General features: G+C 40.2%; 5 protein-coding genes across 13 annotated transcripts in view; 1 reads left to right on the top strand and 4 right to left on the bottom strand.

Moving 5' to 3' along the window:
- The window catches only part of kiaa1841 (KIAA1841 ortholog), a 14,283-nt gene extending 4,336 nt beyond the window's left edge, over nucleotides 1-9,947 (bottom strand). For 4 of the 7 annotated variants that reach the window (XR_004569882.1, XR_004569880.1, XM_034225088.1 and 1 more), the window contains exons 1-15: nucleotides 9,203-9,947; nucleotides 7,458-7,609; nucleotides 7,151-7,322; nucleotides 6,206-6,305; nucleotides 5,769-6,007; nucleotides 5,553-5,611; nucleotides 5,028-5,188; nucleotides 2,540-2,626; nucleotides 2,319-2,429; nucleotides 2,083-2,206; nucleotides 1,693-1,845; nucleotides 723-865; nucleotides 537-633; nucleotides 409-441; nucleotides 137-236 (exon numbers count right to left, since the gene is read on the bottom strand). Coding sequence is in view for 5 of the 7 variants with exons in the window: in XM_034225088.1 (XP_034080979.1) it covers nucleotides 137-236; nucleotides 409-441; nucleotides 537-633; nucleotides 723-865; nucleotides 1,693-1,845; nucleotides 2,083-2,206; nucleotides 2,319-2,429; nucleotides 2,540-2,626; nucleotides 5,028-5,188; nucleotides 5,553-5,611; nucleotides 5,769-6,007; nucleotides 6,206-6,305; nucleotides 7,151-7,322; nucleotides 7,458-7,607 (1,729 nt within the window). In the remaining 2 variants the exon portion in view is untranslated. Of the gene's footprint in view, nucleotides 1-136; nucleotides 237-408; nucleotides 442-536; nucleotides 634-722; nucleotides 866-1,692; nucleotides 1,846-2,082; nucleotides 2,207-2,318; nucleotides 2,430-2,539; nucleotides 2,627-5,027; nucleotides 5,189-5,552; nucleotides 5,612-5,768; nucleotides 6,008-6,205; nucleotides 6,306-7,150; nucleotides 7,323-7,441; nucleotides 7,610-9,202 lie in introns of those variants that run through there. The other 3 variants (XM_034225080.1, XM_034225100.1, XM_034225105.1) reach the window with 3 other exon arrangements.
- Nucleotides 9,948-10,201: 254 nt separating this feature from the next.
- pex13 (peroxisomal biogenesis factor 13) lies at nucleotides 10,202-16,258 on the bottom strand. The gene is made up of 4 exons (XM_034224487.1): nucleotides 15,769-16,258; nucleotides 14,041-14,765; nucleotides 13,079-13,201; nucleotides 10,202-11,260 (listed from the first exon to the last, which is right to left on the bottom strand). Exons 1-4 carry the CDS (start codon nucleotides 15,840-15,842, stop codon nucleotides 10,896-10,898), a joined length of 1,287 nt encoding a protein of 428 aa, XP_034080378.1. The 5' UTR covers nucleotides 15,843-16,258; the 3' UTR covers nucleotides 10,202-10,895.
- A 32,589-nt stretch (nucleotides 16,259-48,847) lies between these two features.
- Nucleotides 48,848-67,577, bottom strand: rel (v-rel avian reticuloendotheliosis viral oncogene homolog). Its single transcript, XM_034224684.1, has 12 exons — nucleotides 67,561-67,577; nucleotides 66,585-66,709; nucleotides 66,191-66,223; nucleotides 64,636-64,775; nucleotides 63,493-63,641; nucleotides 62,524-62,615; nucleotides 54,353-54,493; nucleotides 53,497-53,601; nucleotides 53,090-53,308; nucleotides 52,605-52,670; nucleotides 52,420-52,494; nucleotides 48,848-52,037 (listed from the first exon to the last, which is right to left on the bottom strand). Exons 1-12 carry the CDS (start codon nucleotides 67,575-67,577, stop codon nucleotides 51,124-51,126), a joined length of 2,076 nt encoding a protein of 691 aa, XP_034080575.1. The 3' UTR covers nucleotides 48,848-51,123.
- Nucleotides 67,578-68,635: 1,058 nt separating this feature from the next.
- papolg (poly(A) polymerase gamma) lies at nucleotides 68,636-90,159 on the bottom strand. 3 transcript variants are annotated; one of them, XM_034225019.1, is made up of 24 exons: nucleotides 89,739-90,152; nucleotides 88,450-88,608; nucleotides 87,297-87,363; nucleotides 87,046-87,127; nucleotides 85,091-85,200; nucleotides 84,312-84,365; nucleotides 83,983-84,094; nucleotides 83,680-83,769; nucleotides 83,431-83,569; nucleotides 81,148-81,220; nucleotides 79,630-79,750; nucleotides 79,401-79,485; nucleotides 76,886-76,939; nucleotides 76,670-76,789; nucleotides 74,222-74,331; nucleotides 73,977-74,098; nucleotides 73,731-73,888; nucleotides 73,386-73,585; nucleotides 72,680-72,885; nucleotides 72,303-72,380; nucleotides 72,160-72,213; nucleotides 71,917-72,020; nucleotides 71,713-71,813; nucleotides 68,636-70,873 (listed from the first exon to the last, which is right to left on the bottom strand). In XM_034225019.1, the coding sequence occupies exons 1-24, from the start codon at nucleotides 89,753-89,755 to the stop codon at nucleotides 70,698-70,700; spliced, it is 2,592 nt and encodes an 863-aa protein (XP_034080910.1). In that variant the 5' UTR covers nucleotides 89,756-90,152; the 3' UTR covers nucleotides 68,636-70,697. The 3 variants fall into 3 exon arrangements, with proteins under 3 accessions (XP_034080910.1, XP_034080918.1, XP_034080925.1); XM_034225027.1 differs by lacking the exons at nucleotides 71,713-71,813; nucleotides 71,917-72,020; nucleotides 72,160-72,213; nucleotides 72,303-72,380; nucleotides 72,680-72,885 and having other exon boundaries at nucleotides 89,739-90,156; XM_034225034.1 differs by lacking the exons at nucleotides 68,636-70,873; nucleotides 71,713-71,813; nucleotides 71,917-72,020; ... (10 more) ...; nucleotides 79,630-79,750; nucleotides 81,148-81,220 and having other exon boundaries at nucleotides 83,427-83,569; nucleotides 89,739-90,159.
- Nucleotides 90,160-92,553: 2,394 nt separating this feature from the next.
- On the top strand, nucleotides 92,554-109,352 carry haao (3-hydroxyanthranilate 3,4-dioxygenase). The gene is made up of 10 exons (XM_034224434.1): nucleotides 92,554-92,722; nucleotides 92,848-92,926; nucleotides 104,945-105,028; nucleotides 105,262-105,368; nucleotides 106,080-106,169; nucleotides 106,258-106,301; nucleotides 106,404-106,549; nucleotides 107,188-107,256; nucleotides 107,405-107,487; nucleotides 109,146-109,352. The coding sequence occupies exons 1-10, from the start codon at nucleotides 92,634-92,636 to the stop codon at nucleotides 109,216-109,218; spliced, it is 864 nt and encodes a 287-aa protein (XP_034080325.1). The 5' UTR covers nucleotides 92,554-92,633; the 3' UTR covers nucleotides 109,219-109,352.
- Nucleotides 109,353-144,179: the final 34,827 nt, after the last annotated feature.

Raw genomic sequence — 144,179 nt, 5'->3', positions numbered from 1 at the left:
CATGGTTTACTGAACTGCTTTAGTGAAACTAAAACACACCTTCTGTCCCTCATTACTTCTGCCACACAGCACAGGCATACATATATAAACCAGCAACACGTCATCTGCCACTTAATGAGCTACAGAGCTCCCACACCTTGTTTCTTGGACAGCTCCTCTTCATCCCCCACCTCATCCTCAGTGACCTCTGACCCTGTGGTGTACTCCTCATCCTCTGACAGGAGGGACTGCTGCCTCTGGAGGAGTAAAGGTCACATTGAAACCCCCTTGATGACACTGACTGAGCTAACAAAACAAGTCCATCAAATCACCTCGATGAGATTGTAACTGTAAAGACAGCTGGCTAACAAACATATACATGTAAGAATATAAGCAGATGTAATGAAAGAAGTGAAGAAAAAGTCCTACCAGTTGCAGACTCCAGTTTTTCAAAAGGGAAAACTGGTTGAGAAAATAAAGTAGCTTAAGTCAGAACCAGAAACACAACATGCTGGTAGAAGAGAAGCATCAGAATAGCAACACACTGAGAGACTCACGGTGCAGCCCTCCCCCTTCAGGGGTCCCAGCAGGGTGGGCTCCAACAGAACATCACAGTCCGGAACCTTCTCTGCACCGGAGGGACTCTCCTCAGGACTAACACACATACAAACACAAACACATGCATTCAGAACCTCTCACAACAGCTGCTCCTGCGAAATAGTATCAAACACACTCCGGCTCACCCCTCTGGAGTGGGGGTGCTGCACACACACACGGCGTCTCGGTGCAGCAGCAGGTCGTTCAGGACTCGGGTCTGAGCGAAGGTCGCCTCGTCACAGTCCTCTTCATCAGGGACGTTCACGATGTGGTCCCGCATCTTACAGCCCTACACAGGAACACATTCACGCTGTAACAGAACTCCTCAACACACGGTTTGAAATATGTATTGGCAACAAATATGAAGAGTAAACCTAAGATTGGGGTCGGCCAGGGAAGCCTCTGGGTGTCTGGAGTGTCTAATAAAAAAGCTGGGAACTGTTTGTAAATGTATGTAACAATAGCAAAGTTGTATGATATCAAAACACACGCTTGACCCCCCAACTCTTAAACTTCACATTGCGCTTTTTGCTCTTTGCTCACAGCGAAGGTGGGTGCAAAGCCTTGCAGTGAAAGCATTTAGTTAGTTTGAATTCTGTCGTTACATTGGCTGCTTGCCCCTGGTGTTTAATACGGCTGTAATCTCATTGGTTGCATGAAAGATCAGTGGGAATGGAGGTCAAAGTTGAAATAATTAGAACTTTGAGTGCAGTGCTTGGCGACAACTTCAAGGGCACTGCTTTCAACGTAGACAAATATGAGCACAGAATGCGCAGAGCTGTTTTACTGCTGGTCATGTGAAGGCAGCTGATTGGGTTAGCAGGGCTGCGCTAGCTCCTCTGCTTGGGACTCTGGTGTCAGTGTTGGACATTGTAAATGGTGGATTCGTCTCGATTTCTATCTTAGTGGTCACACACATATGTGGTCATACACAGCACCGTACACACAGTGAAACGTAGTGTCTGCATTAACGCATTCTAGTATTTTATGAGCAGTAGGCAGCCACTGTAACAAACCCGGGGCACGGCGGCAGTGCCCAGGAGGGGAACTGGCACCTCATAAAATAACTGTGTGTGTGTGTGTGTGTGTGTGTGTGTGTGTGTGTGGGGTCCATACCTTTGGCATACCCGAGGGGTCGAAGCGGAGCACCCTCTGGTTGCAGCAGGGGTAGATTCCTGCACCATGCCATCCTTTCTCAGTGGCCATCCCAGGGTACAACACAGTGTCCGGGTGGTACTTGCATTGGGTCAGCTCTGCACACACAAACACCTACACACACACACACACACACACACACACACACACACACACACACACACACACACACACACACACACACACACACACACACACACACACACACACACACACACACACACACACACACACACACACACACACAACACACACACACACACACACACACACACACACACACACACACACACACCTTTAGCTGGGGATGAATACAGTCAAAAGTATGTGTCCTTCCATGTATCCACTCACCTGTTGGCACCGGGAGCAGGGCAGGTAGTTGATGGTTCCCCAGATCCTCCAGTAGACCAGGACCCAGGACTTGAGCTCCTCATACAGGACACTGATGTATTCATGCACATCCCAGCTCTTCTGTCTTGAAAAACACACACATGGATACACTGTGTTTTAGAGTGAATGGGATATTTCTGTTTATTTTCAGCTGAACAAACAAGGAGCTACATGAATCTGTTTCTTTGCTGTATTACTTAGTGTGTGAATAGATGATCTCTCCTCGAGAATCAATGTTGATTTTCCCAGGAACACAAGAAATGTTCCTCTCTGTGTCTTTGGTCAGCGTCTTCAGGCAGAGACCACACCTGGGAATGAGCATACACATACATGTCCAACAGTGAGACTGATAAGAGAAGACGCGACTAAAACCTAAAAGTGAAGGGAATGATTGGTGGAACAGAGGCGAGCTGCTCACCGGTACAGGGTCGAGGCGTTTCCAGGGGAGTCTCTGTTCTGGCAGTTGGGATCGAAGAGACGCTCAATTTTCTTCTGAAACAATTTACTTTGGGAAGGAAATTTTAAAAAAAAGCAAAATAAGCATCTATTTATGTAAATTAATCCAGAGAATGTTTGAGGATTACTTATTTATTATTTTAGATAGTTTGAAGCTTCAAAGCTTTATTCATAAAGTTTACATTTGTAATTTGAACTCTTTGTATTTGCATGTGTATTCATTCTGTTTAAAGGAGGTATTTCTGAACCGTGACAGATTAAGATTAAGTTACACTAATATAATAAGAAATATAGTATTTATAGGACTAGATTCCAGTGGTGGCTGGTGGGGTGACCAGCTTGTGTGATCCAAACATGTCAAAATAAAAAATAAAAGATCGAGCTAATAATTTCCACAATTAACATGTTTTTATCAATAGTATTTTTCAATCCATATTTGTTGCAATTAAGCCTTTCCAAAATAAAAGGTTTTACAGCGGTTTGCTTTCCTGCACCTATAATAAAGGGGCAGCAGCAGTACCATAAAAACAATAACAAAATCTGTTTTGGCTCTTATACAATTATTGAAAATATTAAGTTGTACCACAAAAACAATCATATAATGTAACTGAATTAACTTGGTGTTCCTTCAAGATGTCATTACGTTCATACTTATTTAATGTTATGAATCACTTTATTCAATTTACGGAATTTATTGGATGATTTACTTTTAATGGTGACAGTATAATAAAATATGACAACAGAAATGTGAAGCCTCGAATGCTCTCCCATTATAAGCGCTTTCACACCGCAGTACATTTCCCACTTGAGTTCCGATATAGTTCCGCAATGTTGCGTTCACACCAAAAAAATCCGGAAGAAAAATTAGTTCATCAGAACCTTTTTTACCCTCTTTTCAGTCCCTACTAGAGAGCAGGTACTGTCATAGGAGAAAAAGGTTCCTATGTCTGATTGGCTGGGCGGAATGCAAACCACGCCCCGTAAAACTCCCAAAAAGTTTTGTGAAGCCGCCATTTTATTATCCTCGCATTAGCATTATTAGCATTAGCCCAGCGCACAAACGCAGAGAGACTAACTTATGGCAACTAGTGATGGGAATTCCGGCTCTTCTTGGTGAGCCGGATCATTTGGCTCGGCTCACCAAGAAGAGCCGGCTCTTTCGGCTCCCAAACGGCTCTTCAGTTTACCACTTATTATACCTTTTAATTCAATCAAATGAAGCCCTGTTTTGACTAATTATATGTGTACACATATATCACTTAAATTATTCAATACATCCTTTGTACTGAAGTATTCAAAAGTAAAAATTACATGTTTAATATAAATGATTTGCTGTGGCCAATTGTTTTCATTGCATTTACAGACCTGTGCAACTCTCTGATACCACCCAATGAATGCATTGACTTGCTTGTAGAACCACGCTACACAAAACAGATAGCAACACCTATAAAAACTATTTTAAAAAAGGGGCTACTGTATCGACCTATATAAAAGATCCTGCATTTTAGCCATGCCTCATTTCGCTCTATTTGCTCTTTCCAGCGCTGTTTTTGCAGGGGGCTGATTCTGTGAGCTGCAGCTGACCACGCCCCCCTGCAGGAGAGGGGAGCGTGCTCTGAGATCAGCTGCTGGGCTGTCAGAAGAGGGGGAGAAAAAGAGATCTCCGTCCTCCGTGTTTTATTCTTATAGAAGTAAGAAGAGAAGTAATGGGGCAGAAACCCTCCTTTTAACGCAGCGGTCCAGACATAGACATCAGACGGCGACACATATTCAGTTGCCAGTTACTTTGGCATTAGGGCAGGGATATCTAGATACTTTCCAAGGTTTGACATAATGAATTGTGCTACTTTTAAAGCAAGCAACGATGTTTTCAAATCTGTAACCAAAAAGCTCCTCAAAAACACTATCGAAGCAGTTCCTGCCGTTGCTACGTTAGTTCAAACAGTAACAACGGACTACTTTTCTTAGCGGATGCATGTCAATTTAAATCAATACATAAAACTATTTTTTAAATCAATAAAATCATTTTCTAAATCCATAAAAGCGTTTAAATTAATATTGGGAGTCATGTCGTTACTTTGTTGAGAATGTGGCCATGTAATAAGCGGGATAATGTGCACATTGCATAATGTGCCTTCATGCCGATCTAGATCCCGTCGTTCACTTAAAAGAGCCGGCTCTTTGAGCCGGCTCGTTCGCGACCGACACATCACTAATGGCAACACAAAAGAAAACATGGGAGCGGTGGAGATGAGGAGGTGTCGGCGTTCTGGCGATTTACTTGATTTACTAAAGAGTTCTCATGAACTAAGTTCTGATGAACCTTTGTGGGAAAAGTACTGCGGTGTGAAAGCGCCTATAATGGGAGAGCATTCGAGGCTTCACATTTCTGTTGTCATATTTTATTATACTGTCACCATTAAAAGTAAATCATCCAATAAATTCCGTACCTTTTGAACTTGTCTTTTTTGTCCCGGATGTCGTCGGCCTCGTTGTGATTGAAGAGCTCTGCGATGCGGGTTGCCAGGTTGCTGTTGATGCAGTTCATGTTGCAGGGCGTACCCACGATGGAGCTCATGTGTTTGTGGCAGTACTGGATGCACTCCTCCACCTGAACATGGACAAACACACACCACATTTGGAGACTTTTCCAGAAATAATTCATTTAATTTCAATGACCCTAGAAATATACTGATTAAGCCCTGCTTTGTCATTGTTAGAATGTTATCTTTAAATACAGCATGGGTATAAAAATGTACAGCAAACTGCCTAAATAAATGTTGGGGCTAAATAACGTCAACACTCTTAACATCCATGCAACATCAATTTAACAAAGCTCTATATAAGGGCCTTCTGCTTTAAGAGAGAGATGACCAATCATCAGTTCTGAACATCTCAATAAGTCTTTTTTACAATTCAAAACAAAAGGCCGAAGCACATCACCACAGCAAGCAATGGCACGTCACAACACTTACTAACGTATCCATCTTCAAGAACTCGGAGGAGATCAGGATTGAGATCACATTGCTGGGCTCTGTAACCGACAAACACTACATGACCAACCAAGCAAACCCCAAAACAAACACTAACACAGAACACACAGCCAGTGACCCACCAAAAACACAACACAGCTATTCCCATGTGTAACAATGTTATATTGATTATGTTTTTGTAGTTTGTCGGGGATTTACCGAGGCGGGGTTTGTCTCGGTTCCCCTCTCCCGCAGAGTTCCTCCTGACGTAGTTCATGAGCCAGTCGAAGATCTGCACGTCACAGTGGACTGAGATGTCCACCTCCTCCCACCTCTGGGCGTCCACAGACAAATACTCAGCAAAGTAACGCATCTCTTTGACTAGAAGATCTCTGGGGCATGTGAAGTCCTGCTTCAGGTTCTTGGTCTCATCACACACATGGATCACCATGTTGGGGCTAGATATGGGACGAAAGGAATACTTTGTGTCAGAAGTATCACTGTATATTTCTGATAATCATGAAAATATGCTGGAAAAGCGTTAAAATGTAACTGAAATATAGTGGAATGAAATATGTTTGGGTAGGACACACTCATTCAATCTTATATTAATGGACATTCATTTGAAAGGAAAAACAACAATCTTCAATACTTACTCTCGTGGTTTCTGAGGTTTGTCTACATCCTCTGCTGAGACTCGTCTCTCTTTCTTCTCCACGGCACCAACCCTTCCTGTGGCCGCTGATTTTGAGCCTGCTGACACCAAAAGGAAAAATGTAAATAAAGTCACACACAGTAACAAATTGTGTCTTTTTTTACTTTTTAATATTGCTGTTTAATATTTCTAATAGACGTTATGTATGGGTTTAGTTTCTCCTCAATTTGCATGTTACACTTAACTAAACTGACATTTGTGTTTTGGAAAGTCCAGTATAAAATGGGGGGAAATTAAAAGTATGATTTGTTCTCATTCTTTATGGAAAACCAGCCCACAGCGTATACATATGTGGCCAATTTCTGGTTAAACTGCCATTTTTGGCCAATAAGGGATCCAGCATCCTCAATAACCCCCAAAACCACTCCAACATTGTCCAAATCGGCCAAGTCATGTTTTTAACTATCGTTTACATAGGCTATTCATTTCTATGAACGCAACTTATACTAATTGTGCAAATTGCCCAACATACACAAGTTAGTAGCATCCGGCAGTTTCTATGTGCTGGGGACCCGTACTATACATTTCTAACATCACATTTTGGTGTACTCAACATTTCCGGGTTTACTATGCTGGCCACTGGCCTGTAGTGTTTGAAGCTGTACATTCATGATAGTTTTAAATATGTCAAACTGCAAAATCGTACCTTAAGTGGGTTAGGAATTATATATATATTATTTTGTTTCATCTTTTATTATTACTAGGTAACCAACATGTATGTTTTTTGGGTCTTTTGTTTGTACTGCATTGTTTATTATTGCTCTAGCATTTTATATAAGGGTTCAGCCTCTTACGTTTTGATGGTATACTTGACTATCTGGACATGTGTGTGTTTCAATTTCAATAAACAAAGTGATGTATTGTACTCAGGATGTCACTAACGGACCTGTCACTTTGCTGCTGCTCTGGTTGCTTCCTGTCTCCACCGCCTCCCCAGCCTCCAGCAGCGTGGGGGGGCCCTCTGAAGGGGAGGTGCTTCCTTCTGTCAGGGCATTACACTGGTTGTCCACGTGAGGAAACCCCCCCGTGGTCTTCAGCTCCTCAAAGCGACAGGCACACTGCAAGATCACATCAGAGACACAGTATTATTTCTTACCAACAACACACCTAACGTCACTAAACGGTGGAATGGTTGATGGATGGGAGGGGGCAGATGGATGGAAGCAATGATAGTTACCCAGCATTCCAGTTACCTCCTTGGAAGTGAATCCTGGAACCAGCTTGGCTACATTGTCCCAGTTTATGGGTTGGGGCACCCCCCACAGAGAGCCCAGCACCATGTCCAAAACCAGGACGTTGTTGTCATAAGGAAAGTTGTTGTTATCCGAGGAGAAGCGTCTCATCTCTACAGAGGCAGAGAGATGAGAAATAAAAGGCAGTAAGTCAACGATGAATGCCTACAGCTGCTTGATGATTGTATTTGATATGTTCTTATCATTATGGAGCATGGGGAATGGCCACTGTAAAATACCACATAGTACAGCTGCAGTACATTTGGACAATGTCTTTTTTCAATTACGCTGTTTACTCTGAAATACTTTCCAAAGGAAATCAAATGAATTCCAGATATAAAACCATTAACAATAAAGGTGGAGTGCTGGACAAAATCCAACCAATGCTCTTTCCATTTTGTAATGACATTAACTGTAAATTACCAAGGTGTATGTACATGTGAATGTTTACTGGTGAATCGTAGTATGTATAAAATGTGCTTTTGTATTTCTTTTATATTTATTCTCAATTTTTATTTTGTATTATTCATAGAAATATATTCTTAGTGTTAATTACAATCTCATCACCTTTAATGGTAATTCATTGACTTTTAAGGTATTTTGTTTGGTCACAAAATCACATACACATACGAGGAATTTGCTTTGGTAGAAGAAGAAGAAGAAGAAGAAGAAGAAGAAGAAGAAGAAGAAGAAGAAGAAGAAGAAGAAGAAGAAGAAGAAGAAGAAGAAGAAGAAGAAGAAGAAGAAGAAGAAGAAGAAGAAGAAGAAGAAGAAGAAGAAGAAGAAGAAGAAGAAGAAGAAGAAGAAGAAGAAGAAGAAGAAGAAGAAGAAGAAGAAGAAGAAGAAGAAGAAGAAGAAGAAGAAATATATATATGGTGCATACAAAGACACAGAAAGAAGAATACGTAGAAAAACTAAATCATCTTAAAATAGTACTGTTATAACAGCTATTTTAATAACTATTTTAAGACTATCCTAACAAATTAAAAATAAAGACTATATTTACACAAAATAAAATGAAGTGATAAACTAAGTACAGTGAAATATAATAAAATATGACGAATATGCTATATTTAAAGTGGAGAGCTGTGCTCATTTAAAAGTGGTGTAAAAATGGTGTTAAATTGCAATACTAATTCATTAATTCAAAATAAGTCAATATTTTTTAAAAGGTTTACATTATTTTGAGAATGTTTCTCATTATTTTGATTAACAAATCATTAGTTTAAAATAAATAGAAATATTTTAAGAAAGTTTCTCATAACTTTGATAGAGTGGAAAGTTTCCATTATAATGATTTACGGGATATTTTGTATTTATTCATCACTAGGGTACGTTTTGAAGTGGGCTCCATACTAATTAGTCCTTCACTAGAAACCAAAGTCGCTACGATGTTCTACCATTGAATACATCGTAGGTCGTAACAAACTGAAGGGTCTGCAGAGGTTAACCAAAGATAATGATAGCAGCCAAAGATATTCGCACTTTACATATATTTTCTGATTCAGACGAATATAATAAATTCATTTTATGCAAACGAGAAACTTCGTAATGTCAGTGGAGTAACGTTAGTGATGCTAGTGCAGGCCGAGTCCCTCTGTCAGCCCCCTGCTGCATCAACATCACATGATTATAGGTCAAATTCATTCAGCTGGTTCTCTACAAACATTTCAAACGCTAAGAATGGTTAGATATAGTGGACATACTTATCTTGGAGAGGGATTTTCTTCCCCGTTGTCTCGTACAGTGCAGTAGGAGTCGGTGCCTGTCTCATGTCATGGTGTGTGGATGATGCTGATGCTGCGGTGCTCTCCTACCGGCTAACTGCAGCTACTGCTAATGCTAGCTCACTTTGAGGGACCTGCTGCCTTCAAGTACTCCTCGTAAATGCCTAGTCACAAACTCCAGTGATACAGTCAGTCGCATGTACTTTCGTTCATCTTTTTATTACAGATTATGCTTTAAAAAAAACACCCCTGGTGATAGCATATATTGCAATGTCATGATAAATTGTGCGGTATTTATTCATATAAATGGTTATACTCACTTTCATAGAAGTGATTTAAAGTTATGCGGTCAAAGGAAATAAAAAAATGTTTAAAGTATATTTTGCCAAATTACTATTTCCGACTTCAACAAAAATACCTTTGAGCTCTGTATCACCCATGAAAGCATAACTTCCAATACTTCATGAAGGCAGCATTAGCTTCAAGCAACTAGCATATTGGCTAGCTAGGTAACTTTATGTAGCTTCCCATCAGACGTTTGTAAATGTTTAAGCCCCTAGCTCAGTAGCACGGGGAAAAGTTACCGACCGGCTGCACTGTCTAAATCTGAACTTTGCAGTAAAGTCAAGAAACATTTTACTCAAATAAACGCTGTTAAATTAGTCCTGTTCTTCGCTGCGTCCCTACGCCGCAGCTTCATACTATTGCCCTGTTGTCGCACTGCAGCAGGTGAGGCGTCCTGTTGCTTAGAGACAGAGGCCGTAAATCGATTATTTTTGTCCTCAACATTTTCCAAAAACATAATAAATTCACATGGAAAAATGTAACACTAGCAGTATTAGTACAATGAAACCTAGAAGAAAAAAAAAAGCTATCTTGGCCATGTCTGTGGTGAAACCCTGTTATTACTAATGAAACTCACTTCATAATCCAACTAGCTACTAATGATATATTAAGCCATTACACAAGGAGCCCAACACGAGTTTCTTAAATATTTATTTTCAAAATAATTATATCAAATATTTACAAAATTACTTTCTGGACCAACCAAAATCTGAAAATGTGCAAATGTAGCCCCCTTCTCATTCTGAATAACCCAATCACATTAGCTTCACAAATAAGACTATGTGGAGAACTCTACTACATGTAGGGGCAAACACCAAATAACATTATTATGGTATCAAATAAAAGACCTTGGCTTTGTCCTTACAGCGTCAGTATACAGATGATGAATCAGTGCACCACATTAACTTAAACATTGAACTAATTCATGTTAATGAACAATTTCAACATATTAAATACAAAATCCGACATTATCATTAGTACAGTTGTGTATCCTAATTAGCGAATACACAGAACCTTTTTTCTTGTACAAGCTCTGAATGAAGATATGTAAGGATTACCTAATTCCAGACACACTTGTTCTAAACAGTACAACAGGAAACCATTTAGTTTATCATCAGGTCCAGATTGTGTTTCATCTAATTTGAATAATTATAGATTTGTATTACAACTTGAGCAATTCTTAATGAGGACTATACTGTTTCCCCTAAGATCTCCTGTCAGATCATTGTTAGTCAGGCTTCAGACTGAAACACAAATACTGAATGAGCCAACCCATAATAAATCACACATAACCTTGCATAAAGAGAAATGCATACATGCACAAACATCACAGGTCCGTCTTCTCAGGGATGTTTAGCACTATCGAGGGCATACTGGAGTTGGATGTTCCCACACTAAAGGGAGCGGGGGTTTCTCTGTACACTAAATCTAGCACGGCCTCTTGAGAAACAGGGGCGGAGGCTGAGCCGAGACCCGGTGGAAAGCCTGGGGCATGACTTGGCTGTTGGTGAGAAGAAAGCGCTGTTACTGAGGCCTGTGTGGTGCCTTGCTGGACCTGAGCAAGCCTCTCCATCTCTGCATGCTTCAAGCCTCTCCTCTTCCCCAGGACCTTGACGTAGTTGGCTGGGACGAGTCCTGTGGTCTGGCCATCAAAGCTGGCCAGCAGCCAGCCACGCACCTTGGGCTGTTGCTCTAAACACAGGGGAGAATACAAGGTCACAATCTGAGCTCATCAACATCAAACACACCCACCAAGCATTTTCTTTAGAGAAATCTTGAATTTTTACTAGGGCTGTCAGTCGATTAAAATATTTAATCGCATGATTGTCCATAGTTAATCGCACATTTTTTATCTGTTCTAAATGTACCTTAGAGGAATATTTTTCAAGTTTTTAATACTCTTAACATATGAGTGGACAAATATGCTTTATGCTAATGTTTATTATCATTTGAATGACAAATATTCTCATGAATATTAAACACAACAACCTCTGAACATTACAAATATTCGCCTCAATTCAACCTGGAACCTCTCTCATACAATAATACAATACAAATGGTGTGTGTGTGTGTGTGTGTGTGTGTGTGTGTGTGTGTGTGTGTGTGTGTGTGTGTGTGTGTGTGTGTGTGTGTGTGTGTGTGTGTGTGTGTGTGTGTGTGTGTGTGTGTGTGTGTGTGTGTGCGTTGGAGCTATGTGCAACTCAAGGCATATGCTCGAACGGGAGCTGCCTGGACGCTGCAATCATGTTGCGCACTATCCGTGCTGAGTGTGCTGACTTCTCGTACAATGTCCCACTGTCTGGCTTCCTGCATAAAGTCAAGTGCTCGGCGCAGTTGTGGCGAAATGTCGCTCCTCTGTTTTCATTTGAACAGCTCCTTATAGCCGTTAGCGCAGCTAGCTAGCACCAGATGCTAACAACAACAATGCACGTAAGGTCTCTCTCTCGCTCGCTCGGGCCACACATACACACACCCTCCCGGTCCTCCCAATAGCCTGCCGGTGAGCGTGGAAGTGTGGTCTGCCAAAAGCGGGCGGCAGGCGCGGGGCTGTCAGCATCAGCTTGTAGATGGTATTTTAAACTCGATGCGCTCTGAAACTACGGGGCGGCCGAGGAAAAAAAAGTACACGTGTGTTAATCGCGTTAAAATAATTAGTGGCGTTAAAAAAAAATTGCGTTAACGCGTTATTAACGCGTTATTAACGCGTTAACTTGACAGCCCTAATTTTTACAGAAAATGCCTTTCATGATCACTTCCTCCAAGGAGGTTTTATATTTTGCCTCGGTTTGTTGGTCTCAGCAGAATTACAGAAAAACGACTTGCAGAAACCTTGGTTTAGCATAGCCTAAGGAAGAACATGTTGGAGATCTTAATCAAGGGCGATGGAAGCACAAAATCATTTTCACTTTTGCTAACATTGCAAGGTAGGCCGTGCTGCATTCATGTGGTGACAAAGAAATCTGACAAATGGGTACCAGAATGGGAAAATTCACATGAATGCCACCTTAAGTTAGAACAACTTCGAAACAAATACTCATATGTTGTCTAAATGCTCTGAGCAATTAAATACAACACATGTTCTGTGTAGCATCCATATTGTTCCCACATTGCAACATAACCCTCATAAACACATACAAAAACCAGCAACTCACCATTAGAGGAGTAAGTGCCATTTTAATTGACTATTTGTTTGATACTCTTCACTCAAAATACACACTTTTAAAGGCTTTTTGATTGGATATGTCATTTTCAGTTATTTCTATAATCTAGTTTAATGCTAACATAACTTTCACTGCAAATTACTAGAAGTTTATGTTGTTCAAATACTTGAATAAAATAAGATGAGAAACCAAATCAAGGAACTTCCAATTCTGTCTTTAAACACTTTTCAAGGATTTATTACATTGACTGTAATGGTCTAGTTTACCATGATGTGATGAATCATTTCTGTATGAGAGGAACGTGAGGACAGAATATATTGTCCTGTTGATATTATTAGCGAGCTCTCACCTTTAGGGGCGAGGTTGAGCATGTCTCCGGCCCGCACAGAGATCTCCTCCTCAGACGCAGCAGAGAAGTCATACTCTGCTCTGGCCACCACATGGTCATCCTCCCCACTCGCCCAGTTAGTGGCTAAGCAAAGAAACACAAAACATTGTTACTTATGATTATATTAAGAGTAAAAGCCAGGCTACGTACACCAATATGAGCTTTTCTGGTACAGAATTAATCTTTGGTCAATGAAAAGATGTTTTTTAAAGATATCAAAACATCTTCAACTGTAAGTCTTTGATATTTTCTCGCTAATTTCAAAAACTCAAACAATAACAGAGACGAGTACCTGCCGCAGCACTTGCTCTGTCTGTGTGTTTGAGGGAGGGTAAGCTATTACATGTAATGTTTCTGTAAGGATGAGTACGCTTTTTTTCCTCTAGCAGAAAAGTGCTGGTCGGGCGGTGTGGTGTGCAGAAATAGAAGCACATAGAGCAGCCGCACAAAAAGGTCAGAGCATTTGAAAAAATACCCTGGCACTATGTAGATACAAATACTAACAATAATTTCGACATCATGTAGCTTCAAAGTTTAAAACTGTACGATAGAACCATTTCATTTGCCTGTAGTCTGTCATATACAGCTGGAGGCCTATTGTTTTGGGCAATTTTGGGGATTTTCTTTTAGTATTAAGTGGTCCTTGGTCTGAAAAATAGATACAGTGTTTCTTAACTGTTGGCCAATGAGTCAATGAGACACAGACATATTTTCATTCCAAATAATTGGTAAAGCCAGCAGTAATGGTGAACTCAACTGTGCTAGCAGCTGCTTGCTAAGTGTTGGACATTTCTTTACAAACTGAGAGCTGCTGATCTAAAGTGTAAAATAAATGAAGGACAGCTCCTGAGTTAAAGAAAGTATGTGCATACACATTTAAAAGTTCACCATCTCGTGTGTAAAATGTGGAATATGAGCCTCACCGCTTTCCTCAGAGCCAGGGTCAGAGCTCAGCAGTTTCCAGATAAGGTAGGGTCCCCCCAAAACTACAACGAAGAACAGAAGGATAGGCCAGGACTTCACAGGCTGGCCCTCAATCCCCGCTCCATCCCCTCTGGACACACTTGTAGCAAGGGCATCACTTGAACTGTCTGCCCACAAGTCGTCCACCTCAGCGTCTGATCTCCGGCCCAGCAGCCTCTGTAACCGTCGGTAGAAGTAGCGCAAGGTGCGTACCAGAGCGAAGGCTGACAGAACTCTGGTGAGGTGTGAGCGCAGCCGTGTGAGGTGGTTGGCTACGTCCAGCACAGCACGGAAACTGCTGTACACGGCTGAAAAGGTGGCGTCCAGCATCATGCTGACGGAGCCAAAGGCCTGGACGATGCTCTCGATGGACTGGAAGGCTCCGCGACTGCTCTCCTCCGCCTGCTGCACGAACCGGCTGGGGGCGACCTCTTCCGTGTGAGGGGGGCGGCCGTACCCTCCTCCCATGCCGTAGCCACCACCACCACCACCACCGCCATAGCTGTATGGGCTGTAGCCTCCATACATGGAGCCCCCATAGGGGCTGTAGGACGAGGAGTTAAAAGAGCTGTAGGAAGGTCGGTAAGACTGCTGGGCGGAGCGAGGGGGCACCGGGGGAACCATTCTGGTCAGGACGGGACGGCCTACAGGAGCGGGGCCTGGAGCCAAGCCAAAGTTTGCAGATCTGTGTAATGAGAAGACAAGACAAACGGTTCAAAACATTGTCAATTATTTTATTGAAATTACCTCAATTATTTTTTTAATCAACATCGTCCACAGGAGTAGGGTGGGAATTTTTAGGATTTAAGTCAAATAACAGTGTTGCTATTTGTATCAAACTGAGCTTATGTTATGTTTGGCAGTATATTGCCTGTAAAGTAATACATGGTTTTGTTGTTGATATTTTAGTTAATCGAGGCCAAGAGTCCATATTATGTATTATTTTTTAACATTTTGTTCCCCTTTTATATGTATTTTCCCATTCCAATTGCAACGTACGTGTGAGTATGTGCATTAATATGATTTATATAATGCTATACATTATTTATGTATTTTATTTAAAACACATTACAGTTATTACTAATGCTTTAGACCTATTACGTTTATTAAAATAAATAGCAGCAAACTTTCCCATTTGTGTGATTGATTTGTAAAGACAGTATTTTTGAGATACAAGTAGTTAAGTCAAAGTTATAAAGTATGAAATAAAAATATTCAAGTAAATTACAAGTAGCTCAAATATACTTGAGTAAACGTAGGTTACTTATTCATTGCACCACTGGAAACTACCCGAAGTTGTAAGGGGCAATTCGAAATTATTAAAAGGTTTTAGTTTACATGTTGCGATGCATTTAATGTACAGCGTTTCGATACACACTTTATGTAACTTCAGATAGCAGACACACAACATGGCCTCATTAGGCCTAGCTAGCTAGTTAGCTATTAGTAGCACAGGATAGCTTACTTTATTTAAACGGCTATCGTCGGTAAAAATATTTTTGACAAATACTAATTAGATAATTGTTCAGTGTTTTAAACCACCATGTCAAAGTCTCCACTGTTTGGAAGATATCACCTCGCTTGTGCAACAACTTTAGTGTAAACTAGCTGGTTTAAGCTAGCTAACAACAACTGCGTACCAGCTGTAGTTAGTAAACAAAATATCAAACTAAGGCTATAGCGTTTACCTGTAATTCATAGGTGCACCCATTGCCCCTGGGATCATCCTTTCCCATGGCTTCTGAGGAGGCTGTGGATCCATGGCAGAATAACTTCCACAAAGTGTAAAAAATATAATGCGAACCCTGTCCCCCTGACAGACTGTCCCGCTGCCTTCACGTTCCTCCGTAATTTCCTGCTTCGAATCGGATATCGTAACTCGTGTGTTTATAGACGTATTCAATAGCCCTAAAGGTACTGGTCAGTGGTCAGTGTATGCTTTGGTCATTGGATTTTCTTTTCACAAAAGTATATTCAAAAACAAAAAACGACTGGATATTTAATTTTCGTTTTAAAATTGAAAAAACAAAATTGAAATACAAAGCGTTTTTCTTTATCATGGTCAAAAGGGGATTTACTAAACTTAAAACACGGGATGATTTTCAATTTCTACTTCTCAAAACAAAATATAAATAAAATACCGTTTTTCATATTATGCTACCGGAAGTTACCTTACAAAATAAGAGCGCAGATGAGGTCAGAATCCGTGTATCTACGGACCATTTGTTTTTCTTTATTAAACAAGTAAACGGAAGAGCCAGCGCCGTATAGATAGAATTTCTATTATAGGGCTCTGCCTATACCCTACCTTTAACAATCCTGTATGTTTTTCAAACTCGATTAGTTCACCCTGGATGGTTAAACAATTAAATGCACTTTTCATCTTTGTCCAGCAGAGGGAACTGTGATACCTCACAAAACTGTCTGTATACTTTATAGTTATACATATAACATAAATATAATATATACAGTCTATGAGTTATACATACACATATTGCGGATAAAAGGGTAAGGCAAGGCACGTTTATTTATATAGCACTCTTCAACACAAGGCAATTCAAAGTGCTTTACAAAAACTGAAAGACATTAAGAAAATGGCATTTAAAATCAGTCATTAAAAAGAAAAGCTAATAAAATAAACATTAAAAGAAAAAATACATGGATAAAAGTTACAGTGCAGTAATAGTTAAATTAAAAGCAGCGACAAAAAGATAAGTCTTCAGCCTGGATTTAAAAGTAGTCAGAGTTGCAGCGGACCTGCAGGTTTCTGGGAGTTTGTTCCAGATATTTGGAGCATAATAACTGAACGCTGCTTTACCATGTTTAGTTCTGACTCTGGGGACAGAAAGCTGACCAGTCCCTGAAGACCGGAGAGATCTGGTTGGTTCATAATTTAGCAGGAGGTCAGAAATGTATTTTGGGCCTAAACCATTCAGTGCTTTATAAACCAGCAGCAGTATTTTGAAATCTATTCTTTGACACACAGGAAGCCAGTGTAAAGACTTCAGAACAAGAGTGATGTGATCCACTTTCTTAGTGTTAGTGAGGACTCGAGCAGCGGCGTTCTGAATCAGCTGCAGCTTTCTAATAGATTTTTTAGTGAGACCTGTAAAGACACCATTACAGTAGTCGAGTCTACTGAAGATAAAAGCATGGACAAGTTTTTCCAAATCCTGCTGTGACATTAGTCTTTTAATCCTAGATATATCCTTTAGGTCAGGGGTGCCCAACCAGTCGATCGCGGGGAGATTCCCAGTCGATCGCGAGATGTGTCTAAAAATAGAACAACAATATTCTGTTTTATCGTTAATGTCCTGTAAGATAATCTTCCTGTGCCAGAATAATGCACTTGAACGCATCAAAGCTTTGTGATTGGCCGGCGTGAGTTAGCTGACGTTGTCCGTGTCAACAGGAGTGACAGTCCGCACACACACAAGACCGCAATTATGGCAGAAGCAAAATAAGCCCAAAATATATAATTTTCACTCCGAGTGGGAGGATGATTATTTGTGTATCTATTCCAATTCAAAGTCCATCTGTCTCATCTGCAATGCGAGCGTGGCTTTATCGAAGAAGGGTAATTTAGGAGCGGCATTTCAAAACAGTGCACAAACGCTAAGAGACGGAATTCCCTCCTGATTCTGCCCTACGCTCCAAAAGGGGAGGGGCCTGAGAGCACAGCTAAATGCACAGCAGTCCATTTTCACCAGGCCAACAACAAGAGCAAGGCTGCTACCAGAGCATCTTATCGTGTCAGTCACGTTCTTGAGAAACACATGAAGTCTTTCAAAGACGGCGAAGTTGTGAAAGAAGCTTTCATGAAGGCTGCGACGCACTTTTGGGGGACAGTAAAAATAACAGCAGCATTTCAACAGGTTTTTGATATAATAAAAACTCAAGTTAGATACCGTTATTAATCAGCTGTGAGTTTTAGTTTGTTTGAACTTATTCATTATAATTATTCTACAAAATGGTATAAGAATGCAAACTTAAATTGATTATAGTCTATTATCAATTCAGGTTAAGAAACTAGTGTTGCTTGCTTCCTATTTTAAAGGCATTTATTTTTATACTCGACTAAAATGCAACAAAAAAGGGTTTGATTCTATTAATGTTGTCTTTTTTATTGCACGTTGGCAGCAGATTCCTGTGTAGCTTCAGATCTGAGTTGTCTTATTAGTAAGCCTAATTTATACTTTTGTAGCAACACTATTTTTATATAATGGCAAAGAAAGGGTTCAGAGTCTTTTCTTTTTGTCCTGTGTCATCTGTGGCAGCACTGTTCAATGTTTCTTGAAAACATTACCCACTGTAGTGACGTGTGAATAAACTCCAACTCTGTATCAACAACACTGTTGTGTAACTTCAGTTAAATACTTGTATGTGTGCAGATTAGTAAGAGGTAAGATAAAGGATCTGCAGTATTTTATGAAGTATTAATCGTACAAAGGTCAGTTTTATACAAGTAGAAGTGTGTATTTACCTGGTAGTAGGCTGTCAGTAATGGCTACGCCTCTCTATTTGGACTGGTAGATCTCGGCAGACTGGCAACTTTAAAAGTAGCTCTCAGTTCAAAAAAGGTTGGGCACCCCTGCTTTAGGTGATAGTAGGCTGATTTAGTAACTGTTTTAATGTGACTGTTGAAACTCAGGTCAGAGTCCATGACTACACCTAGATTTCTGGCTTTATCTGTTGTTTTGAACATTGCAGACTGAAGCTCAGCGCTAACTTTTATACGTTCTACCATTACCTCAGTTTTATCTTTGTTTAATTGGAGAAAGTTCTGACACATCCAGTCATTGATTTGTTCAATGCACTTACTCAGTGTTTGAATTGGAGAATAGTCTCCTGGTGAAATTGTTACGTACATTTGTGTGTCATCTGCATAGCTATGGTAACTTATGTTGTTGTTCTTCATTATCTGAGCCAGTGGTAGCATGTAGATGTTAAAGAGAAGAGGCCCCAAGATGGAGCCTTGAGGAACCCCACATGTCATATTTGTCAACTCAGATGTTTAAGTAGGATTCAAACTAATTTAGAACTGTTTCCGAAAGTCCCACCCAGTTCTCCAGTCGGTCTAGTAATATGTTGTGGTCAACAGTGTCAAACGCAGCACTGAGATCTAATAATACTAACACTGAAGTTCTGCCACTGTCTGTGTTTAAGTGGATGTCATTAAAGACCTTTACAAGAGCAGTCTCAGTGCTGTGGTTTGGACGAAAGCCTGACTGGAACACATCAAAACAGTTATTTAAATGCAAGAAATTACTCAACTGTTGAAAAACAACTTTTTCAATGATTTTACCTAGAAATGGGAGGTTTGATATGGGCCTGTAATTGTTCATTACTGAAGCATCTAGATTATTATTTTTTAAGAACGGTTTAATGACTGCAGTTTTCAGGGCCTGTGGAAAAATACCTGAGTGAAGAGATTTGTTTACTATATGAAGTAGATCTGAGGCCATGCAAGGCAAAACATCTTTGAAAAATCCTGTTGGAATAATATCAAGGCAGCAGGAGGAGGATTTCAGAAGTTGAATAATGTCCTCTAGATTTTTATCATTAATCTGATGGAATTGTGTCATGGTGTTTGAATTGATGTTAAGTGGACACAGAGACAACACATTTGCTGTTCCTGATGCAGAGGCACCGCACTGACTGCTTGTCTGATTTTCTGAATTTTGTCAGTGAAGAAGGAGGCAAAATCATTGCACGCCCTGGTGGATAGAAATTCAGAGGCTACTGACACTGGGGGGTTAGTTAGTCTGTCGACGGTAGCAAACAAGGCACGTGCGTTGTTTTTGGTAATGATGTCAGAGAAGAAAGACTGTCGTCCAAATTATAAAGGCCAAGTCTCTCTTTATAGATTTCAAAGTGAACCTGGAGATTTGTTTTTCGCCACCTGCGTTCAGCTTTTCGACATTCTCTTTTTACTGGGTATGTTCTCTGTTGAACAAAGAAGACGGATTTCATTAGTATTTTACATATTGATATTTCGTCACATTGACAGTAATCAATCTCAAGTGGTTGGCTAAAACAGAAACAGAAGTTTCGATTTCATTATCTACCCAACTGCCCAACCTCCAGGAAGCCGGGATTTAAAACGTTAGCTGAATAAACAGACTACTACTAGGAAGTAAACATGACACACACACTATGCTCCTATATATAATTCCTCTTCATTATAAGATGCTTCTGTTGAAACGTGGCTGAGTTCCAGTGGCGAGCCATGACTTGTATACCTAGACCCTCTGACCCCCACCCCTTCCCTCTAGTTATTACGTCACAGCGTATACTTCAGCGGAATATCAAAACAACGGCCCGGGGTGCAAAACGCAGCAATGAAAGCGACCCTCTACCACACAAAACAACACCTGTAAATAACCCTATTTGTGGTTTTTGAAATTGAAAAGGATATTGCATTGTGTTTGTTACTTTCGTTGCAGTTGTATGTCTTAAGTGTAATTTGGCATGCTTTTATTTTGAAGGCGAGTTAACGCTATTGACAGGAAGTTGTTGTTGTTATGGAAACAAGAAAAGTTTCACAGCGGGCGGAACTTGTCATAAAGTCCGCGATAATAACACCCACCCATTTAGAGGGAAGATATGATTGGTCAATTGTACTGTCATTTGACATTACTCTCTCGTTCAGTTACTATAGCAGGTCCTCTGTGAATTCATAGCTGGACCGCCTAGACGTCCACCAGCTCCTCTCTTCACAGTAGGCTTGTTTGAGACAAGCGAGACCTGCGCAGACCTGCGCAATTGCGATCAACGTCTTGCTAGTGCGTTGCATGCTTATACATCCATGGTTGCATGATGGTTAGTCATTTTGTCCGACTTGCTCTGGAGGCTCGCCTACATGAGACGTTGAAATCTCGCGGGACAAAGACGCCCGCAGCCTTAAGAGCGAGGCACTAGGCTTGTTTGAGACGCGTTGCGGCTCGCCTCGAAAGTAGACGAGAGTAGCCGATCGCAGCCGGGGGAGGTCTCAAAAAGCATGCCTGAAGTCGGACAGCTCGGAGTCGGCTTCGTCTTCTTCTTCTTCTTCTCTCGGTTTTTTGGCGGATTGCAAACAGCTTGAAGGTGCATACAGCCACCTCCGGGGTCGGCTTGACTCGGTTTGCATTTATAAAGAATGCACACATATGTTTAATCGTTAATATCAGATATGTACTAAGTAAATACATTTGTTCCTGCTCAAGATTAGATTCAACTTTATTGTTATTGCACATATTACAGGTACTGAGACAACGAAATGCAGTTTAGCTTCTAACCAGGTGCAACAAGCAGTAAAGTGAAAAGTAATGTACACAATCTATAATAAAATATAGAATGAATTGAATGATGAATAAACAGTGAGGGGTATGAATACACTAGATATACACAGCAGCCTGAGAGCAGTATGAACAGTGTGTATGAATATGCTAAGATATATAAAGTATGAAAACGGTAAGCAGTGCAAGTATAGTATAAAATATATGGATATTAATTTCATTATGATAAATATTGTGAAACAATGATGAAAAATGTGAATGGAAGTGGCGACGTAAAACTGACACAAACAACAACAAACTTTTGCCCAGCCAATTGGAGAGTTTCATCACCAGCACGTGGAAAAAACCACCAATGAGCGCTCAGCTCGAGATACCAGCGAGTCGTTTCCCATCAAGCATTTCGCTTCCGCAGCCCGTGGAGAGGAACTGCGCCGCATCGCGCGCCTCGCCGCGCCTCGCTCTCAAGGCTGCGGGCGTCTTTGTCCCGCGAGATTTCAACGTCTCATGTAGGCGAGCCTCCAGAGCAAGTCGGACAAAATGACTAACCATCATGCAACGCACGAGCAAGACGTTGATCGAAATTGTGCAGGTCTGCGCAGGTCTCGCTTGTCTCAAACAAGCCTGGGTTGCGTTCCGATAATCCAAAAATCAGCTCCTAAATTCTAACCCTATCTCCTATTCCTTGACCTCTGAGTGAAACGTCACGGGGTTAAGGGATAGTGGATAGGAGAATTCAAAAGGACTTAGGAGAAGAGACCGCGGTACTTTAGAGAATCCGAATGCACTTTCACTATCCGACGTGTTAATGATGCGCCAGCGGACGTCATGAATGTGCGTCTGCTGCTGTGGGGAAACTATGGAAACTACAGTTTTCTATACAGCGGACTACAACATGGATGTTCAATAAGAACGAGGGACTACTGTAAACTCATCTAGAGACTCTGCACCGTGCTCTGATGCTGTTGCTTTATGCTTTATGAACGGGGACAACAGAGAAACATATTCTTCATGACCAAAGTTGGAATTGAAATAAAAAAGGAAAGTGAAACTTATGCTCGTCACCCTCTCCCTCCGGTCCACATTAATACAAATGATCCCAATATGTATGATTGTATGAACTATGAAAATATCTTAAAATCAATACAAATGTATTTATTATAAACGTTAGTCCTTAACATCTATCACTGTGTATATCACCATTCAAACATCTTTTAAAAGTTGAACAAACCCCACACAGCTCAGTGAAATGTTGACTTTATTTGATCATTTCAGTAAAAACTAAAGTTCATATTTCTCTTTTTGATTATAATACTGATGAACGTTCAGAAAAAAGCAATTTGGCAACTTACCACATACGTTTTAAAATGCTTAATAAGCACCGTAACTTTCATGATATCATTTCTCCGTCATAATCGGTTGTTTCCGTGAACGGCCGACTGTTGTGATGGCAAATGCTGCGGCTGCAATGCATTGTGGGGCAGCATTTTCTCCTCTCCTTTCGGTTAGGGAGGTCCAATGGTTCCTAAGCTAAAGGAGGTTATAAAGGAAGTTTGAAACCTCGGTTGCGTTCCGATAATCCAAAAAATCAGCTCCTAAATTCTAACCCTATCTCCTATTCCTTGACCTCTGAGTGAAATGTCACGGGTTAAGGGATAGTGGATAGGAGAATTCAAAAGGACTTAGGAGAAGAGACCGCGGTACTTTAGAGAATCCGAATGCACTTTCACTATCCGACGTGTTTATGATGCGCCAGCGGACGTCATGAATGTGCGTCTGCTGCTGTGGGGAAACTATGGAAACTACAGTTAGCGGACTACAACATGGATGTTCAATAAGAACGAGGGACTACTGTAAACTCATCTAGAGACTCTGCACCGTGCTCTGATGCTGTTGCTTTATGCTTTATGAACGTGGACAACAGAGAAACATATTCTTCATGACCAAAGTTGGAATTGAAATAAAAAAGGAAAGTGAAACTTATGCTCGTCACCCTCTCCCTCCGGTCCACATTAATACAAATGATCCCGATACGTATGATTGATGAAAAGATCTTAAAATCAATACAGATGTATTTATTATAAACGTTAATCCTTAACATCTATCACTGTGTATATCACCATTCAAACATATTTTAAAAGTTGAACAAACCCCACACAGCTCAGTAAAGACTGTGAAATGTTGACTTTATTTGATTATTTCAGTAAAAACTAACGTTCATATTTCTCTTTTTGATTATAATACTGATGAACGTTCAGAACAAAGCACTTTGGCAACTTACCACATACGTTTTAAAATGCTTAATAAGCACCGTAACTTTCATGATATAATTTCTCCGTCATAATCGGTTGTTTCCGTGAACGGCCGACTGTTGAGTGACGGCAAATGCTGCGGCTGCAATGCATTGTGGGGCAGTATTTTCTCCTCTCCTTTCGGTTAGGGAGGTCCAGTGGTTCCTAAGCTAAAGGAGGTTATAAAGGAAGTTTGAAACCTCCTTTCCTTTCATTTGGAGAATTGTAACGGCACTTATCATGGCTGCCAGTGAGGGACTTTCGGGTCATTTCACTCCGTTAGGAAGGTTCCTAAGCTAAATGGACTATTGGAATGCAACCCTCCTTTCCTTTCATTTGGAGAATTGGAACGGCACTTATCATGACTGCCAGTGACGTACTTCCGGGTCATTTCACTCCGTTAGGAAGGTTCCTAAGCTAAATGGACTATTGGAATGCAACCCTCCTTTCCTTTCATTTGGAGAATTGGAACGGCACTTATCATGACTGCCAGTGACGTACTTCCGGGTCATTTCACTCCGTTAGGAAGGTTCCTAAGCTAAATGGACTATTGGAATGCAACCCTGCTGTCACCGCCCGATCTGCAGCTCTGCCCGATCTGCAGTGTGCATGTGCGAGATGGTCCGTCATATTGGACAACGCCGGACGGCAACCCAAGTAAGACAACATTGACACAGTGGCTTTTGGCAAAGCTCAAAAAGAAAACGAGAGAGAGATGAGTTATTGTTAATACAACGTGACTTCATTATTATTTAACAACTATTTTTATTTGGTTCTTTTATTTGGGGTTAAGTACATTGTCAGAATAAGTGAGAAATGGATTTAACTTCTGTTAGACAGCTATCATACTGAATACATATTTACTGTGAATGTGTGCAAAAATGTATGGCATATGGTTGTCTAACAGAAGTTAAATTCATTCCTCACTTATTCTGACAATGTACTTAACCCCAAATAAAATAACCCAATAAAAAGAGTTGTTAAATAATAGTGAAGTCACGTTGTAATAACAATAACTCATCTCTCTCGAATTTTCCTTTTGAGCTTTGCCAAAAGCCACTGTGTCAAGTGTCCTACTTGGGTTGCCATCCGGCGTTGTCCAATATAGCGGACCATCTCGCACATGCGCACTGCAGATCGGGCAGAGCTGCAGATCGGGTAGTGACAGGCGCGGCGAGTCGGCGCAGTTCCTCTCCACGGGCTGCGGAAGCGAAATGCTTGATGGGAAACGACTCGCTGGTATCTCGAGGCATGCCCGGCGCCGTGGGAGGGCCAGGGAGGGCCAGGCCCTCCCATTTGACATGCCTGCCCTCCCCCAATAAACACGTTTTTTATTATTTATAAAAATATAAAAAACATGTTTTATTTTTTTAATTATAAATAAACTGTGAACTTTTATGCTACGATGTATGTGATGTCAAAACAAAACAAAAAAATCGCAGGCTACGTCAAATAAATGCATGTGTCTGTTGTGATTTGTGATTCGTCCACATTTAGACCAATCACAGTGTCACACTCTGCCGCCTATTCTGGATTTGTTTATTGTTTATTGTGCATTCTGTAGACTACCATTTCTGTTTGAATTACAAAATGGACATCAGAAATCGGCTTACAAGGTCTAAGGATTTATTAAAACGAAATAGCGATGAAAGAACTGCAGCCGATGGTGCTGCTGGCGACCGCACCTGCCGTTGCAACACATCCTCACTCCCAGGTCGGCCTATGTTGACGTTATGTCAAGTCCCCTGTGTCGGCTTTTTCCAACGCAAGGGGGGGCCCTTAGCGTCCATTTTCAACGCAAGGGGGGGGGGGCCTTAGCGTCCATTTTCAGCTTTCCGGGATGTCCATATGCTTCTATGGACGCTCATGGAAGCACGGCATTTGTTTGTGTCGGCTGCCCTTAAAGGCAATGTGAGCGTCCATTCTCATTGGATAACGGAGAATTGTACACCCGGAAGTAAGTATTCCCTTATTGTCGATTGATTTTACAGTGACATCTGCACTACTCATCGACTAAAAAACACCAGATTATCCTTGTTAATTACACAACATTGATTGGTTTAAATTGTGTGCAATGCTTTTGTATTTTTCCCCTTCGATTTGGAGAAACAAATATTTTTTCGGAGTAAAGGATGGCAGAATACACTACACTACCCAGAATCCCCAGCTATCGTTTGACTACACCATGTGCTCTGTTTGACGTCACGTGATCTTCAAATTTCTCCCTGCAGAAAAAAAAAACATGGCCGAACTTCGTTTTATTCTCGGTGGAAAATGCCTATTTTAAAGTTAGTTTGGCCATTAAAATGCGTTTTGATATCATTTGATGCGAGAAATATGAGTTGTTATTTCAGATTATGTGTGCAGTGGATGTACATGATCTTTAGTTTGCTAGTTATTACGAAGATTACTTCAGGAAATTGCGTCCATAACGTTTTCATTGTTACCAAGGTGGTTGCTAGGGATGCTGCTATCGATATTATTTCTGTTATGTTGTGTAACTGTTTAATGGTGTTATCTTTATTGCTACCCCCTTCCCCGTCAATGTATAGTGTCGGTCCACTGCGCAAACATATTAGTTTAACAAAATCCGCATCTAAAGATAGCCTACGTTATTTTCCCCTGTGCAATTCCAGTCTCACATCTCAGAGCACATCGTCATTAACAAATACCGGAAACAGACCGAAAACATTTTTTAAAATAAAAAAATACTTTATTCCGAGTGTGCTTGCTTTTCTCTTTGAAAGTCATCACATACCGGCATTGTAATACACGGTTCGGCTGCATTAAATATTACATATCTGCCGTAGTTCTGTATTTATAGAGCCCTGATGAGAAGACTTCTAGACAAACATGAAGAACTGAAAACCTGACGCGGATCATAAATATATCAGCCATTAAACAACATCTTACATTTCTTTTCACACAATACGTCTCCTTGCAGTATCAACACTAATTCGGCTGACTTTTATATTTGATCCAATTGGTAGATAGGCTGTATTTACACCATAAAGGTGCACAGCTGATATAAAGGGACACCTAGTGGTTAAAGCATGTTATTGAATTTCATTATTAGATATTAATAGGATCCCTATAAAGTATATTAATTACTCGTTATTCTCTACTAATAGTTCATTAAAGACTGTATATAATGACTATTTTGCACATCCCTTTCAAGATTTTCTAAGGTTTATTGACATATCATATAGGCCTACACAACTATGGTTTAGTTATGCATTGAATGAAAAACTTGGGTCGCAGGTTCCTCAATAGTGCATTACAAGACATCTATCAATATTTGTGCATACCTCCAGCAATGTTAACTATGTTGAAGCACTTATTTTAACTGATATTATACATAATGTATTATACTCTTATAAGATCTATGTAGATATTTCATCTCCGGCCTTGTCAGGTATTGAACAATCAATAAATAAAGAACACAGAATTGTTGAATATAAAACACAGCATTTGTGTGATTATACTAAATGATTTACAAATAAACACCACTGCATATTTAACTGTTACACATGCTGATGTAACGCAAATGTTCCAACTTGGGATCAATAAAGTATATCTTATCTTAAGCTGATCGATGGCTACTGCCATATTTGCAAAATGTGCCTCTGAACCTTGACAAGTGCATGTTTCAGGCTTATCAATTAATGTAATGTTATCAATTAACAACAGGGGTCACAAACATAAGACCAGCTGTTAAATAAAGCTCTTCTGACCTTAGCTGGCATGTGTGTATATATAGTAATGCTGCCCATTATGGGCACAAGCAATTTTCACCCATTTATTAATTATATGTTTTAAATGTGAGTGTTTCCTACCCCCTAAACCTCCAGGGATGTACACAGTTTAATACTGGCAACTTCTTATTATGGGAAATACGAAAACGTCTTTTAAAACTACAACTCCCAGTAGAGACGTGCCATAGATAGAGAACATGTTGCGAAACAGAATAGCCAGCATGTGTAGTTCTGGGGACGGGGTGGGGGAGGGGGGGGACGCGGTGGACCCGTTCAAATCCAGTTTTGGACAGTCTGCCGTGGTTCCATCCCATTTCAAGTGCTGTTCGAGGCTCGGCGTAACCCTCCGAGCACACTCTCCAATCACAGAGCTTGAGGACTATCACGGGGTTTGTCAAACAGAGCACATGGTGTAGTCCAAACGATAGCTGGGGATTCTGGGTAGTGTAGTGTCTTCTGCTATCCTTTACTCCGAAAAAATATTTGTTTCTCCGAATCGAAGGGGAAAAATACAAAAGCATTGCAGACAATTTAAACCAATCAATGTTGTGTAATTCACAAGGATAATCTGGTGTTTTTTAGTCGATGAGTAGTGCAGATATCACTGTAAAATCAATCGACAGTAAGGGGAATACTTACTTCCGGGTGTACAATTCTCCGTTATCCAATGAGAATGGACGCTCACATTGCCTTTAAGGGCAGCCGACACAAACGAATGCCGTGCATAGGAACATAAACCATGCCCAAGGCGGGCTAAACAGCTCATCGTCTCCGTCTCTACTATTTCTCTCCGAGTGCAGCGATGAGGAAGCTGCCATCCATAACCAGTGTGCCTTGCTCGTGATTTACCAGTGTTTGTGCTGCCACGCACACAATGTTTCAAAGTGGTTGCTATGTTGCCCTTTATTTGTGTATGTTTGCGATAAGTGTGCGTCTTTACGCAATGCTGTTGGCCTTGCTGTTTGATATTGTGCCGCAGGCCCGCAGCACGTGACGGTTTTGTGTGCCCTCCCATGAAAATCATATGCCCTCCCTTTAGATTTGTTCTGGCGCCGGGTCTGTCTCGAGCTGAGCGCTCATTGGTGGTTTTTACCACGTGCTGCTGATGAAACTCTCCAATTGGCTCGGTAAAAGTTTGTTGTTGTTTTGTGTCAGTTTTACGTCGCCCCTTCCATTCACATTTTTCATCATCGTTCCACAATGTTTATCATCATGAAATTAATATCTATATATTTTATACTATACTTGCACTGCTTACCGTTTTCATACTTTATATATCTTAGCATATTCATACACACTGTTCATACTCACAGGCTGCTGTGTATATCTAGTCAGTGTATTCATACCCTGTTTATTCATCATTCAATTCATTCTATATTTTATTCTGTAGATTTTGTACATTACTTTTCACTTTACTGCTTGTCGCACTCCTGGTTAGAAGCTAAAGTGCATTTCGTTGTCTCATTACCTGTAATATGTGCAATAACAATAAAGTTGAATCTAATCTTGAGCAGGAACAAATGTATTTACTTAGTAGGCTACATATCTGACATTAACGATTAAATACATGTGTGCATTCTTTATAAATGCAAACCGAGTCAAGTCGACTCCGGAGGTGGCGGTCTGCACCTTAAAGAATAAAGAATATATCTAGGATTAAAAGACTAATGTCACAGCAGGATTTGGAAAAACTTGTCCATGCTTTTATCTTCAGTAGACTCGACTACTGCAATGGTGTCTTCACAGGTCTCACTAAAAAGTCTATTAGGAAGCTGCAGCTGATTCAGAACGCCGCTGCTCGAGTCCTCACTAACACTAAGAAAGTGGATCACATCACTCCAGTTCTGAAGTCTTTACACTGGCTTCCTGTGTGTCAAAGAATAGATTTCAAAATACTGCTGCTGGTTTATAAAGCACTGAATGGTTTAGGCCCAAAATACATTACTGACCTCCTGCTAAATTATGAACCATCCAGATCTCTCAGGTCTTCAGGGACTGGTCAGCTTTATGTCCCCAGAGTCAGAACTAAACATGGTAAAGCAGCGTTCAGTTATTATGCTCCAAATATCTGGAACAAACTCCCAGAAACCTGCAGGTCCACTGCAACTCTGACTACTTTTAAATCCAGGCTGAAGACTTTTCTTTTTGTCGCTGCTTTTAATTGAACTATTCATATCTTAGACTGCACTGTAACTTTGATCCATGTACTTTTTTCTTTTAATGTTTAATTGACTGCACTGTAACTTTGATCCATGTATTTTTTCTTTTAATGTTTATTTTATTAGCTTTTCTTTTTAATGACTGATTTTAAATGCCATTTTCTTAATCTCTTTCATTTTTTGTAAAGCACTTTGAATTGCCTTGTGTTGAAAAGTGATATATAAATAAACTTGCCTTGCCTTGCCTTGCCTAAAGTTGTTTGCAATCCGCCAAAAAACCGAGAGAAGAAGAAGAAGACGAAGCCGACTCCGAAGAAGCTTCTCAATACTCAAATTTCCCCTCCTCGACTGCTCGACTCCTCGGTCCTCCGGTAGTGACCCGGAAATGAATTTCAGCGCGCCATTTTGAAGGACGTCTCATTTCTCTAAATGCACACCGAGGACCGAGCATCGAGCGTCGAGGAGGCTCTCTGGAGGAGCTATAACCGAGGATACACTGATGGTTCCTCCACGGCTCCTCCACGGATGCATTTCCGGGAACGGTGGAGGTGTGACGCACGGCCGGACTTATCTCAGCCAATGACAGCTATGCATGCATCCCCTGGATATTATTTTAGAAACTGCTTTCATCGCGTCGCGATGTTTCCAGAGAGAACAGCTGTGAGGTCCATGCAGAAAGCAGAGCAGTGTGTATAATATATATCACTCAGTATAACAGGCCTACTCTCTTTATTTGCTTTAGTTTAGTAGATATCTACAAACAAAGAGTCGATATTTTTCTAAGACCATTGCTTCACATAATAAAATACACAACGGCTTATGCTTTAGGAGCTGTAAGTGTGTGTGGTACAGTGTGTAGGTGTGTGTGGTACAGTGTGTAGGTGTGTGTTGTACAGTGCGTAAATGCGGCGGACAGACGGGTCTCAGTTGGTTTGGTGTCCTCTGCTTACTTTTAATACTTGTAAATACAACTTTTGGCCCGTAATTTCAATTCCCCATTTCAGCGACCAGAGAGAGGGGGGGGATATATCCAGTCTCTGATTGTGTTACGTTATTATGAGAGTGCTCTCATACTTTAAATTGTATATATTTATATAAATATATTTGTGTGTGTGTGTCCGCATCTGTAGCCTGTTATTGTCTCATTATACCGCACTCTCAATGAATTCAAAGTAAATATGTGGGGGAACAATGTTCAGCTGATCTAACAGAGATACAGCGCTATGACAAAACACTCGACAGCTGATGCAGCTGTTGCCACGTAATAATGAACGGACGTCTCTTTAAAATGACCGCTCAGAGGAGAGGAGTTTCGCATTTCTTTAAACGTCTGCTGCTTCCCCTCCTCTCTCCTCGGTTCCCCTCCTCGGTCCTCCGCTCGCATCTCCTGTGGGCGGGTCTAAGTCTCGAGGAGGGGAACCGAGGAGGGGAAATTTGAGTATTGAGAAGCCTCTCGAGCATGAACTCCGAGCTGTCCGACTTCAGGCGAGCTTTTTGAGACCTCCCCCGGCTGCGATCGGCCCGCAACGCGTCTCAAACAAGCCTACTAACTCGCAGAGACGAGCTTCTTTCATTTAACCCTTCACATTCCAACAGAAACTGAATAGGCAGATTCGAAGGATTTATTTCTTTGGAAATGTTATTTTAAATACAATTAAATCAAGTTATTTTGATAAAACTAATGAAAAATATAACTAAAAAAATATATATTAAAAAAAAAATATATTTTTTTAATGTTTTTAAATATTATTTTGTAGAATATCTTAGGCCCTCACAGAGGGCTTAGAGGGCCCTGACGGCTCGCCACTGCTGAGTTCTGCTTGTTATACTCTAAATAATAACATTACTATAGAGACATGCTTACAAGGATGCATGTTTACAAAATAACTGTAAAATAAGTGATCAATTCAAAAATATTAATAAAATGCATTTAATTGGAAATTCAATACAACTATACTGTTAAGCAGTGGCGGCGCCAGAGATTTTCTTTTGGGGGTACTGTGGGGTAGCTTGACGTTTCATAGAGGGTGCTCAAACATTTAGGGTTTCCCATTAATGTCCCGGGCGCTACAGTTGCATTTTCTACTGCAACACTCCCCACACGCACATGCACAGTATACCCGCGACTGTTACAATGAAGGCTCGATAATCAGCTCACATATTCGTAAGCAGGGGTAAAGTGCAATTTTTTTTTACAAGTGGGGGGTGGACCTAATATCCTCTAGGGGGGTCCGGGGGGTGCTCCCCCGGGAAGATTTTTTTTTTTAATATTGAACTTAAATGCATCAATCTGGTGCACTTTGAGAGCAAAATCAAGAGATCTATGGATACATCTCTAAACACTATGAAACAGAACTGTAAACAGATTTTCTATTTCTTTATGGATATTTTACAAATCACTCCCCTTTGAAACTGTATTCTTGTTTTACTGTCACATAGTATTTCATACCTGTTTTTCTTTTATGCTCTTATTTTTTTATATCTATAATGATCATATAAACGTGTGCCTAAGAAATACTTATTTACATTAATCGTGACCAAACCGTTTTGAGACCCACTGAGATAACTTAGACTAAAGTTAACTATCTAAACACTCAGTCCTTTAGTTCTGGCTGAACTCAGGCAGCTATTCATGAACGGTAAGGCAAGCATATTATGCTTTTCTGAGACCAAATTGGACAATGCCATTACAGATTCAGAGATTGAAATTGAAGATTATCTTGTAGTGAGAAGGGACAGGAACGTGAATGGAGGTGGTGTCTGCATGTACATACAAGACACCAATTTCAAAAACCGTACTGACCTGCATCATGAAAATATTGAATCTGTGTGGGTTGAAATTCTTTTTGACAATGCTAAATCTGTAATAGTCGGGACAATCTATAGACCACCGGAACAGAGTGACTTTTATGATACATTAGATGGGTGTTTGGCTGATGTGGGGGATGTAGAGACAATTATTATTGGAGACTGGAACACGGATATGCAACGTAAAGACACGTCCGTCTTCAAGTCCTATAGGATTTGTGATCTGCACGGCTTCAGCCAGCTAATCACCCAACCCACCCGGGTATGTGAAACAACACAAACTACCATTGATCTCATTCTGACCTCTGACAAGTCCAGGATCTCCAGTAAAGGGGTTATAGCATGCGGTTTAAGTGATCATTATATGATATTCTGTACCCGCAAAAAGCTAAAACAAAGGGCCGGCTGTCACAAAACAGTCATATCTAGAGACCACAAAAACTACCTAGAACTGGAGAGCCTGGACTGGTCAGATGAGCTCAGTGGTACACAAGTTGAAGAAACATGGCTTGGTTTCAAAAACAAATTCTCTGCAATACTCAATGATTTGGCCCCCCTAAGAACAACCAGGGTAAAAAATCGCGCTGAGCCGTGGATGCACTCCGGCATACTGACCGCCATGAAAACCAGAGACAAAAAATGCTCTGAGTTTCATAAAAGTCAGTCAATGCTTTCCAAAAGCACGAGCAGTGAACTCCAGGCCCACGTGACTGAACTAAAAATTGAAAGAAACAGACTAAGAAATGACGTAAGCTCCATGATCAAAACTGCCAAAAAGAATTTCATCAATGTCAAAACTGAGGAAAACAAAAATAAACCCCGTGAACTTTGGAAATTACTCAATAACCAGCTTGGCTGCAGTAAAAAACTCAAAACGAGATTTTCTAACTTAAACATAAAGACAGATAACAGGCTCATCACAGACAAACGGGATGTGGCCAAGTACTTGAACATTTTTTTCACAAACATAGCCACAACTCTTGTAAATAAATTACCCTCCCACTCAGGGCTTTTTGGAGTAGATCACATCATGACCTACTACAAAAACCTAGGGGTACGCAAAGATGATTTCAGTCTAGCAAGGGTAACAACAGCAGAGGTACTCATTAAACTGAGCGCCCTCCAACCTAACAAGGCCACGACAATATCCCCTCCAAATTCCTCAGAGACACAGCAACCGCCATCTCACCAGTCATAGCTCACATAATTAACCTCTCCATAAAACAGGGAAAAGTACCCAAAGACTTCAAAATTGCAAGAGTAACCCCCCTGCACAAAAAGGGCAGCAAATTGGACCCAGGCAACTACCGCCCTGTTTCTATACTTACCTCCATCTCGAAAGTCATGGCAAAAATAGTATATGAACAGGTCGAAAAGTACCTCGCGGAAAATAAACTAATCTATGAATTTCAATCTGGCTTTAGAACATCCCACTCCACTGACACATGCCTTCTTTATTTGAGCGACCACATCAAACAAGAGGTGGACGAGGGCAAGTACTGCGGCATGGTGATGCTGGACCTACAAAAGGCTTTCGACACTGTCAATCACCCCATTCTGATTAACAAGCTAAAAGCAATTGGTTTTGATAAACTATCGGTGAGCTGGATGCAATCCTACCTGGAGGGGAGAGAACAGATGGTGGAGGTAAACGGTACTCTGTCCCCCCCCCTCCCAGTGAGCTGTGGTGTTCCACAAGGAAGCATATTAGGTCCGTTACTGTTCCTAATTTATGTAAATGACATGTCATCAGCATGTGACTGCAACTTGTTCCTGTTCGCGGACGACTCAGCCCTGCTGGTCTCTGACAGGAACAGGTTGCAGGTTGAAAAAACCCTCAGCTCCGAGCTTGGCAGAATCTGCACCTGGCTCGCCGATAATAAATTATCATTACACCTGGGTAAAACAGAGTCCATTCTCTTCGGTTCGAAACATAATCTCAGCAAATCCGACGACTTCTCAGTTGCAGTGGGTGACATTATTGTCACAAGTAAGAAGGAAATTACATACCTAGGTTCTATTCTTGAGGCAAACCTCTCCTGTGACAAAATGGCATCCAATGTAATAAAAAAAGTCAATCAAAGAACTAGATTCCTATACCGGATCTCCTCTCTGGTAAACAAAAACACCCTGAAAACTCTGGCAGGAGCACTCATTCAAGGGTACTATGACTATGCTTGCACGTCATGGTACCATAGCATCTCCAAGGCGCTAAAAATAAAACTTCAAACATCGCAAAATAAACTGGTCAGACTACTGCTTGACCTTTCATCTAGAACCCACCTCACCTCTGCCCACTTTGACAACCTAGGATGGCTTAGAGTAGACGACAGAGTACAGCTACTTGCAATGGGCCTGGTCTACAAGATCCACTACACTTCTATGGTACCCATGTACATGTCAAAATTCTTCCCAAAGGTCAAGGAATACCATGATCATAACACCAGAGGGAGCTCCACAAATCATGTGAAACCCAGATTTGGCACAAAAAAGGGGGAATACACGTTTCGCAATTATGCCACATCAAGGTGGAACGCTCTTCCCACAACTGTAAAGGAAAGTAAAACTATACTTACCTTCAAAACCTCTCTTAAAGAGCACCTTCGGGGGAGAGCATTGCAAAACTGGCCCCGGTGATGGTACAAATCTCAACCTGTCGTTCAATGGACAGCTTCCCCCCCCCCCCCATCTATGTATATACTCGCATTTTAGACTCTGTTACTAACTGTATATCTGTAGACTTGGTATGTCTTAAATGTCCGGTTAGGATGTATTAGAACGAAATCTAAAATGAAAATTGTAAATAAGCCATCTGTATGTCAAATATGTCTTATATGTCTTAAATGATATGATGAATTGGAAATGGGGGACCCTGATGTAAACAAGACGAAAGTCTTTCTCTGGTCTGCATCCCCTTAACAATTGTATGTTTTGAGCTGTACTGTACTGTACCCAATATACAAGCTGTTAATAAACTTTTCAATCAATCAATCAATCAATCAATCACCTGAACTGAGGTTATCTGAGACTCTCAGAGTTCTCCCTCCACCTTGTTGTTGAAAAAGCTCCTTATATCCGTTAGCGTAGCTAGCACCAGATGCTAACCACAACGATCTCCGGTACCAGTGCATGCTCTCTCTCTCGCTCGCTCGCGCACGCACACAAAATGGCTCATGCCACACACACACACACACAGAGCAGAGCTTGAATGAAACACAGAGGCCCAGAAGTAGGCTACTTGTACTGGACTGTAGCATATTATTTTCGAATCAATCCTTTTTCAAATTATGAATTTCACACATAAAAAAGAAAAATACATACATTTCTTGGGGCTAGCGCCCCCCTGGCACCGCCACTGCTGTTAAGCTGTTACTTATAAATTAAATAGACTTTATTTAACTTTAAAATACAACTACTATTACTATTATTCATTAAATCACATGTATATACTTTTAAAGGTAGGGTATAGGTAAGAATGGAGAAACCAGCTCGAGTGCGCTAGAATTTGAAAGTACGCAGCCGAAAAAAACCTTCCCCTTCCTTCAGACTTCCTTACAGAGCCCCTCCTCCAATACACACGAACGCGCACATGACCAATGAGGGCACGAGATAAGTTTGTGCACAGATGGAAGGCTGACAGGCAGGTAGGCCATCCAGTTACTTTAGCCGAGCCGGCTAAAATGATTGGTCGTGCTTTTTACAACGCCACTGCTTCCACAGATGAATTTTTTTATGTATTTATTGTCAAAACATTTAATATATTCATTGCTATCGGGATGTTAAGAGCATTCCATGGAATATAACATAAAGTGTGTTGTGCGTAGACGGCTCTGCTAAGATTGTTCCCTAGTTTAGGTTTCATGTTATGTGTTTAGATAGGTTCCTGTTTTATTTTGATAGTCTTGTCTACCCTCATGTGTCTAAAGTACGTTTCCTGCCTTGTCTGTTTTCCCACGGTTGTGATTGTCTAATTGTCTTCACCTGGTGTTGTCTGTCTAGTATATATAGTTCTCGTCTTCCCCTGTCTCGTTGCCAGATTGTCTTGTGTGTTCCAAGCCTTCCAGCGTAAGATCCTTTTGTCATTGTCCATAGAGTTATCGTCCATAGAGTTAGATTAGTGTATTAGTAGTTTTTGTTTTGTTGCTTTATGTATTCAGTGTGTTATGACCTGTCTACATTAAAACACTTTATTTTGATACTTTGTTTGTCTCTGCATCGTGCATTTGATTCCACGCCATTGTACAGCCCTAACAAAGTGTTTCTGAAGTGAATTACCTACCCCACCTTTAATATAAAGTATAATTGTATTATTTTATTGAAGTAGGCCTATATAAATATATGGGGATTAGACCGTCTTACTGTGGACATTTCAGTTGACTAGGAGCTTATTTAGCGCCTTGCAGTTCCAAAAGCAGTTAGTTTCAAATAAAAAAATGTATTCTAACAGGTTGTTTATATTCATTATGATATGTTTTGCATTCATAAAGAAAACGTGGGGGTGTGTAGCTTAAAAAGGGGGGATCTTTAAGGGAGGCAGTGGGGACTTTTTTGCAGCGATGGGAAGTAACTAAATACATTTACTCAAGTACTGTACTTAAGTACAATTTTGAGGTACTTGTACTTTACTTAATTATTACCATTGTATACTAATTTATACTTTTACTCCTCTAAAATCCAGAGGTAAATCGTGTATTTGTACTCTACATTTCTTTAATACCTTTAGTTACTTTGCAGAATTGGATTGACAATGTGAAATATAATCAAGTGTTAAATCAGACTTTAGTTCCACCTGGAGTAAATCCACAAGCTACCCTGCAGTATACACAGTCATTCAAACTAGCTGCTCCTTTACCAGCTTTGAGAACACTTTCATGATCAATCATTATAAAACACATCATATATTATTCTGAAATGGACCAATCTGCACAATCATTACTTTTACTTTTGGTACTTTAACTATATTTTGATGCTAATACTTTTGTACTTTTACCTAAGTAACATTTTGAATACAAGATCTGAGTACTTCTCCCACCTCTGCTTCTTTGCTAGTTTAAGCAACTTTTGGAGGTAGTGTTGCTAGCTCCTTTCATTGCAAAAAAAACAATTCTAATATGTAACATTGTATTTAACTTTCAATTATTTTTGACACCCACCCTTTACATTAGTTTGTCACATAGGACACTGATAAGTATTTTCTATATATTTCTCCTTTTATTGGTGACATTGCAGCTCTGAGATTTTACCTATATGACGTGTCAACTTGGTTTTGGATGGATTCCCCTTGTAGCTTTCAGCATCAAATTAAGTGTTGAGTGTTGCATTAACCCTGTAGTATGGTTAGGGTGGAGGGGGTTGACTCCGCTGCTCTGAGTGTAAAGAATGCTGCTATGAGTGAAGCAGTGGGTGCAGAGGTGTGTGCTGTGGCTTGAGGAGGGAATCCTGTGATGTCAAGATAGTGTGTGTGTGTGTGTGGGGAGAGCTGTTGCAGAGCTATTTCATTAGATTCACTGGGGGTAGGATGACGGAAGATGCCTGTGTGATGCCACAATGTAGGTGTGTGTGAGTGGGGCTGCCGTTTGTAGCATGACGGTGTCAGGATCCCAGGCGAAAGGTGGGGATCTGAAGCCTGTGATGTCGAAGTGGGTGGGAAGGCGCTCAAGCTGATGAGGGTCCTGGTATTTTTGTGGTTTGTGCTGAGCATCTGTGACCTTTTGTACTGAGTGGTATAACAAGGTCAAAGAATATTAAAGATCATCACATTAAGCAAATCTATACAAATGAGCTTGTGAAATACATTACATGGTCGAAATCATGAGAATCAATCAATGTTTATTTATATAGCCCAATATCACAAATGTTACATTTGTCTCAGTGGACTTCACAGTTTGTACAGAATATCAGTATGACAATACGACACCCTCTGTCCTTAGACCCTCACATCGTACAAGGAAAAACTTCCAGAGAAACCCCACAGTTTAAAGGGGAAAATGGGAGAAACCTCAGGGAGAGCAACAGAGGAGGGATCCCTCTCCCAGGACGAACAGACGTGCAATAGATGCCGTGTGTAAATTGAAAAGATAATACATTTGCAACATAGGTAGTCCAAATGTTTGGAAATGAAGTGTGTATAATAGGAAGATGAATCCACGACGGTATCCATCTAGGACTTATGATCCAGGACCACAGCCACGACTCAAGATCCAGGGCTCGCGATCCAGGACACAGGACCGCAGCAACAGGATCATCCATGACTCCGGATCTCGGCGTATATAGACACCAAAAAGAAAGACATTTGGGGAAGCTGGGTTAATCGGAACATGAGAGTACACAGGTATAGACAGAGAGAAGGAAGAAGTAAGATGTCCCCCAACAAACTAAGCCTATATCAGCAAAACTAGGGGCTGAATCTAATCAGCCCTAACTATAAGCTTTATCAAAAAGGAAGGTCTTAAGCGCAGCGCACTCTTAAAAACGGATAGGGTGTCTGCCGCCCGAACACAAACTGGAAGCTGATTCCACAAATGTGGAGCTTAATAAGAAAAGGCTCTGGCTCCCATTGTACTTTTACAGACTCTAGGAACAACCAACAACCCTGCATTCTTGGAACGCAATGCCCTAGTAGGGCAGTAGGGTATAATGAGTTCTTTAAGGTAAGATGGCGCCTGCCCATTAAGGGCTTTGTAGGCGAGAAGAAGAATTTTAAATTCTATCCTGTGTTCTATAGGGAGCCAGTGTAAGGCAGCCAGAACAGGAGTAATGTGGTCCCTTTTCCTAACTCTGGTTAGTACACGAGCCGCAGCATTTTGAATCAGCTGAAGCGACTTGATGAATTAATGCCATCCATAGTTAGTATATCTTTAGATAATTTGTTTCGTAGATTCTTCGGACCAAGTACAATAACTTCAGTTTTGGTCGTGTTTAACATCAAAAAGTTTAAGGTCATCCACGTTTTTAAGTCCTTGAGGCAGTCTTGAATTTTATTTAGATGATTAATTTCATCAGGTTTGATTGATAAATATAGTTGAGTATCATCCGCATAACAATGAAAGTTTACAGAATGATTCCTTATAATATTGCCTAACGGATGCATATATAATGTGAACAAAATAGGTCCGAGCACTGAGCCCTGTGGCACTCCATGGCTAACTTTGGTTTGCGTGGAAGATTCATCGTTGACACGTACAAACTGAGAGCGTTCAGATAGATAGGACCTAAACCAGCCTAAAGCAGTTCCCTTTATGCCAACTAAGTGCTCTAGTCTTTGCAATAGGATATCATGGTCAATAGTATCAAATGCAGCACTGAGATCGAGCAAAACAAGAATAGAGACACGTCCCTTGTGTGAAGTTAAACTTCTGTTGTTGCAATGTTGAGGTAGAATGAAGGAGTCTGGAACGTCATTAGCCAAAGCACTGAGAGTTTTATTGAACACAGTACAGACAATACGGCCGGGAGATCATCTTAGTTTCCCACCGTCCCGTGGTCCACCAAAATCACTTCTCCCCCACGGATATAGGAGAAGCATTTGACCTGTGACCTCAACCTACAAAGGAGTCTTTTGACTGATACTTACAAACACATGTTTGCAGTATCACAGAGTCTAAGAAACTATAAGAAACTCTATAAACAGATCAGATTAAAATATTCTCTTACACCTTGTCTGAGGCTATTAGAATGTCATTTGTGACTTTAACCAGAGCCGTCTCTGTGCTATGATGTGTTCTAAAGCTAGGCTGAAAATCTTAAAATAAGTCATTGTTTTTTAAGGAATCACACAACTGTTTTGCGACTGCTTTCTCAAGAATTTTTGAGAAGAACGGAAGATTAGAAATAAGTCTATAGTTGGCTAAAACCGCTGGATCGAGGTTGTGCTTTTTAAGAAGCGGTTTTATCACTGCTACTTTGAATGATTGTGGAACATAGCCTGATAATAAAGACATATTCATAATATTTAATAAAGAAGTGCTAATTAATGGAAAAACTTCCTTCAACAGCTTAGTTGGAATTGGGTCTAACATGCACGTTGATGGTTTAGAAGAGAGAATCATTGAATTTAATTGTTCAAGGTTTATGGCTGAAAAGCATTCTAGTTTACTATCTAGTGTAATATTATAACTTACGTTTCCGGGAGCTGTTGATAACACTATACTGGTCAAAGGCAAGAGGTCATACATTTTGTTTCTAAGAGTAACAATTTTATCGTTAAAAAAGCACATAAAATCATTACTACTGAGTGCTATGCGAATAGAAGGCTCAATTGAGCTGTGGCTTTCTGTCAGCCTGGCTACAGTGCTGAAAAGAAATGTGGCATTATTCTTATTCTCATTTATTAATGAAGAGTAGTAGGCTGCTCTCGCTTTACGCAGTGCTTTCTTATATTCATTGAGAGTAATATGCCAAATTAAACGAGATTCTTCAAGTTTAGTGGAACGCCATATCCTTTCAAGTTGTCTCGACTTTTGCTTTATTTTGCGGGTTTCGGCATTATGCCATGGAGCTAATCTATGTAGTTTTATTTTCTTCTTTTTCAAAGGAGCAACAGAGTCTAATTTTATTCACAGCGCATCTGTAGCACCATCAACAACATGATCAATTTGGGGTGGTGTACATTTTGTATAAGTTTCCTCCCTTACATGCAGACATGCTATCGAGTTAAGTATTGGTGGAATCTCTTCCTTAAATTTGGCTATAGCACTAACAGATATGTTTCTGCTGCAGGAGCTTTTGACTAATGCTTTGTAGTCTAGTAACAGTACTTCAAAAGTTACTAAGAAATGGTCGGATAAAGCAGGATTATGCGGTTCGACTAATAGTTGCTCAATTTCAATACCATAAGTCAGAACAAGGTCGAGAGTGTGATTATAGCAGTGGGTTGGTTGGTTTATTTACACTCTGACAGAAACCAACAGAATCTAATATAGAGTTAAATGCAACAGTAAGGCTATTTTTATCATCGTCAACATGAATATTAAAGTCACCTACGATAATTACTTTATCTGTTTTAAGTACCAAAGTTGATAAAAGGTCAGAGAATTCTGATAAGAATTCTGAATAAGGGCCTGGTGCACGGTACACTGTAACAAATAAGATTGGCTGCAAAGTTTTCCAGGTCGGATGCGTAAGACTAAAAACGAGGCTTTCAAAGGAGGTATAATTGAATTTTGGTTTAGTATTGATAAGTAAACTTGAGTCAAAGATTGCTGCAACTCCACCTCCTCGGCCCGTGCCTCGGGCAATATGAGTATTGATATGGCTGGGTGGAGTGGCCTCATTTATGCTGACATATTCTTCATGTCTCAACCAAGTTTCAGTGAGACAGCATATATCAATATTATAATCTGATATTAAATCATTTACCAATATTGCTTTAGATGCTAGATCTTATGTTTAAGAGACCACATTTAATATTCCTGTTTTGTTGCACTGTAGTAGTTGTTACATTTACTTTTATTAGGTTATTATGTATGACACCTCTATTAGGTTTTACCTTAAATTGTCCTTGGGCAGACACACACACCGTTAATATTGGGTATTTTATTGGGTTCGGGATTCCTATGGATGACTGCCTAGGAGAGAGCGCAGAGAAGCGTGTAAGACTGCGACTCCTCCTCCTGGTCTCAACTCCACTTTGTCATGGATTAAGTCCACAAAGCCCTGAAATGTTTGCCGAAATGAGATTTGCACCTTCCAAAGTAGGATGAATGCCGTCTCTCTTAATCAGACCAGGTTTTCGAAGGCTGTCCAATTATTTACGAAGCCCACATTGTTTGCTGGGCACCACCAAGACCACCAGTGCTGAAATGATGACATGCGTCAATACATGTCATCATTGATCAGATTGGGGAGGGGACCAGAGAAGATTACGGTGTCCGACATTGTTTTAGCATATCTACACACCGACTCCACATTAAGAACACTCCTCTTCGATTGTTGGATGCAAATATTCTCCACTGCTTTGGTTTGAAGCTTTCCAACAGTTTTTGGAACTATTCATGGCCACAGAGGTTTTGCTCCCATCATGAATATTAAAAAGTATACATGGTAACCGTCAGTTTGCAAAGATAAGGTTAGGCATTGACCTCAAATGGTTAGGATATGTTTCCCGTTAGGACCCTCACAAGAGTTTTCAACAGCCCCAGACAAAGTGGACTTCAAATATGTGTAGATACTTTTGGACAAATAGTTCAAGAAAGGTGTCTTCAAAGTCTTTCAGGTCAATGACCCCTTAGCTAAAAGATAGACAGAGCAGGGACACCCTACTAAATGTGTAACAAATTGGGTTTCATTGAACTAAGTCTTTATCAATGACACATATATATTGACACATTTGTAATTGCTAACAATAAGCTATTAAAATAATAATTTGTAGCTGTAAATGACGGAGACTGGTTCTCCCCACAAATCTGCATTTGAAGGCTTATGGTTCATGTATATATTGATATTGATTTAGGATAAGTTAAGGCCTATGCCTTAACTTATCCTAAATCAATATCAATATATAATGGATGGAGTTTTCAGTATAAACTCTTAAGTTAAAACAATCTGATGACCTTGTGTTGAAACTAGAGGCCAGTGCACCAGTATTCTTTCAGTATTCTCTCTATCTATCTATCAATCAAAGGGCAGTCTGACATTTGTATGTGGCAGCCTAAAACATACCCTGTATATTCTTAAATAGTTTAAACCACAATAGATGGTAAACACAAAAGTGACGCGATAAAATAGTTTAAGAATCCCTAAAATGTCCTTTATGCTCTTAATCCATCTTACATTTATTTTCCTTAGCACAGATTGAACTAACAGGTCCAACCTGACCTATGACTTAATTGAACGCAGCATTCCTTTACTCGCTCTGAAGTTCCACTGTTCCTGACTGGTTATGGTGTAGTTTTGCTGGGCAGCACGCTGGATTGGCCTCAAAGTGTTGTGGGTGCTTTTAACAAACAGTGGTTCCTCCTTTCTCTCCGTGTGTGTGTGTGTTTGGGCCGTCTCTGTGACAGACAGGAAGATGGAGGCTCATAAAAAAAGTGGAACTGTCAAGAGAAAATATTGGTGGAATATACAGAACTACGTTTTGTGTATTTAACATGCATGTGTTGGCTACGTTGGAGTATGTAGACGTGCAGCTGCTCATAAAAAAGGGAAATGCAGTGACTGACACTATCAAAATACTGCTATATAGAGACATTTTATCTGAGATGTGAATGTAAAAATGCAGAAGAAAGCAGTACCTACAGGAACTATAAAGTATCTACAGTTTAAAGGCTACTTGTACAATGTGTGCAATTTTGAAAACATTATTTTTGTTCCGTATAACATCAAATTCTGTTCAGGCAACATGAAAGGCACCAAGCTAGGCAAGTTAGCTTTTAACACTAGCGTTACAGTTATAAATATGGTGTACACCAGAAGTAAAAAAACAACTCACTTGTGACTAAATATGTAGCATACAGTGTTAGCTTTGTATAGCTCAGCATATCAGTGCAGAGTAAATGAAAACAGTGGTCTTTCCGCTTCTTTCTACCCACATTAGTTTACATTAGCAAGGAGTGAGCTTTGGTTACTCACTTGAGTTGTTCACATTTGGTATATGATGTCTAAAACAATGACACCAACCTGCTGAACACCCAGGAACACACAGGTACACACTACTCTGGTCAAACATTCACAGTGAAAGCTTTGTGGGATTTTCCCGGCTCCGAAACATGAGTTAGGTCTTGCACGAGAAGCCTTTCTAGCTACACATAAGATACTATACCTATAATTAAAATGTGCTGCAGGAAGTTTGCAAATTGTAGGATCAGGGAAATTGCTCTCAGAGAATGAAAGTAATAATTGCTCTCCATATTACATAGAGAGGTTTCAACTCAGTGATCTTATAGGTGGAAAAGATGACTATATGCTTTTATGACATAGTTTGGGCATCATTCCATGATCTGCTTCAGAAAAATATATTTTGTGTTCCTAAAAAAGGTAAATAACTTTATGCAGATTGGCACGTGAACTTTATTCCTTTAGAAAAATGTAAAAAAAATGCAAATGTGGTTTTTCTTGGGGCAGATATTGTGCCATCTTCATTGTGTTTTTTGTTATAGCAAACAAATATCAAATATGTATAAAATGCAATGGTCCAGAATTCATAATTTGAGTAAGAAATCTGCATTCAAAAAGTCAAAACTAATCATGATTATCTATATATTTGTGGGTATATGTGCTAAGAAAACAACCAAGATTGTTTTTAACTTGGTAACATTTTATATGAATATATTGTATATACAAAATAACTTAGACTTAATGTGTGTATAAGCGTCAGATCTAAACACCACTTGTATTTTCATTTTTGGTTATCCAAACCAAAAAATCAAGCTGCAAATAAACATAAGTAAGTATTAAGATTACTCTGTGCAAACTCCTCTGAGTGTTGCTTCCAATGAAAAGCGTGCCCTGTGGTAACCCCGGCCTGATTTCGTGAGATAAAGGCGCGCTCACTCAGGTGTAGTGTGAGCGGATGCCGGTGTCGTCAGCAACCATTTGCAGTGAGAAAGAGTCTCTGCGGGCTTCACAGGAAGGGGGAGATGGGGGAGGAGACAGAGCAGCAGAGGAGGGGCTTTACTGGAAATAGGTGGCTAAACAGGTCTAGCTTGCCTTTTCCAGGACATGGTAAGGAAATATTGAAAGAGACACCCAGCATCTATGTGTGCACAGGACGACGCAACATACAGTACATGCATGTGCACCAACACAATCCTGCTTTGTGTGCATTGTGAGATCTTTCTGTTCACTCAAATACTAATGCAGATTTTTGCAGAAGTGAAATATCCTGACTGTCAAATAATGACTTCTTCAATGTCTATGTTAGGACATTTGATCCTCTGAATATTAAACAACACTAGATTTGATGGTGCAATACTTTGCAATATGTTCTTAATTCACACCTTAACAGTTAGATTGCTTGCAAAATATATATTTTTTATTAACATCCATCTCTCTTTCTTAAAAAAAAACATTTAAAGGTCCGCTTCTTAATGTTTTCAAGTGAACAGTTTGGTGAATTGACTCATGTATACATCATATGGTACTTTGAATGGATTTTAATAATGTAAAAGGTGTTGCTTCCAATAAAATACACAGAATTATAATGATCTATTTTCAGCTCATTGTGTTTTTTATGACCTGCAACTTTACTATTTTGGTTAAGTGTCCTATTTCTAAACAAATATAATGAACCCACTGTGCCTTCCTGCCCTTGAAACAGTTGAAAGACAAAGTAAGCAACAAGCTGGTCAACATAGTGGAGCATTTAGCTAATAGCATCCAGCACTCGAAAAGAAAAGCTTAAGGCAAAAGGAGGAGGACTCTGCTAGGTGGCCATAAACATGACAGTTTAGGGTGTCTCAGATCACAATAATTGTTCTAATTTTACCATAGTATTAGTTTGCTAACACGTAGCTTTAAACAAAAAATAATAAAATGCTGTCTGCGAATTAGTTGGGGCGAACGAATTAAAACCAAAAGCCTGTGTGTGTTGACAGTGTTCTGTGCTCTGAGGTTAAATCAAGATGCACTGTGGTTCCGTACAATAAGACAGGAAGGAAGCTACATACAGCATTTCACCTCAGCCTCCCAATACAAGAGAAAACTAAATTATCTCCAATGTACATCCTGGATTCCTTGGTAATGACGCTTCAGGACTTACTGCTAAGAATCTAAATGTTTGTATTGAAATGAAAATGTGAATAAAACTGATGTATTTATGAAATCGCACAACACAGAGTCTGTATTGTCTATATAGCATTCGTGCTAAAAAAGTATGTCAAGGCTGTGATCAATGATTTTCTCATCAATTGAATTTAAGGGCCAAATATAATACATCCCTAAAGGATGAAGCCATGACTTTAGTGATCTCCTGATGTTTCCTTGAGCACTTAATTCTAATCAAATCTTAAAATGTAGCCTTCAATACGTTTTTCATGGCTCAATAAACTAAGATAATCTGGTGGTGTCTTGAAGTTAATCCTTGATTTGCGGTGACCGTCAAAAACTCTTGTGAAACCCACTGCTCAAACTATCTTAACCCTCAACCAGGGTCAGATCAGTGCCTGAAATCAAACATGTGCAATACATCCTGATATGAACTCTGCTTAAAGGTCAATATAGCACGCACTAGGAATTATTTGCATCAGTTTACTACATTTACCATTGAAACAGGTCGACAGTAGCTCAGTCCGTGGGGTTAGGGTATAAGAACATAATTACGGAGCTTGGACTGTTAGTTTAGAAAGTATACCTTTCAATCTGTGTTTTTTTTGCACCTGTATCAGCAAACATCTGCCCTCGTTGAGTGCCACTAAGCACTGGCAGGTGAGAGCTGAAAATGAATGGATTCATTTTAAATGCATATCCAGTAGATATATCTTAGACTCTTGACACCTGATTGAAACCTCAAGGTCATAATCAGTTTTATATGCGTCGGTACGTCCACACAGTGGCGTGCGTTGAAGCTTCAATGCTTCTGCTCATTCACTTTGAATGGGGTGACGTCACGCTTTGCTGAACTGCATTGTGGGAGCGTCGTTTCGCTTTGCTGGCGTTGCTCGCTTCAAAAGTTGAGCAATGTTCAACTTTTGAAGCTTCGACGGAAGCGTCAGCCAATAAAATCATATGCCAGTACAAGCTCTAGCCAATCAAACCGCGTGCTTGTGTGTCCGGGGCGGGAGACTAATGTGATTGGTTGTTGGTCGAGCTTCAGACACGCCCGCCGGCAAGCTTCAACGCACACCGCTGTGTGGACGCTGCGTCAGACTTTCACATCATATCATGTAAAATAATGCACCAAACAAAAATACTAATTTAGCATGGCCTAGATCAAATGGAGAAATATGTATCTTTAAAATGACATGACTAATAGGAGATTTGAAGACCTTGATACAATGGTTTTGTGCAGGTTTTTCAAGCTAAACGTTGACTTAAAACAATGTATCACTTATTCCACTGGCTTTGCTCAACAGTAGTGACTGTTATTACAGTATAGTCATTACATTTCCTTTATTGGGCAACTGACTTCTAGATTTGAGCATGCATATTCTGCACAAAAACCAGATAATAAAGAGCACTGCATAAAAATGTGCGACCAAAACTAAAGTGTGTTTCTCAGACACACAGCGTAATTATGCTGTATGTTTAAACCATAAAAACATGTTGATGTTTAGGATTTAGTTAGCAAATGTTATTTTGCCAATCAGTACATTTGTTATATAGTTAGATGAGAAGATGAATAATAATCTCATAAATAACTGTTAAAAGCCACATCAGGAATATTGTTAGCTTAGCAAAGCATAAACACTGAAAGCAGGGGGAAACAACCAGTTTAGCTCTGCTCAAAGGCAACCAAATTCACCTACCAGCACCTCTAAGTTGACTAATTAATACATTATATATCTTTTGTGATTACAAAACCTAAGTATATAAGTTAGTCAGACGATGTTAGCTTCAGACATGAGCCATGCTGTTTTCTCTGCTTCTCTTTATGCTAAGCTAAGCTAGCAGTCTCCTGGCTGTTGCAGATCAAGTTCAATAGCTTAATTTGGATTTTTGTTTTTGTTTTGAATGATTGAACAAAAAAAGAAGGAAGAATATGTTTTGTCCATGACCAAAATCATGATAAAAGGTTAGTTGAGGACAGGCTCATGATAGCACAAAATGTAATTGCTAAGTCATGTGGTTCAGTCTATTCGTCACTTTGTTGTTGAAACATGCTTTAGTCAGAGTAACAAAGACATGCTCACTGTCAGGCTGTCACCCTATGATCTCTACCAGAGCAGCGATACAGCCTTACACACTCATGTCTATCACCTGATTGAAGCCCAGTGCATGGTATCTTATGCTCCATTGATTGATTATATTAAGGTAATTGACACTGCTCTTCAAGGCATAAGTGAGGAAGAAATCTGGGGATTGTATGCACAATTGTAGATTTGAACAAAGTTGGGGAGCAAAAGCTTTAGAAAGTCTGAATATATACCATGACCATGTAAAAAAACATGTGTTTCTGATTTGCTGGCAGGAGCAAATTAACCCTTCTTCTAAACCATAACTCTGGTTATATTAAAGTACAGTTAACTGCAGTAACACTGATGCGACGTGTGTCACTTCTTCTTCTATGTACCCCTGTTCCCATTCTTTGTGCTAAATGGCTGCAGGCACTAGTTTCATATTTACCAAACAGACATATTTCTGAGAATAGTATAGTCTTTTAACATAATTCTTGGCCAGATAACAAATGTTAAGTGTACCTATAACTGTCCATGTAATAAATGTGATAACTCTGTCGTGTACCAATACAAAAAAATAATGTTGTATATAATACTTGTTCTCCTCTTCCTTTCTGATCATATATCAGGGCACCTGGTCATACTTTACCACATATGCATAATGCTTGTATATGAAGATGATGTGAATAATAGCATATCAAATACAAAAATAAGTGGAACAAGACAGACTCTGTTTATTAAGAAATTATTTAGTAGAAAAATCCAAAAACAGCAATCATACAAAGTGGTCATCAAAATATTCTGGAGGGCATACACGCTAGGATACACTAGGCTTGGTTTGACAGTTTGTTTATCACTATTATTATCATCAGCCCTGTGTCTATTCACAATGTCCTCTAGCAAGGCAAACTTTGAACCATAGTATGAACTTCAGCTGAATTAATGAAACATCAATACAAAACACAATTGACATCCGTATATATAAAACTTTTAGTAGAAATTATCTGAGAACTCTGGAAAACACATGTGATCACTGTTATGACATAGTCATTACAAAGGAAAGACAACACTAAATGTGTTTCCAACCACTTCCTCAATGGAAATTTCAGTACCTTGCCAGTTCTTGAGCGTTTCAGCATGGTTTTTGCTTTCACTCTCAACTATGGCTAACATATATGTACAGAGTGCATAAAAAAGCAAAGATTTGCTAAAAAGACAAATCAATAAAACGATAAAATATGTAAGCATCCTTTACAAAGCAATAAAAAGAGTAAACACATGACAATAAGCTGTACAAATTCAACCAACATCCATTTCCCCATGTTTTTTCTTTCAAGATTCAACACTCCAACAAAACATTAAAAAAACGATACAGTATGTTAACAGTGAATCCAGCTTCACCTGAGAAAGACAAAAAAAAGAAAGTAGTACATTCACTTCTGCGAAAATAGAACTTTTGCTTGGAAACCATCGGCATTGTATGGTTGTCCTTACAACCTTCAGGTCTCTGGCTTGCAGAAGCCACATTTCATTTGAGGTAAGTTGTATTGACTAGTTTGGAGAATATCTACTGAACAACAGCAGCTGTAAACCAATCAGTGAATTAGGTGGGGTGACTAAAAGGACACTGAAACAGTGATGGCACACCCCACCAGTTCAGAGCTACAAGTTGAGGTGGAATCGTACCAAACTTTAACTAGGGTTTTTGAAAAAGGCATCATTGATATAAATGTCATATCAACAGCACTACTATTTATTTTCTCAAATATACGAAGAAATAATGTTTTTTTAAATCAGTTTAATAGTGTCTTTTCAGATTAATAATGGGAAGCAAAGACACTTTTGCCCCTTTGCCACCAAACCAGTTCCAGTTCTAGCTCCGTGCTAGTGCTCTTCTCGTTCTGAACGTTCTTCTTTTTAGCCCAAGTTGTGTTTCCACCGCCCAGAGCCCGACTGGTGCTGCGTCATCACATCATCGTTTACGGCGCTGATTTTCTCCCAAACGCCGCTCACAACAACAGCAATGGGGGACAAAAAATCGACTGCATCGGGTCGATGATCGTGTTACTTTTAATCATACAAAGCCAGATTAAATAATATAACTACTTCTACAACCTTATACTTTTCTCCAGAGCCCCGTGGTTCATTGTTTATTAATGTGTTTCAGCGGCATTTACCGACCACTACAGTGCTGCTCGTCCACCGGAGTTTATTCTCCCGTTAACTCACGGCAGCGGCCACTGTAAAGTCTTCACTGTCTGACTGTCACAAAAGCAGCTGATACATATCCTCCATCCCCATAAGTGAATGTGTTTCAGTATGAATTGACGCTGTTTGGCATCACAACGCTATTATGAAAGTTTCTCTGGTATAAAATGGGTGATGTTAGCTTAGCAACCGAAGCGAATCTGACAATCTTCACTACTTGTTGCTATCCTATTGTGGCATAAGCCGTTTTCTACAGGCACATTTTACTGGCGTATGTTTCATTATGATCCTTCTTGTGATAGTCGGACATGGCAACCTGTGTAGCCCATGTATTAATTCACTCCGATAGCTGCTATAATAAAATAACCGGTTTTTGGTGCTTAGGTGGAAACAGGAAGACCCAGAGCTAAATCAGGCTCTAGCCCGGAACCGGCCCTGGAACTGGTTTGGTGGAAAAAGGGCATGTGACAAGCGGCACTGCTGGCGGTTAAGATGTAGGTACGAAACATTCTGGGTGGTATCTTTACAATTTTTTTTAATGGAACATTTTCCTAATTAAGTGTACCGCATCGACAATGCTTTTGCCTGGTTAGAGATTCCAAACAGCCTCCAATCATTTCTCTCTTGTGCCCACTGATGTAACATCCCAAGCACTGAGCCCTAATGGGCCCGAATAGGTGAAGCAAATTGTCTGGCTTTGCAAGACTAAACAAGACCAATGCACTGCTGGAACTGCTTTTTTTGTTTATATATTATTATTAAATAAATGTCACTCCTTTTAGTCAGCTTGCCGGGATTGTTTTAACCAGTCATCCAGAGTTGGGAAGTGGCCTTCTGAGGCCATGCTGTTGCTTGAGTATGGATTTTGCTGATTTTTAAGAGGATGAATGTTGCCACCATCGCCTTGCCTCATTGGATCCATGTCGATGCCATTGCTCATACGAGGAAGCAAGTTGGTGTAAGTATTTTCTTGGCTTTCGCTTGGGGAATGCATCAGAGAAGCATGGGTCTCTTGTGCCACTGTGATCTGTGGCTCCTGCTTCAGCTGGAAGCCAGTGTGAGATCTTCCTCCTACAAAGCCCTTCAGAAACTCTTCCCCTTCCATTCCCCCTACAAAGGGGAAAGTGGCCAGCCCCTGTGACCCCCCTCCACCTCCGGGTACTGCACCGCTAAAGGTGCTCTGGATTGGATTAAGGTTATTGAAATTGGGCCACGCAGTTTGGAGACCCTGGTTCTGGTTGCCTAGATTGTTCTGGGCTTGAGTATCAGACACATGCTCTTCCCTTTGTTGCTGCAGGTTGTAGAGCGACTGCGAATCTAACTGACTCAGTACAGGGGCCTGGGGAACTGTTTCCAAACACTGCAAGTCCCTGTCAGAGAGCTGAGGGAGGGTGTTATTCTCGAAGCGGCTAGGAGCCACTCTCTGGGGGTAACCAGATCCACGGTTCTGCTGCTGTTGCCTATTGATATTAGGACGTGGCAGATTGCACATGGCACCTGACTGGTTTACGGTGACCGTATCCATTGAGAGTGCTGGGTTGGGATTTGCCCATAAATGGCTCACAGGCACATTAGGAGCTTGAGGATTCATCATTACATTCTGAGCACCGTGTTGGTAGGCCCGGTTGAATACAGGCGCTTGTTGCTGCATCGGAGGTGTGGGCTGTTGCCTCGGGTACAAGTTGTTGAGGTCTGGAAAATATATGGTAAATGTCAAATGGACTCCATGTATATAGCACATTTGTAGTGTTCACCTAAAGCGCTTTGCAATGCAAGCCAGCATTCCCCCATTCATACACTGGAGACAGAGTCTACCATACAAGGTGCTAACTGCTCATCAGGAGCGATTAACATTCACACACACACACACAGAGATGGCAGGAGGTAAGGGTTTGGGGTTCAGTATCTTGCCCAAGGACTTTCTACATGAATACAGCAGGGGCGGTACTTCCGATTAGTAGGCATGCGCTAAAGCAGCATTAGGCATTATAACAGGCTAGGGTTATTCTGATCTTTATGTAAGCCTTGCATCTTGCTAAAGATCTAACATTGCTTTTTGAGAGAAATTAGTTACCTTTCCGCATGTGGCTCAAAGTACTCGTTGGCACTGCCTTTGGCCTGTTCATTGTCAAACCAGTGAAAGGACCACCTAAAGAAAGGCCAGAAACCTTTGTTAGAATGCATACATGTATAGTGACATACAAAATACATGCACATGTAGACATATCAGATGTTTGTACAGAAAAACTTAAAACGTACCGGATAATCCTGAGATCCTCATCAAGTGCTCTATTTTGCGCTTTTTCTCATTGTAGCCGTAAGGATCTAAAGCAAACATAAAATGTTCACGTAAATCACTTGATTCAGACTGAAACCAGTTCCTTGACACTATTGTCAGGCAAAGAGGAATATGTTTGAATACCTGAGTTGTTACTTTTAAGGGTACCGACCAATAACGTCAGTAGTACCGTTCACGATTAAACAAACAGTGTTAATATTCTAGTGGGAAATGCAAAGCTGAACAGGGCAACGCTTTCCACATGTGCTTTCTACGAGAATGATTGTGTGTCCCACTATGCCCTGTTGACGGACTTAAAAACAATACGGTTCAAATTAGGAGATTTTGACTTATTTTTTAGGACTGAATTTAATGGTACCAGTATTGGTTCAAATGAACTGTAGCCAACTCTAGAGTAGAATGACGAGAGTTTGAGTTTAGTAACAAAAAGTTGATCCATGCTTACCTTTGTCGTCAGGCAGATATCTGAAATCCATTGCTTCACTGACTTCCTGATCGGAAGGCCGGCGCAACTGCATCTGCACGGTGACCGACTCTGATATGGAGGTGTTATAGTAGGGTGGAGTCTTGAAGACGATGGCGACTTGGCGATGAACATCGGCCTGGGAGAAGGAGCCTTTGGCCTCCCAGCCTTCGGAGCAGAAGAATCGCACCTCAATGTCATCTAGAGGAATAGTGGGATGATGGGAAAACAAGAATGGAGACTAAATGATCATGCAAATAGATGGGCATTATGGCTATAAGGATTGATTTATTGATAGTGAATGCAAATGGAGAGAAAATAGATGCAAGCTATGTGAAAAACAAACATTATACTGAAAAATATAATGCTGATTTACTGATCATATGTACCTTTCTGTACTTTGTCACACAGTAAGAAGATCTCATCCCCTCCCTTGACACTGCCACTGTTCCTGTTTACCCGACAGATCCTCAGCTCTGCAGTGTTTGGGGCCCCTGATGATGCAGAAACAAGTTGTAGGAATAGAATGCAATGGACGCAACAAATCGAACAAGTCAGACTGCAATCTACAAGTGAGACAACATTTGTATTTCTAAGAGTGATACAATCACAATCTGCCTTTACTTGATCTAGTCTATGTCCTGTGGCTCAGTGAAACTTGTTTAGTGTTTAGCCTCAGTTTAGAGACAGACCACAGTTGACTGTTGAAGCCTCAGCAGGTTGAGTCACATGTCAGCTGTCAGAAGAGGAAGTGCTCCATGGTAACAGTGTTGTTTGAGGGCAAGTATGTGTAAAGACCATTCCTTTCTCAATGTGTGTGATGAAAACTCAACTTGTCCACTGAAGTGCAACACTCAAAACACATTAAAAGAATATATATAGGACACACATATGCAGGTTCTGCAACAAACACTACACAGCTACAGGTATTATGTAGCTGTATCTAATTGTGCAACCACGGCTACTTGTGCAACTTATCAATTATTGCAAAATATTATTACTTAAGTAGGTCAATAATGCAATTCTAGGCAATGGAAGGAACTGAAGTGAAAATAAGGACAAAATATCTCCAGCTGTAATTAGCTCTATCAAATGAACTCTAAGGTGAACACGCCTAAACTAAGGGAGTCGTTATTCCCGTAAGAACAATTATATGCCAATGTAAACAGGTTCTCGTAACTTGCATTTGCCAGATATGATGTCAGCATGAAAACCCTTTGACGCAGACACGGATCAGACACTCACTGTTGTCGTAGATGGGGTTTGTGACGATGGGATTGAGCTGCCGGGTGTATTGGCCGCTCTCGTCCTGTAGGGAAACCTGGATACACAGGCGGACCACGTTCAAGTCGTACTCCTCCGTCTGCAGCAGCTGCTCTCGTGGCACTGAGGTCACACACACACACACACACACAAATGCAATGTAAGCAATATGAGAAATGTATACCTGTGACCCCCTATGAAAATACTCTTTGCCAATAAGTGAAATTATTTGACCAACATGAACAAATGACTGCAGAAGTGTCAAAGGTACATAATCCAGTTATGACACCATCATCCTTGCAAAAAAGATTGTAGTAATTAAAAAAAAACATAGCTGTAATACATTATCATCTTTTTAAAATGACATACATAATGCTGTATAATTAAGTATAATCAAAAACGTTTTGCAGGTTTATCATACAACACATTTGAAGTATGTTTATCATGCATTAGACAAGGTTTTGCAAATAATATCATGGAGCAATGAGCTATTATGACTATAAGTCATTACAAAATGCTTTATCATTTGTTATGATTATTGTTTTGAAGCATCATACATATTTATAGGTGCCTACAACGATATATATACATCGGTGTATGCACATTTTAATGCATTCTTAATAGTGTTATATTGCATTCTGTAATTTGGATGCAATTGAAATGTATTAATTATAATCACAGAATGATGAAAATAAACCAAATATGCAAAATGAATCATGTGTTGAATACTTATTGACAAATGTGTCAAACCATTAAAAGCATAGATAGACAGATATGTGTTCTCATGCTTCTCACATCTGTAGGCTGTCCCCAAAACCTCAACTGTGGATAAACGCAGACACGTCACAGATAATCTTTTTATTTTCAAGCAGCCTATTCTTTTATACACACACATACAATCAAGCGTCACACATACCGCCCCCAGAGACAAATACAAACACACACCTTGCTTTGACACAGAGACGCCCACACACCGACACACACAACAGGCTTTCACATCTGCCTACTTTCTATTCCACCATCTCTCAATTTCTATCTTTCGCACTCATGCCGAGGCCATACCCGCCTACAACTTGTGGCCAAGGTGACGCTCGGTGACGTTACCTCAGGGTGGAAAGAAGTGTATGTGTGTGCCTTTGCGACTCCCTGCACGAGTGACCATGGGGCCTACTGCCTCCTGACGTGTGTGAAAGTGGTGGGACAAAAGTCTTAAACACATTGGTATACAACCAAGACACAGATTTAGGGAAACTCCTCATCCTTACTGAATGTGTCAATTGGACATGCTCAGTTCTAACAGCTAATTATTTCACAGCTCTGCCTCTACATGCGCTGTTGGCATCAGCCATTATCTTTTTCAAGGCTCAATTCCAAATGAAGTCACAAGGAATCAGCTCATTTACAAGTCTGTTTGATTTTAGCTAAGTCATCAAATTGTGACTTGTATCTGGAGTCCTGTATAATTAACAAGCAGCGAACAAAAGGGCAAAACAACTGTCACTCCAAGTGTTATCAGAATGTTTAGTTAGACATGATGCAGTAAACATGTCAACACCAGTTTTGTTGGTTTGCTGTCGATATGAAGCTTCAAGCTTTGTTAAAAAATTCCAAAATTTGATATCAGATTTGACCAAAACATGACAGCCTTGCTCTTAATGTTCTATGTTAGATGGCATTTAACATTCACACTCTGACCTACTTTATCAACTGCAATTTTACTTTGATACAGCAGTAGAGAAATTGTTTGACATTTCGGGACACACGCTCATTGCGTTGGGTCTGAGAATTAGATGAAAAGATCAATACCAGTTTCATAAATGTACATTACATATGAATTAATTATATAACATCCAGGAGGTTAGCTTATCAAAACAACTGGATACAAGGGGAAACATATAGCCTTGCTTTATCCAAAGCATCATCAAGTGTCTACCATCACTCTAGAGCTCACTCATTCACAATTAATATTTAATTGTGTCAACCGCACAAAACACAAAGTGTACAACAAGACAGAATGTGATACGTTTAAAGAAATCTGTTATACTATACTGATACTTAAAAGCTAATTTCAACTTCCCTGAATATAATAGATTCAGTTTAACTTGCATTGTGCTGGTTTACAAGCAGATGTAACTTTGCTACTTTGTGTCTCATACATTTGACATTGAATACGGTGTTCCTCAAGGAAGCATTGTAGGTCCTATTCTTTTTTCTTTACACATGCTCTCTCTGGGTACTGCAGGTCAATATATGGATATTATATCGATATCAACGTATTAGGGTAGATTAAGACTTATATTTTGGATGTTCCATTATTGCTTAAAGGTCCCATGTCGTGCTTTTCCGGTTATTACCCGTCCCCTTGTGTGTTATGTAGCTTTTTCTGCATGTAAACGGTCTGCAGAGTCACAAACCCTCAAAGTACACCCTGTAGCGAATAAAACTCTAACACAGAAAAGAGCTGTCTATGCTGCCCCAGAACGCCTCGTTGGAGATTTTTATTTTTTCTTCCTGAGTATGGTGACGTAACTATGCCCAGGTCCAAATGGACCAATCCATGGAGCTCCTCACACACACACACTCACTCAGTCTTATCTTTTCTCAGTTGCGGCTCCGCGGATTTCTCAACCTGAACTCAGCCTGAGACAGCGAGGCTGTGAGTGTGTGTGTGCTCAGGCTGAGTTCAGGTGAGTTTCGCGGTGTCTCCCTGTCTCGCAGACCCCACGCAGCAACCAGAAAACGACCCCAGTAATCCAGCACACACTGTCCGCAGCAGCGAGCCTCGCAACGTCCCATCAACACGGCACCCAGACCCCACGCAGCATTCTCATCTGTTTGTCATTACTGGTGTCATGTTCTGGTTGCTAACAAACGCCATTGTAACACATAATCACTGATGTTCCGCTGTAACGGTGGTGGACTCATCAGAACAGAGTGGGCGAGCTGACCAATCAGAGCACAGTGGGCTTATAGGGAGGGGGGGGGGGGGCAGGAGCTCCAACAAGCCGTTTAGGACAGAGAGTGAATACACATACTATGCAGAGATGCTGTATGAGAAACCAATGTGAGTTTGGAACATTGAACAATGTAAATCTATTCTAGTAGACCTCAACAATGGAATTATGATCAGTAGAAATGGCCATGTCATGGGACCTTTAAGTGTCTTGACTCTTTACTTGACTTTGAATGCTGCAATAAAGTAAAGTGATGTCATTTTCAGAATTGACCAGACTGTTCAAGCTTAACTATTCTTTGCATTTACCCAGTTAGTCATTTTATGACTTAACTCATTATTATTTATCTTTCCAAAAATCGTATTGTTTGAATATTTTGCATATACTGTATATCGTCACAATATTTATATTGAGGTATTTGATATTCTCTGTATCAGCAAGTACTACCTCTGGGCAAAATGTGTAGTCACCATATGTTCAAATATCACTGCCATGCTGATGATACACTAACAACAACAAATTCAACAACAGTGACACTGTGAAAATCAACCTCTGGGTGCTGAATGGTCTCCGTAACACAAATGTTGTGGGTGGCAGAGAAAGACAGACAGTGGAGAAACTGAAGGAGGGAGAAACGAAGAATTGCTTGTGTATGAAAGCGGAACTGTTGTATCAAATATTGATGTAACATAAAAAGTTGGTGTGTGTGTTTGAGATGCTGGACAGGTGCAATAAAGTGGCTCAGAGATTAAAGCAGTGGTGAGTGAACCTGTGTGGTGGAAAAAGGCCCGGAGTTAGTGGGCATCCCGGCTGCACAACGCTGCAGCTGCAGAGGGACGAGGTTATCGGCTGCGATGCTGACGGGGACGGAGGGGGTCGGTGATGGGTGGGAAGTGGTTAAGAGTCAATGTGGGAGCAGAATATGAGAGTATGAAAGAAGGGGCGGCAGGTGCCAAATCTCACCGCAAACAGTGTCTCCATTGCATGACTCACAATTTCATCAAGTTTCATGACATGCATCGCTAGTTCTTGTGTCTTAATGAGATGGAAATCTGATGTTTTGTCAGTCCAACTCAAAGATATTCAGCTTATTATGATATAAAGCAGAGAAAACAGAAAATCCCCATATTTGAGAGTCTGAAATACGAATGTACTGTCTATACTTGCATGAAAAATGTAATAACTTCAATGATTCATTGATTATTGAACTAGTTGGCCGTGTTTTTCTGTTGAGTATAACTGGATAACTAAACTAATCGTTGCAGTTGTATTGGATACAAACATAGAAAAGGATTGAAAAAGACCAAATGGAAAATATATATATTTGTTCTCCTCAGGAAAACAATCTAATCTATATCCACGCCTCTAACTTGTCAATCATTTGGAAATATGTGAAACAATTTACTAGGTATATCCCCCAATGTTAAACGGGAAGACATACTAATACAGAAACATGTTACAACATCGCACACAGACATTATTCACTTCTGTGTCAACACTACTTCAGCTGAGGTGACCTTTTGGCTAATAGACATTAACACAAACATTAATGTAGCACAAACAACATTTCACATGCATGACATGAGTTGCGGTCAGGGGGTTTGTGTGTATATGTTTTTTGTTAGAGTGGGGGGAGTGCATGGGGCATATCTCCCCGTCACAGGAAGCAGCTGAGTTTCAAAGCAGAAGTGAGCTGAAGAGAAGGCAAGGTTAAAGTCATGTGAAAAAGAAATCCAGCTGCCCATAGTACAGTCTGTAGTAATCAACACATTGCATCTGTGTTTAGGTTTAGCTATGGCTACCTGAAATCTACAGTAACAACAATGTGTTTATTGGCAAGGCTTTGTCTGTAGAGTAGCCTACTGTACATATCATGATACAGGGCCTACTAGGCATTTCACGGTAATTACTTTACGGTAAACTACCTATCATACGATATATGGGCAGGACCTCCATTCATTTTATGTTATCGGCTTATCGTACCATTCGTACCACTAGTTTCAGCATCTTTACCTTATCAACTTATCCAACAGTATATGGAAACTACCTCACTATTCTTTATGTTATTGACTTATTGAACGATACAAAAACACAACCTCAATAATCCTTTTGTAAAATATGTGGTCATGACCTCCAATATCTTAAAGAATTGGTTTATCATACCATTTAGTGATATTAGTTCCATATGACGTCATATATGGACATGACGTCACTTTTTTTGTGTCTTGGACCTATCTTACAATATGACTTCAGAAATCAAATGTTTTTGGTTTATTATTATAGAATTTTGTAATATATCTTTCACATTTGAGAAAATCTTTAAATTTGAGAGAGTGAAAACAGCATGTTCTGCTACTTTGAAAGAAAAATATTATTTTCATCTATTAATTGATTTTTTCAAATATTTGGCAGTAACATTTTGTCCATTGATTAGTCCCTTAGTCAACCAATCAGTGAAGTTCAAATACAAACTATTTTGCAAACATGAAAAGTAATAAATCAAAGCATTAGAGTAAATTATAAATCTGTCATATATGTGTGGTCAGCGGCATATCTGGTTCAATCAAATTAATTCAGTCAACAGTTATCGCAACTCGCAAACATGGAACACTAAAACACATTTATGTGTAACTGCTTGTAAACCCTCCATTCCCTCCCTGATTTTACAGACCTGTAAAGCATCATACCCTACTTTTATCATCATCTCTGAGAGTTGGGGAAGCCCCTCGGTCCACCCTCCCCCTTTAATGGATCCTGCATTCCCAGCTCTCACGTGGCATCCTGCACTGTGCTGAATTGAGCAACTGTGACTAAGAATGGGGAAGTAGCTCAACGCCTGTTTGTACACGAGAAGTGCTGCCTGTCTGCAGTGGAGCACCGCAGAATGAAAGTGCATTGAGGAAACAGCACGACTGTACACAGTGTGGTAGCAGGAGAGCGGAATTATGAGTTGATGTTAGAAAAATCATCACCATTGCTTGAGAATTGGGTCAATCAGCATTCGAAAGAAATTATTTTGAATTGTTTTGAACCTGTTTAACAGTAACAGCAGCAGGAAAAGCAACAGCAGCATCGACAGTGAGCAGTCACAGTCACAGTTAGTGACTAAAATAACACTCTTAGCTTTGTATAATGGCAGATATGCCATATAAATATCTTTTAGTAAAACATTTTAATCTATTCAACCCTTATTTTGTTTTTTTCCCATGTTGCTTGAGTTGACTCAGCAATATCTGTTACACAGTACACTACAATCACTACACACCATAAGCTACTGGTCATTTTAGACAAAGTAGCAGCCAAAAACATCCATGGTATGTCAATCTAAGATGCAGAGTGGAAACACCAACAATTCTGAAAATCTTGATATGTTGCAAAACAAATGTTATACTTGGCTGAGGTGAAATAGTTGGTTTATCAATAAAATAAATTAAGTGTAATGGAAACATATTTATGACGTGTGACTTCATCGTCATCTGAAGCTTCTGCATCAGATCCAATCAGTCGTCAATCACTCCACACTGTGCTCTCATTTACCCTTCCTATTATTTACACATGAGAGTGATCTGAGTGACTTTTATTTAATAACCTCATCTTGTTGCGCCCTCAAATTTGGCTATAGAATTGACACCTTCTATTAGCTAGCTACGGTGCAGTGGATTGAAACAAGATTTAAAGCTCTTTCTTTCAGCAATTTTTGTGATTGTGATTTTGACGGAACATGAAAACAGACTCTTAGTTGGACGGTTTCTGCATTACCTATCTCAAACTTGGATGAATTGCTATTGCTTTTTGTACATGTGCATTATCATTGACGGCCTGTTAGCATGCTGACATTAGCAATAAGCTTGAAGCTATGCTAGCACAACCTTAAAGTGGACCTATCATGCAAAATGCACTTTTGTCTTTCATACATGAATATGTGTCCCCGGTGTGTCAGGGAACTCACCAAGTGTCAGAAAATACAACCCTCTCTCTTTTCCTCCATACCCAAATCTTTTATAAACGGGGCTACAACGAGCGGATACAGATTCCATCCGACCCGACGTCAGCCCGGAATAGTGCGCGGTGACTAGGGATGGGTATCGTTTGAAATGTATCGATTCCAATTCTGCTTATCGATTCCCCGTTTCGATTCCAAAATTGTAAAAGAAAGAGGTCAAACGTTTAGATAACAAAAATATCTTTATTCTTTTAAGCTTTAACTGAATTTGTTACAAATAGAAAATATACATGCAATACAAATGTGTTGCACAATAGCTGTGCTTTATTTGAACTGAGCTATGCCAGTGGCAAGCTATTAACAGGCATTACACTGTGCCTTGTCTTTTTCTTTTTTAGTGTAGTGGCGCCTCACTTCAGAGCATTTACCGCGACCCATCTTTGGTGTTATGAAGTGACTGAGCTCGTGAACTGTCAACTGGAGGGCGGGGAGAGCCTCGCTGCGGGGCAACTGTGGACCTCTGTCGCCTGTCAGCGCAACTTACATGATGCCATTTAAAAAAATTAAGGGCGGTGCCGGCCGTCAGCGTACCGAGCCGGCCGTCAACGCCCGCTGACGACCCGCTGACGACCCGCTGACGACCCGCTGACGACCCGCTGACGACCCGCTGACGACCGTTCCGTTCTGGAATACAGGGTCTACCGCGTTTAGGAACCGTTAAGCGGAACCGAAAAGGTGTATTTTGTACGGGTACCCGGCATTTTCTTATCGGTTCGCACCTGGAACCGAGTTTCGGTTCCCAACCCTAGCGGTGACGCTCCGCCTATCAGGGGAATGAGAGGTTGCTGTGGCATGGTAACAGCATGGTAACAGCATGGTAACAGCATGGTAACATGACGCTCGTGCCGAGGCCCGAGGCCTTCTTTGCAGGGCGGCGTGGTCAGCTGTAACTCATTTTCCACAGAATCAGCCCTTGCTGGAATACAGCAAATAGAGCGAAATGAGGCATGGCTAAAATGCATGATCTGTTTGGTATTTTGAAAAAAAAACTTCACAGACATGTTTTATATAGGTATGGCCCTACAATATATTGTTCAAATATAGCATGATAGGTCCACTTTAAAGAGCAGCTTGCATGGCTGTAGACTCAGTCAGGTTCTAATGCACACAAGTGGGTTGAAACTACTGCTCTCAGTCAGTGTGATGATGTAAGATAAAACAGAAGCAGAGGATGTGACATTGGAAGAAGGACTCACCAGTGAAGGGGTTGATCCCTCTGGTCATCCTCTGTACGATCGCATCTTTCACTTCCCTCCTTCTCACACACTGGATACCCAGATTCTGGAAGCTGTGGGGATAATAAAGGAACAGGGCTGTGACAAACTGGCAGACTCTTACTATGCTGCAACTTAGAATAAAAACAACAAACACATGGGGCCACACCTGAGTGGAATGACGTCAACAAATATAATGTTGTTGTGCATAACTCTGGGGGAAAGGTAATAATAATCTTGCAATTACTCCAACCTGTCTGACTCTACTTTTAAAAGACTTCAACTATTTATTTAATGTTCTTTTATTACTTTTTTTTTAATGTTAATGTGGGAATATTTGTAAAAATTACATTTGTATTGCTCTTTGGGAGAGTGTACTTCATAAGTGTGCTATTATGTTACAATAACATCTGAACATTTTGTTTATTGCAATTATTTCTTGGACCATATGCCGCCCAATAAAAGTGGTTATTGTGAAAGGCATGATTTATCTACATAGGAGTTAAAAGTTGAAAGTAATCTAAATGTACTACACACATCAATGGAGGATTTGCAAATTATACACAGCAAAATAAACTGACTCATTCAAACACACAACCTCTATTTTCTCTCTGACACACAGCAAATATGGGTGATGTCACTCGGGGAATTCCCATATGACCATCCTCATCACAGACATGGTTTGACAAAAATGCTCTGTGTGTGATTCCCAGCGCTCTCCCTCTGTATCACCAATCAACACTCAATGTCTTCTGAAACCACCAAGTAAAAAATGAAGTTCTACTAATAGAGAGCAAATTGATTATGTTGTGGTGTTTGTTTGTTTACTTATATTGATGATTAAGACTGAGACAATGTGGCTATAATTGTTGTGATGACGTCAGTGACAGTGAGGTCATTGAATACTCTATAGAGAGTGCTGATGGAGGTTACTGTGGGAGGAGGACTCACGCGATCACTCTGCGGTCTGGACCAAACTCGGCCTCGTAGAACCCTTCTTTGCAGTCCTTGCCCACCAGGTCGTGTGGATGCGGTCGGTACGGCTCGTTCTTCGTCACCAAGTAAACGCGTACTTTCCCTTTACCGCAGTAATTCAGGATCTGCGGAGGAATCAAATAATTAATAGAAAATCGTATAGAAAGATGCATGCAGAGGTGTAAAGAAGAGAGATGGAGGAATAAACCCGATGCTTTGAGGGTGTTTTTCTGTAAAACCAATAAAGCCATGCTCTATATGTGTTTTTACAACTCACCATTGGTCATTGGCCCTATGCCTTAAAATATGACACTACATTTACCCCACTAGCGTCAGTTTGGCACATGAAATGCTGCCTCTAGTGGTCGTAGTAATTATAAAGGGTGTAAAGAGAACTGGATTCAGCGTTGGAGGCGGGACCCCGTTCATTAGTGTGAAAATTCCTGAATGGCCCATGAAGTCAAAATGGCCTGATCTATGGTGATCTTCCGCACCCATAGAGTATGAGCAATTGCGTGTTCATTAATCGCCGCCTCCCATCCGCTGCGTCATAGAAGCATCATGGAGGGTCTCAGGTCAGTCAAATGAATAGAGGAAGGATAATATCTCTGGATTCGGCTATAAGGGCATTTTAAAATGTACGAACTTAATGATTGAAATATGGTCTATTCAAGTCTTCAACTAAATAAATATATATATATAAAAATAAGAGGAAACGAACAAAGGAACTGCTGTTCGTGCCCCGGTGGGAAACCACAACTCAACATTGACTTTTTTAGGTTAACTATGTAAAGCTTCCAAACTTTCAAATGTGATTTAAGTAACAGGGGAAACAAGTACTTATTTGAACACAAACCCTAATATTTTTGCTAAACCTAATCAAGTATAAACAATACATACTTAAGTTTGGAACCTATATACGTGACAAACTGAACTCATGTAACATTAACCACTTGTTGCCCTATATGTTGAAACATGCTGGAAATGCATTGGAAAGTGACATCAAAGGCTTTCGACGTGCATCTGTATATGATGGTTCGGGAGTGAACTCTTCTTGGTTTTATGCAAAATAAACATGTAAATCTCTCGATTGAGGAAATTAAAGTTGTACCGACTGACCTGCAGACTGGGGTAGGTCCTGTTGTTGTCAGAGCTCTTCTCTCCGGGGATGCTTCCCGCTGAGCGACCCTCACACTTGTACCTGAAGCGCATTCCCCTCTGCTTCGGCTGCTCGAAGATCTGGACAGAAGGCTCGGCCACTAGAGAGAACGCGTGATTTAAACGGTCAATAAAGGGATGAAGATACTTCCCCCAATTGTTTGAATATACATGGCTGCTAAAGAGTGTTGACACAAGTTACAGGATCAATACATAAAGTATACTTGGTTATTGACTATGTTTCTAATAAGTAATAACCCAGGGGGCATTGACTTTGCAGGTCAAAAGTCATCTAGATTTTAAGACTTTGACAAATTGACTTTAAAATGTCCTCGAGGAAAAAGGCCTATAAATTAGAGAGAAACAAAAATGCCCATCAGAATTTTACAAAGCCATGTGTTTTAGTGTTGATGTTTATTATTTTGGAGAAAGGTTTGTGAAAAAGAGATTCAAAACCCAAATTGTCTGCTGAAATATACAGTTTGCAGTCTACACATCTTGGTTTAAAGTAGAATTTATTTGAAAAGGGAAAGTTTTTAACAGTTTCAGAAAGGTGTGACCAAGATGAAATTACCAATAAAATGTATAGGCTTCTTTTAAACTGAAAATCATTGTGTTTGCTAAAAATCAGCATTCAAAACATTGCATGAAAAAAACTGTCTGTACTAACTTGACCTATTGCATGATACAAATCCTGCCACACTTGATGCCCGAGAGAGAGAGAGGAACTAAAACTGATCAGGGAAGTGTCTCTTATTTTGGTTTGCAGTGTTTCCAATAACAAAAAAAAAAATGTGTTTTTGTGGACATTACAGCTGAGTGAGAAGCCCCCACACACACACACACACACACACACACACACACACACACACACACACACACACACACACACACACACACACACACACACACACACACACACACACACACACACACACACACACACACACACACACACACACACACACACACACACACACACACACACACACACACACACACACACACACACACACACACACACACACACACACACACACACACACACACACACACACACACACACACACACACACACACACACACACACACACACACACACACACACACACACACACACACACACACACACACACACACACACACACACACACACACACACACACAAGAATAAAACTAGTCCAGTTACATTTCTGACATGATTAAGAAATCTACGTTTGCCAAATGTTGGCTCAGCCATGTCCTGCCTTCCTCATTTTGAGAGAAGTGAGAGATGATGTAGCTCACACGCAGACATTTATATCACACTATATAAACTCAGAGACCACAACCCATATACACAAGGATTAAAACAACCTCTGTTTCTCAGACACTCCTAGCACAGGTCTGAAAAAAGCAATGCTTACCAATAAAGCTAAATGAGGAAGTGAAAGACACTGCATTGCATTTACAGATTGTTTGACTTGTAGATACAGGCAGCTCATTTTGACAAAAGAGGTTTTAAAAGTCTACTTACTTAGATGTGAATCGTCCCCTAGCATCATAAGAACTGAGGAGGTAAATGTGACAAATAAGAAATAATCAGGCAAATGAGATACAAAATCACACTAAAAGGTTGTCATAACATAATAAAATGAAAATAACAATATTTTACTTAAGAGGGTTTGTGTAGTTCTGCTAAAGCTATCATGTAATTATTCCAATCACACTGTAAATCATTGCAACAAGGAGGAAGTTTCACTGTGCTGTTAGACTTACAATAATATAGCTAGGAAAGAAAACGTACACTTATAGATGTTATTGAACGTCAAAGTCATGATAATTATTGGTCAATATTACATTTAGTCCAACCCTCTTATTCTACGAGTTACTATTATTATTCTCCAGTAAATAAAAGAGTTGCCGCTCACCATCCATAATGCAGGAACACTCTGTGGTATCAAACGTTGTTGTCTCTTGGAGAAGCCCGAGCGAATGAGTGACAGTGGACAGGAAAGTGATATTTGTTAGAAAAGAGGCGACGCGGGGAATTCCCCTCCGTCACCGCCCCCTTCATCTGAACTGACCAATTAGAGGCCGCGCGAGTCGGAGCAGAGAGCAGAACGTGCGCAGTGAGGTTACTCCTCTCCACGCTGCCTATCTGAGACTGTGTTGATACGTGAGACTCAGCTGAGGTGGGAGAAGTACACAGTTCTTGTACTTGAGTAAAAGTAGAAGTACCAGAGTGTAGGAATACTCTGTTACAAGTAAAAGTACTGCAATCTAAACGTTAATCAAGTAAAGTACAAAAGTATGACCATCACAAATATACTTAAAGTACCAACTCATCATTGGTCCAATTCAGAAATACATATATTTAATGTTTTGATTATAATGATTGATAATTAAAGTGTTATCAAAGCTGGTAAAGGTGCAGCTAGTTTAAATTACTTTGTATACTGCAGGGTAGCTTGCGAATTTACTCCAGTCTTATTTAAGTGTTGATTATAATTCACATTAACTCAAGTTTGTAAAGCAACTAAAAGGTATTAAATAAATGTAGTGGAGTAAAAGTACATGATTTACCTCTGAAGTGTAGTGGGGTAGAAGAAGTACAAAGTAGCATAACATTGAAATACTCAAGTAAAGTAAAAGTATCTCCAAATTGTACTTAATTAAAGTACTTATGTAAACCCACCTCTGAGATTCAGTGATGAGAGACAAAATGGAGGAAAGGCCATGAAAAGAATAAAGCCAATGAAAAATCAGAATACCCTTATTAGTCCCACAAAGGGGACATTTACATTGTTACAGCAAAAGTAAAGATGAAATAAAAAAACACTTAGATAATATTGTTAGTAGTACTGCAGACATGTCACCACATGCATCAGAAAGCACCATACTCACTGTGCAGCCTCGTGCATGGCTGGATGCCTGATGGTAGCAGACACCCCATTAATATGACTAGCATTACATTCACAGGTAACCATACTGCTCTTATGAAAGAAAATAGACGATCTTTGAAAAACCTGAGTTGTTGAATAGTGCAACAGGCTATGGGTTTGTTGTCATATATTGTTGACTCAAACAGCGTCCAGTTTTCCCATAAAGGCCCACCAGTGCATAACATTAGCTCCGCTGGATTAAAGAGCATTTCATGTTTTCTCCACTGGATGGGCACTTGATCTTTCTTTCTCCAACTGAAGGGCACCTTGGAGTGTGTTGGATGGCATTTCAAGAAACAAATCGCTTTAGACAGAGCCATGCAGATGAGTTGTATCAATCTCAAATTTCCCAAACTATATAATCAGACAATTGTGTATTTTTCTTAAAAGATAGTTTGTTAAAATGTTCTTGTGTTGTAGAAAAGCAGCCAAAAAGAATAATGGAATTCATATCCCTGGAAATGCTTTGAGAAATGGGTAATTAACTATATTCTTTTCTTGACCTTTGAAACTGTTATTGACAAAACGGTATTCAATAGTCTAAGTCTTTTTAGTTTAATCTTCAGCTCTGTTGTATCAGACAAACGTCCTTTGCTTATAGAATGAGCCCAGTACCTAAATCAGCTTTTGACAAAACAATCTCAACACAGACCGTTTAGTAGATTTAACTTATTTTTATTGTTTTATACATAAAATGTATTGCACTCCAAAAATATCATGGACTTTTTTGGGTGATGTAAAGTAATATTAAAAATCTTCCAATGCTAGATGAATACAGCACAGATGCCCTATCTCGCAATATTGAGAATTAAACAATGCGTGTCCGCCCCGTGATTCGGATCAGCTCCATTAAGAAATGGGTTCTTCCCAGAGACTGTATATATAAATGTTCTTCCTAGGGGCCATGCTACACCCTTCCACTATCAACATTGGGCCAGTAGTTTTGTTCTTTAAACCTGATGACAAACAAAAAAAGACAAACCAAGCTGTAAACATACCCTCCTTGGCGGGAGGTAACAAAGAACACAGACATGGCATTGTTTTTAGGGGTTTAATGGGTGTACGGATTCATTTAAAGGAAGTGATAAACACATACAAAAATACCCTTTCAATACATTTTAGAAACAAACATCTAAATGAACTGTTTTGTTAAATTTGTCCAAACAGCAGAACATGAGTTGTCTGAAACAGAGTGGTGCAGATTTCATTAAAAAGAGACCTACCGGCTATGAATGCTATTAAAAAAAAGATCACATGGTACAAATATGCAAATATAAATAAAGTGATAAGAAAAAACCCCAATAATGAAGAATATGCCTTTTGAAAAAACAGTTCTCTGTACATTGAAGGGGAAACTGATGCTGGAAAAAGAGCCTGTGTCCCTGTGTGTCTAACGGCTCTGAAGGAGAGGGCGCCTCGTCAGCATCGCTTTATACTTTGTTATAGTATATCTTCTGTTCTGAAATCAAACAGTCACCGAGTTTCAGACCGGAAAGATGGAAGGTCGGGGCCTAAGGCAGGAACAGAGTTGTCTCCTCACCCCCCCCCCCCCACCCGTGGCCTCAGCAGGAGATGCCTTCTTAAGAACCTCCACAGGAGGCGCAGAGGGGTTAACACCCAAAACGAAGGGAATTCCGTCTTTCTCCAACACATTAACAACCATCGATGCATGCACGCTCACACACGGTCAACCACATGCACACAAGCGCCAACCAGCTCAAATCGTCAAAAAGCTTCAAACCATTGTTTTTTTTAACAAAGCACGACAAACTCTTCCATAGATGCAAAAACAACCAGAACTTCGCTTTACTAGCAGACCAAGGTAAACTGGTGAGGGTGTAGGGGGGGTCAAGCAGTATCAGCCGTTTAGCCTTCCCGACGGACAGGAAATTCGTTTTTAGTTCAGACAATCACTGGTAGGCCTACGTACATAAAACTGATATTCAAACACTTTCTTGTGACCGTCTAAAGTGTCCAGCACTCGCTTGTTTGTGTCAACCTCGCCTATCCCGACATCCAAGAGCTTGAACACACCAGGAGAAGTAGGCAGAAAAACGTGTCAACCTTTTAATCCAAGACATACAATTGGCGTTTGACACTTAAACTACACTGAAAATAATGATTAGCGTGGCATCATCGACATGGTTCTGTGCTAATCCTTTAGAGAACTAACCAATAACCGAAAAGCTTCAGAACCAATTTCACCACTTCAAGGAAATTGTTCCTGTTGTTGTAAGGGAGGTTTTTTTTACGGACACCTGAGGAGCACTCGGCGTCTACGATCACCTACACACTGCAAATCCAATACCAACCTGGAGTCCTCTTTGGGCGGTCGTGGTGCTTCCAAAGAGTCGTAGTTGTGATATCCGTCATATCCAAGCAAACCCTCAATAAAGCCTCCCCCGCAACTGTATCCAAACCTATACAGTGTTTACAAAAAAATATCCAGGGGCTGGGAGAGGTCTTTTTTGGACAAGCAATAGAGAAAAACAAAACACAATTTTTTTAGAACTTTTTTTTTTTTAGACATTTTTAGATAAAACTACAATAGAATGGTCAAAAGACTTAACGGGGATCTTTTGCTTTTTTTAAGACAAAAAAAGTTATGTACATCAACATTTACTGTACAGGTTTCTGTTCAGGAGAAAAGAAAAGGAAAATAAATCAGCATACACTAGAAGTGTGTGTAGCAAGCGTTCGATAAAGACTCTGGGCTGTTTTAAAACGCAAAAGTAAGAAAATGAAAAGAAGAACAGCTAAATTTTCATCTGTTCTGTGTACTTTTTTTAAACACAGAGGGGAGAAGACTAGTAAAAAAAAACGGTCGCTTAAGGTCTTCGATAGTGTTGTGTTTAAATGCCCTCCGGCTGTGAGCGTGATAGAGGGCGCTCACAACATCTGGTTTGACCAAAATCACCTATCCTGGCAAATCTGTAACCTCTGAAGAGTGGAGGTGAGCTGTCCGTTCTGCTGCTTCACACATGAGATGTGACCTGAACACACTCCCGGCCCCCGTGTGAAGTCATCTTCTCGCTGTTTTGACTTAACGTTAAAGCCCCGACTCTGTATGTATATGAATCCAGTCTATAGTTGTTGTGTTCAAGCTATGTGGATTCTGGCCTTTTCTGTTTCTTTCAGCCTCTTGGCCTGCTCCTCCAGCGTGGGGGAGTGGGCTCTCTTGGCGGTTGCTCCGTTCAGGGGGTCAGCCCCTCGGCTCACTAATGTTGGGATGGAGCTGCCGACGGGGGTCACCGCCTGTTTGGCTGCCACGTGTTCTACAGAGGGAAAGAGATGGACTGTTAATTTGGAGCCTTCAGTCTTCAGACAAAACATATAAGTTTACCATGGTAACATGTCTTTAATAATGAAATGACAGTAAGGGTGTCACCGGCCAATATTTGACATTGTCAAATCTGGTCAATGCTTGCCTATCAGAGACAGATTGTCAAAAAAAACTTGTTTTTTTCGCTCCTTGATCCCTATTCAGCTTTATTCGTCTATAGAAAGAATTTGAATAGTGAAAAACGGGATGGGCATCAAAATCCACTTCCTAGTTAGGTTTGATTAACTGTACTGATCCTAATTTTTGAAAAAACATTTGTCACAGCAACACGTAAACAAGGCATTGCGCATGAATACGTATAAATGTAAAAGTTGTGTGATTCATTGGAGATGTATGCCTTTGTGATAATTGAGTCCTATAATCGAATATCTCCAACAGTTTTGTATGCACAATGATGAAACCCCCTCCACACACTGTATTGTATGTTTCGCCCCACCTTTTTTCCTGATAATGCTAAAGAACAACGCTAGCTAATGTCGCTGTTGGGAGACGGTGGGCAGCAAAGTCTTGTTTGACAAAAAATGATTAACAGAATTTCAAATATGTTCTATTTCGTAAAAAAAGACTGTTGGGTGAAGGACAATTATAATTTTGAACATTTGTATTTAATCAGCACAAAGAACATCTGACTGAAAGTGGTATTAACTTTACAACCACATGCTATATGGACGATTCAAACGATTATTTTGTATGATTCCCTGAACAAAGTGAATAGCACCTTGATAAATGAACAGAACTGATAATTGACTGTAAGGGCAGTTATACACTCACTTGAGCCAATGACAGGAATGGACATGCCCTTCTCTTCGCCGGCAGGGGGAGCGTCAGTGGTGAGGGTGCCCTCGAACACTGGGGGCTTGGGAGGTGTGATGCTACAATACAATGAAACACACAAGGAAAGAATATAAGTGTTAAAACATTAGAAAGTCAGACTTGATTGCTGTGATTATGTTGGAAAGAAATGTGAACGCTCACTTGTGGCGGTTGAGAGCCAGTTTGATGGAATTCTTCACGACGCGACAACTGTTGCTCGCTGGGAGAGGCGACGAGGCGTCTGGCAGCTCCATGCTGGGAAGTCTCTGAGGGAGGAAATAACGTCATTAGAATTCAAAATATACATTTATTTTAAAAGTATTTAATATCTGCTTTAACAGAACACATGTCCAGATAGAGAAATAATTATACAACGTGTAAGCCAAATATAAAAAGAGCTGCTACCTGTGTTCTTGAGGTATCAATGGTTGGAATGGGCTTAGCCTTTGATCCAGTTTGCTAAAGGTGAAGAGAGACAACATTTGAAAGTGTTAATTTTCTTAGCCATTACACATGCAATAGAAGCAGGCACAGTAAATGACACCTACAGCATTGGGTCCTTCTCCGTGTGAGTCAGAGGACAGTGGATATGGCTCTTTAAATGCTGAGTCATCATTGGGCACCACCTGCAAAAGAAAATGTCACAATTTTTTACACAACACACACACACACACACAAACAACCACACACCACACACACACACAACACACACACACACACACCACACACACACACACAACACACACACAACACACACACACACCACACACACACACACACACACACACACACACACACACACACATACACCACACACACACACACACACACACACACACACACACACACACCACACACACACACACACACACACACACCACACACACCACACACACACACACACACACACACACACCACACACACCTCTGCTTCTTTGGGCCTCTTGGCCAGGTCCTCTTGTGTCGGGGAGTGGGGTCTCTTGGCAGCGGCAGCGTTGGGGGAGTCCTCCAGGCCGTTGTTGGGCTCCTCTCGGGGGCTGCTGGTGGCGTCGGGCAGCACGTCCTCCATCAGCGCCGCAGAGACGGAGCTGCTAGGGGGGGGAGAGGCAGGCTTTGCTTTAACCGCAGACTCTGTAGAAAAGAAGAAGACGGAGAAATTAGATCAGGATGATATGTTCGCGTTTTTGACATCCATTTAGGATGCTTTGAACATACCTGTGCTTATTTAAGACTGTTCACACATTTGAAAGACTTTGGTATGTGATATTATTATATACTGGCTGGGTAATGGGAATGTCAATTATGCCTTAGGACTCTCACTAATTAAGGGATGGGCAATATCATTAATAAATTATTAAATAAATAATAAAAAGATCATAAAAAAGCCCAAACGCCTGCTCAGTCATTTCGAGATTTAAAAAAAATACGTGAATAATTATTACATTTGAATAAAAATAAATACATTTCCAAAGAGAAATGACTTCAAACATCAAAGGGGTTAAAATAAACAGTTATATTATTTTAGAGAATATTGAAAGAAGTATATTATATATTATTGTTTAAAAACAGTATAGCCCAGCCCTGATTATAGTGAGTATCTGTGTAATTGTCAATGGGGAAGAAGTACTCACTTGAGCCAATGACAGGAATGGACATCCCTTGGTCTGTAGCAACAGTTGGCGTTGCGGTTGCGGTTGCGGCTGCAGTTGGAGTTGCTGCTGCTGCTGCGGTTGCCACTGGCGCTGCAGGTGTTGCTAGTGATGCTGTCGCTGCGGTCGCTGCACTGGGAGCTGGAGAGCCCTCCACGAAAAGCTGCTTTGGGGGGCTTACGCTGCAAAATCAACAAGACAGAAAACATTTGATCAGCATCATATTGTGTCTTTCAGTAAAAAGCATTGATTGAAATTGAAAAGACTAAAAGGCATGAGATAAAACATAACAATAAACTGCGCTAGAAGTGAAGAGCTGCGTCATACCCGTCATCTGTGTCAGACGCAGGCTTGGCGGGCTTGCTGCTGGGGGAGGTGAAGGGGGTCCCCGAGTCCGTGTCTCTGGAGCTGTCCAGGTGGCTGCTGTCCAGAGAGAGGCGCTTAGAGCTGCCCCCGTTAGAGCTGCGGTTCAACTCCGCTATGCTCTGCAGAGGAAAATAATAATACAGTCAATGATGATAGTTCAAATGATGATTATGGGTTTGTCTCAACATGCACTGGAAGATAAATCACCCTCTTCTTCTTCTGCACCAGTTCTGGGGGAAGGTACTGATGGAGCTGTTTCTTCTTCACGTGTGTCGCTTCAATCTTCATCCCATCCTTCAGCATGTTGATGTTGTTGGCCTGTCTGTACACTGCAGAGAACAACATGTTGTGGTATGGGTTATTATTTACTGGCATGAAACTATACATACGTTTGACTTTTTATTCAAGCCATTTCTGGCCATTTCTTGGTGTTGTGATACTACAGGACCTACCGGTGTCTGTGAAGGACTGGATGTCGTACGTCAGGTCAATGTTCACACTCTCCGCATTCTCCACTTTCTTGAAGATGATCCCGATGAACCACATGGACACGAAGTCGTTCCTGTTACAGAAACACACAAGCAGTTAGTCATACCTATTTTGTTGCATCAGTGCTCCCGTCCATGTATATGCAAGTATTATAAAATGATATTGATGTACATCTAAAGATACATTTTTACAGATAAAAAGAAACAGCTCGTGTAAAAGAATGTATTTTTACGATTGGAATAAATCATGAATATTCCAAGTGAGACACAGACACGTGTCATATGAGAGGTTGCCAAATCGTATTAGATTGTTAGTTTTGGCCTTTTAATCAGGGTTCTTACACCTTTTCCAAAGTCAAATTCAAGCACTTTTCAAGCATGTTCAAGGTGCATTTTCCAGCTTTTCAAGCATCTTACAGCTGTTGTAAATTACATATTTATATACACATACTCAAATGATTATTTCCCTACCTCACATTAACTCAGATGTTCTTTATGCTATAAACAACCAAATGTGTGTTTCGTGATAGCCTTCTACACGAGGATGAGAAATTAAAGAACAGAAAACTAAATTTAATATTTCAAAATGAGTGATCTGTACGTAGACTGGGCATCCCATATAACCTGGCTGAGCCAATATAAAACAATCAGCCAAATAACTTTTCAATACATTATTGATTACTATTGTTGAGGTACTTTTAGGTTGGCAGTGAACACAAGTCAGAGGTACATGGTGTACTTTTACTCCACTACATGTATTTAATACCTTTAGTTACTTCACAGATCTGGATGAACGATGTGAAATGTAATCAAGTGTTAAATCAGACTTTAGTTCCACCTGGAGTAAATTCACAAGCTACCCTGCAGTATACAAAGTCCTTCAAACTAGCTGCACCTTTACCAGCTTTGAGAACACTTTCATGATCAATCATTATAAAACATCTCATATATATTATTCTGAAATGGACCAATCTGCACAACGACTACTTTTACTGTCGCTACTTTCACTATATTTTGATGAGAATACTTTTCTACTTTCACTTGAGGAACATTTTGCATGCAGGACTTTTACTGTACCACTCTGGTACCTCTACTTTTACTCAAGTACAATATCTGAGTACTTATTCCACCTCTGGTAGCGTATTAGCCTGAATTGTAGCCACAAAATCACGCAGAGCTGCATAAAAATAGACTCCCAATTGTAACAAGTGGAAAATAATATTTACAAATGTGTACAATGATTTGTAGGTAATGCTGACTACTCAAGACACCTGACTTATACATCTTCAAAGGAAGACTGTGTTCATTCTACAATTACATGGGATTAAAGCAACATGTAGTTTTACTTGTATAATACTTCCATTTTTATATAAAAGACAGTTTGTTTTCATCTGTTTTCGAATAAACAAAGTCTTGGCTTTCAGAATATTAAACTTGTTTCGGCAAATTCAGATGATAAATACAACTTTGAAGCTTCGGCATAATTACAAGCAGAGAACGGAGTAATTTAACGTCACAGCAAGCATAACAACAGCCGGTGTTTCTTGTGAGTGTTTCCCCGGTACACAAACGCAAAAATACACAAACACACTCTCCAGCTTCCCCCAGACCAGTAATACAAACGAAAATGTGTCTTCGGGTCAAACGGCGTACCTTTCATGTGGCTCGTCAGTGCAGACTCTCGCATCGTTATTTTTGCAAACTTTGCAGGAGGCTACTCGTGGGCTTGACCCTCGTCTTAGCCATGGCTTGTATTTGTCTTCTGCTAGCCAACGCTCGTTGAAACTGCAACCTCCTGGCACACAGTCATCCATCACTCTCATCAGAATGCCCAGGTCAGAGTAACACAAACACTTGCAGGTCGCGCGCATAGCGCGGGAAGGTGCAGCGGAGCTGTTTTATGTAGAAGCGAAGCAATTCTTTTCTTTTAATCTAAAAAGCGAACTATTCAGACAGACAGCAATTTATTGTAAAAGTAAAGCATTTACATTTTCAAGCACTTTCTCAATTTCAAGCACCATTCCCAAAATTCAAGCACTTTCCCAACCTTGAAAACACCACGTCAAATTTCAAGCATTTTCAAGGATTTCAAGCACCCGTACGAACCCTGTTTAATATTTATAGTAGAGGTGAGTTGGTCATGTTTATTTTGAACTGATTTTAGATTATACTATTAAAGCTGCTTGTGATGCCAGAGCAAAGTAATGCGGGGGAAATGCATCTGAGCCAATAGACTCCATGACTCATTGAAAAATAACTCACATAAAACAGGCAACGTGGTCTGTTCACTTAAGGGCTAAAAGAAACATGCCAATTGACCGTAGCTTTGATTCATGACTGGCAGGATTTGCCTTCACTCATACATTCATATTCACAGAGCAGTTTGCATGTATGGATTAGATCTGAACTCACTCGTTGCGGTTCTCCTTGGACCCGGGGAAGGACTGGGGGTTGACATGAGCCAGGGTGATGTACTCGTTCCTCTCCAGGTTTCCCACCAGAACGCGGATCTTTGACTCCACCAGACCGATCCTGAGGGGAATAACATCAGGGTGTATTTACAGAGTTAGCGATAACAAAACCAGTTATCCTCACAGCGTTGCGGTACAGTCTCACTCTGACACTTACCATTCCAAGTGGTTTTCTTCTGTGGAGGCACTGGCAGTCAGAACGATGTAATGCCTGCAGAACACGACAGAAAATCAGACAAGATGCAGAGTAACTGAACACAACACCCTCTAAGACATAACAATGAGTATATATGGACTTGCAGCGCCATGGGAATGTTTGCTATATCCTATGCTAATGTGGTCGAGTAAAATGTTAAACAGCTTTGAGTAAATGTACTTAGGGGCTTTCCACAACTGTCCATACAAAACAAATAAACTTCACTAAATACAATACATTTTTGCGTCTTGTATAATTCTACATATCAGCAGTATTTCTTCTTTAAAACTTTTCAATTCGATGTGCCACACCAGTACTCAGGTAATGTAGCTGCAATGGTGAAGCAGCAGCACCAACAGAACATGGCAGTTGTGGTTCTTGTGTGGGAAGAAACTCTCATAAACAAACTTTACTGACCACAGTTCGGATGAGTCAAATGTGCCCAAACCCAAAAAGTGAAAACAATAAGTTGCATCATCCAATTTTTGTTCGAACTGCATAGTATGGTAGGGCGCTGCAATTGATTGAAACGTTATCAAAATTGCGATATAGAGCTCTGGAAAATGTTTTGCTACGACTGCAGCATTATCAGTTTCTCTGGTTTTACCATTTATAGGTATGTGTTTGAGTAAAGAAATGTATTCTATTAATTACTGACAACATTTCTCCGTGTTGGAATTTGACAGACACTGGAATGGAATAGCCGTGTGGTTTCTTCATTTTTTCCAGAGCTGTAAACTAAAATATCTAAATTTAAGTAAGTAAAATATTTGTTAAAGGCTAAATATGCTTTCAAATACTTTTATTGAATCAAGTTTTGTGCTCGTCCTACTACAAAATCGTGTTTTACAGACTTATCAAAACATGTTTTTTGGTACAGATTCTCTTGAAAAGCATACCATAATCATGATAATGTATACATTTCTAAAGACAGGGATAATTATGTTTAAAAAATGATCAGTATTCGCAACAATAGTCAAAACAATAGCATTTACGTTTTTTTTTTTTATAAACTATGGCTTGCCAAATAATGTCCACATAACTTAAAAGGACACCTATCATGCTATATTTGAACAATATATTGTAGGGCCATACCTATATAAAGTATATAAATATAGTTTTTTTTTCGAAATACCAAAAAGATCCTGCATTTTAGCCATGCTCTATTTGCTCTTTCCAGCGCTGTTTTTGCAGGGGGCTGATTCTGTGAGCTGCAGCTGACCACGCCCCCCTGCAGGAGAGGGGAGCGTGCTCTGAGATCAGCTGCTGGGCTGTCAGAAGAGGGGGAGAAAAAGAGATCTCCGTCCTCCATGTTTTATTCTTATAGAAGTAAGAAGAGAAGTAATGGGGCAGAAACCCTCCTTTTTACGCAGCGGTCCAGACATAGACATCAAAGGGCGACACATATTCAGTTGCCAGTTACTTTGGCATTAGGGCAGGGATATCTAGATACTTTCCAAGGTTTGACATAATGAATTGTGCTACTTTTAAAGGAAGCAACAATGTTTTCAAATCTGTAACCAAAAAGCTCCTCAAAAACACTATCGAAGCAGTTCCTGCCGTTGCTACGTTAGTTCAAACAGTAACAACGGACTACTTTTCTTAGCGGATGCATGTCAATTTAAATCAATACATAAAACTATTTTTTAAATCAATAAAATCATTATCTAAATCCATAAAAGCTTTTCAATTAATATTGGGAGTCATGTCGTTACTTTGTCGAGAATGTGGCCATGTAATAAGCGGGATAATGTGCACATTGCGTGGGGCTCCTGATCAGCCTGTCGGTGTTCTTTTCTCCATAATGATGCGTCGTTGCACATTATCCCGCACATATGATTATATAGAGTCATTATTCATTTGTTTTAAAGCAGGAGGCGCAAACGCTTGCCTCGGGGAGGGAGAAAAAGAGCCACAGTGGAGAATAAACAGAAGGGCAACCATGGCAACCATGCAAGGGAAATCTTCTTCGCTGATTTTGTGGCAGACTACAGCGCCACTTACAGGCCTGGCATATGTACTACAACGTCTCCAGCGCTTTCGAGCAGCAATGGCCGGCCGTAGCCCAACCTCTCATTCCCCTGATAGGTGGAGAGTTGACCAATAGCCGTAGCGCCACTTTACTGACGTCAGTAAAGTGTTCACATCTGGATCAGTCTGTATCAGATCAATTGCAGCCCCTTTTTTTAGAGATTTGTGTACGGAGGAAAAGAGAGAGGGTTGTGTTTTCTGACACTTGGTGAGTTCCCTGGAACACCGGGGACACATATTCATGTATAAAAGATGTACAAAAGTGCATTTTGCATGATAGCTCCCCTTTAATGCTTGCTTTTTTCAATACGTGAACAAATACAGACATGTTAAAGACTTTTTACCCATGCCATATGAGACACATGTAGCTCTGTTTGCTTGGCTTGCTGTTGTAGATACAATATTCCATCAACACATCCTTTATGTGTAAAGAATCAACACCTACTTGTACTTTTGGAAGAAGTTGGGAGGCTCAAAGAGTTTGGACCATTCAGTTTTTCCCTGAAGAATCTCATCTGTGACGCTGAGGCCTGTTAATGTCAGACACGTGGGAGAAAGATATCAAAGTGACACTATTACTCAAAGGAACCTAATTGTACGGTTACAATTAGGCAAGATATGAGATTTTCAGAACTGGTAGAGTAGGTAGATATTTTATGTGTTGTCTGTATTACCGTATTTGAATTCCTCGCTCATGATGGTGCGCGTTGACGAGGAGACGTTGTAGGTGGAGTTCTGCTGGGGGTAGGCGGGGGTGATGATGGGCATCAGGTGGTATCTGTCAGACGGGTTCACCTAAAACCACAGGGATTGATTTGGCTGCAGACATGAGAGACTTCTCCAACACCACCCACCACTTTCAATGTGTAGGGAAACTCTACACCCACACACTGTAAAGCACCAGACACATCCCACACACAGGGAACATCCAAATCCACCTTTATGCTCTTCATGTTTCCCTTTATTTGCATTTTTCCAAACAAAACAAGGAGAATTTAAGGAAACTTGACGTGACGTGCTTCCCTTTAAAACATTATGTAAAAGGATCTGTCAAATTGGATTTTGGATATGTAGCTTGTAACGGAGCTTTAGCCTCTTACCTTGAAGTACCTTCTTAACAGATATGCAAGCCAAATTACCCAATTTAGCCATTTGATTATGAAGTTATCCAATTGGTCCAAAACTATTTGAACTGCATGATCACATTGAGCTTTAACATCACGAGAAAACATCTATATCAAACCTGTTTTAAACTGTGTACTGGCCAATTACAAGCTTATTTGTATTTATCTTAATAATAAATCCAGGCTCGGTTTTAAAGACAAGGGACAATGTGAGAATGCCTTTTCACTAGACTTTATTTTGAAGGGCTTTTTGACAGCAACTTTACATGCGTTTTAAAATCATGTTTGCCAGCAGCAAAAGCCTTTACCATGCAATGATGTACTTCCTCACTTGAAGATCATGTTGAGCATGATTAAGAAAGTAGGTATAGCAGCCTAAACATGAAGGAAACTATTACATTTGATATGAACTACTTTCTGCCCAATGCACAATAATGGTTGGCAGTACTGTGACTGAACGGAAACAACAACAATAGATCATTCAAACGTGTTTATTGCTTAATAGACACAGCAAACTTGACATAGCATTTAAATGTTTTATATTAAGGATATAGATTAATTAGTTTAGGATAAATGTATGATATTGTAAAAAAAAAAACAGTAAAAGCAAAACTAATGTATCAATGCACTACCGTAGGAGAAAATATTTAAACGAATATCCTGCATAAGATAGTGTATTCATATGTGCACACAGGCTGCATGGACTGCAGTGTTTATTTGAACACAATTTTAGATCTTTTTTGCTTCTCAATTACTAAAGCACTTTTGAAGAAGTGTGTCTGATAAAAGACGTCCATGTAGGAAATCTTCCTTGCTCCAAGCTGCTCTTGGAAGCCTCCTCCGAGGACAACATTGGAACTCATGGTAGAGGAAACATTTCCATGATGACAGAGGAATAAGGATACTTGAAATAGGATAAAAAAAGGTTTTTACCTATGCTTTGTCTGTTGATGTAACACTAAAAAAAACTCTTATTTAGCAGAATAAGTCCAGGAGTACACATACAAAAAAAAGGCATAACATCATAATCATCAATACATGGAGATAATACACTGGTGTCATACTCACTCTAGGATCCCACACAGGTAAATTCAGATTACTGTCCTCAGGCTGTTTCAAAAGCACAGGATTTGGCCACTCCCTAGGATGCAAATGAAAATAGTAAAGTGTGTAAATATTCAAAACACACTGATGACTGGACAGGGCTATGAAACACTGCCATCAAGTGGAAAGCTACACACAGGGTTCTTACACCTTTTCCAAAGTCAAATTCAAGCACTTTTCAAGGTGCATTTTCAAGCATCTTACAGTTGTTGTAAATTACATATTTATATACTCAAATGATTATTTCCCTACCTCACATTAAATCAGATGTTCTTTATGCTATAAAAAAACAAATGTGTGTTTCGTAATAGCATTCTACACGAGAATGAACAATTAAAAGAAAAGAAAACTAAGTTTAATATTTCAAAATGAGTGATCTGTCGTAGACTGGGCATCCCATATAACCTGTCTGAGCCAATATAAAACAATCTGCAAATAACTTTTCAAAACATTATTGATTACTATTTTTCAGGTACTTTTAGGTTGGCAGTGAACATAAGTCAGAGGTACATGGTGTACTTTGACTCCACTACATGTATTTAATCCCTTCAGTTACTTTACAGATGTGGATGAATGATGTGAAATCTAATCAAGTGTTGAATCAGACTTTAGTTCCACCTGGAGTAAATCCACAAGCTACCCTGCAGAATACAAAGTCATTCAAACTAGCTGCACCTTCACCAGCTTTGAGAACACTTTCATGATCAATCATTATAAAACATATCAGATATATTATTCTGAAATGGACCAATCTGCACAATGAATACTTTTACTGTCGCTACTTTAACTATATTTTGATGAGAACACTTTTCTACTTTTACTTGAGGAACATTTTGAATGCAGGACTTTTACTGTAACAGAGTATTCTTACACTCTGGTACTTCTACTAAGTACAAGATCTGAGTACTTCTACTTTTACTCAAGTACAAGATCTGAGTACTTCTACTTTTACTCAAGTACAAGATCTGAGTACTTCTACTTTTACTCAAGTACAAGACCTGAGTACTTCTACTTTTACTCAAGTACAACATAGACTCACAATAAGTAACTAAGTTAAGTGGAAAGTGGAAAATAATATTTACAAATGTGTACAATGATTTGTAGGTAATGCTACTCAAGACACCTGACTTATACATCTTCAAAGGAAGACTGTGTTCATTCTACAATTACATGGGATTAAAGCAAAATGTAGTTTTACTTGTATAATACTTCCATTTTATATAAAAGACAGTTTGTTTTCATCTGTTTTCAAATAAACAAAGTATTGGCTTTCAGAATATTAAACTTGTTTCGGCAAATTCAGATGATAAATACAACTTTGAAGCTTCGGCATAATTACAAGCAGAGAATGGAGTAATTTAACGTCACAGCAAGCATAACAGCCGGTGTTTCTTGTGAGTGTTTCCCCGGTACACAAACACAAAAATACACAAACACACTCGCGAGCTTCCCCCAGACCAGTAATACAAACGAAAATGTGTCTTCGGGTCAATGTGACTGATTTCGAGAGAGCAAGTCACATTTGGTTTAGGCACGAAACATACTACCAGTAGAAAAACATTGCTTTTAAAATCGCTCTGTGTCGAATCAATAGATTATATTTCGTGACTATAACACGAAATGCCGTGAGACTGGGTTGAATGACAAGTGAGTGCTTCATCCTCTGAACACCACAGAATGGCGACTGTAACGCACATAACATCCTCTGAAATGATAGTCCCCTGCAATTATTATCCCTCATGGCTCGCTAACGTTAGCTTAAACAAACGTAACATGCCACGTTAGCCTAATCTAAAATGCTCTGCTACGGCGTACCTTTCATGTGGCTCGTCAGCGCAGACTCTGCCATCGTTATTTTTGCAAACTTTGCAGGAGGCTACTCATGGGCTTGACCCTCGTCTTAGCCATGGCTTGTATTTGTCTTCTGCTAGCCAACGCTCGTTGAAACGGCAACCTCCTGGCACACAGTCATCCATCACTCTCATCAGAATACCCAGGTCACACGTAACACAAACACTTGCCGGTCACGCGGATAGCGCGGGAAGGCCGGAGCAGAACTGTTTTATGTAAAAAGCGAAGCAATTAAGCGCGCTCCGAATTCTTTATTTTCTTTTAATCTAAAAAGCGAAGTAAAGCATTTACAATTTCAAGCACTTTATCCCAAATTCAAGCACTTTTCAAACCTTGAAAACACCTCATACAATTTCAAGCATTTCCAGCACCCGTACGAACCCTGTACACACTCACCACTTGGAAAACACCAAGAAGAACTTGTGGACCAGCGTGGCGGCCACGGCGTTGGGGTAGAGCTGGCAGGTCCTGGCCACCAGCATGGCCCATGACACTCCACCCAGGAACCCCAGCATGTTGGAGTAGATCCCACGACCTGCAGGCGAAGGTGGAGATCATTTATACTTTTTGGTGTTACCCCAAAAGATAAGCAGCGGTTTGTCAAGTATACACTCAAATGGAACCAGAACATTTGAATGCACTCACGTTTTGCCCAGAGTTTAATGGCTCTCAATGTCAGTCTGAAGTTCTCTTTGTTTGGCACCAGGTACAGTATTTCATCAGTCACACGACAACCTGCAGAAAAAAGCATTAGAAAACTAAATAGATAGAAGTATTACACTCCTGCATACATTGTGTTTATGCCAAGTATGGAAAGTGTTAAAAGGGTCCAAACCACCTGCTGCAAGTGTGATGCACTATAAGCTTAATCTACTTTTGCAACAGCATCAGTCCTCAATTCATTATCATCTCTTCTCTTTTGAATGCAATAGAGTCCATGTAGCGTACCATTAAGGCTGCGGATGCACCGTATGTCCAGGTTTCTCAGGATGGAGTCCCCCCTCAGGTCCAGGTTGTCTGGAATGGACTGTAAGGCCAGTCTGGCAAAAAGCAGATCAATCTGCACAGAGAGGAACATATTAAATTATAGTATTAAGGACTTTAAATTGCCCAACTCGTATCTAGACACACTGGGTAGTACAAATATGTAACAGCACTGTCTTGCCAATGTCTTTACTACACATCTATAAAAGCTTTGCCAGAATGGTAATTTCTGAGAAGTATGCCTGTAGTTATGCAATACCCCTGTTCAACTGTCACATCTCAAAGTGACTTACCTCTATTCCGTCAAATTTGAATTTTATCACCGGTACAAAGGCATCCTCGACAGCCTTGAGAAAGCAACACAAAAGACAATATTAACAACACATCTGAGAGAATGTATAGTCGACTGACATCAACATGATCAACAAGTGAAAATCAAAGTCGAGAAAACAGAGCTTGTAAAAAGACATGTCAAATAACTAGGTGACATCAAGATGTCTTTGGGGATCTGGGTGTGTTCAAATCAATCATCAACTCCTTCTTACAATATCCAATAAACACATCCCTTTTTCACCAAAGGCTCTTAACAGCTTTCATTTTGGGATAGCAAATTAGAATAGTTTTTACTTTCAACTGCACGTTAACACTTTGGTTGTTCGAATAAAAAATGGATTTAGTGTCATAACAAATACAAACTGAAAGGGGTGTACATATTGTTTCATCATTTATATTGATGCCAATTAAGACACACACCTTGGGAAATTAACATTAGGAGCAGACCTTACAACAACAAGGCTAATGCTCCTGGGTATTGCGCTCTGCTGAGGGTTCATTCATTATAACGCTCCAATGTATTCAGCCAAAATAGTGTCTCGGCTTTCAGGATATAATTGAGGAATATTAAGCAATGTTAGGTTTTGTTATGCATTTTGAATTCCACATTTCTCCCTCGGGAGCGGTGATGTAAGTAGGCAAGTTGCTTTTGCACTATTTACAATTAATGTTTTGAACTCGGGAATAAAACATGGGCTTCCTCCACAAGGAAACGGTCAGACATGCGACAGAAACTTACCCTCAGGTCTTTGATCTCTTCGTGCTGTTTGAATTTCTCAAAGAAAGATGAGAAAAAGTCACTTCTTTCTACATGGCGTGGAGCCACACACAAGGCATCAATATCAGCTCCTGTAAGAAACAGTCACTTTCAGAAGAGTATTCGACACTGCCCACTACCAGTAGGATAAAGGGATTATGAATTTCATAACAATCTGATAAATAAACTGATTAAAGTTTCGGCAGTCAAGGTTAAAGAGAGTTTGTGTTATAAAACAACACGAAGAGTAGCTCAAGTGAAGTGCAGCAACCATAGAATTTAGTAATGTGCCCGGCCTTGCTTTGTACAAAGCTGACAATGTTTCAAGGATTCGATTTTTTTTTTATTAAATAAAAGACAGATGTTTATTTCTAGACAATGATATCCTTGAGTACACCCTGTAAAAAAAGGCAGGTAAATAGGAACAATACAAAACCTTTTTACGATGTGTGTAAGAGTACAGGTGAGTGTCTATCTTCCACCTTTTGTGCCGCCACCATATCAATGTCTCTACACTAAAGATTGTACATCTTCAATGGTCTCAAATTCTGCTTTGATGAAAGAAATCCTGACAAATCCAAAAATAATTGAGAAGTCAAATCAATGTAGTAAGGGTCCTTATAATTAGGTTTTAGTATTTACTGTTAAATATATATTTATATTCTGCAATCAATGAACATTTGTGAAATGCTTAACATAGGCTGGTCTGTACAAAACCAGGGAAAGGTATGAATTACATTTGCTCACTAACTTTTAACATGTTTGAATCAATCACGCCATAAAAAGCGTACAGAATTTTGAATAACTGACTTTTCTTTTAACCTCGTGCTTTAGTGTGGTCTTGACAAGACAGAACTGCTTTTCCTTCCAGGAAAAGATTGTCCCACCCTTGACCTAACAATCACCATCGGCCCCTCTGTTGTTTCCCCGACTCAGACTGCAAGGAATCTGGGTGTGACCCTAGATAACAACCTGTCCTTCACTGCAAACATCGCTGCTACAACCCGCTGCTGCAGATACACTCTTTACAACATCAGGAGGATACGTCCCCAGCTGACTCAGAAAGCGACTCAGGTTCTGGTCCAGGTTCTCGTCATCTCACGCCTAGACTACTGCAACTCCCTCCTGGCTGGTCTACCTGCATTTGCCATCCGACCTCTGCAGCTCATCCAGAATGCAGCGGCTCGTCTGGTCTTCAACCTTCCTAAATTTTCCCACACCACTCCGCTCCTCCGCTCCCTTCACTGGCTTCCGTTAACTGCTAGAATCCACTTCAAGACACTGGTACTTGCTTACCATGCTGCGAATGGATCTGGCCCTTCCTACATCCAGGACATGGTTAAACCGTACACCCCAGCACGTGCACTCCGCATCAGCCAAACAGCTCGCTGCACCCGCACTGCGAGGGGGACCCAAGTTCCCATCAGCAAAAACACGTGGGTTTGCTGTCCTGGCTCCAAAATGGTGGAATGAGCTCCCCATTGACATCAGGACAGCAGATAGCTTACACACCTTCCGGCGCAAACTGAAAACTCATCTCTTTCGACTCCACTTCGAGCGATAGAATTACTAACAAAGCACTTATATACTAATAAAGGACTAGCTTATCTAAAGCCAGTTGAGTAGCACTTGAAATGTTTTGGCTCTATGAAACCTGATGTACTTATATGATTCTGTTTTCTTCAAGTTTGTATCTCCTTATTGTAGGTCACTTTGGATAAAAGCGTCAGCTAAATGCAATGTAATGTGGTCAGGGTGAACTGAGCTTTTCAAAAACAAACAGATACGCCTGCTTAGACGGGGTTGACTGCTGTGTCACAGTTATGTTCTGATAACTCAATCTCTCTTTGCTCCTTTTGAATACCAATATAGCCAAGCATAGTACAAATGTTGTAATCAAAGTTGATGGATGATGTCTCCGCAATGACTTGACATACCTTTTGTGTGCACTCCAAGTCTGTATGAACCAAATGTAAATATCTTGCCCCCAACACAGCTTATAGCTGATGGTGGGAGGTTCTGTGGAGAGAAGGATAAACATTGAAATCAGTATGATGTCGTTCGGTCATTAGGGCAAAACCATGGATAGCTTTGGTGTCTCTGAATTAATAGTCACCATTAAGCTAAAAGACTCCATAATACAACATAAATCATATATTTTACTTGGAAGGCATTCGACAGAACCCACCTTTAGTTCACTGATCTCTGATATCCATTCTTTAACAAAGTTATTCAACTTCCCAAGAACGGCAAGTCTAAAAAAAGAACAACATTTTAGTGGGGGCAATCATATAGTGAGAAGGAAAATTACATAATTATACCACAACTTCACTAATTAATTTGGCCTAAACAAGGGATGCACGATATTGATTTTTTGAAACTGATACCGATAACTTCCTGCTTCTCAAGACCAATAACAAAAAAAAATGTACGCCGCTAATTATTTTAACGCGATTAACGCATGTGTATTTTTTTTCCTTGGCCGCCCCGTAGTTTCAGAGCGCATCGAGTTTAAAATACCATCTACAAGCTGATGCTGACAGCCCCGCTCCTGTCGCCCGCTTTTGGCAGACCACACTTCCACGCTCACCGGCAGGCACCGACTGGCCATCTGGAGGGTGTGTGTATGTGTGGCCCGAGCGAGAGAGAGACCTTACGTGCATTGTTGTTGTTAGCATCTGGTGCTAGCTAGCTGCGCTAACGGATATGGAGCTGTTTAAATGAAAACAGAGGAGCGACATTTCGCCACAACTGCGCCGAGCACTTGACTTTATGCAGGAAGCCAGACAGTGGGACATTGTACGAAAAGTCAGCACACTCAGCACGGATAGTGCGCAACATGATTGCAGCGTCCAGGCAGCTCCGGTTCGAGCATATGCCTTGAGTTGCACATAGCTCCAACGCCCATACCACCGACGACATGTTTGTTTACTGTCCTGGCTTCACGGCCGCACACCATTTACGTCACAGCCAGGCATGAGTTAGGGAGCGCTGGATTTGTGAAGAACTCCCCTCTTCCTAAACCACAGTACTGGCAAAATGGGAGGAGCCGAGTGAAAAACAAGCGCCCCTCATCCCAATCCACCCACACCGCAGTATTTTTTTCTTTTTTTTTACCCAAAAAATATATTGTATATTATCGGGGCTATTAATACTGGTATCGGGTTTATCGGGATGACGTCATAATTCCTAATATCGGATCGATAATTATCGGACCGATAATTATCGTGCATCCCTAGCCTAAACATGTAGATTCAAACATAATACTATGAAATGTATGCACTCAAGATGCCTAGTAGTTTTGTTATGGCTAAAATAAAATGTTGACTTTTTTTTCTTACCTATGGTTCAACTCCTCTTCATCTTCGAACACCCCAAATGGTTTCATAGCATCACAGAGCTTCTTGGTGTACTGGTGGTCTATTTCTCGTGGGGGTGCAAGGCTGATGGCAGAGGTGATGCCATAATGTTTCTGAGGCTGCTGCCCACCAGGCATGGCGCTGCAAAAGAGGGAATAGGAGTCAAAACATGAAATGACAGCTACTACACGACACTGTCCATGTTTTCATGCCATTGTTTCTTGATTTCCATCTCAAGTAAATAACAAGGTTTCAAAGTTAAGACGAAGGAATGCATCATTCACATATTGTGAGTGCAATGCTTTGCTAGTTTGTGTTCCCCTGCTTTATATTATTACCGCGAACCTGTGTAAACGTACTGCAGCAATGTGCTTAACTTTGAAGTCAAAAGGGGAGCACGTTATCTATCAGAGGAAGACATATCCATGTTATCTGAACAAAGACTTGGAATTAGTCTGCAAAGCAAAACTGGGTGGATTCAGATAACAGTTCGTTGTACACAATATTGAATGATAATGTAAACTTCACGCAACAATAACAGTTGAGTGTAGTTTAATAATCTGTTCTTCATTCGACCCTAGTCTCGTTTAGGCATTGGATTAAAACATAGGATATGGTGTTTTTAGTTTATTCAATAATGTCAGGACCGTCCCGAACCTGTATTAACTTAACGAGTTTAGCATTTTAGTGTTTACTTAAAGAAACCCAAATCCAACACTACTAAACGACTGATTTAAATGAAGTATCCACCCCGGATTGCCCACCACAATAACATAACACCACGCGTGTTAATGATAGCATAGTAGTGAGCAATTCCAAATCTGAAAAGTGAGTTTATCGAAAATACAGGAATGAGTTTGAAGTGATTTACGTTAATGTTGGTATTCAGGCTGGCGGCGAACGAGCATTAGCCGAGAGGCTACAAACAGGTTGCAGGCGCTAACAAATTAGCTAATTTAGCAAGTTAGCAAACGTTAGCTTGCTGCTACGGAAGAATTTGTCTAACTAACGACTCGCTTTCCGGTTAGTCCTAATTAAGGGTTGACATTTTATCAAACAAAAACACGTGCAATCCGTTCATTTTAATGGTCATAGTCTCACCATAGTTAAGAAACAACAAACAAGCGCGCTAGCCAACAAATGGTGGCTGCAGGCCTTGTTTGGTTGTTGTGACAGTTGGCTAACGTTAGCCTTTAGCCTATTCTTTAGGACTCTCTTAAACGCGAACAAAGATGCTCATGAAAGGAAAATGTACCGTATGCATGACTTACCTTGACATTTCTTTCATGACACTCTAAAAAGCTTGCACTGTTTTTCTGCTGTAAACCCGTAAAAAACTAAGAAAGCCAGCAAGTGGAAATGATAACAGCCTCGACCTGATTACAACAATGGTCACTTTGGAGCAGTTCAAACCTTCCCACTGAACCGGAATCACTTCTTATAAAATAATGTATGAGCAGCACGCAATCCTGCGGGGATATTCATATCAAATTCATTAACAAAACGCACAGTATTTTTTGGAAGGTAGCACCTGACATGCGTTTAATAGCTATTGTAGACTTTTTCTTTACTCAAAACTACAAATGTAACGGCATTTGTGTTCGCGCAGCACGCTGAGCAACCATCGTCAGAAGGCAGGCACCTCCTATCACGTGACCACCGAGGCCTCCCTCAACAACACTTGCTCTCTACAAGCTAGCTGCACACACACTGCGCCGTGTTACACACCTGTAAACACGCTGGGTTTGAAGAAGCTAAATACAACATATGTCGAAACAATTATAATAAATAACTTAACATAAACGCTTACGTTGAATACTTAGCTGAGAGGATGCGTTGGTGAAATGTAGCAATATCATGAGAATGTCTGTCTGTTAGCTTGTGACAATTCAAATGTTGTGTATTTTAAACATTGGAACTGTCCAAGTCATACCATTGTTAAAATGCATAGATATGTTACATTTTCTTTGAATCCTGTCCCTGATACCTGTAAATAATAAGGAAAGATTGTAAGGCCCACATATGTTTTCTCTCCATGTTTTTTTGTGAGAATATGTGGGTTTGGTCTTAAATGTCTGACTATCATTTACTTTATCAGCAATGTTTATCAGTAAAGATAAAAAAGGAGTTGGCATTAGAAAGTTTGTGACATAGTGACACAGTGGAATGCATCTTACAATTAAGGTGCAAACAATAACTTAACAACAATATTAATCTATTTGTTGTAACAATACGTATTACAATATTGAAAACAAATTATTGGATAAAATGTCAATATTAGTTTTGAGGACAAAAGCATTTAAAAAAAAATATTTATAATACTTTACAGAGGCTATTATACGATAAGATACGAAATTCAGTAGTTCAAACAGCAATAGGGTAAGAATGAAAAACAGGACAGCACAGATTCACACAGATTAGAGATTAATACAATTAAAGATACAATCAAAGATACAAATACAATTATATACAGTTAAGTAACTTTAAAATAATAAATTAATTAAAATGAACATTTATACATATTTGGGTCCTATATATTATATATATATATATATATATATATATATATATATATATATATATATATATATATATATATATATATATATATGTACATGTAGGCTATGTGTGAAAACAGTGTTTATTTTATGTCCAGTATTTGTACTTATTATGATATTCTTTACTCCACAACATTTATTTTATTTTATTTATTTATACTTAATAGGTATAAATAATGAATGCAAAAACATTTTGGATAAACTTTGTTTGTACCCCTGATTCTGATATATTGTTGCTTACACTCAATTTGGAATGCAGGACTTTACATTTTAAGACAATATTTCTACACTATGGGATTACTACTTGTGAAAGATCTGCGTACTTCGTCCAACATTGTTGGCAATTTACTTTCAAAGGACTCTACATTTATAAAACCTCTTGCCTGAATACTGCAGCTATTTTGGTTCATGTGATCTTAGTCCATTGTCGATCCTACCATGGAGGCGTGGATCCTACAGATCCCGCCTACCTTTAATTTGGCGGGAAGGCCCTGCTAAAGTTTCCGGGTTTCTGAAGAATACACAGCTTTCATCTAATTTTACCAGAGAAAACAGCACCATCTAGTGGGCATTTTGAGGAATTACACTAGGTGTCAAAAATAACTTAAAACGTTTTGATCACCAACCTTAGTGACTTCAGTGTGACTGTGAACAGTCAATGTTCATAAAGGGAGTCATGGTTGGCTCAGTAAATAGTATTGTACACATTGTATCTGTGTGTTTTATTGCCCAATGTCAAAGTATGTAAACTGTAGTCGCTGTAAATATGCTGTATGATGTCCTTTTAGTTTTTCTGTTATGTTTTATATGTATTCATGTGGAACCTACTTGCAGCAGGTCACCCTTGAAAAAGAGATCAATGATCTCAATGGGATTCACCTGCATAAATAAAGGTTTGAAATGAAATTAAAGTGTTGATGTTCTTGTGTTCAGCCCTGTGTTAAACTATGTAGCCTATTGGCTTTTCCAATTTGAATTCATGACTGTTACAATGGATTCCTATATGTCTGCAGAGTCACTGCAGAACAAGGCTAAGTTACTTATTATGAAAGTGCAAGCAACCCTTCTTCTGTCCAGGGAATAGAAACCCCCACCTTTGGACTTTTCCAGCTTCTACATTTGAATGTCTTTTATCAGTCACATTGTTTACATTCCTCGTCAAATATGACGCATTATAAAAGATAAATCAATATAACACTGTGTTTTGAATCGCTTTCCGTGTCTTTGCTCATCATGATTTCATACCCAAATATCTAACTAAATGTGGTAAAAACATGGATGTACTCTATGCATTTACACCTAAAGGTTTATGTTTCGCCAAGTAGAAAATATTGTGCAATTATTATTATTTGTGTTTGTTTCTCAATGTTCCATTTGTAATGTTGAATTTGACTTCATGGATTCTGCCTGCAGAGTCACTGCAGGACAAATCCAAGTTAATGATTATGAAAGAGCAAGCAACCTTACATCTGTCTGAACAGAGCTCCTCCCCTTTGGTTTACTTGAACTTCTGTATTATGGACTACTGGTATCAGTCACATTGTTTATACTGGTCGAGGCAGCAGATTATAAGAGAAGCTTAACACTTTAGCACAATTAGTTTTAAAAATGAGCAGCAGTCCTCCTCTTGTGAATGTGGGAAACTGGATCACACAGAATGAGAATGCCTTTCTGCCACCAGTGTGCAACAAGCTCATGTGAGTAATTTTACTTTTATTAAAGCCACATTGTTATGTGTGTGTATGTTTTAACTACTTGTGGAGTTCTATTGTCTCTTTGAGGGTATTGAGTATAAGCTTGTCTTTAATACCCTTTTCTTCAGGCATTTCTCCCAGTTGATTATCATGTTTGTTGGAGGTCCAAATACAAGGAAGGATTATCATATTGAGGAAGGAGAGGAGGTAACTGCTTTTTTATTCTGCATACATTTTCTATTTCAAACATAGATGATTGGATGCTAACTTCAAAATCATTTGAGCATCACTGGTCCCAGCCATTCCATATACTCAGTAGTGGGAGATAAGAGAGTAAATAGAACATTTTAGCCTTTGGTTGTGCTTCAAAAAGCTTCTGCCACAAAGGGCAAACTCCACCAGCCACTGTTGTTTTTGACTGAAGTTTACAGAATCAAAGTACAGATGTAGCCATCTAGATGCCCATCTAACAAATTCCAGCCAGAAACCTAACCAATCCCAGTGGCTGATCTATTAATGTGGACCGGAGGGAGAGGGTGACCATAGATATATATAGTGTTTATATATATCTATGAGGGTGACGAGCATAAGTTTCACTTTCCTTTTTTATTTAAATTCCAACTTTGGTCATGAAGAATATATTTCTGTTGTCCACGTTCATAAAGCATAAAACAACAGCATCAGAGCACGGTGCAGAGTCTCTAGATGAGTTTATAGTAGTCCGCAGCAGTGGCGTTTTTATATGTACAAAAGTGGTGGGGCACAAAAAACTTAGATGTCTATAAGCTTCTGCAGTGAGGTTCATGGCTGGTGAGGCACTGGCACTGACTCTTCAGGTTTACAAATATTATATTTTGACCTAAATCAAAATATAATATTATTTTCAAAAGCTTTTTTTGTTTGATGCTTCAATTAATTTTAAACAGACAGTTCAACAAAAGGATACCCACATTTTTTAATTGTATCATTTAAATATTGAATTGTTCTCTCTTAGTAAGATCCCATTTTCAATAAAATGTAAGTCTTACCTTGACTTGAAGATGAAGTCCATTTGCCTATCCCTCTGGACAAAAATCTCTATTACTTTTTTGTAAAAGTCCTCCTTATGTTCTTGTAGTTTCAAAAGTCTATCATAAATCTAATCTAATCAATAGATTTATGATTTAAAAATGATAAAAGTAGGGTAGACATGTGGATATTATCCAGCTGAACAAAACGTGCATTTATCTAACAGGTTTGTTTCCCAAAGATCTTATTTGGAGCTATTTTCTAAAATCCTATGGAGAAATCTCATTGCTTTTTTGTGGAGGGAAGCCATGCGCAGCTTACTTCCGGGTTTTAGGATGCGTCACTGCAGCTCTCTCGTCTCCTCTTCACACACCACACTTTTCGCGGCACACGTACTTACAGCCAATCAGCTCTGAATTATGTGAGATGACGTATGGTGGGGATGGCAGCTCTATGCCCCTATGGTCATTATTTTGTTGCCACACACATTAAATAGGAAAATATTCTGAGCATGCGCAGTGTAGTTTTTACAGTCACCGTTCACTTAGACAGAGAGAGGGAGGGGCAGGATCGGGTTTTGTCCCACATGGCTCTAAACAGCTCAATAGGCACACACTGTAGACACTAATTAGAAGAACACAGACTAAAACAGCAATGTACAGACGAATCAGATGAATAAACATGATCTTAAAATATATTTGATATATTTTTGAATTTATTTTTTGCATTTTTTTGTAATCATTATTTTTAATACTTTCTGCTGACACTAGGTGGGGCTGTGCCCCACCTGCCCCTAATGACCAGTCGCCACTGCGTATTCATGACGTCCGCTGGCGCATCATAAATACGTCGGATAGTGAAAGTGCAGTCGATTCTCAAAGCACCGCAGTCTCTTCTCCTAAATCCTTTTGAATTCTCCTATCCACTATTCCTTAACCCCGTGACGTTTCACACAGAGGTCAAGGAATAGACGATAGTAGCTGATTTTTGGACTATATGGGTCCTTCTCACTTCGGTTAAATGGATTCCTTGCGTACCTCACTTGCGTCGTTTCCCTGCGACTAGTCCCTCCCACCAGGGAAGCATGGAGAGACGCAAGGAAACCACGAGAAGCAGGGAAATGAGTTTTAAGAGCAATGGGATGTCCTTTCCTCCGAAGCCTCACGTGAAGCGACGTCCGTTTGTGATGACGCTGCACAGCTGATCGTCTGACAGCAGCTCTGTCCCCTTTGTTTCCACACACACCCCCGCCTCTGTTGCGGCTTTCACACCAGCGCTTTTCCCTGTCTAGATCCGAGCTAGAGCTTTTCTGGTTCAGCTCCGGTTTCCCTTTTCTGCTCCCGCTCTGTTCACACCGCCCAGCACCCGACTGGTGCTGCCGCTGCTGCGTCATGACGTCACCGTTTACATCGCTGATTTGCTCCCCAACGTAGGGTTGGGCGATACCACAAAATCTGGATTCGATCCGATACCAAGTATTTCAGGGCCAGTATCGCCGATACCGATATCGATACCGATACTTTTTTTTAATGAAAAGCGTCTTATGTACTTTCATATAGGGGAGAGCTGCATGCAGTGGCATAGCTGTGGGTGGGCCGAGGTGGGCCTGGGCCCACCCACATGCACGTCTGGCCCACCCACAGCCAATCAGCGCTGCATAGCACAGAGCCGGCAAGCCCAGAAGGAAGTGCCACAAACTGCAGTTCATCTAGTGGCCGACAGGGGATGGATGCAAAAGGAGCAATTCCCATCGACCCCCATGTTAAAATGCCCAACTTTACAGCAGAAATAAACATGTTTCTAGCCTGGATCCAATCAAACTTATTCTGGATATAGTTAGATTCCACCTTCATGACAATGGAATAGGGAGTGCATTTTTTTACCGTGAGTTTTTATAGTAAGTAAAGTAACTTTTGCCGTGAGTGAATGAAAGTATTATTTCTTCTTGAGGTCTGCAGTTTAGCGTGTACACATTTGCTGAATATGAAAACACTCAGTGTGTGCCCACTGTGCGACTGTAAAGGATAAACAACCTGTGGCCCCCGATATATGTCGTATGTATTATTGCTACACAAACATTACATTGCAGTTTAAGTGCCGCCAACTCCGTTTCTAATATGCAAAAAGACAGCAAAATGCATCTGATTATTTTTAGTATTTTAGATCTTTCCAATCCAGACAAGAGAGATCTCTCCCCCGTCTATGTGCGAGGGGGAAGGGCAGTTTACACACACGCAGCTGCTACATGCAGCAACACACACACACACTGCGGAGATGGCGGAGAGAACGCGCTCCGAGGTGTGGTTAAACTATAGCCGTGTCGATGTGGACAATACTCGTTACCAAAAGTGGAATAAGAGTTTAGCATGTAAGGGCGGTAACACGAGCAATTTGTCAAAACATCTTGCCACCACATTCAGACGGAGAAATGCACCGGGTTCCACTGTATTTCTAGTAGCGCTGTAGCCCCATCCACGAGTAACGTTTCCACGTCAGGTGTTATGTATGCTAGCAGCAACACACAGAGTTTACTACATTATACAAACATGGGTTAATGATTAGAGGAAACTGAGTTATTTATTTTGTTAAAGTTTCAGCTATTCTGTTTACAATTCTGTCATCAGATTATTTAATACGATTTGTTAAAACATTGTTGTTTCTTTTGATGTGAAATATTATGTATTTAATTTAAATAAAAAGCAATGTTAGTTTTGTTCACAATTTGTTTAGTTAGTTTACCTTATTTGTTTCTCCAAAAGAACCGATAAAAGTACTGTTAAAGGACCGGATCGATAAGCGCTATCGATAAAAGTAGTAGTACCGTTAAAACCTTAACGATACCCATCCCTATGTGGATGTCAGTTTTACACACATTCTGAGGCCGCCGTGCCTATATTTTTTGTTTTCACTGCTAATTTATGCTTATGTTCTATTAGTGCATTAAAAAATCATTAAAATCATTAATGAAGTTTCAGCTCAGACCCCACGCTTAATATGTCTCCCCCTGGCCCACCTACATTTCTCCAGGCCCACCCACACAATAATTCCTGGCTACGCCACTGGCTGCATGACATGATTTTTGAGCTGAAATCATCATAAATAGACTAAATCTGAATTCATTTTCATGAATAAAGACAGGACAGTTTTTATAGACAAATACACGTTTTACTTTTGCAAATTTAAAGTGCAAACATGAAAAATAACAATACAAAGTGGCCAAAGTAGCGAACTGTCTTCTTGCACACATCACAGTTCGCTAAGTTTTAATTGCCAGTTGTGAAATTGCTCCACACAACGCTGCTCTTTCTCTCAGCCATCATGCGCGTGTGTGTGTTGCACTCGCGAGTCGCTGGCTGCTGCTGTCCTGCCCTGCTGGCTGCTGTCAGTCAGCTTGATAATCGGCGTTCAGGCAGGGAGCCTCGAGGAGAAGAGGACAGCAGTGGAGAGAGAAGAAAAGAGCATATACTTGTGTTCGTCTGCACATAGTTTTTTGAAGAAATTGACGAGTAGAGGAGACGAGAAAAAAAGTATAACAGTATCGATCCTATTGGCTCTAGTATCGATATTTTGAAACGTAACGTAATATCGGAAGTATCGATATTTTCGGATCGATCCGCCCACCCCTACCCCAACGGCATTACGGCGCTCACAACAACAACAACAACAACAACAACAACAACAACAACAACGGGGAACTGCGTCGGGTCGATGATCGTGTTGCTTTTAATCACACGAAGCCAGAATAAATTGAATAACGACTTCTCCAACCTTATACTTTGCTCCAGAGTGCCGTGGTTCATTGTTTATTAATGTGTTTCTGCAGTGTTGGCTGCTCTTCCACAGGAGTTTATTCTCCTCCGTTAGCTCCCGATTAGCTCACACTGCAGCTCTAAAGTATTCACTGTCCGACTCACACAAGCAGCTGATACATATCCCCAGTTCCCCTTAGCCTAAGTGAATGTGTGTCAGTCTGAATTTACGCTGTTTGGTATCACAACGCTGTTATGAAAGTTTCTCTGGTATAAAATGGGTGATGTTAGCATAGCAACCGAAGCTAAACTGACTTGCTATTGCTATCCTATTGTGGCATAAACCGTTTTCTACAGGCACATTTTACCGGCGTATTTTTATTATGATTCTACTTGTGATAGTCGGACACGACAACCTGTGCAGCCCATGTATTGATTCCATCTGATAGCTGCTATAATACAAAACAACACGTCTGCCTCTCTCCACAATGATCAATAACAGTGAACGGATGGTCAAAGTAAGGTACAAATAAACAGAATCACACGAAGCCTGGTTAGTGTTGCCTGACTTTATAAAGTGTGTTTATAAGCACTACTGCTTGTAGGCAGGCATGACAGTCGACCCATGTTCAGGGGAGGTGGGTTTAGTTTCCTGCACGCCTCGACGTATGAGAGACGTAAGCGACGCCACCTCTTAGCTCCGAAGCTCTTGCCTCTAGACCGACAATTTTTTGGAGCTGGAAGTGAACCGGATTCTGGAGCTAAGAGCCGGCGCCGCTGCGATGTGAACAGGAAAACCCGGCGCTTTTCAGGCTCCAGCTCCGAGCCGGAGCTGAAAAAGCGCTGGTGTGAAAGGGGCATGTTAGTACACATTTACTGACACAAACATTTGTATCATCTGTTGTAGACCCAAATAAATAAAAATAAAATAAGAACTCATTCTCAAACAAGATAAACGCCATTCTTAAAATGTATAAGCGAACATTAGTTGGATTAATATTGATTAGAGTGCACAATAGAAATAAAATAATTGAGAGAAGAAAAAGAGATATGTTATCTATAAAAACCCAGTTAGATTAACATTCATTGGATTGCACACTTTGTTTGTTTGTGTGGATATGGAGCACATTAACATTTTAATAGCACTTAATGACTGACTGAATGGAAATGACAATAAATGAATGAAAAAAGCGATCATGAAAATGTTTCCAATAAATGAATAAAATGATTTTTGACCACTTTGTTGTTCAGATATATCACATATTTGTAACTAAATGAAACATGAATTGAAACAAAACACGGTATAAACTGAGGAGTGACTCCCGTGAGGTTCATGTGTTTTCTTCACTCCGCTGGTAAACTGCTCTCATGTCAAGAAGCATCAGATCAGTGCATGCACTGCCTCGTCCAATCAGTGAGCGATACACAGTAAGGGGGCGGGGCGAGTGTCTGAGGATTTCATCGAAGGATGGTCTGGTGGTTCCTCGATTATAGCTCCTCCATTATCGCTCCTCGATCCTCGGGCAAAAATAAGGCCACTGGGACGCTACTCAATATGGCGCAGACAAATCAACTTCCGGTGAGACCGAGACCGAGGAGCGAGGAAATGAAAAATAAGAGAAGTGAGAAGGGCCCAATGACTGCAGCCCGGGATTTTACTATGAGATGGCGCTTCCTTCACATACACATAAACAGCTTACTGGGTAAACTTGGGTCTTTGTTTAGGCCTTGGTTCACACAGTATGTTTCCTGGACTAACAGTAGTAGTTGTTACTTCAAAAATGTTTGCAGCTCCGCCGTTGTGTTTGCTGAATAGTGTTGAACTTTCCTGTCGGCTCCCAGACAGTGGTCGAGGAAACAGGGGGGGATGACTCTCTGTCGTCTCCCAGGGCAGAAGCAACACGCTTCGGATTCAATAACCCACTTTATGAAATCACTGGAGAGAGGCGAGCTCGTCTTGGGAGGTCGTTGTATTTATTTAGTTCTTCCGTTTCACAAGATACATCACAGACCTATGCTTTTTCCTGCTGCCTCGTTTCATTTCCAGAAAACATATACCGCTCGCTCACTCTCGCTCACTCTCGCTCACTCTCGCTCACTCTCGCTCACTCTCGCTCACTCTCGCTCACTCTCGCTCTACCATACCCACATCACATGCACGCGCCACACCCCTCTCTTAAAGGGGTAGCGATCTCACTGCATGACCCTAATGCAGGGGTGCCCAACCTTTTTTGAACCGAGAGCTACTTTTAAAGTTGCCAGTCTGCCGAGATCTACCAGTCCAAATAGAGAGGCGTAGCCATTACTGACAGCCTACTACCAGGTGAATACACACTTCTACTTGTATAAAACTGACCTTTGTATGATGAATACTTCATAAAATACTGCAGATCCTTTATCTTACCTCTTTCTAATCTACACACATACAAGTATTTAACTGAAGTTACACAACAGTGTTGTTGATACAGAGTTGGAGTTTATTCACACGTCCCTACAGTGGGTAATGTTTTCAAGAAACATTGAACACTGCTGCCACATATGACACAGGAGAAAAAGAAAAGACTCTGAACCCTTTCTTTGCCATTATATAAAAATAGTGTTGCTGCAAAAGTATAAATGAGGCTTACTCATAAGACAACTCAGATCTGAAGCTACACAGGAATCTGCTGCCAAAGTGCAATAAAAAAGACAAAATTAATAGAATCAAACCCTTTTTTTGTTGCATTTGATTAGAGTATAAAAAGAAATGCCTGTAAAATAGGATGCAAGCAACACTAGCTTCTTAACCTGAATTGATGATAGACTATAATCAATTTAAGTTTGCATTCTTATACCATTTTGTACAATAATTATAATGAATAAGTTCAAACAAACTAAAACTTACAGCTGATTAATAACGGTATCTAACTTGAGTTGTTATCATATCAAAAACCTGTTGAAATGCTACTGTTATTTTTACTGTCCCCCAAAAGCGCGTCGGCACGATAAGATGCTCTGGTAGCAGCCTTGCTCTTGTTGTTGGGCCGGGTGAAAATGGACTGCTGTGCATTTAGCTGTCCTTTCAGGCCCCTCCTCTTTTGGGAGCGTAGGGCAGAATTAGGAGGGAATTCCGTCTCGTAGCGTTTGTGCACTGTTTTGAAATGCCGCTCCTAAATTACCCTTCTTCGATAAAGCCACGCTCGCATTGCAGATGAGACAGATGGACTTTGAATTGGAATAGATACAAACATAATCATCCTCCCACTCGGAGTGAAAATTATATATTTTGGGCTTTTTTGCTTCTGCCGTAATTGCGGTCTTGTGTGTGTGCGGACTGTCACTCCTGTTGACACGGGCTGCTTCTCAGGTCGATTAAATGAAATCCTTGCTTCCCTGACTTGCGTCGTTTCCCTGCGTTTAGTCCCTCCCACCAGGGAAGCATGGAGGGACGCAAGGAAACCACGAGAAGCAGGGAAATTAGTTTTAAGAGCAATGGGACGTCCTTTCCTCCGGAGCGTCACGTGAAGCGACGTCCGTTTGTGATGACGCTGCACAGCTGTTCGTCTGGCAGCAGCCAGCTCTGTACCCGTTATTTCCACAAACACCCCCGCCTCTGTTAGTACACATTTACTGACACAAACATTAGTATCATCTGTTGTAGATCCACATACATGAAATAAAATAAGAAGTCATTCTCAAAAAAGATAAACGCCATTCTTAAAATGTATAAACGAACAATAGTTAGATTAATATTGATTAGAGTGCACAATAGAAATAAAATAATTGAGAGAAGAAAAAGAGATATGTTATCTATCAAAACCCAGTTAGATTAACATTCATTGGATTGCACACGTTGTGTGTTTGTGTGGATATGTAGCACATTAACATTTTAATAGCACTTAATGACTGACTGAATGGAAATGACAATAAATGAAACTGTAAAACGAAAAAAGCGATCCTGAAAATGTTTCCGTTAATGATTTTTGACCACTTTTGTTCAGATCACATATTTGTAACTAAATGATACATTAATTGAAACAAAACACGGTATAAACTGAGGAGTGAGTCCCGTGAGGTTCATGTATTTTCTTCACTCCGCTGGGGTATTGCTCTCATGTCAAGAAGCATTAGATCAGTGCATGCACTGCCTCGTCCAATCAGTGAGCGATACACAGTAAGGGGGCGGGGTGAGTATCTGAGGGTTTCATCGGAGGATGGTCTGGTGGTTCCTCGGTTATCGCTCCTCCATTATCGCTCCTCGCTCCTCGATCCTCGGTCCTCCGGCAGAAATAAGAGCCATGGGACGGTACTCAAGATGGCGCAGGCAAATCAACTTCCGGTGAGACCGAGGACCGAGGAGCGAGGAAATGAAAATAGTCGACCTGAGAAGCAGCCACGGACAACGTCAGCGAAATAGTGCCCACTGCTCACCAGCCACGCCCCGACACATGGGGTCATGCCGGCCAATCACAAAGCTTTGATGCGTTCAAGTGCATTATTCTGGCACAGGAAGATTTTGTTATAGGACATTAACGATAAAACAGAATATTGTTGTTCTTTTTTTAGACACATCTCGCGATCGACTGGGAATCTCCCCGCGATCGACCGGTCGATCGCGATCGACTGGTTGGGCACCCCTGCCCTAATGTCATAACAATAGCATTTAATCACATATTTTGTATGCCTTATTTTCACAGGTAAATGTAACATATTACTTTTACAATTCAGTTTTATTTATAATATTACACATATGCCAGTTTATTTTCTACTTTTTAATTTCTAATTATGTGCAATGCCTTGTTTTTTTTATCAACTGCTGCAATGATAACAATTCCAGATTTTGGATCAAATAAAGTAGGCTACATCTTATCTTAATTGTAATTCAATAAATCTTTAATTATTTTGAAAATGGACTGTCTCCATAATGAATTAATGATGATGTCAGGTGTAATGAACTTGACACATGTATGTCAATATTGAAACTTGTGTTGAGTTCATTTATATTTCTCTGATCAAGTCTTATAATATAATGTTGTTATTGATCCAGAAGTACCAGAACATTTATCTTCACTGTCAAAACAAATCTGTTCAAAGCTGTTCATAATATACATCAACGACATTTGCAGAGTATCAAATATATTGAAATGTATTTTATTTGCAGATGACACTAATATTTTTTGTTCTGGTGACAATTTGAAAGAGCTAATGGAAGTGATAACAGCAGAAATGATTAAAGTAAAACATTGGTTTGACACAAACAAATTATCATTAAATATAAGCAAAACAAAGATTATGTTATTTGGAAAACATAAAACAAATCCACAGATACAATTAATACTAGATAACATACACATAGAAAGAGTATATGAAATTAAGTTCCTTGGTGTGGTTTTAGACCACAAAATCAGCTGGAAACCTCATATCACTCATGTAAAAGCAAAACTGGCTAAAACTATCGCAATATTGGGAAAAGCCAGATACATTCTGGACTATAACTCATTGCATACTCTATATAACACACTAATATTGCCATATCTGATTTACTGTGTGGAGATTTGGGGAAACACGTACAAAACCAACCTACAGCCGTTATGCACATTACAAAAAAGGGCTATAAGAGTTATCAATAATGTTGGATATCTTGAACACACTAATATATTATTTTTGAAGTCACACATATTGAAGTTCATTGATCTGGTTAAATTTAAAACGGCACAAATCATGTACAGAGCCAGACATAATCTACTTCCTCGGAAATTAAAAACATTGTTCGTAGACAGAGAGGGTGGGTATAATTTGAGAGGAAATCTACATTTTAAACAACTCAAGGTCAGAACAACTCTGAGAAGTATGAGTATAACAATCTTTGGGCTGATTTTATGGAATGGTTTGGAGCAGGAGTTAAAACAAAGCACAAGCATAATTCAGTTTAAAAGGATGTACAGAAACACTTTTTTGGAAAAATATGAGAATGAAGAAAGGTGATTGAAGATGAGAAATTATTGTATATGTATGTATCAATGTAAATGTATGTAGGAATAACTTGCATAATGATTTAAAGGACAATCATTGATCAAGTAAGTGGTGGGAATTAATAAGCATTTGCTTCCTCCTACTCCCTTTCGGACACATATGATTTATTATTATTATTAATATGAAGACTTTTTTTTCTTTTTTTTGTTGAATATACAAATATTACCATGAATGTGGATAAATACTGTATTATAACAATACGGTATTCTGTTTTTCACATTTGTTATTTTTTAATCTGTTCGAAATAAAGACTGAAAGAAAGAAAGAAGAAAGAAAACGTGGTGCCTATATTACCCACAATGCAATTAAAGGAGAGTTACGAGCTACAGAGGTCAGCTACATTTACTTCTTTCTATAAGGTTGCAGTCGAATAGTCAAAAAATCAGCTCCTCTATCCCTATCGTCTATCCCTTGACCTCTGTGTGAAACGTCACGGGGTTAAGGGATAGTGGAAAGGAGAATTCAAAAGGACTTAGGAGAAGAGACTGCGGTACTTTAGAGAATCCGAATGCACTTTCACTATCTAACGTGTTTATGATGCGCCAGCGGACGTCATTTTGTGCGTCTGCTGCTGCTGTGGGGAAACTACAGTTTTCTATACAGAGGACTACAACATGGATGTATAATAAGAACGAGGGACTGTAAACTCATCTAGAGACTCTGCACCGTGCTCTGATGCTGTTGTTTTATGCTTTATGAACGTGGACAACAGAGAAACATATTCTTCAGGACCAAAGTTGGAATTGAAATAAAAAAGGAAAGTGAAACTTATGCTCGTCACCCTCTCCCTCCGGTCCACATTAATACAAATGATCCCAATACGTATGATTGTATGTACTATGAAAATATCTTAAAATCAATACAAATGTATTTATTATAAACGTTAGTCCTTAACATCTATCACTGTGTATATCACCATTCAAACATCTTTAAAAAGTTGAACAAACCCCACACAGCTCAGTAAAGACTGTGAAATGTTGACTTTATTTGATCATTTCAGTAAAAAGTAACGGTCATATTTCTCTTTTTGATTATAATACTGATGAACGTTCAAAACAAAGCACTTTGGCAACTTACCACATACGTTTTAAAATGCTTAATAAGCACCGTAACTTTCATGATATAATTTCTCGGTCATAATCGGTTGTTTCCGTGAACGGCCGACTGTTGTCTGACGGCAAATGCTGCGGCTGCAATGCATTGTGGGGCAGCATTTTCTCCTCTCCTTTCGGTTAGGGAGGTCCAATGGTTCCTAAGCTAAAGGAGGTTATAAAGGAAGTTTGAAACCTCCTTTCCTTTCATTTATAGAATTCGAACGGCACAAAGCTTCCTCTGGAGTCACAAAATACTTCCCCCCCCAAAATATGCAGATAGGACTCTCGAGCACACAGGAATCCAAAAATATAGTTCCCCTTTAATCTAGCACTATTTCTTCTTTTGTCTCTATATTTAACAGCTCTTCTACCAGGTGAAGGGAGACATGTGTCTGAAGGTGATAGAAAACGGGATTCACAAGGATGTGAACATCAAGGAGGGAGAGGTAAGCTTGAATAGGGTTCTGTTTTTTCGTTTTGGTAAAGTTATATCCTTCATAATAAGTCAAATACTACATATTATTATTATAACAGTGGAGTTCATCTTAAGGCAGTGCAATACAGTTTGTCTCTGCCTCTTTCTGTGGTTAAGGATGTTCTTCTTATCCAAATAAACTAGTCTTGTTACAATGCTCCAATGTGTGTCTCCTTCAAACATCATCTTTTTCTTCATTCAAAGATGTTCCTGCTGCCAGCGAGGACCCCCCACTCCCCCCAGAGACAGGCCAACACTGTGGGACTGGTGGTGGAGAGGAGACGTCTGCTGACGGAGAACGACTGCCTGAGGTTAAATATCGTACATCCTTATCTTCTTCTCCCTTCTCGTCTTTTCTTTGTTCCACATCTCTTTTTAAGCAGATCATATCAGGGAATAGAGGAAAAAGATCCTGACAAATTAACCCAATTGATATAGCCTACCAGGAAAATCTAAACTTTAGAGACCAGCTTTTCTCAATGCAATACAAAAGAGCAGTTCTGAGGTTAAGAAGAGCCATTGATTGTTTTACAATTCAAATTAAAGTCTCATGTCTGTATATTCAAGTCCCAAGTCAAGTCACAAGTCCTTAACTTTGTTTTTCGAGCCCTTGACCGCTTTATGCAATTTTTTTGTTACGGTTAACCAACATGATTTTGGTACAAAACAATATCATTTTTCTTATCAGTTCTCTTTATTGGGAATAATTTGGAAATATTGTGAGCAGATGACGCTGATCTGGAATCACACTCATGTCTTGAATGTCTTGCAAGCAATGTTTCTATAGTTTAGCAAAAATAATGACAATTGTTTGGACAAAAAACAAGAAACAAAGTTAATATATTTTAGTTGTGACAACTGCATTTGGAACTCATAAAATGTGTGGAAAATAACTGTACATTGGCGTACAATGAAAATACTTTATTTTTCCTGTATCCAAATAAACACAACATACATGTCATATGCTCTTACATGTCCTATGTAAGAGCAGCCTTAACATTAGCCTGTGTTGATGCCTTCAGGTACTATGTTGACAACACCACTTATCCCCTGTTCGAGAAATGGTTCTACTGTGAGAACCTCGGAACCCAACTGGTGCCAATCATCAAAGAGTAAGACATCCTACCATCTTCATTGGTTCCTTCAAATCCATTTCTTTGAATTAAGTTTGTTAATTCCGGTTATTTGTTTTACTTTCAGGTTCATGGCATCAAAGCAGTGCAAAACAGAAAAGCCTGACGCAAGTAAGATGTTCTGAGATTTCTTGTGATTCTTAATCCTTATTTCTGATCTAAAGTCTTATCACCCGTAATCTGTTGTCGTCATGGTTATCTTTGGATGAACAGATGATGTGTTCAGAGACCCTCCATTCCAGATGAACACGATGAAGGTGATGGCACCCTTCTCCTTCAAAGACTGGCTGAACACCCAGAGGCCGACCCTGGCCAGCGGCAGCCCCATCGACATGTTCGGGGATCAGTTTGAGACCGAGGTACTACGAACATGTATTCAGACATGTTTTTATAAAGGTTTTCCACTTTCAACAGGGCTACGTTTTTCAATCTTGTATACTTATAATTTGATCAGATAGTTGCTGATTTAAAAAGCCATAGTCCATTTTACTACGGCACATCTTATGAAGCTAATTAAATTAAGTAAAGTCAATATTTATTTATGTAGCCCAAAATCAAAGGGGCTTCACAATCTGTAAAACATAAAATACCCTCGATGCATAGAACCTCTATTCATATAAGGGAAAACTACCTTTTTAACATGCATTTTCATACCAACAGACATTTAAAATATCTTCTAAGTACAGATTAAAATAATTAAAATAAGCAACATTTGTTTAGATGTACTTCAGAACTGGTCTTTCAGAAAAAGCCTGGTACTGTATACAAACGATTGCTACCGGTGGAAATGTAAACAACATCTAGCTGTATTTTCCAATAATTGATTTCCTAATGCTATAATGACATATTTTGTTAAAGCAAAGTGAGATTTTGGAATCATCATGCCTGTGGTGAATTACCATGACAAAGCTTGGCTGTTAAGTACTGGATATTCATTGACTATTGAATATGAGCAGATGTGATGTGCTGCACTAATGCTCTCTCTCTCTTGTGACAGGTGATAGTGTATGGACCTGGGCGCAACGAGTCGGCAGTACGGTTAACTGATGCGTGGGTTTGGCAGATGGTATGTTGTTCTCTTCATGGTGTGTTCCTTCTGTAGCTTCCAAACAGACTCTCAGTGCTGTTCAGATGCTGCCATCCCTGAGTACGATGTAGCGTTTGCTCATATGTGTGATAACCAAATCCTGTGTTAATAACCTCTCATCTCACAGGAGGGATCCTCAAGGGTAACTTTGAATGAGCAGGAGTTCTTTCTCGCTGCAGGACACAGTTTGCTCATTCCTGAACAAAGCCAGTGAGTAAATATTAAGGAGAAACATTAGCCGCTTTCACACCAAGTACTTTGCGGTACTTAGTTCCCGGTACTTGGTTCCCGGACCGGTACTTGGTTCCCGGTACTTAGTTCCCGGTACTTAGTCCCCGGTACTTAGTCCCCCCGAACTCTTTAGTCCCTGGAACTGTCCTGTAGATCGCGTTCACACCGGAATAAGTCCCTGAGGTAGTGATGTGAAAGAGCCGGCTCTTTTAAGCGAACGAGCCATTTTTTGTTTTGATTTTTTTGTTGTTATAGGGGACCTTTTATGCAAAATGCACTTTTTGATGTCTCATACATAAATATGTGTCCCCGGTGTGTCAGGTAACTCACAAAATGTCAGAAAACAAAACAACTCTAAAAAGAAAAAGAAAGAAAAGGGGCTGCTAACAAGCAGATTCAGAATTTTCGCTCCTACTACGTCATTGGCGACATCCAGCCGACGTGACACGTCCCAACCATAGGTCCCAACCTATCGTCTCCGGCACACGTGACACGTCCCAACCTATCGTATCCGTAGCTGAATCCCCTCTCGCAGCTGTGTGTCTGTGTATTCAGCAGGATGTCTGCAGGAGGCACTTAGAGTAAAGTTGTTTAATACATATAATGGCACTGTTCTAGCAGTAAACACTTAAGAAACATGTCAAGCTATGTGCTGTATGTATGTGCTCACTAAAAAGAGCCGGAATTCCCATCACTACCCTGACGGTACTGAAGCTTGTCGGTGGGCGTGTCTGGCGTGCGACCAACAACCAATCACATTAATCTCCCGCCCCGGACACACAAGCACGCGGTTTGATTGGCTAGAGCTTGTACTGGCATATGATTTGATTGGCTGGCGCTTCCGTCGACGCTTGAAAAGTTGAACTTTTCTCAACTTTCGAAGCGAGCAAAGCGACGCGACGGAACCACAATGCACCTCATTCAAAGTGAATGGGAAGTGTCTCCGTTGAAGCACGCGACGCTGCCGTGTGGACGTACCGATTACGCAAATGAAGTCGCTGACGTCACTTCTTCTTCTTCTGTTTTGGGTTTACTGGCAGGCCGCAAACAACTTTACGGCGTATACTGCCACCCGAAGTCCCCCGGAGTTGGCTTCAGCAGAAGCTGCTGGGTATCGTCTTCCGAGTAAATCGCCAGAAGTGCCAACACCTCCTCATCACTCCACCACTCCCATGTTTTCTTTTGTGTTGCCATAAGTTAGTCTCTCTCCGTTGGTGCGCTGGGCTAATGCTAATGCTAATAATGCTAATGCGAGCAAATAAAATGGCGGCTTCACAACACTTTTCTGAGTTTTACGGGGCGTGGTTTGCAATTCGCCCAGCCAATTAGAAATGGTTAGTGTGGCCGACACACCCACGAACCATTTCCTCCCCAGGAAAGTACCACCTCTATAGCAGGAACTATCTGGGGGTGAAAAGGTTTGCGCGAACTAGGTTCTAGTTCCAGGTCTTTTTGGTGTGAAAACAAAATCCCAAGATCTATCGGCCTAGTTCCTGGGAAAAGTACTCTTAGTATTCTTCAACCTGGAACTTATTTCTAACAATGTTTTGCGTCTATGTGAATAATGGGCCAACAATTTCAGGAAATCGGTCCGGTATGGTGTGAGTATTAATCGTACTTGGTTTCCTCTCCTGCAGGTACCAGTGGCAGAGAGATGAAGGGACTGTTGCTCTGTTTGTGGTCCAAAACCCTGAGCGGAAGAGACCCTGAACATCACACGGCCATTCACACACACAATTTCATTTCATTTCAAACCTTTATTTACCCAGGTGTATCCCATTGAGATCATTGATCTCTTTTTCAAGGGAGACCTGCTCAAGTAGGTTCCACATGAAACATAAAAACATAAACAGAACAACAAAAAGGACATCTTACAGCATCATTACAGGGATTACAATTTACAATAACTATCGACATGAGCAGGTACCAACAGCTTCCGATTGAGTAGCATCCAACCGAGCTTTAAAAACATTCAGTGGCACCAGATTGCTCAGTTTCCATTTCAATTGCAGACTATTCCAAGACAGAGGAGCTGCACATCTAAAAGCTATCTTCCCTAAGACAGTCCTAGCAGTTGGCACATTTAATAAAACTACAGCATGCGATCTCAGGCAGTAGCCACTTACAATTCGCTGTGAGATCAGGGAGCAGATGTAGGATGGAAGTTTCCCTAACATGGCTTTATATATAAAAAAAGATCACAGTGACTAGCCTTTTCCTGGCTTCAAGCGAGAAACAGGACTTGTTCCTGTAGAAGAAACCTAGCCTAACCCTCAGTTAAAATGCATCAATAAATGTGCCAGTGCAGTCAGTGCCTGTTTAAGGCATGCCGGTTCCTAATGGACCCAATTATTTGCCTGTGGTGTTTAACTACAGCTCACTTATGAGAGAAATTACACTAAATAAATCAATAGAGATAAATTGTGATTATTTAAAAAAAACACATGTTCTTCCTGATTCTCCCCTTTTTGAGTTTCGCTTCCCAAATGACCACATTTCCTCTTTTTTTCCCCTTAAAGCATTGGGTAGGCGTTACATTATGGACGGTTTTTACAGGAACCATGTCAAAAAGCCTCCCAGTCCAACTGCCATGTTTTTGATAAATTGTGTAGATTTTCTTTGCAAGTAAAAAAGTGTTATGAATGTTTTCAAATGAAATATATGTATTGCATGCATGCCACGTGCCAGTTTCTTGTTAAATCAACACCATGCATTTATAAGGGAATTGCCAAGAATACAAAACAGAACTGGCTAGGCATGATTTTAGTGATTTTTCTCACAAATATTTTACCTATTAAATATAAAACTGTGTACTGGGTGCAGACTTAATAATAAATACATATGTGTGGTTGTGGATGCATGATGTGAAAATGAAATTAACTTTTTCAGACAGGAATTACCACACACAGAGATTCCCATTTGTCTATTTAAGGCATACTTTCTGTTATCTGAAATTGCTGAATTGAGAATAGCTCATTCACTCACATTATTTGAATCAAGGGAGACTTATTTCTGAGGGAAATTATAGATATATCCATAAGATGATGAGAAATGTGATTAGTAGCCTACCTGTGTCACAGAGAGTGAAGTATGGTTGACCCAAATGCATGTCAGGAAGACTCAACAGTAAATACCTTTAACTTCAAGTAATCCAGGAAAAACAGAACTTTCCAAAGAACATCCAAGGAACATCCAAGGATCCTAAAAAAGAAAAAGACTAAACAGAAAAACTAGGACTTAAAGGTCACGCTGTAAGAAACGTACCGTGAAATTCACAGTATTTAACGGGCAGCAATTGACAAGTTACTTACTGTAATTCATTTTACAGTAAGTAACTTGTCAATTGCTGCCAGTTAAATACTGTAAAGGTAATCACAGTATTTACAAGTTTTTATTTACAGTAACAGTGTAAAATGAAACACAGTAACTTCCAAGTACTGTATTTGTGTTTACGGTAATAGTGTTTTAACTGTAAAATGAAACACAGTAATATTTAATTACTTTATTTTGTGTTACAGCAGTAGTGTTATAGCTGTAAAATAAAACAGTAATTTCCAAGCATTGTATTTTAGTTTAAGGTAATAGTATTTTAACTATAAAATAAAACACTGCCATTTAAAAAGTACTGTATTTTTGTTTACGGTAATAGTGTATAAATTGTAAAATAGAAACTTTAATGCTGTAATTTTAAGTTACAGTATCAGTATTGTAACTAAAACAATTTATTATAGTATACTTCATGTCATGCTGGTAATTTACAGATTACCAGAAATTCTTTAAAGCTCACCAATAACTGCAGTGAGATAGCAAACAATACATTTTAACAATGTATTCTTAATTGTTGAACGGTATCAAGACCATGTATTTTCTTGTGCTAAATGATAAATATTTTCATCCATAAAACAATCGATATTAATATCCAAAAACATGGAGATTGCATTTTTAAAACAGTGGCGATAACAAAACACAAAGAATATGAAGCCATTTCTTCTGCCAAGCCATTTTAGAGACGTGCTGTAGTTGAAAAGGTGTCACGACCTCGACACAAACTGGAGAACCCAAATGCACGACCCAGAGACAGTCTCGAATGTAACAAACATTTTCTTTTTAATGTCATTAAACAGAAAATCCCTCTAAAATAAACTTAAAACAACAAAACCTGACAAGACTGGAAACTATCCTCTCTTTGCCGAGGCCTGGCACGACCACACGTGGGAACAAACTGACACAGGACAGGGGGGAGACAGGACTATTTAAACATGAGGTGAGTGGGAACAGGTGGAAACAATCAGGGGCGGGGCAGACGCTGACAATGGTGGGAAAACACACAAAGGGAGGAAGTAACAGGGCCTGAAATGAGAGACAAGAGGTAAGTAGAAAATGAAACAGGAAATGGAAAACGAGACACGACATGAAACACGGGGACTTAACTAGAGATGAATGACATAAATCAGTGATTCTCAAAGGGGGGTACGTTGGGGTACTGCAGATTTTTTTAAAAAAAACTAAAAAAAAGTTAATTAAAAAAATACCATGCATGATTACAAAAATAATCTTAGTACAATAAGTTAAATAGAAAACAATTGTATATAAAATATTCCTAGAATCTCATAAACATGTCAAATTTGTGTATTGTATTTTATAGTTTTGCATAATATATCATTTTGTTCATTGGTTTGTTAAACAGATATTACTTCAGTTGAAAAACTCCTTTGAAAAATCAGTTTACATTTTTTTTCTTTTTTCATGCATAAAATGAAAATATCCTTAGTTTGTTGTAAAGGAGTTAATAAATCACACAGAGGGAACATCACTATATTGGAATTATTTGTATAGGCTTTTTCGATCAAACATTTTCGGGGTCGGTCAGGGGGTACTTGGCTGAGAAAATGTTTCAAAGGGGGTACATGACTGAAAAAAGTTTGAGAAGCACTGACATAAATAGACAGACCTGTCATGACGTGAATAAACATGAAAACCTTACTAAACATGAAATGACAGACATAAACATAACTAACACATTTGACGAGACACAACAAAAGGCACTGTTTGGTAAATACATTATCACTATTCTTAGATAATACACAATATTTGAAAACACTTTGAATACAAACAACCAAATGCATGCAGGAATGGACCCTGTACTGAACTTACAAACCTTACATGTGTAAGACATTTTTGATAAGCTTGCCGAGTACAGTTAGCTTAACTTGCTTTTTCACTAAGCGGCCTGACAAACTTTGGCTAGGTTTACATAAATTAACTGACAAAATTATTTGTATTAATTACTTTCTTTGTCTCTTGAGTTACCATGTCCATTGGGGGAGTTTACTTCCTGGTTCAGCAAAGGGTGTGGCCTAGCGCTGAGGACTCATAAATACTACAAGGAGCCAATTGGGACAGATTGGGACAAACCACCTGCTTCCATGTTAAAGGGGGGATTTGGGTTGTGTCTGTGTCCTTTGTATTTTCTGTTACTATTAATTATCCCTTGGTTTCAACTTGGTTTGGCCAAGCCACTATATAGGTTCCTTGGTTTTTCATTGTAGCAGGTCGACCAGGACAGCTGGTGGTTGACGTGAGTACGAGATTGAGAGCAGCTAGTGGAATGGCGTCTTTGAGTCCTGGAGAAGAGGATATGGAAAGTGCATCTGAAGGAGAAGGAGGATGGAATGAAGTAAGGAAAAAGACTTCAAGAAAGAAGATGGACATGTCAAGTGACAGTCTTAGTGAATCTGATTCACGGAATGAGTTGAAGAGAGTAAAGAAAAAGAATGAGAATGAAGATTGGAAAGTGATTGTGGAGTTTGGTGAGCAAACCGCAGCTAAGCTACATCCAGTGGCCCTGACTAAAGCAATTCACAAAGAAATTGGATCGATAAAGCAAGCAAGATTCCTGAGCAAAGGACGGATGTTGATTGAATTGATGAATGCAAAACAACAGGAAAAGTTACTGAAAATGAAGACCCTGAATGAAGTTCGAATTAAATGCCATGTTCCTGGAGCAAATCGGAAAATACTTGGAGTTATCAGTGGAGTTCCCATAGAAATCGGCATAGAAGAGCTCAAGAAAGAAATTAAAGGGGGGGAAAGTGTCTGTAGTTAAGCGTCTTCCTACTAGGTATCAGGGTAAGATAGTGGATAGTTTGTTTGTTCTTCTTCAGTTTGAAGAAACAATTCAACAGAAGATAATGATCGGTTGCATGAGCTTTCCAGTAAGAGAATTCATCCCTAAACCTCTGCGGTGCTTTAAATGCCAAAGGTTTGGGCATGTGGCAGACAAGTGCAAAGCAACTAAGCCCAGGTGTCCAACATGTGCGGGGGAACATGAATATGGTAGTTGTGCTGCAGGTGCTAAGGTGAAATGTTGTAACTGTGGTGGGGAACATAGTGCTGCGTATCAGGGCTACGAAGTGCAGAAAAAGGCCAAGGAGGTGCAGAGATACAAAGTGCAAAATAAAGTCTCATATGCTGAAGCAACAGAAAAGGTTTCCCTAAACATAGCTAGGAAATCCCAAGTAGCAGCAAGTATATTCTCTTCAAAAGATTTTCCCAAACTCACACAGGCAAAGGAAAGCTTCACAAAGTGTTCACATAAATGTGTGATAGGAGAGGATGCATTGATTGTTAATAAGTACAAATTTGTGGCCTTTATTGGGAAAGTGGTGAATGTTGCTTTGCAATAAACAAAAAAGAGGTCAAGACTGAAAACAATAGTGGAAGCAGCAGGTGAATTTTTGGGGATAAAGGATATAACCGTTGAAATGATGCATGATATGCTAGCCCCCAATAATGATGATTCACAGATTAGTGAGTAGATGAATGGTTTTTCTCATTCTGCAGTGGAATGCTAGAAGCCTTATTGCAAATGGACAAGAATTCAAGACTTATATATATCAGTTAAAAGAAAAACCAGATGTTATTTGTATTCAAGAAACATGGCTGAAGACTCATTTGGACTTCATAATTGGGGGATATACTGCTATAAGACAAGATAGAAATGATGGCCAGGGAGGGGGATGTGCAATCTTTATCAGAGAAGTAATGTCTTATAGTAGGCTAACATTTAAGAACAGTCATGATTTAGAAATAGTGGGTGTAGAAGTTTGGATTAATAAAAGGAAAATTAGTGTCCTGAATTTTTATAATCCATGTAATAAACTCAAAATAGAGGAATTAGACAGTCTTTGCCAAGGAAATGAAATAATATGGTGTGGTGATTTTAATGCACATAATACAATGTGGGGAGGGAGATCAACAGATTACAACGGACAGGTGGTGGAAGACTTAATGGAGGCAAAGGAATTTGTTTGTTTAAATAATGGGCAAGGTACAAGACTCAATTTTAGAGATGGAACAGAGTCTGCGATCGACCTAACTCTTGTAACAAGTGAATTAGCTTCGGGTAGCAGTTGGGAAGTATTGGCAAATAACAGTATTGGGAGTGATCATCTTCCGATTATAATCAAGTGTGATATAAGTAATGTGGTTGAGCTAGATGGTATCATGAGATGGACCTTTTCTAAAGCAAATTGGGAGATGTTTGCTAAATTGTGTGATAAAGAATTTGATCAGATTGATATGGCAGGAAGTATTGATGAAATAAATGAACAATTTACTTCAAATATAATTAAAAGTGCTAATCAAACTATTGGGAATAAAACTGGTAAACTTAGTAAATGTGTTAAGATGGTACTGTGGTGGAACAAAGAATGTAATGATGCAATTCGAAACAAAATCAGGCTGTTTGGAAAGCTAAGAAAGACACATTCATTACACAGTTTATTAGAATATAAAAAGGCACAGGCTCAGGTAAGGAACATTGTTAAAAGAGCAAAAAGGGAGTGTTGGAGAGGATTCTGTTCAAGTATTGGGAAAACTACACCATTAGATAAAGTATGGGGAATGGTTAAGAAGATGAGGGGAATAAGACAGCAGAGTAACCTGCCAGTGTTAGAGAATGGAGGGGAAATTGCCACTGGTGCTATGGAGAAGGCAGAAATTCTAGCTAAGAATTTTGTCAAAGTTCATTCTTCGGAAAATTTGACAGAAGAAGGTAAGATCAGGAGGCAGGAAGTGTTAGATGAACATCCTAATGTATATGAAGATAGACATTCGTCACAGAGTGTTGTAAATATACCTTTTTCTATTCAAGAGGTGAGAAGAGCATTAAGTAAGTCTAAAATGACTGCTCCTGGGAAAGATAATGTATGCTATATAATGTTGACCAAATTAAGTGATTTTGCATTAGAAAAGCTGCTGGAGATGTACAATAAGATTTGGGAGAAAGGGAAGCTGCCAATAATATGGAAAGAGTCTGTCATTATTCCTATTAGAAAACCTGGGAAAGATCCAACCAGTCCAGGCAGTTATAGACCTATAGCTCTGACATCGCACTTGTGTAAAGTTATGGAAAGAATGATAACAGAAAGGCTGACATACTACATTGAGAGAAATGAACTAATGACTCCTTATCAGAGTGGGTTTAGAAGAGGGCGGAGTACTTTAGATCATTGCTGTGCCTGGAGTCTGAAGTCAGGAAAGCACAAGCGAATAAGGAGTGTGTTGTAGCTGTATTCTTTGATGTGGAAAAAGCTTACGATATGATGTGGAAGGAAGGATTATTAATAAAACTGGACATTATGGGTCTGGGAGGTAATGTATATAATTGGATTATGGATTTTTTGTTTGGCCGTGCCATCAGAGTCCGAGTTGGCAATTCATATTCTCGAAGGCATGACGTTGAAAATGGAACCCCGCAGGGGAGTGTAATTAGTCCTCTTTTGTTTTCTATCATGATAAATGATATATACACACAAGTAGGATCTGATATTGGTAAGTCACTTTTTGCAGATGATGGAGCTATTTGGAAAAGGGGCAGAAATGTAAAATATATTGTAGCTAAGATTCAGGAAGCCATTACGGAAATTGAAAGCTGGTCTCTGACATGGGGGTTTAGATTGTCGGTGGAAAAAACTGAAACTTTATTTTTTACGAGGAAAAGGATAAGTGAGGAGGTTAGGTTAAAACTTTATGGACAAGATCTAAAGAAAGTGAAGACATTTAAATTTCTGGGAATATGGTTGGACGAGAGAGTCACATGGAGTACGCACATTGATAAAGTAGTGGATAAATGTAAAAGGGTTTTAAATGTTATGAGGTGCTTGGCAGGCACTAAGTGGGGGGCTGATAAAGCTGCTTTGAGGAACGTATACACAGCCTGAATAAGATCAGCCATAGAATACGGACTAATAGTGTATGGTTCAGCTGCATATTCTTCTCTTCAAAAATTAGATAGAGTCCAGGCACAAGCACTAAGGATATGCTGTGGGGCAGTCAGATCTACACCAGTGTCTGCACTTCAGGTAGAGGTCGGAGAAATACCAATTTCTTTGAGGAGAAAACAGTTAATAGTTCATTACTGGGCAAATCTTCAGGGCCATAAAGATACTCACCCTACCAAACAAACTGTACAAACAAGTTGGGAAAGTAACAAAATAAAAAAAGAAAGTGTTTGTGTTTCGGAAATATGTAAGGAATTCAAAGTTAAAGAATGGAGTATTAGTCCGACGGTGGTGTTATCAGCTGTTCCACCATGGTTGCTACCTCAACCTATAGTAGATTTATCACTATTGAAACGGTTACATTCAATGAAAAACAAAATCAATGTACAGGCTTATGTGAACACTGTTCTACATGAACAATATGGGCAGTTTATACAAATATTTACTGATGGATCCAAAAATCCAGAAAATGGTCTAACTAGTTGTGCATTTTATGTTCCTGAATTAAAAGTCAAAGTGGGAAAGCGTACGAGTGATCACATTGCAGTATATACAGTAGAGATGATGGCTATCTCACTAGCACTTCAGTGGGTAGAGGAAATACAGCCAATGCGAGTGGTCATTTGCTCTGACTCCAGTGCAGCTCTGGAGAGCATAAACAACTTCTCTTCAGAATGTCGTCAGTGTAGAGGAAACTTCTGTGTAGCTATGCAGTGGGAGTCACCGACTCAGGAAGGAGACACGGGAAGAGCAGTAGCTTTGATGTCAAACACATGATGGTTTATTTGGAGTTAACGGCCGGAGGATTCACATCACAAGTCCAAGAGTCAGAGGTTCTGACTTCACGGTAGAGTTGCCACGTCAATTCTGAAGAACTCTACCCCAGACCCATGTATTTAGCTAGTTCAGAGAGCATCATCAACATGCTGCATAACAAGATAGAATGATAACACCTCTATCAGCTGACGCCAACAGGCAGGAACAGGGAGACAAAACACTGAGAGCACAGCAGCCAAGGTTACAGGTGCCTGTGCTCAGTCAGGACAGTTTGAACTGATACACTGGGTCAAAGTTATGGGCCTTGGAAAATATTCCACAACAGTTTCTTCCTTTTTATCAATTTTGATAATCTAAAGTTTCTTTCTTTTTATCAATTTTGATAATCTAAAACCCTTAGTCTAATAATATTTAGTTCAATACTTAAATCAATGGGAATCTTCAGATTTGAGTGTGGACTTACACAACATCAATTACATCAATAACAATCACATTAAGATTGAAACATTCAATCACAATGATTGGTACAGCCAATCATAATAGGAAAAATCATCTCTCATCAGTGTTTGATCATCTTTTGTCAAAAGCATAATAATGAACACACATAAAACACAGGTGCACAATGGCTAAATATTTGTTTTTAAACTAATATCTTTTATCATTTACCATTAGTTAATTTCATTCATCAAACTATAAAATCAAAACCAGCTTGCCGCTTTAAAGATTTACTTCAAGGCAATCACTAGTCAAAAGCATTTTAAAACTCAGGATCGTAAGAGATCCAGCTACAAATGTACAGTTAGAGTATAGAATTCACACTGGTGATTTGATCAATCTGTAATCTGCAAAAGTGCAGTGTCCTCAATTTTAGGATTACTTTTACGTTTACTTAAATACGCTTTAGTCAAGAGTAAGGCACTTAGTGAAATCAATACATTCATTTTAGTCAAGTACATTGTTCAAAATCTGAAAAGGAAAAGTTAGGCAAATATTCAAAGACGTTTGTAAAAACCTGGAAAGGAAGGATTAAACATTCTTAAAACTTGAATTATTACATTTGTAAATGCTACCACTGATCTGTACCAAATTAAGTCTATCAAGTATTCCTATTAGCCATACTTACCTGAGCTACTTATGGTACTTGGAAAGGATTCGTCTGTGTTTATCTAATGTTGAGAATATCAATTTCTTTAAATTATACTTCTCTAATTTGAGGATCAAATATGCTACATAATTGTTATATGAAATATTATAAATATTTGTTTTGGGCCAAAACTGAAATTAATCCAGTACTTGAAACATCATTGTAGGTCTTTCTATGCATGGATAATACATTAAAGAGTAGTGTTGTTAAGCCTGATTGCTGGATTCAAATCCACTAGAGTGCATGTACCTATCCAGAGGGGAGCCAGAACTTGATAGAGCTTGTCGCCGCACAACCAAACGTAATCTTGTGGCGAGCTAAACCCCACATCACTGGGCCAGGCCAGTTGTATTGCTCACGGTTGCGTTGTCGTTTTCCCAGGCGAGCCGTCATCACGAGGTGGGAATGCTCCATGGGGTGTGTGTGTGTATTCCTTCGGTCGATTTTGTGACACGGACAGTCAGACTCCGCACACCGGTAACACAAACGAGGAACCAGAGAGCATATGGAACCGCTCAGCTGGCACTCGCTTGTGACACCTTGTGTGTAGTGTGTTTTGGTGTATGTAGTGCAAGTGTGGTGCAAGTTGGTGATTAGGACACATCACTTGTTGTCATCTACTTTTGTTGGTGATTAGGACACATCACTTGTTGTCATCTACTTTTGTTGGTGACTAGGACCTTGCAGTGGCTGGCGTGGACCCACGTAGCTCTCTCTCTGACCCTTGGCCTTCAGAGCTGTCCTACTGTAGTTATTGGGTTAACACTTGATAGGGATGTTTTCCTGAGTGCAGACAACTCAAGGTAATGGATTAGCACATTATCATTTAAATACAAAAATAGGATAGGCCCCTCAGAATTATTTGGGAGCCTTCCTGAGACATGCACATGCATAAATGTAAGGTTTGTGTTAGTCATTTAACATGCAAGAATCATATACTCATCAGTCCAAAGCAGAGAAATGTTATTGTAATTTAAAGGTGAGCTAGTCCCTGCGGATATCACCCCTTCTCAATGATTCTAAATGTTATATTAATTCACCATTTACCATTTGATAAAAGATTAGTTTATCAGAAATATTTTCCTCTTCCATAAAACATAGGTTTGAGAAATAAATGTTCCAATATAAAATCAATTACTCAATATAATTGACTCTTCCCTCCCTTTTCTTACATATGTCTCATATGAAATAATAACTTAGGAGTCTATTTAAGCATGGCGTAGTTTATAATCTATTAATCGAGAAGACTCAGTATCACCTGTGTGCAGCTTACAAAAAAACAAACAATTGTGAGAAACATATATTATGCAGGAACTGTATACCTTTGTTGAAAAACAAAGCATATCTGATTTGGGAGGAAAAGCTTCAACCCCCTTAACATCTGAGTCACTACTGAAGGCATGAATGATAGTGGGTGTCTGAGGGTGTTATTACTGAGAAATGTCAAACACATTCAAAACCTTACATTTGAAAACAGGTTTGCATTCCTCCACTTAAAATGACGTTATCATTGGAAACAATAAAAGCTAATTGTTTTGATGTAGAATCTATCAATTGAATCGTTAGAGCAGAACAGAATGGTCGTATTGTAGCCTGAGTACTGTGCAGCCTTTAGTTTTACCAGGTGGAAACATTGTCCATATAATGTGAATACATGTAGAACTAGACATTAAGAGGCCCCTGACATTAGGCCTATTTAAAAAAATAGTAGGGGCTTTTAACAGCTTGCCAACCTACAGGCATCCTCTGCATAGCAGTATGAATAGCCTTAAAAAAAACAACCCACTCTGCGGTAACGAGAGTCATATTTCTGAACCAAATGCCCTAAGTTAAGCCGTTAGTCCCATCTGACTGACCCAAGGGTTGGTGCTGGTGTGACCGGGAGGCTTCCAGGTGTTCAAAGCAGATGTCAAGCTTTCAGTTCATGGCTTGGTGGGGGGAGTGGCCCACGTGAGACAGTATTGTTCAGTCTGAGGAGCGGCATTGTCTCTGGAAGCAGGTAATGGTGTCCATTCTCAGACCAGACCATTAATGTCATTTCATGTAGAGCAGCCATAGCATCTCTGTGACTGCACTCAGCCGGACTGTCAGAACTGGGTGATTCTTAGTGAAATCGTCCAAGGCCATAGACAGAATGGAACCACGTACCAACAAAAGGGACACAAGGTCATCAATGTCTCTCTTTACCATTGGCCTAATTGCACAACAAATTAGTGGGAAAAATGTGGATCACTAATCCATCATCATGTGAAATGTTGAGTTAATCTAAATAATTACTTATGGGTTGAAATCAAATTAACATTAGAACTAAAGTCAGTCAAAATTGGACTTTGCACGGATCAGAATCTAATCAATACACCATTTTCCCAGCTCTGTAATGAAAAGGATAACAAGATTAGGTACATTACAGGAGTGTTAAAACACCCAAACATGCACACTTATCTTATTCTATTAGAGATTAGAGGACAAGGTATAATGTTGTGAACAAAATGATCAAGTCAAAGTTATTTTGTTTATTGTTATGTACCTAATTTAATTTAATAATTAATCTTGAATTACTAATAACTTTAAAGAAGGCAACAATTTACAATTTGGATGAAGTGATTACTCATCCAAAGTGTGTGTGTGTGTGTGTGTGTGTGGTGTGTGTGTGTGTGTGTGTGTGTGTGTGTGTGTGTGTGTGTGTGTGTGTGTGTGTGTGTGTGTGTGTGTGTGTGGTGTGTGTGGTGTGTGTGTGTGTGTGTGTGTGTGTGTGTGTGTGTGTGTGTGTGTGTGTGTGTGTGTGTGTGTGTGTGTGTGTGTGTGTGTGTGTGTGTGTGTGTGTGTGTGTGTGTGTGTGTGTGTGTGTGTGTTGTGCTGTGTGTGTGTGTGTGTTGTGTGTGTGTGTGTGTGTGTTGTGTGTGTGTGTGTGTGTGTGTGTGTGTGTGTGTGTGTGTGTGTGTGTGTGTGTGTGTGTGTGTGTTGTGTGTGTGTGTGTGTGTGTGTCCAAGGTTTAAAACATTTGGGACAGCACAGCAGTGAGAATGTTATGAGAACCAATCTGTTGTTTATACTAAACTCGAAGGAAGCTAGACTGGAACATTTTAAATAAATCAAAACACTTGCACATTAATTAAATACATTTCACATTTAGCTCGAGCTGGGTTCAATACTTTTCTTTATGGTATTTAAAATTGGGCTCGAGTAGAACCCCTGGATTTGGCTTGCAACACAAAGTGATACTGATCTCTGTAGGACTTGGAAGTGTTATGATTCAAAGTGCCTGTGAAAGAGAGGCCCTTGGAAAACAACACCTATTTTGTAACTGTAATTACTTATTTTAAAGAAATTGCAACATTCTACTTTTAAAGAATTGCTCAATTAATTTAACACATTTATTATGCACACAATAAAAACTTCAACAAATATATTGATCCTGGCTTAACCAGCAACCTTTACTCTATTGTTCATAAGCTCGGTTTCAGAAAACTTGTCAGTAGTTTAACAACTATTTTAATTTTAGTATTGTCTCTGGAGACCAATTGGTTGATACGAGAAATAATTTGAAGCAGTTTAATAAAGAATGTTAAACTATTTTTAAAACTGTAATTGAACTTCAACTTATATTAATTCCCTGATTCCAGTGGCCAGTTGGAACAGAATAATTAACACAGTTTCCATTTTGCTGCAACAGCGCAAAAGGTTTCAACAACAATTAGTATTATGTCTGAGTCTTGTTCTGCTTATCTGCTTTGTTTCGGAATGTGTTCAATACATTACGTTTTTATTCATTATTACTATACAATACATAGATTAAGAATAAATGAAACAAATAATACAACATTGACCTAAAACCAGATTTTGCAACCCTGATCTCCTCAGGCAAGTCTCTGAGGGTCTCGGGGCGCAGGACGGGCATAGGGTTTATACAAGGTCACAAAGATATCTTAACATACCAGCAATACCATTTAAGAATGGATTATTAAAGCAATATAATCTTATTTTCTTCTTACACCTACAGCGCTCACCCTGAACAGTGTGCTTCTTGTTTACATTTTCCCCTGCACACTCAGAGGCAGGACATAAAAACACTTTTTATTTTTCTCAGGTCATTTACTTTTGGTGAGATAACTAAAGTTTAGTTCATTTTACCCTGTCTATGGACTGATTAATTATTGTTACAAAACATACACAAGACGGCGGGACAAACCAATATAGACCCCCATACAAACAATCAGACAAACAAAACATGAACTCTTAATAAACACCAGCGCGACAGCAAAGCTCTTCAGCTCAATTTAGTCCGGATTTTAGAGATCTTAGAGGGGGTGGGGAATTCTCTCCAGTGCGGCGTCTTCTCACGCCTCACCCTTGTATACAAGTGATTTATCGGTGCCTGAAAGCCGTCCAAGAGCGGTAACTAGCTTATCCTCTTGCGACAACCACTAGGCTATTTGTTTCTAGTGGCGCTGTGCCCCCCCGATCGGAGCCCACAGACTTTTCCCTGCCCTTTCTCTCCAAACAACAGCTCAGTTGACTGTAGTCCGTACGACCAGCCTATATCTACTCGCCATCGAGTTCACCTCAAGGTGAAACACAGTTTGCCTATGCTTGCTTGCCACTACACACCTCTGATCAATTAGCCTATAATTTTATGTATGCACTCCTGACCGCCACCTGCTCCAGAGAGCCGTAGCGCATCGGGTGATGCACGCACTTCGCGCTGGCCCGTCTAACCATGAGAAAAGCGGTCCTAAACAACGAATGCTTTTAGACCGTCCCGTTTGAAGGACGGCGGTGCCGTGAGTTAAAACCTATAGGCAATAAGCTGTGACTTTCTCCCTCTCAGCCTGCACTGCTCCAGCCCCACACACACACGAGGAGGTTTTACACACACACGCAAGGCTGCAGCTGGAGCCGTGTTTTTACAGAGAGGTGATAGCAGTAAATATCTCTGGCTGCTTATTTTCAACTGCTATGTTTGGCCGCTAAGACCCTCAAAATCCGGCGATTTGTCCAATACAAATCTTTTACATTGCTTTCAATTCACACAGAAGCTCCACTTCACTGATGCCCTTTCTTTAAGGTATCTCTAAACATGAGCTGTGTATGCCTGTATGGCACTTCCGTCCCGAGCAGCACACACAGAGGAAATCAGCCAGGACTGAGTCCCCAGACACTGATTCCCTGGGTTTATCATCCCCAAATGTTCATTAACCAAAAGGAAACGCAGCTGATCAGTTTCACAGGTAATTTTAGGATACCGTCAATCACAGATTCTGGTAAGGCAATGTCCAAATGTAGATTTGAAAATCACACTTACCAGCTCTGTAGATTTATTGGCATCCTGCCGACAACGCCAATTTGTAGAGGAAACTTCTGTGTAGCTATGCACTGGGAGTCACCGACTCAGGAAGGAGACACGGGAAGAGCAGTAGCTTTGATGTCAAACACATGATGGTTTATTTGGAGTTAACGGCCGGAGGATTCACATCACAAGTCCAAGAGTCAGAGGTTCTGACTTCACGGTAGAGTTGCCACGTCAATTCTGAAGAACTCTACCCCAGACCCATGTATTTAGCTAGTTCAGAGAGCATCATCAACATGCTGCATAACAAGATAGAATGATAACACCTCTATCAGCTGACGCCAACAGGCAGGAACAGGGAGACAAAACACTGAGAGCACAGCAGCCAAGGTTACAGGTGCCTGTGCTCAGTCAGGACAGTTTGAACTGATACACTGGGTCAAAGTTATGGGCCTTGGAAAATATTCCACAACAGTCAGGATATTTTACATGAAATTTTACACATCATGTTTAGGTTAGTTCATCTGGGAATTGTTGTTCAATTTGTGTGGGTTCCAGCGCATGTGGGTATTAGAGGGAATGAAGTAGTGGATCAACTGGCAAAATGTGGTTTGAAAGCAAACCAGATTGATATTATGGTACCCATCAGTCGATCAGAAGTCAAATCTGTTACAAAAGTGGTTATCAAGCAACAATGGCAAAAACTATGGGACAGTAACATCAAAGGAAGACATTTATACCAGATACAAAGGGAAGAACAGGAAGCACTTGGGGGAGTAGTAGAAGAGAACAGAGCATTAACAGCAGGATACAATTGGGACACTCTGGATTAAACTCATCACTGCATCTGATTGGGAAACATCCAAATGGCAATTGTGATGGTTGCCAACAACCAGAGACAATACAGCATGTATTTTTTAGCTGCCCGGAATATACAAGGCAAAGACTCATTCTGAAAACTGCACTGGAACAACTCAACATCAAGGACATGGATTTCAAATCAATATATGAAAGTAAATCAAGAAATTAAGCAAACAAGCTGATCTTCAAATTCCTCAAAAGCACTGGTTTGAGGACAAGGATTTAATATGAACATTTAATAACTCAACAGTAGGTGGCGATATATGCTCCAAGTGGAAGCGATTCACCATTAAAGAGAAGAAGAAGAAGAAGAAGAAGATTGTAGCAGGTCAGTTTGTTGAGTTAACACCTGTTAAGTTGATGCCATGTTTCTTTGAGGTATTTTCCTGTTGACCTCTTTTATAGGCCTAGTTATTAGAACTTATTGATTTAGGGTGTTTTCTGTGGACTTTTGGGTAAATAAAAAACCCAGTTTATTTAAACCACTCCTGTGTCCTGTTGTTCACTAGTGATGGCAAAATGAAGCTTTGAATGAAGCATCAAACCACTTGGACAATTGTGTCGGAAATAGGTTCATTTCTCGAAGCTTCAGTTACAGCGACCTCTCCTGGCGAAGGGCAAGGCTGCAGTGGGTTTAACGTATCTTTGCCTTGAAAAATATTCGATGCACACACACTAAGACTGAATATCAGAGGCGGATTTAGGATTGTAGGAGATCCGGGGCTTAGCCCAGGAGTCGTTGGGTTGGGGGGGGGGGGGTGCAGGAGTACAGTGCTATTTTTTTATAAGTGGGGGTATGGACCGAACATCCTCTCGGGGGGTCGTCGCCTCCTCTCGGGGGGGTCCGGGGGTATGCTCCCCCGGGAAGATTTTTTTTTAAATATTGAAGTTGAAAGCATCAATCTGGTGCACTTTGAGAGCAACATTAACCCTACCTTAATAACACCTTAAAGCGGACAAAAGGCACTGGAGAACACTCATTAACACCCTTTAATGAAGCAAACTAATGCCTTAACTCACTCAAATAGTCATTTACTTATTAAGGTGAAACGAATGTGCGTAGAGTTTTAAAGGATGCGGATAGTCTCACCTTGATTCTGGCGCATTGCTTATCGTTTTATAGATCTATTCTCATCCACCTTCTTTGTTTGTGACGTAAAGAGTGTAACGGCCCGTCCACACAGCGGCGTGCGTTGACGCTTGCCGGCGGGCGTGTCTGACACTCGACCAACAACCAATCACATGAATCTCCCGCCCCTGACACGCAAGCAGCGGTTTGATCGGCTAGAGCTTGTACTGGCATATGATTCGATTGGCTGACGCTTCTGCCGAGGCGTCAAAAGTTGAGCATTGCTCAACTTTTTCAGCGAGCCACGCCAGCAACGCTCTGTGTCGCTTCCCACGATGCAGTTCGGCTAAAAGTGACGTCACCCCATTCAAAGTGAATGGGCAGAAGCGTTGGAAGCTTCAACGCACGCCGCTGTGTGGACGGGCCGTAAGAGTCACGTTTCTGAATCGGACACTCTGAGTGGATGCAGTCACAGCCAATCGGAGTCTGATTCAGAGGGTTGCCTGACAGTTCTGTTGTTATGTGTACTGAAACGAGAGCCGGTATAATTCCACGCGTGAAAACAAAATAAAAATTGGAATACGTTATTTTAGTGTCTTAAAAGTAGACTGAGTTATGAAGGGTTAACGTTAATCTTAGGATAATTTTTAGTCATGTTCTGTATACATTCTAACATATAAGGGTATACTTAGTGTGGTTACTCCATGTTTACTAGTGTAGAGTTATATTTGTATTTATTCATGTTAGCAAACTATGGATAAGCTTAAAATGGGAATAATTTGGGTAAAACTGTGAGCTGGATATGGGGCCTGTTGACATGTGTTTTTGAGGACAAAGGAAGATGGGGGGAAGGTGAGAGCATGTCCTGATTTGCATTCAACTTAGAACGAGCTACAGTGGTTGTGATATTAAGAGAGGTCCTTTGGGTTTCTCTGGTGGTTATCAATAGTAGCAGTTAAGTGAATACTGTTCAAACAATACCTGTGTTTGTGTTTTATATTGATTTCTCTGTTTTATCCTTTCATAAATGTAAGGACTACAAATGGCTATAAACATTCTGGGCTGGTTGGAGTAAACAGGGTTTTATTGCTCTGTGGGGGAGGTGTAGGTATGCAGGCCTTGAGACCTTTTGTTGTAAAGTGAGCCTGTTTGGTTTCCTGCTGGCCAGCGTTGCGTCTCCCAATGAGATGACCTGAAAAGATGACCAGCTGACCTAACACCAAACCCCTCCTTCTTACTCTGGTATATATCCGGTGGATCCCTGGCGTTCGGCCTCTCTTCACATGCTGCCCTCGGGTGAAAGTAGCTCTGCAGTATGCGAACCAGTGCAGGAGTAAGCCGGCATTACTCCTTAAGCATTACAATTAGGGCCGGGACTTTAACGCGTTAATTAAGATTAATTAATTACACAAACATTAACGCGTTAAAAAAATTAACGCATTTTAATCGCACTTATTTTTGCACCGCGGAACGTTTCTCACTGGATGAGTTTCAGGCGTACCGATTATACTGGAGCACCAACTAACGTTCATGACTTCAGACAACAACAAACCACAGTGAACAACAGTGGGAAATGTTGTTTTAAAAAACGGACGGATGAAAGCGTCGATAAGAGCACGGTTGTGTGCAAATTATGCAAAAAGGAATTCGCATATCACCGCAGCACATCAAGCCTCAAGTATCACCTCAATGCAAAACATATAGCAGCTAGCGTGGAAGCTAGCGTGGACGTTAGCCTCTTTTATCGCGTTCACACCAAAAAGAGCCGGTACTAAAATGAGTTCATGAGAACCTTTTTACCCCCACGAAAGTCCCTGCTAGAGAGCAGAGAGCTGCTAGAGAGCAGGGACTTTCGTACGGCTCTCTTGTGAGAAAAGAGCTATATTTCTGATTGGCTGGGCGGATTGCAAACCACGCCCCGTAAAACTCCCAAAAAGTTTTGTGAAGCCGCCATTTTATTATCCTCGCATTAGCATTATTAGCATTAGCCCAGCGCAGAAACGCAGAGAGACTAACTTATGGCAACACAAAATAAAACATGGGAGCGGTGGAGATGAGGAGATGTCGGAGTTCTGGCGATTTACTCGGAAGGCTTCAGTAGAAGCTGCTGGGACTCCCAGCAGCTTCTACTGAAGCCAGTCCCCAACTCCAGGGACTTCCGGCCGGGGACTTTGGTGGTTTGCGGCCTGCCAGTAAACCCAAAGCAGAAGAAGAAGAAGTGACGTCAGCGGCTTCATTTGCCTAATCCAAGAGTTCTCATGAACTAAATTCTCATGAACCTTTGTGGGAAAAGTACTGCGGTGTGAATGCGCCTAATGGTATACTAAAATCCATGTGAAAAAAAATTGCTTCTCACTGTTCTTAGGTCAAATATTTATATGTGATTAAAAATGCGATTAATTTCGATTAATTAATTACAAAGCCTCTAATTAATTAGATTAATTTTTTTAATCGAGTCCCGGCTCTAATTACAATATAACTGTAATATATCATGTTGTATTGTAATGATTGTATTGCATTGTCATATTGCCATTAAAGTAGATTATTGTTAACGGTTACTTTGTAGATATGGATTCCTTCCTGTATTATAACCAGCTTCATAGGAACGCGCGGAGATTTGAAAAGCGGACCAGTTATCCCTCCAAATCTCCAACACTAGCTATAACATTAACGTTACATCACTCTTTTTCACTTCTTACTCAGTCAGCCAGAGTGCAGATATCACCATTAGATTAACAAACCTGAAACATCATCCATTTCTTCACTGCTGGTGATGACATTGTTGTCAGCTGCTGATACTGCTGCTGCTGATACTGCTGCTGCTGCAGCTTGTGGCCTGCTTCGATGACAATAACTTTCTAATATCCATAACTGTATAAGCTATTAGCTTAAAACTCGTCAGGCACTAGGAAGGATCACTTCTTCTTCAGGGCAGGCTACGCAGTACGCAGGCTAATGTCCCACAGTGGCTGCCTCTCTGGTGGCTCCCGAGACGTTTTCAAAAAAAATAAATTAAAATTAAATGTTTTTTATTTTTTTTTAAGTGAAACATCCGGGGCTTTTCAGAAAACATCCGGGGCTTGAGCCCAAGCGCCGCCACTGCTGAATATCATGTTCTATTTGCAATTAAAAATTGATAATTGTGTGTATTGGGTTATTGAGAAGAGACTAGAGAGTGATGGACATTTTTTTGGGAGGAGAGGGCCTTTTATCAGTTATTAAAGTTGAAAAGCAATGATTAAAAGTATATCCATTCCGGGCTTTGAACCAGCTGCGCGGAGGTCATCGACGCATTCGGGCCGCCGGCTCTATCCACTGGGCTATCTATTCCTTAAAATATTGGACTGTTTTTATATTACTGATAACTGTCTTTTTGTTCACAACTTCTCCACATTTTGAAGTGTTTCCCGAGCCAGAACGACCTATCTTTCTTCCTGGCTTGCTCTTGATACTACAATTCAAATGCAATACCAACAACAACTCAACAGCAACAACGCAAATTACGACAACAACCCACACATTGCGCATTGTTTAGAGCGGTCATAAAGTGTTGAAGCGCTCAAATTCGAAACTGTTTCAACCTGTCAGAATCGAGACGAGGCAGTGCATTGAATCGCGTGAATGGACCGCAAACCAGTCAAGTGATTAATTCAGGAAATGAAGCAGTTGCTGCTTCGGACGTCACATGTCACGTGATTTGAAGCAGTTGCTGCTTCTGACGTCATATGTCACGTGATTTGAAGCAAGCTTCGAAGCACTGCTTCTATGAAATAGGAAGTCCAGGGTTGAAGCTCCGTTCAAAGCTTCAGTGTCAAACTGCCATCACTACCCCTCACTGTTTATTCATCATTCAATTAATTCTAAATTGTATTGTGTACATTACTTTTCACTTTACTGCTTTTTGCACTCCTGGTTAGAAGCTAAACTTCGTTGTCTCAGTACCTGTAATCTGTGCAATAACAATAAAGTTGAATCTAATCTTGAGCAGGAACAAATATATTTACTTAGTACATATCTGACATTAACGATTAAACACATTTGTGCATTCTTTATAAATGCAAACTGGTCAAGACCACTGACGGAAGTAGATTTGAAAAGTAGTGGTTCTGTTTTATACATGTAGGATTAAACCCCCCTTGTATTGATTTGTTTTAAAATGAACAGACACTTGAGTCATTCATTTGTAGTGATATAATAATTGTTCATCTGCAACGAAGAACGCCAACGCAAATTCCGCCATTGCAAACCGAGTCAAGCCGACTCCGAGCTGTCCGACTTCAGGCAAGCTTTTTGTGACCTCCCCCTGCTGTAATAGGCTATTCTCGTCTACTTTCAAGCCGCCACAATAATAATAAAAATGATGGTTATTATCTTACTTTTGTCTATTTTGATTCTTCTGTGTTGCGTTTTTAAGGTGCAATGCCAAGACACATTCTTTGTATAAATCAGCACCACATTTGTAGTTCTTCCGGTTTGCAAAGACATAGGGTCTTACAAATATACAGGGGCGCCGCCAGGGATTTTAGGCCCCATGAAAAGATATCACATTGGTTACTTAAACATTTTTTTCTTAATGTTCTAAAATTGTTTGGGCCCCTGTCAGTCACGGGCCCTTAGAATCGTTCTAATTTTTCACCCCCTTACGGCGCCCCTGCAAATATATATCTACTAAGTATATAAAATATCTAGTATAGCCAAACTAGTAATTACACTGCATCAAGATTATATATTAAGAAAAATATGTTGGTTTATTTAAAATATTTTAGCTATAAATGGGGTTTTTCGGTTGGTTCTTTCTTTTTTGGTTACTTTGATCTCCTACAGTACATTGTAGGTTACTGTGAATATCTACAGTGCATTGTTGGTTACTGTGATCTCCTACAGTACATTGTACTGTGAATATCTACAGTGCATTGTTGGTTACTGTGATCTCCTACAGTACATTGTAGGTTACTGTGAATATCTAGAGTACATTGTAGGTTACTGTGATTATCTACAGTACATTGTTGGTTACTGTGATGTTCTACAGTACATTGTTGGTTACTGTGATCTTCTACAGCAGTGGTTCTCAAACTTTTTTCAGTAATGTACCCCCTTTGAAAAAAAAATGCAGCCACGTACCCCCTGATCAGCGCAAAAACAATTTGTTAAGGAAAAAAAGCCTATATAAAGAGGTACAATACAGCGCTGCACCATCAGTGTCTGATTTATTAAAACAACAACCTTGTAACTGAGAAACACTTAAATGCTACATTTCAAATGTTGCCAAGCAACGCTTATTGTTTAGGTGTCATTTGATAAGCTATGGGCTCAGAACAGTCTCATAATACACACATGCACACAGAAGGATTCAAACTTGTGTTTTTCAATGCACACACAAATGTATTCTGTTTAATATACATGTAAATAAAATCCAAATACAGAAAAAAGTTTTACATATGTATTTTTGATCCTCACTTATTAGTTTTCCGTTTAAATCCCCTGAACCTGCAAACACAAGTTGCTTTCTGTGCACGGATCGCTTTGCATTCGTGTGTGTTTTTTTGTAGACTCCCCTGACGGTCAGCCGATTCGTACTTAATGTTTTCTATCTATAGCCAATCAGATGTCTCCTTCATTCTAAGCCAATCACATGAGCGCGCCCCCACGAGGGTAAGATTACTTCATATACGCATTTTGCGCAGTCCGGTCAGCTCGCTAAACAGAGGGCGGAGCATCAGGTGATCATGCAGAGCAGCGTGTCTCCATCAGACTCAGCAGCTGATCTGATCTCTCTCTTGCGTCCGGTTATACTTCACTCGCATTTATGTCCATATCGATCAGATCCAGCTCTCCTGATCGGCCTTTATAGAGAGCACCGATCAAACTATTAAGAGTGAATATCGGCCGATAATGACCGGCGGGGCTCCCCCCATTGACAGTTCACTGTCTAGCACTGGCTTCGTAGTGCACTGATCGATTAGGCTAAGCTAACCTGTAGCTGCTCCCTCCACACTCACAACAACTTCATACAGACATAAATAAAGCAGCTGTATTCGCCATACAGGAAACACACATTTAAAACGGTTTTGCCTGCCATTTTTGTGTACTCAAGCATTCATCAATGGTTCGGAAAGTGGTGCTGTACCTTAATAATATAAAAGATTGTATTTGCGTGCATTTCCTGTTCGGAAAGTGGCGCTGTACTGAAGAGGCTTCTCAATACTCAAATTTCCCCTCCTCGACTGCTCGACTCCTCGGTCCTCCGGTAGTGACCCGGAAATGAATTTCAGAGCGCCATTTTGAAGGACGTCTCATTTCTCTAAATGCACACCGAGGACCGAGCGTCGAGGAGGCTCTCTGGAGGAGCTATAACCGAGGATACACTGTGGAGGCGTGACGCACGGCCGGACTTATCTCAGCCAATGACAGCTATGCATGCATCCCCTGGATATTATTTTAGAAACTGCTCTCATTGCGTCGCGATGTTTCCAGAGAGAACAGCTGTAAGGTCCGTGCAGAAAGCAGAGCAGTGTGTATAATATATATCACTCAGTATAACAGGCCTACTCTCTTTATTTGCTTTAGTTTAGTAGATATCTACAAACAAAGAGTCGATATTTTTCTAAGACCATTGCTTCACATAATAAAATACACAATGGCTTATGCGTTAGGAGCTGTAGGTGTGTGTGGTACAGTGTGTAGGTATGTGTGTAGGTGTGTGTTGTACAGTGCGTAAATGCGGCGGACAGACGGGTCTCAGTTGGTTTGGTGTCCTCTGCTTACTTTTAATACTTGTAAATACAACTTTTGGCCCGTAATTTCAATTCCCCATTTCAGCGACCAGAGAGAGGGGGGGATATATCCAGTCTCTGATTGTGTTACGTTATTATGAGAGTGCTCTCATACTTTAAATTGTATATATTTATATAAATATATTTGTGTGTGTGTGTCAGCATCTGTAGCCTGTTATTGTCTCATTATACCGCACTCTCAATGAATTCAAAGTAAATATGTGGGGGAACAATGTTCAGCTGATCTAACAGAGATACAGCACTATGACAACACACTCGACAGCTGATGCAGCTGTTGCCACGTAATAATGAACGGACGTCTCTTTAAAATGACCGCTCAGAGGAGAGGAGTTCTCATTTCTTTAAACGTTTGCTGCTTCCCCTCTTCGGTCCTCCGCTCGCATCTCCTGTGGGCGGGTCTAAGTCTCGAGGAGGGGAACCGAGGAGGGGAGTCGAGGAGGGGAAATTTGAGTATTGAGAAGCCTCTAGAGCAGGGCTATTCAATTACACATTCAGTTGGGCCAGATTTTATAACTAAAAAATTCAGCTGGGCCAGACATTCAGCGGCCTGTAAAAAGCAGGTAATGACACATTTTAAACCAACACATATTACTGCGATGAAAAACATGCCATTTTTATTCATTGTTCATCTAACAAAGGTAAGTCAAAAAGTGCATAAAAACACAACAAATTAGCATTAATTAAACAGAATCTGAAAAAAATGCACAGTTGTAGCATTACATTTGTTTGCTTCAGAAGTCAAATATTCAGGTTTTTTTTTAACCAGGCACATCACAAAGTGCATTTAACTGAATACAATAATAGCAGTCTTAATAAATGTCCTCACATACACAATAAAATTGGATACATATGACACACGCACATCAAAAAGTGCATTAACAAACAGTTAAAGAGCTCCAATGTAACACAAAGAGGTAGTACTGTAGCAATACTATTTTTTCACTTTTCAAGTAATAACAAAAAAATCATGCGTTTTGGTCACATTTGACCAGACACATTACAAAGTGCATTTAAATGAATACAAAAAGAACTGTCAAACCCTTCAGTGCACAAACCCATAACAAGGGATAAGGGTAACTAACCTGAATGAATACTACACTACACGTCTACTATAGTAAACTAGGTGCTTACTATCACCTCATGTGTGATTTGTCATCGTTGACTTTCTCAATGGGAGAAGTGACATTTTTAGTTTTGAACAAGGGTGATTTTTGGCTCATAGGATGTCAATGCAATCCCAAGACATTGGTGAAGAGTGCTGTCACTCAGGGAGCAGCGAGTGCTACTTTTTATTGAGTTAATGTGTGAAAAGCTTGATTCACATTTGTATGTTGATCCAAACATACTGAGCACACAGATCGCTACTTTCTGAACGTTAGGGATCTGCTGTTTTTTGACATCACTCCAAAACTTCGCTGGCCCGTCAGTGCGCTGCTCTTGTGCCATGGTTACGGATGACTGCATGTCAATACGTTCCAGTGTACATTTCCCCTCGTCGATGCAGGGGACCACTTCCTTTGCTCTGGTTGATACGCCCCCCTCTATTGCAACAGTGAAGGGGTCTCTGACAAAGCCCATCACCTCTGTGGGCAGAGCAAGTCCATCCAATCGACCGGCAAAGTTATCTTTCAACCTCGCAATGAAATATGTCATCACATCCGTGATTTGTGCCGGGGATGTGATGTTTTGTGGAGCGTCGGAAAATGCAGTATCGGACCCGTACTCAAGTCGGTCGCGAAAAGGTCCAGCTTGACTTGGAATGCGCGCATCTGCTCCACAAGATCAAAGACCGTTTTGTCTCTGTTTACACTTCAGAGTTGAGAGAGACATGTTTTAGAGTTGCCATCATCACCGTTACTAGCAGCACCACGAGATGCACTTTCAAAAAACGTGCTGCGTTGTGGTTTCTATGCAACGCGGAGTGTTGCGTTCATGGTCTGCACTAGTGTAGGAATTTAGCCACGGGAGGCTGGGCCACTCGGGAGTTGGTTCTGGGCCGCATCTGGCCCGCGGGCAGCCATTTGAATAGGCCTGCTCTAGAGAGTGGAGGGTGTCCTGAGATTAGCGCCTGCACGCAGGCTCCATGGAGCTGTCAGCTCCGGACTGCGCAAAATGCGTACATGAAGCGCTACGTCATGAACGCAAGAAATCTACCCTCCTGGGGGGGCACTCATGTGATTGGCTTAGAATTGAGGAGACATCTGATTGGCTATAGATATAAATAATTACAAGTACGAATCGGCTGACCGTCAGGGGAGTCTAAAAAAACCCACACACGAATGCACAGCGATCCGTGCACAGAAAGCTGTTTGTGTTTGCAGGTTCAGAGGTGTGAGACTGACCGTTGAGCGGCCCAGACCAAGCAAGGAGGCAGAGGCAGAACGTCCAAAAATACAACCCGACGTGGGCATTTATTAAAATCATGTGCACAAAGTTCACAGCCTCAATCCTGCTGTTCTCCTTGCACATCCTGCAGCCTCAAGGATCTCTATGGGCTCAGAACAGTCTCATAATACACACATGCACACAGAAGGATTCACACTTGTATTTCATGATCCGCAAAATGATTCACACTTGTATTTCCAGATCCACACTTGTGTTTTTCAATGCACACACAAATGTATTCCGTTTCATATACATGTAAATAAAATCCAAATACAGAAAAAAGTTTTACATGTGTATTTTTTATCCTCACATATTTGTTTTCCGTTTAAAACCTCTGAACCTGCAAACACAAACAGCTTTCTGTGCACGGATCGCTGTGCATTCGTGTGTGGGTTTTTTGAGACTCCCCTGACGGTCAGCCGATTCGTACTTGTAATTGTTTCTATCTATAGCCAATCAGATGTCTCCTCAATTCTAAGCCAATCACATGAGCGCGCCCCCACGAGGGTAGATTTCTTGCGTTCATGACGTAGCGCTTCATGTACGCATTTTGCGCAGTCCGGAGCTGACTGATCCATGCGCTAATCTCAGGACACCCTCCACTCTCAGTACAGCGCCACTTTCCAAACAGGAAATGCACGCAAATACAAGCCTTTATATTATTAAGGTACAGCGCCACTTTCCGAACCATTGATGAATGCTTGTGTACACAAAAACGGCAGGCAAACCCGTTTTAAATGTGTGTTTCCTGCTGTATGGCGAATACAGCTGCTTTATTTATGTCTGTATGAAGTTGTTGTGAGTGTGGAGGGAGCAGCTACAGGTTAGCTTAGCCTAATCGATCAGTGCACTACGAAGCCAGTGCTAGACAGTGACCTGTTAACGGGGGGAGCCCCGCCGGTCATTATCGGCCGATATTCACTCTTAATAGTTTGATCGGTGCTCTCTATAAAGGCCGATCAGGAGAGCTGGATCTGATCGATTTGGACATAAACGTGAGTGAAGTATAACCGGACAAGAGAGAGAGATCAGATCAGCTGCTGAGTCTGACAGAGACACGCTGCTCTGCATGATCACCTTGATGCTCCACCCTCTGTTTAGCGAGCTGACCGGACTGCGCAAAATGCGTATATGAAGTAATCTCGTGGGGGCGCGCTCATGTGATTGGCTTAGAATGAAGGAGACATCTGATTGGCTATAGATAGAAACAATTACAAGTACGAATCGGCTGACCGTCAGGGGAGTCTCAAAAAACCTTATATATACAGTCGATGCAAAAAACCCACACACGAATGCAAAGCGATCCGTGCACAGAAAGCTGTTTGTGTTTGCAGGTTCAGGAGATTTAAACGGGAAACTAATAAGTGAGGATCAAAAATACATATGTAAAACTTGTTTCTGTATTTGGATTTTATTTACATGTATATGAAACGGAATACATTTGTGTGTGCATTGAAAAACACAAGTATGGATCCGGAAATACAAGTTTGAATCCTTCTGTGTGCATGTGTGTATTATGAGACTGTTCTGAGCCCATACATCTCACACACACCCAGTTAACTTACAAGGAAACAGCACCTAAATACACACATAATAACAAGACACAGGTGAGGGGGGAGGAGACAACACAGGACACCAGGTGCACACAATCATCAGCCACAGACATCAACATATTATTTGCACCCTGATTACTCTCAACCGCTGTCATCCTTACTAGGCCGCAAGGTGAACCTCGAAAAGTCCTTTAGAAAAGAAATCCCGCTCCACAGAAGTGGAACTACACAATCTTTAGTTCATAAAAAAGAACGAGTCATGCTTAACCACCAAAGAAAAGTTCGTCGCTAAAATTCCTGTCAATTCTTCTAGGCACGTAATTATTGGCTGAACTAGTCCCTTCAAAGCGTAATAATATCTTGGTCAAAAGTAGTGCCACGGTTCGTCACGTGATCGTGCTACACCAATTGGGTAGCTGCATATTGTCAACAGAAGTGAAAGATGGCCGCCTACATGGTTACGCTAAACCAGACCAAATGGATTCTAAACAGTGCTGTATGCTTGTTTTATGTCATGTTTTGTCATATGTCTTAATACATCACTAAGTCCGAGGTATTTGCGTTATATACGCGGTATTTGTGAGAGGTTTTACTATCTGGGAACAGAGTTGACCATCGAATCAACATTGGCTAGCAGCGTTTATCAGCTAACTCCAGCTACAACAACATTCCTGGACTACCATGTTCGCATCGCTAGGTTCATTGGCTGAGCTCGTGGATTATTCCATTAGACTGAGGACTTTTTGTCTGTCTGTTGTTATTGTTACCTTGTACACGTTAAATGCACTCTTAAAATAAACATGACTTGATTTCATACATAGCTGCGTCCAAGAAGAAGGTTAACTTGTTACGTTAAGTAATTTAGATCAATAAAATGCAGTACTTATACCAATGACCATTGATTCATTTATTTACTCATTCATCATATAATAATTTGATGAATTACATTATTATTATTATTATTATAGATATATATAGATTATTATTATAGATATATAATATATATATTTATTATAATTATTATTATTGTAATATGATAATATTGTATTTGTAACTTCAAAATCAATGCCACCGTTGTAAGCTTGTCCTGTACGTATTCCATCTTGTATTGGTAAAATAATCAACCTGTTCGTGCTTCACAGACGTAATATGCATGTAACAATGTTTGTGTGTTGATAATTTTGACTTTTTGAGACTTTCTGGTGCGTTTTCCTCGTCCCCGCTACTCGATGAAACCATGGCGGTTGCCATTTTTTCCAAATCTGTTTGTTGATACCGGTATATGCAGCTACCCAATTGGTGTAGCACGATCACGTGATGGACCGTGGCACTACTTTTGACCAAGATATTATTACGCTTTGAAGGGACTAGTTCAGCCAATAATTACGTGCCTAGAAGAATTGACAGGAATTTTAGCGACAAACTTTTTTTTGGTGGTTAAGCATGACTCGTTCTTTTTTATGAACTAAAGATTGTGTAGTTCCACTTCTGTGGAGCGGGATGAAACGATAACAGGGTTCACCTTATGGCCTACACACCAGCATACTACTCTCGGCGCTCTCGCAAACTCCCCTATCTTTTCAGGCGGAGCCGAGGACCCTACCAGCACCTGCCAGACAACATTCCAATAAATACGGTTTAATCAGTTAAAAAATACTACCTCAATAATTAGTATGAATTATGTGCAAATATGTAATGTCAACTGTACTGTGCAATCACGCTAATAAAGTGCAATATTACCCGGCCCGAAGCCGTCAGTTCATAGTGACGAAGTTACCTTCGTCACAAGAGGTTTTAAACGGAAAACAAATATGTGAGGATCAAAAATACACATGTACAACTTTGTTCTGTATTTGGATTTTATTTACATGTATGAAACGGAATACATTTGTATGTGCATTGAAAAACACAAGTGTGGAACCCGGAAATACAAGTGTGAATCCAGCCTGTCCTCCTACAAAAAACGACCATATAGGCCGATTGTTCAAGCCCTTATTACGACCCAGAGACACCTTTTAAAGTGTATGTTGTTTCTTACACGACCACTAGAGGTGCTCTAGTGGTCGTGTAAGAAACAACATGCTCCCGGCCCGTTCATTGCAAACGCTCCGGAGGGACGTTTATTCACAAATAACCCTCCCTGGAAAATCCTAAATTGTGGAATACTTTGGCCATCAAAATGCTTTTTGATTCGATTTCTGGCGAGAAGTATATATTGTACTCTTAGAATCCACGTCCAGTCGATGTGTAGGATCTATAGTTTGATAGATATTATGAAGATGATTTGAGGTCTCGCCAGGATAACGTGTATGCGGCTTCCATGTAAAGTTAGCGTGGGTGAAAACAGTTTTTCCGGTCTCGAAGTTTTCATAATAAAACCGGATATATTCCCCTCACTGTCAAATGATTACACAGCAGTGGCGAACCGTGTCTATCACAACTGGACCTTCTGTAGACACACACACCCCCCGCCGCCGCCGCTATCCCCCCCCCCTCCGCGGCATTATAATGTCCGTCTTTTCACTGAATTGTCGTCTTGAAAAGGGTACTCACAACAATTCCGCAACAACTTCATCTTCACCTGTTGCACTTGTCATTTCAACGTTAAAAACAATACAACGGCATGAATTGCTTCGTCGCATTCATCTAGATCAGTGGTCACCAACCTTTTTAAGCCCAAGATCACCAACCTCGGCCTAGGTGAAAGGCGAGATCTACCTATTGCAGAATTCAGTGAAAAAGACGGCACAGACAGTGCTTCCAATTTGAGGCCTTTTATATAGGCTAATTGCATTTGAATTACTGCTACAATGAAGGCTCCATAATCAGCTCACGGCATATAGGCAGGGGTAAAGTGCTATTTTTTACAACCCGGTATCACGGCAAGACGTGAACATGTGACGATTTACCATGCTGGGAGACGTGAAGATGTCACGATTTCGTCCCCTTCAAACGTGACAGCTACACGGTATTGTTAACCCAGAGCCATATAATAGAAGAGTTATGACATCTCCGTTCACTCCAATGGACCACTTTTTTACAGCAATGGCGGATCGTGGAGCCTCTCAATCGTTCCCCGGAAGTTAGCGCCAAGGCTAGCAGAGCTGTGGAGTTGCAGCATAATAGACCGTTCGTGACGGACTTTTAAAGGTAAGAAGAAGTTTAAAGATTTATATTGCGGATATTATCAGTACATCTGATTCAATTGAACATGTGTATTAAAGGATGTCAGTGGATTATCCCTAAATTAGTAGATTTAGGGAACGTTTACAGATAACAGATCAAGCTAGGATACCGAAGCAAGTTAGCAACACACGTTGAACAGCCTTTTAATTGTAAATTCCGTTCTCTTAATGTCATTTCGTCCAACGTTGTTGAATTAGAGAAGAGGGCTTCTAAACGGGATTGTATGTGGGGGTGGAGGGAGTTAAATATTAGATAAATATAACTTTGGTGCGTGTAAGAGTGAGTGTTTTTAGCAGAGCCATATTGTGTCCTTGTGATTATTACCTGTGTGTATAATGTTGCAGCTCAGCTGATTTTGGATTGATGGCAAAGGGAGAGGAACTTAAGTGAGAGTGAACACACAAGGTAAGTTTAATACTACTGTTTTAGGGAGTGGCTATATACAGGACCGTCCTGTACACAACGCCAAATGACTATATACAGGACCGTCCTGTACACAACGCCAAATGACTATATACAGGACCGTCCTGTACACAACCCTCTGAAATGGCTATATACAGGACGGTCCTGTATATAAGGTCTCTGAAATGGCTATATACAGGACGGTCCTGTATACAAGCTCCGAAATGGCTATATACAGGACCGTCCTGTAAACAGCTCTCTGAAATGGCTATATACAGGACCGTCCTGTAAACAGCTCTCTGAAATGGCTATATACAGGACGGTCCTGTACATAGCCATTTCGGAGCTTGTATACAGGACGGTCCTGTATATAGCCATTTCAGAGACCTTATATACAGGACCGTCCTGTATATAGCCATTTCAGAGACCTTATATACAGGACCGTCCTGTATATAGCCATTTCAGGGCTTCTGTGCAGGACCGTCCTGTATAAAGCCATTTCAGAGAGCTGTGTACAGGACGGTCCTGTATATAGCCATTTGGCGTTGTGCAGGGGCGTCGCCTGGACCTGGAAACATTTGGGGTTTAGCCCACAGTGGCGGCGCTACAGTCACATTTTCTACTGCAAGACTCCCCACACGCACATACACAATTGCGCCATCTGGTGTCACAAACAAAAAGCTTTGTTACGGCAATGGATTGTGGGAGATTCTCATAGCACGTGAGGATCTCTTGAGGGTAAGGTGCCTGTATTATCTCGGTGGACAAAATGTATGTTTTTATTTTATAAGGACAATAACGTACTGTTGTGTTTGTTTAGTTTAATGTTAATTGTTTAATGCTCACAGTCACAGCAACATGTTTTTAGTGTGATTGGCTATTTGTTTTATATGATTTATCAACGTGATCATCAAGAGTTAATCTGAGCACCAGAACCCAGCTCACGAGTCCTTTTATGCTGTCCATTGAAATGCAGGTATGCGAGTTTTATACACCAGTTTATTTATGTTTAATGTTTCACATTGCTCCACATGATGCCTTGACTACAAAGTATTCCATGTTTCTACGCTTCTTCCTCTGCGTCACAGTTTCGGGAATATCAAGATCATTGCACAGGGCCTTGGTCTTGTCATAGACCTCATGTGCTTTCTCGTTACTTCGGTAACTTTTCAGTGTGTTCTCAACTGCTGTTTTGTAATCCACTGCCTGCACCAAGTCAATTGTTTCTTTCTGCAGGTATTTGTGCAGGCCCTGAGTGGTTGAGAGCAGTGTCTGGAACATGACAGCATGTAGATGGTACTGCATTTTCAAAGCTTGCTTTCCAGTCCCTTTACTAGAGGGGCTGAAAGGCTCCCTAAAGTCTTGATCAAAGCAGGGAGGTTTTTGACATGCCCAGCGAACAAGTTGTTTGTCCCCTACCTCGAGCTGTTTCTGAAATGTTTGCAATCTCTGATGGTGGACAAGAGATGTGGAGAAGAAAGAGTAGAGACACTCCAGGAGACCAACGCAGGTATGTGAGTTTTGTACACCAGTTTGTATAAGTTTAATGTTTCACATTGCTTGTGAAAAATATACTTTTGTTGTTGACTGGACACTTATTTTGTAAAAGAGATAGCATGAGAGGATCTCTTAAGCAATGCAGCTCACGTGTCCTTTTTATATGCTGTCCATTGAAATGCAGGAAAGTAATCAGCTCTGAGTGATCTGTTGCCGAGGGGACACTACACCGGAGTTACATAAGCAGAGATAGTGCTATTTTGGGGGGAACTCACCTCCTCTGGGGTCCCCCAGGAAGACTTTTTTTAAATACTGAAGTTAAAAGCATCAATCTTGTGCACTTTGAGAGCAACATTAAGAGATATGGATACATCTCTCAACACCCATCAAAAAGAAATCAAAGAATCAGAAACGGGTTTATTATTTAAAAACATTTCATTTTCCAATTAAATCATAAACTATGTCAAATTATTAGAAGTTGTTAGTAATCAGATTAAACAGAAAAAAGGGATGGAAGGAGGAAATAATAATCCCTCATCTCTTGCTGTTTGCGGTTGAAATGATCTCTTTTGCTGGCCAAACATGCTGGATGGAAAGCAGTGATGTCTCACTTGCCTTGGCCCTATATCTGCAGTCCCTAAATCAGTCATGTTACTCATTGACTCTTGTCTGTTCTGGTGTTCCTGTTCATTGTTGTCTCCATTGTCGTTCTTGTCTGTTGTTTCTCCTTCTTGTGTGTCCCTTTCTCCTGTTCTCCTTTCTTCATCCTCTACTCTGTTTGGCTCATCTGTGATGACTGTGTAGGTAAACACAAACAAGTATGTAAGTCAATCAGTTTCCAGCTCTGTCAAATAAATGAATTTCAAGATACACAAATTTGTCTTCATTAAAATGAGTGTCACCACACTGTCACAAAATGTAATACTAACCAATTGAAAATAGTTAAATTTACATCTCTTGTAGATATCACTGTTAGAGTAGTTATCTGCCAATAGGACAGAATCATTCCTATACAAATGCAGTTTGAGTAATTCACTTAATATATTTACTTAAAACTTTAATATAGTCATTTTCACTTAATACTCTAATATAGTCATCTTTCTGCATTCAACACTAAGGAAAGCTGTACAATTTGACATGATAATGAGGAAAAAAGGCCTCCGACAATGCAGATCATTTTTTGATCATATCAATTTTAAGATGCGGGTCAAGGCTTAATATTTGGGAGCATAGTGTCCCTTGCTCCCTTTCAGGAGCCCCACTGGATTAGCTTTGATCTGAAATATTTGTATAAAAAGCTTGTTAGCTGGCTGTCCATCTCATAATGTTCACATAGAAACTAGCTGTCAATAGGAAATATAAATCAGAAGAATTATATTTTCATGCAAAATCTGTCACAAAAAGAGGTTGCACATTTAAATGCAGGTGTTGTTATGGCAACGTCAGTGGCCAGACAGCCACATTTACTGCTGCAAATACGTTCAAACATGCTGTCGACACGTAAAGCAGTGGCATGCCACCATTTCAGCTGACCTTTTCTCAGAAATACTGTCACATAACATCCATATATATATTTCAGTGCTAGGTTGATGCTTAGCTAAGCTAACTATGAAACACTTTAACTGACAGGACTCAGGAATCAGGATCAACTGTGTACTACTGTAAGGCAGCTTCTAGCTTCATGTCGAACACAGACAGTCAACATTTCCCAGACAGCTTTCTTTGAAATCACCAAGTAACGCTAAAAAACACAACATTTAGATTGTATGACAAAGTGTTTATCTAATATATCTGGCTAGCTATAGCTACTTGCTAACGGTTTAGCTTACCCGCGCGATTCAAAGTAACGTCAACGTAGCTATAATGTATGCTTTGCTTACATGTTCGCATAACTTGTAAGTTTACTGACAGGTACATACCTTGTTCATCTGGCTCAGGTGGTGGCTCTGGGGTTGTTGTGTGAGCCACCACTTGAGAATTGCCGTCTTTTTTATTAAAGAAATGTCTAATGTCCATCTTCAGAATCTCCGCGTCCGGGGCTGACAGTTTAAAGTTTAAACATTGTCACAGAGGAGAGGTACGTACCTGTCAGCCAATAAAACACTTTTATTTCCATGCAACTCTCTGATTGGTCCGGTGGCGTCGTCTTTGCCTCTGTGTTGCATTCACTGAACATGGGAAATTACATTTCTGCCGTCCGTCCTATAGGTAAAGTAGGTTAATGTATTATATTATTGAGGGAGAATTTGTCCGGGGCTAAAGAAAAAACATCCGGGGCTAAAGCCCCGGATGCCTACCCCAGGCGACGCCCCTGGCGTTGTGTACAGGACCGTCCTGTATATAGCCTCGGCCACTGTTTTATATAAGTAAGCATACTAAACATGTATTCTATCACTGTATTATATAAGTAATCTTGTTAGTAACCTACTGTA

Source organism: Gymnodraco acuticeps, unplaced genomic scaffold (assembly GCF_902827175.1).
Source record: "Gymnodraco acuticeps unplaced genomic scaffold, fGymAcu1.1, whole genome shotgun sequence".
In the NCBI taxonomy this organism is placed as follows: domain Eukaryota; kingdom Metazoa; phylum Chordata; class Actinopteri; order Perciformes; family Bathydraconidae; genus Gymnodraco; species Gymnodraco acuticeps.
The sequence above is the reverse complement of the archived record's forward strand: the minus strand, read 5'-3'. Positions and strand labels throughout refer to the sequence as shown.

Excerpts from the sequence above, each read along its gene's own strand:
- papolg (XM_034225019.1), bottom strand. Across the intron at positions 72,886-73,385 it reads CATTCCTGTCATTGGCTCAA|AGTCTGCGGTTAAAGCAAAG; the intron begins GTGAGTACTTCT and ends TCTTTTCTACAG. Across the intron at positions 72,214-72,302 it reads ACGGAGAAGGACCCAATGCT|CAAACTGGATCAAAGGCTAA; the intron begins GTAGGTGTCATT and ends CTTCACCTTTAG.
- pex13 (XM_034224487.1), bottom strand. The coding sequence starts at position 15,842 with ATGGATCCACAGCCTCCTCAGAAGCCATGGGAAAGGATGATCCCAGGG. Across the intron at positions 14,766-15,768 it reads GGTGCACCTATGAATTACAG|ATCTGCAAACTTTGGCTTGG; the intron begins GTAAACGCTATA and ends CTCATTACACAG. Across the intron at positions 13,202-14,040 it reads CCCTGGCTCTGAGGAAAGCG|CCACTAACTGGGCGAGTGGG; the intron begins GTGAGGCTCATA and ends TTCTTTGCTTAG.
- haao (XM_034224434.1), top strand. The coding sequence starts at position 92,634 with ATGAGCAGCAGTCCTCCTCTTGTGAATGTGGGAAACTGGATCACACAG. Across the intron at positions 92,927-104,944 it reads ATATTGAGGAAGGAGAGGAG|CTCTTCTACCAGGTGAAGGG; the intron begins GTAACTGCTTTT and ends TATATTTAACAG. Across the intron at positions 106,302-106,403 it reads AACAGAAAAGCCTGACGCAA|ATGATGTGTTCAGAGACCCT; the intron begins GTAAGATGTTCT and ends TTGGATGAACAG.
- rel (XM_034224684.1), bottom strand. Across the intron at positions 63,642-64,635 it reads GGACCTACCCCAGTCTGCAG|ATCCTGAATTACTGCGGTAA; the intron begins GTCAGTCGGTAC and ends ATTCCTCCGCAG. Across the intron at positions 52,495-52,604 it reads GAGGATCTCAGGATTATCCG|GTGGTCCTTTCACTGGTTTG; the intron begins GTACGTTTTAAG and ends GCCTTTCTTTAG.